Genomic DNA, 144,179 nt, shown 5'->3' with positions numbered 1-144,179 from the left:
TCAGGGCCTGGACTCGTCATGTGTCCTTATGTCCCATTCTGTCCCACTTCTTTAAGCTTTAAGTTTGCTCTGTCTGTTTCTCACTCTCTCTCCCTACTGACTCTTTCCCTTCAGCTTACAAACATGACCATAGTGAATACAACCTTGATTCATTTAGCCCCTCAAACCACTACTTCTTCATTTTCCACCACTGTTTACTTTTAATTTTATTATAATTGTCAAGCATACAGAAAAGTAGAATACTGTATAAACATACTTGCACCTAGATTTAACTGGCCATTTTTGCTTCATCTTTCTTTTCCTGAAGTATTTAAAATTAAATTATAGACATCATGACATTTTACTCCTAAATACTTTAGAATGCATCTCTAAAGAACAATATTATTATCATGACTAACAAAACTAACAATAATACCTTAATATTTTATCATAGACTATATTTGAATTTTCCCAGTGGGCTCCAAAAATGTCTTTTACAACTGCTTTTTTCAAGGCAGGATTTGATTAAAGACCATGCATTGCATAGGTTGTTGTATTACTTAATTCTCTTTGAATTTGCAAAGTGTATCCCTCCCCTCTTTTTTATGTCATTGAACTATTGAACAGACTGAGCCCATTGTCCCTAATGTTCCACTTTCCAGATTTGTCTGATTTTTTTTTTTTTTTTGTAATTTAATTCACATATGTTTGTCTATCCCCCGTATTTCCTGAGCTATAAAGGAAATTGGAGGTGAGATAGAAGGGCTGATTTCAATTCAGGTTAACTGTTTTGGTCGGGAATATTCATAGGTGGTGCTGTGAAATTTGTAACGCGTCACATTTTAGGTACATTGCTTCTGATTGTACTACTTTTAGTGGTGCTAACATTGATGATTGAGTCAAGGAGACAACAGCCAAATCTCCCCTCGGTCATGTTACATTTTTTCTCTTGCAACCAGCATATTATTTGTGGAGTGATACTTTGGCACCATGTAATGCCAGTAATTTTCTTTAAAGACATACGTATTGCTGCCTTGTACCCCATTCGCTAATTCTTTTTCTGCCACCAGAGTGAAACTTTTCTGTAGAAGGTCACATTAAAACCAAGAGCCTTTGCCCATCCTTCTTGAGCTTTCTGAAGCATCTTATACATCTTTTTTTAAAATTTCTTTTTCCATCTTCCACGAAGGTTCCTGTTTCAAGTGCTTCTGCTTTCCTTTAATCACTTATTTACATCTTTGTTGAATGCTTTTCTTCAACTGACCCTAAAAAGGGTCAAGGTTCTATCCTTGGTCTTCAACTTGGCCTCTGCACTGCCAGCTTGTAATCTTACCCACTTCCACAGCTCCAACAGATCACTCAGAACTGTGTATCTCTAGCCCACCTGTCTATAGCTTGTGGACATTTCCACCTGTAGACTCGTCAGGTATACCTTAAGCTCAACTAGCATAAGAATAAAATTACTTTCTCCAAAAGATTTTTTTTTTTTTTATTCTCCTGTAAGCCTTAGAGGCAACACTATTCCCTGGTCATTCAAACTCAAAATCTTGACATTCCGTTTGCCCACATTTCTGTCTTATTCCCTATATCCAATCATTTCCAAGATGTTTTATTTTCCATTTCATTTTATTAAGTTAATTTTTGTTTTTATTTTTATGGGATAACATGTACACATGGTATAAAAAATGAAATAGTTTTACAAGACTCATCTTAAAAACAAACAAACAGATAGGAGTCCCCTTGCTTGACTTTACTCACTAAAGCTATTCTGCAAAGGTAATCTGTTTCAATTCTTTTAGTGGTCTCTTTTATTTACTTCCATATTTCTTTTTTTGTTTGGTTTTTTTTTTGTTTGTTTGGTTTGGTTTTTTGTTTGGGGTTTTTGCTTGTTTGTTTGTTTTTTGGCAGCTGGCCGGTAAGGGGATCTGAACCCCTGACCTTGGTGTTATAACTCCATGCTCTAACCAGCTGAGCTAACTGACCAGACCCTACATCCATATTTCTGGGCAGAGGGCAGTAAGGGGTGGGGGGAGCCTAAACTATTTCCTACTTTTAAAATTTTTTATATTTATTTTTTATTTTATTTATTGTCCACTGACTGATAATTACAATTTAGCTCTCTTAAAGCATCTCTCCACACCACCCCAGACATACATACACTTCCTGTCAACTACATTGGTTAGCAATATACAAAGATCTGTATTCTCCCTTCTAGGACGTAGAGTAGTGCTGGGAAGTGATACCCTATCAAGGAAGAATATTTGTTCGTTCCCTCCCATTTAAGTACGCCCATCATCTGAGTTCTAGCCAATGAAATGTGAGCAGAAGTGATATGTGGACTTCTAGGCCTGGGCCACCCACTGAAGATGGAAGATGGCAGAGGTATCATCAGCTTGTTTAGGTTCTCATAGACTGTGAGATCCATTTGTTACAATAGCTAGTCTACCCTAACTAATAAACCTGACCTCTATCTTCCCAATATAAAAGTTTTGATTAAATCATGTTCATGTTTACATTATAATGTTCATGTAGATATGGCTCACTGCTGAGACATATAGCATATTATGATCACATTTCTTTTTTATAAGAATAATTATGATGATAATTATCTTCGTTTTCTGTTTGCTTTGTTTTCTGTGTACTCGTCGTAATTTATCCTTTTCCTCTCCCAGAGCTGTGAAAGTCTTCTCTATATAGCTAAATACATCAGGTAACCTATCAGTTTCACAATATTTTTCTCCCTTAGACATAGCCTTTCTGGAGGCCTCCATTGTCCTACTCCAATCTATGACTGGCTGCCCTCTAGGCCTGCTGCATGGCTGGCCACCAGGGGCTTCTGGTTATTTCCTTCTCTCTCCTGGTAAGATTCTTATTTTTCTTGGATTCCATGTATGCCTCTTTCTTGGTTTCTTCCATTGTTTTGGTGGAACATTTTCTCTAATAACTTCCAAACAAGAGGTGCCTGGAGGTAAATTTTTTGAGAACTTGCATATCTGAAATATTTTTATATTACACATGATTGGTAGTTTGTACATAATTCAATACTGGAAGTCCATTTTGATGACAATTTTGGAGTCTTCATTATCTTCTGTCTTGTTTTATTGTCTTCTAGCTTCTAGTATTGCTATGAGACGTCTACTGCCATTCTGTTTCTACTTCCTGCGTGACCTATTTTGCTTCTCTAAAATACTTTAGGATTTCAAGTTAATTAATTCTTGTAAATTTTCTTTAATTATTTCCTTTTCTCTGTTCTCTTTCTGAAACTCCTCATAGTTGGATGCTAAATCTCCTTGGTTGATTTCTAATTTTATTACCCTTTCTTTCCTCTTTTCTACTCTTTTATTTATTTATTTATTTGGCTGGCCAGTATAGGGATCAAACCCCAAACCTTGCTGCTATCAGCACCATGCTCTAACCAACTGAGCTAACTGGCCAGCCTCATCTTTTAAAGATATTCTTAACATTATTTTCTAGCCCTTCAATTGAATTTTCTATTTCTGTTATCACATTCTTTTTTTTTTAGTTTATCACATTCTTAATATTTATGGATTTTTCTAATTCTTTGAACATTTCCTTTTAGTAGTATCTTATTCCTATTTTAAAGATATAATACTTTCTCTTATTGTTCTAAAAATATTAATTATAATTGTAACCTTAATGCTTCCTTCTGCTGCATGTACTGTTTGTATTTCTTACAAATTCATTTTTTAAAGGTTTAGGATTTTTTTTCTACCTTTTGTATTAGAATATTTCTTCTACTATCTGGTGACCCTTGATGGTATCTTGATATTTAAAAATGAGGCAATAAAAACTTCATTGGAACCTCTGAACATGGGCAGGTTGATTAGGTGGGGCTCTTGTCCCCTCTCCCCAAATGCCTTTCTCTTGGGAAGCCAGTTGCTCCAATGACAAATAATCTAATCTCCTCCTTGAAGATGGGGTACTATAAGCCTGTCAGCTAATGTCTAGAGCCAGTGGTATAAAAGGGCTGGAGACCTCTCTGTTCCAAATGTAGACTTTCACTGAATCCCCAGTAGTCTTGGGGTCCAGAGTCTTTCTGGTTCAACCTTTCCAGATAGTAAGCATCCTTTTTTCCTGCAAGGATGGTGTACTAGTCCCTTTCTGTTGCTTATAACAAAATACCAAGAACTGGGTGATTTATAAAGAAAACAAAATTTATTGCTTACAGTTTCTGAGGCTAGGAAGTCCAAAGTCCAGCTGGTGGTGGCAACAGTGACCCAGTGGTCTCACATGGCAAGGTGGTGAAAGCAGAGGAAGCAGGGAGAGCAAGAGAGAGAGGAAGACAGACTCCCCTCTTCTTTTAAAGCCCTCAGAACCACATCCCTGACCACCATTTTTAATCCATTCACTACTGCACAGTCCTACAATCCAATCATCTCTTCAAGGCTCCACCTCTCAATTACCATAATAGGATTTCCCACCCTCTTAACATTCACAGTGGGGACCAAGTTTCTAATACGTAAAACTTGGGGGACACAATTCAAGCTTCAGTGAATTTTGGGGGGACATAATTCAATCCACTGTAGATGGGTATATCATTCAGGATTCATTAAAGGAAACAGAAGCCCCTCTAGATATTTTTAGCAGAAAGAAATTTAATTCATGAAATTAAGAGCTTCCAAATTCATTGGAAGGGCTTCAGAAGGCTAGGCTAGGCTTTGAGGAGGCTGAGTGAAGAAACACACTAAAGTACCTGTGTTCCAAGGCTTGTGAAGCCATCACTGCCATACTGCAGCTGCATCTCCATATCCTCAAATCTAGGATCTAGGATTGTAGCAGAAAAACTCACTGTTTCCATATCCATGCTGGCCAGAAGCAATAGTCACGGGAACAGGAACACAGCCTCCACCTAACTTCTACCACCCAAATCTAATGCAAGCGCATTTAATTGTGGAACCTAATTCGTTTCCCGAAACCTAGATGCAAAAGAGTTTTGTAAATGTAGTTTTTCAGTTTTTTAAAAAATCTTTCCAGCCTATGCATATCAAAAGGATGTTAGGATTGGGTGTTGATCAAGGCTGTCCATGAAATCTGCCACAGTAGGGCAAAGGCAGTGAAGGGGTCTGGGGTTCTAACTGCTCCATATACCTGAGACTTCTAGAGTTCTGAGACAGGAATCAGAATGCTTCTCCTAGGCTTCTCCTTTCTCTACTCACTAGAAGTGAGTCACTACATCTAGTCCATACTCCAGGAGAGGGGATTACACAAGGACGTGAATACCAGACAGCAGGGATAATTGGGAGCTGCCTTGGAAGCTGCCTAACACCTTCAAATGCGTTAGTACTTTCCTCCAGTTGAAAATCACTGTTTTCAGTGTTTCTACCTTGGACCCTTCTGAAGTAATATGCCTTACCTCTACCACTTAAGATCAGTGTATACTATCTCCTTCTAGGAGATAAATGGAATCGAATTAGCAGTGTTATAATAGAGACAATCAGCAGAGAGTTTTGGAGTCCAAAGACCTGGATTTGAGGGCTGCTCTAGCATTTCCCTGCTGTGTGAATTTATGAAATTATATATCCTCTCTGAACTTCAGTTTTCTGTCCTGAAAAATTAGGGTAGTAAGACCTACCTCACAGAGTTATGATAGGGATTAAGCGAAATGATGTATACAAAACAGTTAACATAATCTTTTTTTCGTAATAAATACATATGCCTCCAGACACCCTCTTCCATCCAAACTAATCTGCATTACCACTGCCAGTTTATTTCTCCATAACATTTTCTGACCAAATTATTTCCATATCAAAGCCAATTAATTTAAGTTAAAACTCCTTAGCATCCCTTTCAAGATTCCTCAATGTATAATATCAACCTTCTCATTTGCCCTTCTCTCCTACTCTTCCCTGCACTTAATCCTGTGTTTCAGTCGTCTCTACCGGATGCCCTCCAGTGAACTTCACTTACGATCTCTACCATCATGAATTCTTATTCATGAGCTTTCCCCCATATATTCCTACTGAAACCTTAGCCAGCTTCTAAAATATAGCTGAAATTCCACCTTCTCCTAGAAATCTCCTTGTCTACCTCAATCAGAAACAATCCCTTTCTGGCCTGAGCTCCCAGGATGATTGGTATACTATCTTACAATACTTTTCTCTTTTTCAATCAGCAAGTGACTATGGACACTTCATCATCAATAAGTATTGTCTTTGAAAGTAGATTTCAAAGTCCCAGAGGACAAGGTCCATGTCTTATATTTCCTTTTGTCCTCTGTAGCACATAATATGTTACCTACTAAATAAAGGAGTGATCAAGGAAGTGTTAAAAAGAGGGAGTAAAGAGTTTGCAGGGAAATATATTGTAGAATGACAAACAGGATAATCCAAAAGTGATACCAGGAGCTCATTTTGGGTTGTCTGGAAATGGGTAGACTGAACAAGGATCCCTTCCATCTTGCCAGCAGACCCATCTTGTTACCCTCAAACCCAACTTCTCATGTGTCCCTGTCATTTCCCTGTTGCTCTCAGAACCGTCTCCCACCCTTTCCCTGCTCTGTGTTGTATCACAGGGAGCTACATCTTCCAGACTCCCTTGTCGTTTGGTTTTTAGATAGTTTCAAATAGTTTTCATATTGTGTTGAGCTATAGCTTACTCACTGTCATTGCTGTAAAATATCCCAGTGTACGTATGTACCAATTTATGTATTTGTTCTACTATTAATGGACATTTGAGTTTCCAGTTTGGGGCTATTATTAATAAAGCTGACATGAGCTTTCTTGTACATGTCTCTTGTAAAAAGACATGTTAGTACTCATTCCTTGGGTTTATACTTAGGACTGGAATTGCTGGATTGAAGGGTACCTGTATTTCTAGTTTTTACTAGATTCTGCAAATCTCCAAAGTTGTGCTAGCAGTGTATGAGAGTTCCTGCTCCTCTACATCCTTGCCAGTTCTTCAGACTTTTACATTTTTTGCCAATCAAATGGTTATGAAAAGATATGTCATTTCATTTAATTCACTCATTACTAGTGAGACTGAATCTCTCTTCCTGGCTTTATTGCATTTTTCTTCTGTGAATTCATTACCAATATTCTTGGTTAATTTTTCAACTGGTTGTTTTTATGTTTCCCTTTGACATGTAGGAGTGCTTTATATGTTCTGGAGATTATACTTTGTTAGTTATATTGATTCTCTCAACAAATATTTACTGAACACGCATTTTGCTCAGAGGATACCACAGTGAACAAAACAGACCAAAAAAACTCTTAGTTTGTGGAGCTTACATTTTAGCATAGGGAGAGAAACACAAAGCACAATAAATAAGCATAATTTATTGTATGTTAGATTTTACAAACTGTGATAAACTCTATAGAGGGAAACAAAGCAGAGAAGAGGGATAGTGAATTCTGGAGCAATTTAAAATAGAGTGGTCAGGGAAGGCCTTGCTGAGAAGGTAAAATCTGAGTAAAACTCTGAAGATGACAAGAAGCAGGCCATAGAGATATTTGGTGGAAGACCATCTTAGGGAGAGGGAACAGAAAATGCAAAGGCCCTGAAGTAGGAGCATAAATTATATGCTTAAGGAACAGCAAGGAGGCCACTGTGGCCAAAGCTGAATGAGAAAAATGAGCGTCGAAAGAGACTAGATTTGAGCAGTAAGGTGGGGAGTATGTGTGTGTTTGCAGAATGTAAAGGAAGGTAAAGGATGTTGTAGATCACTATGATGACTTGATATTTTCTCCTGGTGAGGGGGAAAGCTAACTGAGGAAAGGAAAGTTTGAGCAAAGGAGTGACACAATCTGACTTACTGTTTTAAAAGGCCCACTCTGGGGGACAAGGGCAGGAGAAAGTAAGCTGAGTAGCTCTCAAAATAACCCGGGTGAAAGATAATGGCAGGTTGGACTAAGATGATGGTGATGGAGGTAATAAAACGTGATTAGAGATAATTAAAAGATAACCTATGTGTAACTGTGACCCAGCTGAGGTTGGGTAGCATTCATTGGGTAGTTATTGACTAACTTTTGTTTTTCTACTCTAGAGGAAGCTTCTCTAGTAATGCTTAAGAGCTCAGACTGTGATGGAGAAAGCAAAGGTGACCACCCCATTGGTGGAGATTGGAACAGTACATAGGAAAAATTTATAGTGGCTTGGGCCAAGGTGGTACCCGTGAAGGAGGTGAGAGGTTTCCAGAAACTGGATTTATTTTGAAAATGGAACTAAGAAGATTTGTTGACAAATTGGGCATGGAATAGAAGCAACAGTGAGAAATCAGGATATCTATAGTTTTTTTGTCCAAGAAGGTTGGAGTTTTCATTAGTTGATAATGGAAAGACTTCAAGAAGACCAGATTTGGTGGGAAAGATCAGGAGCTCGCTTTTGGACTTACTGAGTTTGAGATGCCTTTTAGACATCCAAGTGTAGATACTAAGTTGGCAAGTAAAAATATGAGCCTGGAGTTCAGGGGAGTTTAAAGAGAGTTTTGTTAGTCAACATTGTTGAGTTAAGAAACAACCCAAAAAATCTCAGTGGCTTACAGCAACAAGCATTTATCTCTTGCTCTTGTTACATGCAGGCTACAGGTCGATTACAGCTCTGCTCTGTTCTGTGGGCTAGCTATTGGTCTGCTCCAAGTGTCTTTTAATTTTGGACCTAGGCTGAAGGAATGGCCACTGTCTGGTACATGCTATACTCATGGCAAATAGCAGAATTAAGAAAGGCCAAACTAAACAATGCAATCCAATTTAAAGCTTCTTCATGCATGTGGCCTACACCACATCCTACACCACATACTTCTATTTCATTTCACTCCATTGTCCAAAAAGAGCTACATAGCTCAGACCCGAAGTGGGACAAGGATATATTTTCTGCTCAAAAGAGGCATGTTAAGACAAATTCAAAGGGTGTAGATGTACAATAGTCAGAGAAGGGAGGGAGCAAACTGCTGTAAACCATAATTTAATCTACCACAAAGTGAGTTAGACATTGAACAGAAGAAATCCAAAGACTGAGATATTAATATTCAGAGTCCAGTGAAATAAGGAATAACCAAAAGAGACAGAGAAGGAGCTGATGGAAAGGTAGGGAGGAAACATTGGAAGTCAAGAGGAGAAAATGTCTCAAGAAGATATGAGGGATGGACTTTGTCACATGCTGCTAATAGGTAAAACAATGAGGGCTGATATTGACCATTAGATTAACAACATGGAAGTCTTTGATGTTCTTGACAAGAGAATTGATGACTGGTGTGGGTGGTGCTATGGTTTGAATGTTTGTCCCCTCCCAAATTCGTGTTGAAATTTAATTGCCATTGTAACAGTATTAAGAGGTGGGACCTTTAAGAGGTGAGAAGGCCATGAGGGCTCTGCCCTCATGAATGGATTAATGTCATTATCGTGGGAGTGTGTTCATTATCACAGGAGTGGGTTCCTTATAAAAGACGAGTTTGATCCCCTTGGCTTTCTCTCACCCACTCTTTGCCTTCTTGCTGTGCCATGGGATGACACAGCAAGAAGGCCCTTGCCAGATGCTGGCCCCTTGATCTTGGACTTCCTTGCCTCCAGAACTGTGAACCAATAAATTTCAGTTAATCATAAGTTGTCCAGTCTGTAGTATTCTGTTATAGCAGTGCAAAAATGGATTAAGACGGGGCAAAAACCTGGTCAATGTAGATTCAAGAGAGAGTGGAAGGAGGGAAGTTATAAATAGTAGGTATAGGCAGACTACTCTTTTAAGGAATTTTGCTGAAAGGAAATGAAGGAGATTGGAGGGAAAAATAAGGTAAATGGTAGGTTTTTGTTTGCTTGTTTGTTTGTTTTTTAAGATTGGAGAACTAAAGCCATGGTTTTGTGCTTTGTGAAATATCCAGCAGAGGGGAAGACTGATAATGCCAGAGAGAGGAGAGAATTGCTGTAGTGAGGTCCCTGAATAGGCTAGAGAGGATGAGATCTAGTGCGTAGTAGAGGTCTAGTCTTTGTTAGGAGTGTAGACAGTCCATTAATAGCAAGAGATGAGAAGGCAGAGCACATGAACACAAGTGCAGGTAGGTGAATAGATGTGATAGTGGGAGCATGTGAAAATTCTTTTCTGGTTGCTTTTATTTTTCAATAGAAATAAGATACAAGTCATCAGTTGAGAATGAGGATGGGAAGAAGTTGTCAGAGGCTTGAGAGTTAGGAGAAAGTATGAGTAGTCTGGAAGAATGAGAGCCTGAATGGTAAGTAGGTAACATTAAGTGCACACTTGAGGTTAGTGATAGTTGTGTGTTTTTTCCTCCAATCACATTCAGCTGCAGAGGTGCAGGTGGAGAGTTAAGTGGAGAACTGGATTTATCCTGGTAACAAGTAGACAGAAAGTTAGGTTTAACCAGAATTTGCAAAGTCCAAAAAAAAAAAAAAAAAAGTAAGAGAGATAAGACAAGGGAGTTTAGGTTATATGCAAGGTCATAATGGTTGATCAAGGAATATAGGCTGGATAATAATGGAAGTTGAGACATGACAGGTTAGAGATGAAAAAATTTTTGAAGAATCAATAGATTGTAGTCCAGGTATATTTGAAAAATTGTTGGAGTCAAGAAATAAGCTTTAAAAGTAGAACATCTTGGTCAGAGAGAGTGAGGCTTAATAATGACATTATGGACTAAGTGCAGATATTGGTAATGACAAGATCTACAGCAGTACTATCCAAAAGAACTGTGATGATGGAAATGTTCTATATCAACTGTCTAATATGGTAGCCACTAGTGGTTACTGATCACTGGAATGGAGGAAATGAAATTTAAATTTTATTTCATTTTAATAAATTTAAAATTAAAAAGCAACATGGAGGTGATGGCTACTATATTGGACAGTGCAGGTCTAGAGGTATGACCATGTTAGTGAGTTGCTAAGATGGAAGACAACATTATGGAATATAGGAGGCCAAAGAACTTCGAAGCTAGATGATTGGAAGATCCATGTAAGTAAGTCTAATATTGAAATCACCAAGAATTATGTGAATAATATTGGAGTAATAGTGAACCACCAGCTAAAATCTTCAAGGAAAGTCAAGTGTCTCAGGATAGGAGGATCAGTATAAAAAGGAGCAGAAGAGAGTTGTATAGTCAGATGACATGTTAATCAAAACAGAGGATTTTAGAAGAAAGGAGAAAGATTTAGAACCACCAATATAACGAGGATACCTACCGCTTGTCTAGGTCCAGTGTTGTAATATGTGCTTTGAAAATATCTTCTTTCATTGCAAAGACAAGTTTGTGGATTGTCTTATCACTTATTTATAGTGTCATTTGTCAAATAAAGATATTATTGCTTAAATTTGAAAAATTTATGTATTTTTTTATTTTATGATTCTAATTTTTATGTCTCAATTAAGAAATCCTTCACTACCCCCAAGGCCATAAATATATTATCTTATGTTTTCTTTTAAAAGTGTTATTGGTTTGCTTTTCACATTTAAGTTTTTAACATCCATTAAGTTTTTAACATCCATTAAGTTTATTTTAACGTTTGGTTTGAGATAGAATTTTTTTTATTTTTTCTGTATAAGTACCCTATTTTCCTAGTATAACTTATTGAAGTCTACCATTTCTTACAGTGCTACCACTGTCATATTAATTTTCACATGTATGTGAGTCTGTTGCTGGATTTTTATGTCATTCCATTCATGTTTTTGATTATTCTTGGGCCAGTACCACACTGTCTTAACTACTATAGTTCTTAAAATATCTCTTTATTTTTCTCTCACGTATGAAAGTAATTAGTTGAGTATAAACTTTTGGGTTGATAATTATGTTATTACAGTATTTTGAAGCTGTTACTCCATTGTCTCATGACATCTGTGTTTCTTTTTTTTTTTTTTTTTCTTTTTTTTTTTTTTAAAAGATGACCGGTAAGGGGATCTTAACCCTTGACTTGGTGTGGTCAGCACCACACTCACCCAGTGAGCGAACCGGCCATATTGTGTTTCTGATGAGAAGTCAGTTGTCAGTCTAAATTTTATTTTTGTAAGTAATCATTTTATCTCTAGTAGCTCTTGAAATTAGCTCTTTATCACAGATGATTTTCATTTTAGAATTTAGGTTTTCAAACTCATTTTAAGACAGGCTTTTGTTTGTTTTTGCTTATTTTCTCCCCCCACTTCCTCTGCTCTCTCCTCCTTATTTAGCAGTTTTATGGCTGCCTCCACTCAGACTCTGGTCCCTCAACCCCAAAGCAGGTCTTATAGTGGTATTTCAAAGTTCCTGTTCTGGGAAAATATTAGGGATGTTGTCGATTTAATCACTGCAAAAGTGGTCAACTTTGTTCGATTCTTAGTTGCTGTGTCTTTGTCCCTCTGCCTTCTCATGTCCTCAGCTCTGTATAGTGCTTAGCCTCAGGAATAGGGGTGAGATCAACTTTGCCTCTTATCATAAGTAGATTTGGAAGAGATAGGGCGCTTCAAAGTGTCATTTTGACCAGAAGTCTTCTGATAGTTTTATAAGTTCATTTCGAAACATTCAAATCTGTCCTTGATCTAGTGTTAATTTTGATATGCTTTTGAAATAAGGATCTAACTCTTTTCTTCCAAGTGTTTAACCACTTGTTCCCACATCATTTATAAAATTATTTATGAACTGCTAACTTGTGCCACTCCCACTTTTAAATGCCCTTCAAATCTGTCTTATTCATTATATTTTCTTTGTTACCAACCTAGTTTAGGTCACTGCCATCCTGCCAACTTTCACCTAGATTGCTGCCATAGCCTCCTAACTTTTTCTTGAGCTTCAATCCCTTATACACAGTGCAGCCAAAATGACCTTTGTGTAACACAGTAATGATCATGTTACTCCCTGCATACAACCTTCCAATGAGCACTCCCTCAAGATGAACTGTTTAATGAGGTTTGCCCTTGTATCTTTATGTAGCTTTATCTCTTATTTACGTAGCTTTATCTCTTGCCATTCATCCTGCCCATTCTCAAATATATTCTCCAGCCCTAAGGATTTTAGACTGCTAAACATATCACGGTCTGTGTATCTTGGATGACTATCTCATCCATCCTGCAGGTTTCACTAAGATGTCATATCCTCCAAAAATCTTTTGTGATCTTCCTCGAGCCCAGAATAGGGGTTTCTCCAGTACAATATGGTACTATCCTATACTTACCCCATCATAGCACTAATCATGCAGAATTGCAATTTCTTATTTACTATTCAATTCCTATTTACTTCCCTTCTAGGTCATAAACCACGTGAGAGGGAATTTTGTGTTCTATTTCTGAATCCCTAATACCTAACACATAGTAGATTTCTGTAAATATTTTTAAATTCAATTAAAACATATCTGCTACCAGATACTATGCTAGTCAATGAAAATACATGAAACAAGAAAGACAAGATTACTCCCCACACACAATTTATACTCTAGTGAGAGAGAGAGAGACAATAACCTGAACAAATAAAACAATTGCAGCTTATATTACGAAGAGTTTAAAGAGTTGGCTGTGACAGGAAATAATAGAGGCTCCTGCTTAGATAGGACAGCCAAAAAACTCTGCCTTGAGACATTGAAGCTAAGAGCTAAATAAGAAGAAGCCGATCATGTGAAAAGCTGACAGAAGAGCATTCCAAGCAGAAAGAAGAGCAAGTGTGAAAATCCTGAAAGAGGAAAGAGTGGGTATGTTCTAGGAATGTTGACTGCAGAGGATACTTTGACTTCAGAGTTGCAACTAAGGGCATAAGGTACATGGTATGAATTTGGAAACTTCAGGCAGGTGGTCATATCATGCAGGGTATTTTTTGGTGATAGCCAGGCACTTGGATTTGTTCTAATAGACTGAGCAATTGTAGAAAGGTTTTCAGGAGAATGGCATGCTCCAACTACATTTTAATAGCTCACTTTGGTTATGTTGATAATGGAATGTAAGGAGGTTACCTTAGAAGTAAAGGGACCAGTTGGAAAGCTATTGCAATAATCCAAGAGAGGAAGAATGGTAGCTTAAACTGATATAGTCCCAAGAGAAGATGGGGAAAAGATATATTTTGGACATAGAACAATCTGGACTGGCTGATGGATTGATTATAAAGGATAAGGGAAAGGGAGGGGACTAGCATGACTCCCATGCTTCTGCTAATTTATAGAGAGGGTTGATGGAGAGGAATAGCTTGGGGAGGGCACAGAGAAATCAGACATTCCATTTTGACTATATTAAATTTGAAACATTCGGGAAATAAATTAGAGATGTTAAATAGGTAGTTTTAATATATTGATCTGGGGCTTAGATGAAAGTTCTAGTCTTGACATATGAACATGGGTGTCATTGGCATGAAGCTTTAGGTAATGAATGAGCTCCCCAAAGAACAGAGTAAACGTGGAGAAGGGAGGGAAGTATTTAGAAACCAATATCTAGACACTAGGGGTGCTAATTGTTACTAGAGGTGTTGCTTCTCCCAAACCACCTCCCTAACTGAGCTAGGAAATATATGTAGCATATATGTATGTTCACATATATGTATTTACACATATACATTTTTATACATATACACATACATACGTATCCGTCTATTTTTATATCTATCTATATATATTGAAAATCATAAGTTCACACTGATAGGTTCAATTCTAATTCATTATCTCAGGGTTCATTCTAGTTTTCTCCACCCATATTTGTACCTCTCTTCTCTGATAGTAAGAAACTTTACTGTTGCTGTCTTCAATATTCTACTAATTTGCTTAATCTCCTGACACCTGTAGGCTGCCACCTTTCTAGAAAAACCTTCTTGTGTAGGCCTTGGCCTCTATGAGGTTGCCTTCCGGCCAAGAAGCAAAGAAAGCTCATTTTCTTTATTTAGGTTCTGCACATGTCTTATTAAGTATATTCTTTGGTATTTTATTTGTTTTGTTGTTATTTTGAAAAGACATTTTTTTCATTACATTTTCTGTTTATTGCTTGTTTTTGAAAAGGCTGCAATATGTAGTTTCATTTTTTCATATCAGTGAATTTGAAGTGAAAAAAATAGTTTTTATTTAATTGCTCTTATTGGTTGTTAGTAATATCAAACATTTTCCAAATGTTTATTAGCCATTTTAATTTATGTTTCTGTGACTTGTCTGAATCCTTTGTTTTTTTCTTAATGCTTTTTTTTTAAAAAAAATAAAATTCCTTGAGTTCTTTATAAATTTAGGAGAATTATTTGTTGAAAATATTTTTCATGTGAACTGTTTTAAATTTTTTTTTTTTAATTTGCAAAATTAAAGATTTTTTATATGGTCAAATATGCTGATTTGGGGTTGTTTTTTTTTTTTTGTAATTTCTTATGCTATTTTGAGGCTTCAAATTCCTTTCCCTATCCAGAAGTCAGATGTTCACCTATACAATATTTTTGTTAAACATTTTTAGAAAATTTAAGTTTTAACTCTGTATGAATCTGAAACTTACTTTGTTATATTTTTAGCCAATTTGTAGAAAATTCTAATATACAAGAAATATTAATCTTTTACCCAGCAAAATTATCACAGCCTTTTATTTGCCATTTAAATCTATCTTATTTTAATTTTTGACATGTAGTTTAAAATCTTTGTAGTCAAATCTACTAATCTCTACTCTAGCAAATCCTCCCCTTGCGTTTAAGCTTAGAAAGACCTCCCCATCCAGAGATGTAATAAACATACACTTACACTTTTTTTCTCTTTCTCTTCTTCCTCCTTGACCCCCCCTCCTCTTTTTCTCCTCCTCCTCCTCCTCCTTCTTCCTTAGAATTTGCCTCAAGGCCAGCTTTAAGTAAAACAGAAGCACTAAACTAGCCCCAAATCACTTTGGTCCCATGGGGGTCTTACAGACCAAGAAAAACGTGGGATCAGGATGGATTTCTCTATAACTCAACTCCCCCCTTTCCCTCCTACATAAAAAGTAGTCCACTGTTGAACTTCCCAATAAGTGTATGTATATCTGACAATTCATAAACTGCTGAAGTGAAAGGTGACCTTTAGATATTCTGTATATAAATTTAGCCATTTATACATAGAGAATGTAAAAAAATATGGCCTGATTCTGATCAGATGCTGCTTGTTTCTCCTTACACTATGGGGTTCTGTTCTATGTCATTTCCTTTGAAGTCAGTGGGAGCTCTGTGCAGGACGGCAACACGAACACCGGCCTCTATACATGAAGGTGAGAACTGCCATTACGATAAACTATTCGGCAATGTGGTGGAGGGAACATTGGTTTAACACACTTGGTGGCTACCCTGCAGATCCCACTGTCTGTGAGAGCTTTGTTCAAGCAGAGCAAACAAGAACTTTTTGAATCTTGACATACAAGGGCTCATTCAGCAGAGCATCCCCTGTTATGAGAGGAGGCACAGTGCTGGGCAGACGTTGCAGTTTTTAGCCAGCACACTGAGGGCATTTCTCTTACATTCTCTCCATCTGTAAAGAGTCTGTTTTCAAGACCCCAGAATGGTTTTCTATAGATTGGGGGGATGTATAAATATTTTTATATGTTTGTACTCACTCACATGTAATGGAGGGCAAACTGCAATTATATAAAAGTAGCCAGGCCTTTTCAATATGGAAAGAAAGAATTCTTTGCAAATTTTAGCTGAGGGGGTTATTTGGTGAAAAGCAGAGCTCATGATAGAAACAGTGAGAGAAACTTCGACATTGAAAAGCAAAGGAAGAATCATTTACATTTGCTTTCTATCTCAGGAGCATTATTTTGTTCAGTGGCCTATAGTCTTTTTCCCTCCTCCCCTGTTGCAATGACTTACGTGCCACTTATTAGGAATCCAAATCAAATGATGGTCTCCGGTTATTATTCTATAAAAATCTGAATGAGTAAAGGTCCAAGAGCAAATTGCCTGAAGTGATTTTTTTCCACCCATCCCATCTTTGTAATAGTGGTGTCTCCTTCCTGATTCTTTCATCACATCATTCTGCTCCTGTCTCCAGGCCTTTGCTCAAGCTGTAACATATACCCAGCTTCAAAGCCCCCTTGAAACACCCCTCCACGGGCAGTACACCAGCATTTTGTATTTGTAATTTGTCCTATTGGATAGCACTGGAGTGGAACAGGCATTTTCGATTAACAATTTTGAATTCTTTGTCAGAAAACCTGTATCCACCTCTGCATGTGGAATACTCTTTCTTTCCACAGGCCATCAAATGGTTAGTGTGTAGACAATATTTAAATCCTCGGGTTTGGATGAGATCACCAAGGGAGGAAATGTAGTTGGGAGAGAAGGAAAAGGACTGAGTTTTAGAGCACTCCAAATCTAAGAAACTGGGGAGAAAAGGAGAAAACCAGAAAGTATATCTTGGAGATCACTCCATAATAGTACACATGGAACAGCATCATTCTCTGAAATAATAGTCCTATTATAACATAATAGTTACAGACTATTCCAATGTGCAGAATATGCCCTAATATATTTAAGCAGTCCTCTACCAATAGCTTCTGAACTAGTCCTCCTGTTCTCAGGTTTTCCATATATATATGCTATATCCATTCTATATGCTGCATAGGTTAACCTTGAGTTAACCTTATTTGTGCCTGGATGAAAAATGGAGAATTGGATAAGTACCGTGTGTTACACTTATATGATGAAATATAATGCAGTTATTAAAAATCATGTTGAAGGAAATACTCACAAAATAATATTGAGTGAATAAAGCATAATCCCAATTTATACACACACACACACACACACACACACACACACACACACACACACACACACACACACACACACACACACACACACACAAATGACCAGGAATAAATGTTATATGTATGTCCACCAAAAGTTTAACATGTTTCTGGATGGTTGGTTTCCAGGTGATTTTTATTTTATTTTTATGCTTTTCAGTAGTTTGAAAATTTCCTTCAAAATGAAGTTTTTAAAAAAGTGTACTTTGTTGCTTCACAGTCAGGAAACCTGCTTTGATTCCTTATTGCCCAAAAAGATAATGTCCAAATATCTTAATTTAGTAGTCAAGGCCCTTCAGACTAGTGGCCCAACCTATTTCCCAAAGTTTTCTCCTATTTGACACGAACCCCTTGTTCAGTTAAAAAGATCTGCTCAAGGCCTCCTAGAAGTGCTTGTACTTTCTTACATGTATACTTTTTTTAATGCTGGGACCCTTTTTATAGCCCTTATTTTCCTGTAATTTCTACACATCCTTTCAGACACTATTAAATTCCATCCCTTACTTGGTCCTAAGACAGTGAATGATGGAAGAGGTCTCCAAAAATTAATGACTCTGTTATTCCTTCACTATTTACCACAGGATGCTTTGCATTATTATGGTTCTTTTTCTATGAGTCCATAACTTATCTCCCCAACTGGCATTTTTATTCTTACAGGACTTGTTCTGTGACATAGAGTTCTTGGTATTCCTCTGACTTTCTGTGCTTTGTTTACAGTAAGTGTGCAATAAACATTTGCAATAGTTTAGATCCAGGGATATTTCAAATAAATATGTTTTAAAATTTGAAATAATTCTGGATTGATCTCCCTCTTCATCTGTTGTATAAGTGCATTGAGCTTGTTGAAGAAATAAAAAATTTCAGCAGTTAATTTACTACAAGGGAAACATTTTAAATATACATAGTTATAAACTATTGCTTAAGCATTGTTTCTTCCTTCACCAAAGGTCATTGGTCTTTTCTTCAGGGAATGTTCTCTTCTTACTGTCACCTGAAATACAATGTAACTTTACTTTTCTTCTTTATTCCCTGGTTGCAAATATAATCTCCATGTGTGCTCTGACTTTGTAGGTGAAATACTTTCAGGCCTAGTGAAATCCAGCTCCAAATCCAAAACTCCAAATTTCTGTTGATTTAGAGAGCAACTTGAGAATTCTGCATTTGGCAACATTCAATTTCCTTGGCATCTCTCCATAGTCACCATTTAGAAAGCTCCTTGTTGCAGGATTTCTCTCCATCATACACTCTGTGGAGATTAAAAAAGGATTGTATTACATTGGCTTGAAAATGTGATGGAAAATGACATTTGCTTTACCAAGAAAGGAAACCTTTGAAACTCAAATTGATCTAGTAGAACTTTAGACAGGGATAGGTCTTAGTGGAGTAAAATGGCAGAGATGGTGCAAGTTCCTTATTTCGATTGCCGAAAGTAAGTATCACAATGCTTAAAATCATTCACACAAAGCTGTTTGTAAAACAATATGGTTATATTTGTGTTTTTTAAAATATGGGTGTATATACACACATAAAGCAAGCTTAGATTAAGATCTTTAGAAAGATCCTAAGCACTGAAGAATTTATGGTGCTTATTAAATAATATCCTATTGTTTAATTTAAGATTAAAACCATGTTAAAACTAAATAAGTATAAGGAAGTCCCAACAAGTTCTGATTTTTCATTTCTATGCATTTGTAAAAACACCAAGTCCTTTAAAAAAATTGGGGTGGTTTGTGGGTGACTTAAGCATGTACTTTGTCTGCCGTTTACACGAATGTAAGTGCACAGATAAAAGCCTGGAAAGCAGCACACCAAATCATTTACAGTGGTTACATCTGCAGAGAAGAGTGGGTTAGGAAATGGGGAGCATCAGTGGTGAAGAGCTACTTTTACATTTTATTCTTTTCCCCCTAGTCATCTATAACCAAAATGTAGTCATTTATTACATGCACAATCATTAAAAAGAATAAAAATAAACAGACTGGGAAAATAAAATGTCTCACCTCTTCTTTTGCTTTAATATTAAAGTGCTTTTATTTGATAAATGTTAAAGTGGTATTCTAGAGGGCAGCTCAAATCATTCTCCAAGCTGAGTGTATTGATTGTACTTTCCCTTCCATTCAATAACTTGCTTACACTGCTGACCACTATTAGTTATTTTCAGAGATTGCTGTCAGTCATCATCATTAACTTTCATTGAGCTCTTATGGTCTGCCAGGCACTAGTACAGAGTTTTACATGTATTAATTTGTTGAACTCTCACAAAAATCTTGTGAGGTGGTTATTATTATTATTGTCATTTTATAGGTGAAGAAATAGAGGCCAGAGAAGTTTACTGTCTTGCACAAGCTGGGTCACACAGCCAGCAAGGGATGGGAGTGAGATACATCTCTGACTTTAAATTCTGCATAGGAGAGAGGAAGGGAGTGGAAATAGTCTGTGGTTTAAGATTTTTACTTTATTTCATAGTTAGCATATATACTTTTGTCTAACTGGGAGGTGACTAAAGGCATCTGGGTCTGGTTGACGTGTTGGCTGAAAATTACTATTATTATGAGGATGATTATTATAGTATTTAGTAATTATGCAGTGCTTTATACTTCAAAGAACTGTGTTTTATAATCATTTATTAGCTACGTCTCACAACATCTCTATGATATAAAGATGCATTTATCATGCATATTTTGCAGAAAGAGAAGCTGAGGCAGAGTAAGATGGACCACATTTTGATTAAAAAAAGAGTGAAGGTGGAATGCAGCCTCTTAAATTCCTGACACTCACTAAATAGCTCAATCTGGACACAGAAAATTAATTAGTTTAAGCTTTTTAAAGGAAGGTGTCAGTTCCAATACTTTTTCTTGATATTTAATTAAAAACTAAATGTAAAATATGCTAAAAATTGACCACCATTCCTTTTCAAGTCCTCTTTTTTTGAGTTTTACTGCATTTGTGTCAATGTGACATTTTGGCTCAAATTCAACCTTGCTATCTCCCGATTCTCCGTATAAGCACAATTTGACTACAGATACTGGTTTCCAGTGTCAATATTATATTGCTTCAAATTGTTTTCATTGTCTGTGAAAGATGCCTTCTGTTCACTACACGGATAGGACTTTTCATGATAACTTTCAATAAAAACAAACTTTGTGCAGAAATTCTATGCAAATTAAAGGAAGTTTTAGACATCTGGCAGATTGTCCACTTCAAAAATGAAGATATAAACACATCAGTATGACTTGGGGTGGGAGGGGGAAGGAGATGAGAATGATCTGTGTGGGTTTATTACAGTGCTCTATAAAAGGCCTGGAAGAGATATATGCATTCATGCATTCTTCTATAAATCTGGTTGTCTCTTTCAGTTGGGAGGCAGTCATGGCCATGGCACATGGGAACGGCTCAATAAATATTAGTTTAGAGGTTAAGAGTGTATCTCTGAAGACAGACTGCATCTCTGAAGACAGACTGCCTGGATTTTAATCCTGGCCCCATGACTTGCTAGCTACCTGAACTAGATTTGCTTGTACTTCTCCATGAGAGTGGCGGCAGGGGAGCGGGGATGTAAAGAGGAGGGCAAGGATCATATCCCATAGGGTTGGCTGTCATAAAATTTATTGAAGTATTTGCTATTATTTGGCTTTGCTATTTCCAAGGCAGTTGACATTAGCTACAACTCCATTAAAATGTTGGTGGTAATGATATTTACAGTTTGATGTCTGTTACTTGCCTTGCTTGTTTAGAAATGGTATGACTTAGTACCCCACAATCTGCTACTCCAGAAAAAGAATTTAAAATTACCTCAAAATACATTGGAATAAATAGTTATGAGCACATGTAAAATCTATAAGCTAAAATTCTATGCTTGTTTCTCTAAAACATCCATATGACCCCATATACCAGTGGCCTCAAACTCACTGTCTACCATGAAGATTTCACATGAAAGTGAGGTCAACTCATCCAATTACCTGAAGAAAGCAGCTGTGTCGGAGCTAATGACACTGATGCCTTGTGAATACGTGCCAAATGTTGGCCAGAGTGTCTAAGTTTTCAAGAGATGTCATAAATTAGGATTTTTAGGGCTGGCCCGTGGCTCACTTGGGAAAGTGTGGTGCTGACGACGCCAAGTCGGAGTCAGGGGTTGGGATCCCCTTAGCAGTCATCTTTTAAAAAATAAAAATAAAAAAAAGAAATTAGGATTTTTTGTTTTACATGACATATCTCAAATTTAAAATCTTGACCATTTTTTGGTATAAAACTTTGCAGGTCAAACAACATATTTGAGGGTCATTTGTTAAATCCTTGCCATATATACTTACACTAGTACATGTATACTATTACACTGTGCTGTTATTCAAAGCAATGCTTTTCAGGGCACAAATAAAAGGTGAGGAAGACAAAATATGACCAAGTCTTTACAAACTCACAAGTCCAGTGGGGAAATAGACAACAATGTCACAGAGAGTGAAAAATGCCATAGCAGAGTGTGGAACCTAGGACTTAAGCTGGGTGGTTAGGATGAGGTCCTTGCTAAAACAAAAGCAAAGAACCCCATTATTTCAAAGCTTGGACAAAGGGTGGACACCCAAGTAGATGGCTTTTTTGTTTAACAAAACACCTTAACAGATTTTTGGAGTCGGAGCTATGCATAAATAGGGCCACTGCCTTGTAAGTTTCCAGGGGGCATCATTTGTATTTGGCACCCCCTTGAGCACCATTCATGTTCTTTGTGAATGGCACCCCCTGGAATTGTGCAACCTGGCTCTTGTGTCAATAGAAGTGGCCTGGAGTCTGGCCTGAAATGAGGATTGAGAGTTAAATCCTTCTACATAATAAAGTAACAAGAATTTTAAGTCTTCCTTAATGGGTGGAGGCAGGTGGGCGGAGGGGTGCCTGCAATGGACATAAAAAAAGGTTTGGAGAAAAGATATCTCTCCGATGAGGATGGGCCAGCAATTTGGTAACAGCCTGGAGCCTACCAACCTAGTGAGAGATTCCCTGTAATTTTTGAAAGAGATGCATAAAATCCTCTATCATCTTCAACTTCCAGGAGACACTGGCAAATGAAATCAAACAATTTTTTCTTTGGCAACTCTTCTATATGAATCAGGAGATAACTAGAAAAGACTTCAATGCCCAGGCTCACATAGCAACACTTGCCTAAACGTACAATACCATAATAACTTGCCTTTTTACTGTTTTTCTTCAAAAAGCTCTAAGCACTTAAACTTTTATTTCCTCATTTGTTCTGACATTCCAGTGTGGGAGGGGCAGATTTATGATAACATTATTTATAGATGGAGAAATTGAAATAGAGATTAAATCGCTTACTCAGTGTTGCATAGCTGGGGTGGTGGAGCCCACACTGGAATTTGGTTCTCCAGGCTCCAGCCACGAAGTGGAAAGAGCATGGATTCTGGAATTAGAGGGATCTTTGTTTGATCGATCCTTTTTCTGCCCCTTAACAAGAATGTGGCCTTGAGTCAATTACTTTACCTAAGTTTTGGTTATTCTCATGTGTAAAATTAAGACCATAAAAACCTTGTAGTAGTGTAGTTAAGATTAATTTAGAAAATGCATGTAAAGCCTTGGCACAGAGTAGTTCTCAAATAAGATTAGTTCCACCTCCAACCCAGTATTATCTGGTTAAATTTCAGTACAAATTTAAAGTAATCAAAAAAGAATCCTCTATCAATACTAATTTTTTTCTAGCCTCATCTCCTACTGAGAACAAAACATGAATAAAAATACTTCAATATGTCATTTAATTCAATGGGAAGAACTTCTGTTTCAGTAGAGTTACTCCTGTTGGAGATAAGCAGGAAAAAAAGACAAGTATAGAGAAGTATGAGGGGTCTTCAAAAAGTTCATGAAAAAATTTGTATTAATCTTTTAATTCTATTTTCCCACAACCTTTTAGAAGTACCCTGCTATGTATGGGGAAGACAAGATACTAGAGTGCAGTGGTTCTAAAACTTGACAATGCATCAAAATCGCCTGGAGGGCCTGTTAAAACACAGATTGCTAGGCCCCCTGCTCCCCCACAGAGTATTTGATTCACAAGGTCTGGGTGCGACCCGGGTAATTTGCATCTGTAACAAATTCACAGATGATGTTGAGCTACTAGTCCTGGGACTACACCTCAAGAAGCACAGAATGGTTAAGTAAAATTTTGGGGGTGCGGTCCAAGCCATCTGTTTTAACAAGCACTTTAGGTGGTTTTGATGCACTCAATTTTGAGAACCACGGGCACAGTGGTGAAAAGCATCTGAGTAGACAGACCTGCATTCGCATCCTGACTGCACTATTTACCAGTTGGATGAACGACCTCTGATGCCTCTGCCTCCTGCACAGAGCCTGTCAAGGTCTCTGTGATTCAGGATTCCTCTCAGTAACCATCTAGCCTTGGGTAGAAAGAAAAGATGTTAGTGAATCCCACAAATCCAGGCTCTGTTATTTACTTCTTCACACTGAGGAATGAAAGGCTGCTTGAATTTGGGTATTATAGAAGTATTTACAAACACTAAAGTGATCACAAAAATAAATAGCACAGCACTGCAAATAAAGCCAATAGCAGTGGCATTGTTCGCCTCTAAATTTGTAATAACGGGTTCTCTACAATTTCCACTTCCCCTGCCTGTCTTAGTAGAAAATTTAAAAAGAGACGTTTGAAGAGATGTTCGTAGATTTATTTTGCAGGTAGTATGCATGCTAAGAGGCTTTTTTTCTTCTCCCTGTATCTGGCCTCAGATAAAGAATCTGCCTCAAATATTCAGTGCCTTTCTGATTTTGTAGCTGAGGAATCCCTTTTTCTTTTTTTCTTCTCTTTCCCTACCCTGGCATCCGACTCTGTGGGTCCTCATACTGTCTCGGCTCAGAGCTTCACAAGGATTTTCATTTTGAATCCCACAATCCACAGGTGATTTTATATAGATGTACCCATACGTATGTCTATCATACTGAGGCTCAGAGAGGTTAAATAACTTGCCGGGGTGAAAAAGTAAAAGTAGATAAGAGGATCTAAGCAATGGGATTCCAAAGCCCCCCAGCTCTTGGCCTCTTTTGAAAGTTGCAAGTGATGATTATGTATAGGAATATAATTTGGTTCCGGCCCTTAAAGAATTAAAAAATCTTGTTAGGGGTAGATGAGATTTATACACACACCATTAGTTAAAATAAAATCAAGGAGCCAACGTTTTGTGGTACCGGGTTTGGTATCTTTGACGGGTTTCCTCCTCTGCAAGACCTAGATAATAGCACCATCCACAGGAGTTTGGGGATGATTAAATGAGTTAACGCACGTACAGTGCCTACCACAAAGTAAGCGTTCAATCCATGTTAACTATCATTTTTAAAGGAGGCACATTGGAGTGGGGAGAACACTGGAGAGCGGTGGGAGGCCTGGTGTATGCGACGGCCTCGCACCTAAATTCTCTGAGCCTCAGTTTCCTCGTCTGTAAAATTAGGTAGCTGGAGCGGAACATCATTAACAGCAGTTTAAGTAAAGGGTACAGCCGTAGCCTGGGGAACCGAGAGACCGCAGGGCTGAAAGGGTTAGTAAGGAGTCTGGGGGCGGTTTGCGGGCGCCGGGCGGGAAGGCCCCGCCCCGCCCGGGAGGCCCTGGCAGCTCCGGGCCTCGAGCAGTTCCGGTGCCAAAACCCTTCCCTCGCCCGCTTCCCCGGAAGTGCTTTTCACGGGTTCGGGCCGGAGAGAGGCCTTGTAGGCACAGCTGCTGAGGCTCGATCGGCTCCGAGTGGGGGGCTCCAGCCGGGGTCGGAGTCCGGGGGTCCGCGCTCGCCGACCCGCGCCCTGCCGCCTCCCAGCGCCCGGGCCGACGGTGAGTGGCCGGGGAAATGAACTGGGACGGCCGTGGGCCTGCGTCCGGGCTGGCGCTCTCGGGCCCCCGCTGCCCACTCCGGGCTCCGGGATGCTGCTGGCTCGGCTCTCGAGGTCCGAGGAAGTGGGTTGTCTGCCGCCCTCGTCTTCGCCTGGCCCTCGGTCGGGAAGGAGCGGGCTGCGGGGTCGTGGGGTGGGCGGGGCGGAGCCGTGGAGGGGGTTCCCGGAGCTGTTGTTGCCTTTGGGACTCGAGAGTGGGGATGGGCTGGGCCTCCGTCCGACCCTCTCATTTCTGATCCCCCAAATATTCCTACTGCCTCCCCAGTTTAGTTTTTTGTATCCGACCTGCAAACCAAATTGGACACCAGATTTAATCTTGGGCTCCGGTTCCTGACTTTTCCCTCTTGTGATTCTGTCCCCGGGTTCAGTAATTAGCTCGGGTCCCAGGGGTGTCGCCTTCTCAGTCAGAGGATGGGGACCGTGTAGATGCCGGAGATCTTTTGCAAAGCTTTTCATCCAGACCCGATTCGGGGTTGCCCTGGATCGATTTGGACTGCGCTCGAACCGGTTCTGGATACGTAGGTCACCGGCACCAGCATGACTCGCGTGATCTTTACTCACTCGAAAGCTTGCTGAAGCTGTTGTTGAAGTCACTTAAAAAACAAAAACAAAAATAAAAACGAAAAAGAAAGAAAACCACAAAGACAGTTTGCTTGAGGAAAGTCAGTAGTTCAGATAAATGCCCCTATTTTCTTGCAGACATGAAAAAAAAAAGCTGTTCTCTAATCTACACTCCTGATTCCTGTGGCTATCTGAAATCACAGTTGTATGAGTTCAGTCAGAGGTTGTTGCACGAATTGTTTGCAGAGGGTTGGAGAATTACTATAGCCCTTTTCCCTAAAGTTTGTTTACCTTTATATTTGGAACTGTCATTTTCCTTAACTTTTAAGGAAAAATCATTCTCGGTTTCTCCTGAAATGTTCCATATACTATTACATTTGTTGCTGCAATGCAGAGGTTCACACAGGTGGGTAGAGGTGTTTTGTTTTGTTTTTGTTTAAACTTATGAAGTGTTTACCTTGGATAAATTGAAAATTTCCTAGATAAGAAAGTGATGTAGGTACTTAGTTTTAGTGAACAGATTTTAGGTAATAAACTACCGCTGAAAGGGTTGTTAAGAAATATGGGCTTTCTACAGTTAGTGGGGTTTTTTATTATGGACATAAAAGAATGCAGTTACTGCAGATTATGACCGTGAGCAGATGACCATTGTTTTTGCAGAGCGAAGTATACACAAACTACCTTCATGAAACCAGTGACGCTATCTGCACTTTTTATCTTGTGCTTATATTAGGACTTATACTGTAGTTTTTTTTGGTACTTATGTCATTCTCTCTCCTCCCACCACTGAAAGGGGAGATAATATCAGGAATTAGGGAAAATAGACTGAAGTGACAAGTTCAATGAGCTCTTCTATGCAAAGGAAAATTTATTTCAAGGTTGTAGATTTTGAACGGGCAAGGGGTGGATGATTTAGAAAGTCCCTGGAAAAAATTGTGGAGGGAAGATTGGTTGCACAACTTTTAGATTTAGATAGAAACCGTAGATACTTAGGCATTTGAAATGCTTAATTGTTTTTACAGCATACGGTTGGAATATTGGAATTGAGAGTCTGGAAAAGGATTCAAGTTAGATATGGTTATAGATCCATACTGTACTATAGGTATGATAGTTAATGTGTTTCAAAGGGAAATATTTCAAGAATTTTTAAGAGCAGAAAAAGGTGATTGGGGAAAATCAGATACTCTTAGGCATTGAAAGTTTTATTATATTACTCAATCATTTCAACAAATAATGAACATTTGCTATGCCTCAAGCTGTGTTAGGCAACCATGAAGGAACAAATAAAGATACAGCCATAACAACTAAATTTCATGTTTTGGCAATAATTTTCTAAGGTGTGTCTGAAATCATGAAGAGTTGGAATGTATCATTTAGGCATACTAAAACTTTTTCCTAATTGATACTTAACATTGAAGGTGGGTGTTGAGTGCTTCATGAAAAACACTATGCTAGTTATTATAAGATACAAAGGTTAAGTCTTTGGTCTTTAGGAATTTGAAATCTAGTAGGGGATGTAAAATATTTGCATAAACATTTACAACATAAAGAAATATATGTAAATACTTACCCACATGGGTGGTTTTATCTAAAGTTTGAAGTTGTACAAAAGGAGAAATAATTCATTTTTAGCTTAAGTAATTATGGAAAGTAGTGGAGATATAGTAATATTTATGAGGATAGCTCTGAAGCTGTTATTTATTGAGCACTTACTGAGCACCAGGCTCTACGCTAGTTGCATTTTCTAAGCTTCACAACTTGTGAGCGTCTTAATAATGAGGACACTGAGTCTCAAATATGTTAAGTAACTTGCCACAGATATTTGGCTAGCAGGTAACAGCCCTAATTTAAGTTCAGATCTGCCTGTGTTTCCCACTGTATCTGCTACCTCCTAGTAAACTGGTAACCTGAGTTAGTGTTACAGAGGGAAGACTTTTCTAAGACAGATTTAGGGGTTGGGAGTAGATGGGTAAAGAATGCCTTTCAGATAAAGAGAATGATGTGAACAGAAGTGTGGAGGTGGGAAAGTTCACTGTGTATTCAGAGAAAAGTTAGTAGACCAGATTACCTATAATACACGGTTCATTTTGGGGAATAAGAGATGAGGTTTGATATTTAAGTTGGGGCTGGATCGTGGAGCATGTTTAAATGGTGTATTTAGAAGTTTGACATTTGAGAGATAATGAGAAGTTACTAAGGTCTAATGTGTAGAGCGCAGAATGATTTGTTGTGGAAAGCTGATTTTCAATACACATAAATACTGGGCAAGGGAGAGGGCAATAGGATGAGAAGGAAGACTCAGCAGTACCTGGCAATTGATTTTAGTAGGTGGGTGGAGGGAGGGATTGTTGGGTGGAAGGTTTGGAGGAGATGGAAGTTGAAAATTGTACTTTCTAAGTGTGGGCGATGTTGATGATGGTACTGTTACTAGAAATGTGGGCAAGGAGGTGCATAATGACATCAGTTTTGGATATGCTTTAATATACTTGCCTAACACTGGAAATGCCCAAAGGCTTTTGGAAATGTGGGTTTGCAGTTCAGGAGAGAGGTCAGGGGTAGGCATATATTAAACATGAGTGTAGGGAGTAATCCAAGTAGAGGTACTAGTTGAATCTGTGTAAAGAAAAGGAAGTGCCAAGGGAGAGTGTAGAAGGGAAAGAGAAAAAAAGAAAAAAAAAAAAAAAACCTTTATTTTAGATGGCATCTGTTTAAAACAGAAGGAAAAGACACTAAATAGATTATTTTATGCAGTGGGTAAAGAATTTGATAGTATGTAATGCTTCCTCACATTGCAAGTTCAGATGGAGTAGAAAGAATCTGATCATTAAAAAGCCACCTGGGAAATAAAATTTTTTTGCTCTTGCTAGCAAGAATACTATGTTATCATTATCCTATTTTAGGAAGGACAAACTATTTCAGACTCATTTGGTCCAGAGTGTCAGACTTTGGTTACTTAAAAGCTAAGTTTGGTCATCTCTTTTGGACATTTATTTGGCAAGTGATATGTGAAGATTTGGAAGCAAATCTCTGATACAGTGTTCAATTTATTAATTTGAGTGATTTTGATATTGGTTTCAATATCAAGAACCTCTGTATATTCAAAGATAATATTTGTGCCTGTTATTGTGGCTGGCTGTTAACATTGCCTTTTATAGAAAATGGTCATTATTTACGTATTTTTCTTCCAACTCTCTTTTATGAATAGTTTTGATTAACGTGTAATTTTGTGCCTTGTGCTCTGATTATCTTAGAAGGATAGGCTAAGATACTTTTTTCCATCATATAATGATACATATATGAAAATTATATATTCCATTTTGGAAACTAAGAACTATAAATTTATAGAATTTCATGTGGTTTTCTGTTTAAATATTTAAATGGGAGAAACTTGTGTATTACTGTGTAAAAGATTATAATAGTTTGCAGAATGAGGCTTAGAGTTAAACTTTTTGAGGGCAAGTTTATCATTTTTAGACTGAGTTACCATGGAAGTGTTTACTTCCTCCTTGAGAATTAATATGTTCCTTTTGTTTTTCAGGAATATGTTTTTCACTATATCATAGGCACTTGGGAGTGTACAGGGAGTCCTGCATCAGTGTTGTTGGAGGCAGGGGGTTTTGTGTGTGCTTTGTCTGGGCTGGTTGGCTTAGTTTCAGTGAGCGTGGTATTAATGAGGCAAAGGTCAGGAGTTCCATTTAGCTTCAGTCTGAATGATGGCCAGGGAGTACACCTCTCACTCCCACCAGCTGTCTTGAAAATTCCTCCGTTGTCATTGGTCACAAAGGTGAGTACATGACAGTGGATCTTTGTACCATTGGAAGAATATTAGAGGAAACTTAGCATAAGTGGTTAGGAACTCTGACTATGGAATTTGACAGACCTGTGTCAAAATTCTTGGTCTGAGATCTTCGGAGAGTCCCTAAACCCCACCAACTCTGCGTTTCCTCATTATCGAATGGATTCATATTTGGTTTGGCCATGTCCTATCATTGCTTTTCTTTCTAAGGAGGAGCTAGCCACTTAGACCTGTGGTTACCAAATGCTGGACTGTGGAGTAGTGTCAGTCTATGACAAAGTTTTCACTTGTCTGAAGTGAAATGAGAATGTAGTTAGCTTTTCATAAAGCTAAATCTATTGAATTTAAAAGATAATATTTTTTTTTCCAAAATTATCTTTTACCATCTTTGGTGGGAACATATTAGTTCTTTTATGAAGTAGTGGTGTGATGGTAATTGGTAGTTGTTTTTTTTTAATGTCCGTGTCAGAATAAAAGTTGGCAAGTCTATGCTGCCTCGCCTCCCCCCCCACCCCCCACCCCCTTTATTTTTAAAGATTGTGGTTCTGTGAAATCTGAAAATCATGGCTTAAGCAGAACTTGAGGGATTGGCGGAGAGTACTTGTCCAACATATTTATGCATATTCACATATTCAAGTTGGGGTTGAGGTACATTTTGCCCTTCTATTATCCTGCAGAGGCTGTATCATGATTCTTATTGCCATTGAATTTAATTTTGTCAAGTTTCGCAGTTAATTCTTACAGCACATTTCAAGAAGCAGTTCAGACTGTTTTCATTTGAGTTCATACAGGTTGCTCCAAATTATTTATTTAAGACTGTTTCTCAACCAGAGCCCCAAGAGAAAACTAATGAACTGTGGGGGCTGCCTGGGGGTGCTGCTTTAAGTCCTTACTCTGTTGATTAGCCAACAAGATAAATAATTGCTTTTGACATAGTGAAGTAGCAGAAATTGGCTTTCCTTTTTGCCTCTTCTGCAGGAAAGATAGTTGAATATAGAGCAAGAAAAGCCTTTTTATTTAAAATAGCAAGTAAACCTTGAACAAATATAAGTATTCAAATTGCTTTCTAGAGAAAGAAAATAGCGCAGCACTGTGCATAATAGGTAATATAAGTGGAGCCACAGAAGTCCTCCTGGGGATGCAAACCAATTATTAACATAAGCGCTTAGTGAAATTGCATCACTTGTCTAGATGAGAAGCTTATTGGACTCCCTGGTTCACTTAGAGAGAGGGGGAAGAACTTAAGGTGCAAATCTAGCCTAGGCTATTTTTAAATTGAGGCTTAACATTTGTTTCCTTTGAGTGCTTTTGTTTAGATAATTTAAAAAGTTGAGAGTGCTATGGAAATACTTAAATACGTATTAGAATGCCTAAAGCAGAATGTTCCGGTGAAGTTGAAATAGCTTGGGCTTTCTGTCATTTAATTTTAAAGAAAACTGGACGTTTGCTGCCTTAGATATTAAAGGCGATAGTAGTTTATAGAGTTTTGTTGTATGTCATTGTTTCTGGTAAATAAAAAAATCATGTATAATTCATTTATTTTAACAATGCTTAAAATTTTCAATTGAAGTATTCCCAGTGGCAGAAATGAATGTATGAGTACCCTCAGAAGTCTAGGGATGCAGCCTGTATGCTTGCTATTAGGTTGATTACAAGTCCTTTATGCCTGTAGGCTTTTATTTTCAAAATTTGTATGAATTTTGCATTTTGCTTTTATACGCAGGTACTTCAAAAAGTTCATGGAAAGATCTTTGTATGTAAATAGCATTTTATGTAGATAAAACACTAAAAGATAGATCTTATATATGTAAATAGTGTTTTAAAATACTGTCAACTATAATTGATACCCCCAAGAAGAGGTGGTTTGTTCATCCTGTGGATTTTTGAATCTCTATGACATGGCTTACAGTGCAGTTTAGTAGTACTGTGTTTAACTATTTATTTAATTTTGACTCATTTCTTTTTATTTATTTATTTATTTTTTTGTGGCTGGCTGGTTCTGGGATCTGCACCCTTGACCTGCTGTTATCAACACTGAGCTCTAACCAACAGAGCTAACCGGCTAGCCCTCTTTTTTTTTAAAATCCTGTGTCTGATAGTTTTTGGTCGGACATAAGAGATTATGAGCGAATTCTGATACTTTCTGTATGTTTTTAATAAACAACAGACTTTTAAATACTGTAAAGGAGCTGTAGTTTCATAGAGATGACTTTAAAAGGGGATTAATCAATTTTTCAGTTGTTTTATTTAAGATTATTCGATTACCAATATATTTCTAGTGTTAACAATAAAATATAGCAGCACTGTCTAATAGAGCTTTCTGCAGTGATGGAAATATTCTTTATCTGTGTTGTTCAACGTGGTGGCCCATATGTGGCTACTGAGCACTTAAGATGTGTCTAGTGTTACAGAGGAACTGAATTTTAAATTTTATTTAATTTTGATTAAATGTGATTAGCCGTATGTGTGGCTAGTGGCTATTGTTTTAGATAGTACAGTTCTATAGGGTTAGGAAGATAAGAGGGAGAAGAGAGGTTAGGTATCTTTAGGCCACCCCTCAACTCAGCTTTAGGCAGATTAGGTACTCAATAGGTATTTGTTGAATGGAATAGTGAATCTTGTTTCAGTTTTAAAGATGAAGGTTTGTGAAATATTCTAGATTTAAGGGGAATGATGCGTAGTCCGTTGATTTTTAAAATTTACTTTTATTACCCTTACAAAAGCATATACCGTAGTATATGTGTAACTTAAAGAATTATACAATGAACTACCATGTACTACTAATCAGTTTAATAGAACACTGCCAGCATTTTTGAAGCCCTTTATACTCCATGCCACTTGGGTTCTTTGACACACTCCCTAAGTAACCACAATCTGAATTTTGTGTTAAAACATTCTCTTGCTTTTCTTTTTAATTTTATGTGAATGTGTGTGGTTTCTTTCTTTCTTTTTTTTTTTTTAAGTTCCATTTTCTTCTCTCTTCAAGTTTAGAAGTTAAACTGTGTAGTTTTCGTTCATTTCAATTCTCCTTAACCCCCAACAAATTAGATACTGTTTTAAACACTTGCTTTGATTTGCCTATATATTTACAAATGTCTTTGCTCATCATTCCCATTTGTATCTCAAACTTCCTATTTAGGATCTGGGATCATTTTTTCTCTGCCTGTAATATATCTTTTAGAATTTTCTCTAGTGAGGGTCTGTTGTAAAACTTTTTGTTAGAAAATGTCTTTATTTTTGTCTCATTCCTGAGGATGGTTTTTCTGAATGTGTATTCTAGATTAGCAATTATTATTTTCTTTTTTCATTATAGATTTTATTCCATTCTCTTCTGGCTTTTATTGCTGTTGAAAAATCCACAATTAGTGTAATTGTCATTCCTTTTTAGGTAATCTGTTGTTTCTTTATGGCTGATTTTAGAATCTTTTCATTGTCTTTGGTGTACTTTTATTTTTATATATCTAGGAGTTGATTTCTTTTTTTTTATTATCATGCTTGATATTCACTAGGCTTTGGAATCTGAAGATTGATGTCTAAAAATTGTGGAGAATTTTTGGCCATTTTCTTAAATTTTATCTTCCATATTTTCTATCTGGAACTTGTATTTGAAGTATGTTAGATCTGCTTATTTTACCCTCCCTGCTTCTTATTCTGTCTTTCATGTTTTCCATTTCATTATCTTTCTGTGCTATATTCTGCATAATTAATGTCTTGAGGTTAGCTAGTTCTCTCTTCAGCTGTATTTGGGCAGTTTATTGAACTTCTAAACAAAATTTTCATTTTAACTATAATACCCATTTTAAAAATTGTAGTAAAATATACATAATATAGAATTTACCATTTTTAACCATTCATATCATTATGCAACCATCACTGCTAGTCATCTCCAGAACTTTTTCATCATCACAAACTGAAATCTGTACCCGTTAGACAGTAATTCCCCATTTTCTCCCCTCTCCCCTGCCCCTGGCAACCACTGTTTAATTTTCTGTCTCTAAGAATTTGACTATTCTAGGTACCTCATATAAGTGGAATCATACAATGTTTGTCCTTTTGTGTCTGGCTTGTTTCACTTAGCATAATGTTTTCAGCATTCATCTGTGTTATAGCATGTTCATTGAGTTTTAAAAGTTTTAATTTACTATACATTTTTTGTTTCTAAAGTTTTATTTAGTTTTTTTGTCAGACTGCCTTATCCTTTTTTGGTAGTCATTTCTTTTCTTTGTGATATTCTCAAGGTTTCTTTTATTTCTTAACCACCTGTTAAATATATTTATTTTACATTTTGTGTCTGATAATTTCAGTATCTAAAACCTTTGCAGATATGATTCTGCTGATTGTTTTTGCTGGCTGTTCCTCATGGTGGCATGCTTTCTTGTCTTATAATTTTTGACTGTGAAATTCCTTGGAACTTTATGTTAATTTTGCAGAGTGATTTTTAGTAGTGCTTTAAAATTCTATAGTTTAGAGCTTATAAGTAAATCCCTGGGGAATAGTATCCTGTTTTCTTAAACTTTTTATTTTGAAATAATTTTAAACTTACAGAAAAGTTGCAAGAATAATACAGTTGATTCTTGCATAACCTTTATCCATATTCACCAATTTTTAACATTTTGTCATATTTGTCTTATGGCATACACAGACTATTAATATTATATATATATTTTTGTGAACCATTGTTGAGTAGGTTGTATGTTTTTTTACCCCTTAATATCTAGGGTATGTTTCCTAAGAATAAGAATATTCTCTTAGGTAATTATAGCATCATTATCAAATTCCAGAAATTTAACATTGATACAGTATTTTAATCTATACTTTATAATCCAATTTGTCAATTTGATCATATATTATATTTTAGTCTCCTTTAATTTGAAAGAGTTCCTTAGGTGTTTTTTGTCTTTCAAACAGTTGAAGAATACAGATCAGATATTTCATAAAAATTTTTTCAATTAGGGTTTGTCTGATTTGTTCTGATTGCCTCACGATTTGATTTAGGGCATTTATCTTCAGTCGGAATATTTACAAAAGTGATGTTTCCCTCTCAGGTTATCACATGTGGAGACAGATCATGTCCGTTTGCCCTTCATCAATAATTTAAATTTTGGTCAAGATGTTTTCTAGTTCTATAGTTTCTGTGAGTGGTATCCTAGTGTTATGTTTTTTCCTTAATGAAAAACTAAGTGCAATAATAATACATTTTATATTTGTATAGTGCATTCTTTCTAGTTTGCCAGGCATTTTTATATTTTATGATTTTATTTTAATCTTTATGGTGGTAGTACCTATTTTATAGTTCTGGAAATAAGACTCAAAGACATAGCTGAAAAATCCCCGGTATTCTAAAGATTCTTTTCACTAGCTACAGTTGGCTTTTATGTTACTGGACAGACTAAACTTAGAGCATGGTCTATGTCTTGTTCACTGTTATATTGTCAGTACCTTGGACTGTTGAATGAATAAATACCATATAGACGTGAGTTGGTATCTGATTTAAGTGAATTACCTTGGAAGGTAATTCTAGTGTAATTGTATTTTTTATATATTATATTTATATATGAATATAGACATGAGGTTTCTTCAAAGTTTGTGGAAAAGTAGAATTAAAAGACAATATGAGTCTTTCCACGAACTTTTTGAAGATCCTTTGTATAATACATAATGTATAAATATATATATATAATAGATATAATTATATATATAATTTTGGAGAGCTTAAGGCTTGTGCATAGAGGGTTATTGATACTTTGCATAACTCTAACTAAGATTTTTCAGATCAAAAACTTGATAGATTTGCACATAGCAAAGAAAATTTGAAAGCATTAGGTGATAAAGTTTAGCAAGGCAGATTTTCTGACACCAGTTCAATTTTTTTTCTAGTTGATTGGGATGATCAGAGGAGGTGACTTAAGTTTTTCTAAGGTCAACTTTTGCATTGATACTTGGGTATAGTGTTAGTTAATATAATCCTTTGACCTGGTTAATTGGTAGAATCTGGCCCTATCCAAACTTACCTCTTTTTTTTTCTTACCTTCTTCCTTTTGTTACCAGTTGAAGCTGGAGGGACGTGGGCACTGAAACTTGGTTAGAACATAAATTCATCCATTGACTGATTGATTGAGTAAATGGTTATCGGGAAGGCCTACTGGGCATCAAGAACCATGCTAGGTATCTAGGTTAAAATGGTGAATTAAGATAGATGTGATTGTTGTCATGGAGCACAGTTCAGTAGTGATAAGCTGTTATATATCCTTTGTGGTAGTCATTTGTATATTTAAATTGAATATATGTAAGAAAATATTATTTATATTTGTTGAAACTGTTATCTGGCAAGGAAGAAAATTCTGAGGGCTCTTGCTTAATGGATTATGTAAGTAAAGGCTTTGAGGTTCAGAACTATTCAGTTAAGCATGTTCTGAAAATTGACTGATACTTTCATTTAAATTGAAGCCTTTTATTAAAGCCTGACTTAGGTAAATTATTATGTTCAATCTAAAGACTGTCATTTATCTTCTGTAGAGTTTTGTGAATAGTTAGTAGATAATGGTGCCTTGGAAGCTACATGTTACATGGCTCATTTTACATTCCCATATCTCCCACCCCTCAAAAAAAATGTTTAATATTATACACGCTAGTGCATGTGTGTGTGTATATACATATATATATATATTTTAGCTTTTTAAAACTATTTTTCATGTATAGTTTCATTTAACTTTTTATTACAGGTAATTTTAACTATATCCTTGTTACTTCTCCACTCAAACATAATAGGTGAAAAAGGTACTTCATTGTTCTAATTTTAGAGTGCATTTCTTTATGTAACTCATAAGAAGACTCACAGAAAGTTGCAAAAGTAGTAGAGTCCTGCGTGCCCTTTCCAATGGTGACGTCTTATATTGCTGTCATTTATGAAAATGAGGAAATTGACATTGGTAGTACATTACTGTTAACTAGACTGCAGACCATATATAGATTTCACCATTTTTTAAACCTGCATTTCTTTTGTGTGTGAATGTATGTATAGTTTCATGCAATTTTATCTCATTTATAGTTTCATGTAACCACCACCACAATCAAGATACAGAACTGTTCAGTCACCACAAAATAACTCCTTAGTGCCACCTCTTTGTATTTATACTGCTCCTCAACCACTAATTTTGTCGTTTTAGGAAGGTTACATGAATGAAATCATGCAGTATGTAACTTTTTGAGATGTGTATTTTAAAAATATTTGTTTTAATTCAAAAAGTAAGATAACATTTCAGAAAGGTTAGAAAATAGAAAAAAATTCCTAATTCCACTACTCTAATAAAATCATCATTTCAAAGTTTTTACAGCCTTTTAAATTTGCACGTCTTATATCATTTTTATAGTATATGCTCAATTTTGTTTGCTGCTTCTTAAAAACTTTACATTATATTAAGTATTTTCTGTGTCACCATCCACCCTTAATTTTTGCTGTTATAAGAAGTGTCACAGAAAACACCTTTGAGTGTATATGTTTCTTCATACTTTTAGTCATTTCCTTAGGGCAGATTCCCAGGTGTGTGGGATTAAAGTTAAAGGATTTGAGGGTTTTTTAGTCTTGAAACATTTGCTTAAATTGTTTCTGAAAATGATGATACTAGTACTATTTCACTATATCTTTTTTACTACCCCCGGAAACATAATAGGTAAAAAAGGTAACTTCATTGTTCTAATGTTAGAGTGCATTTCTTTATGTAACAGTGTTTCTATGAAGAGTACAATTGTTTGTAATGTCATAATGACATGAACTTTTAAAAATGTGATATTGCTTTTAAATAATTTGGAAAAGCATATTGATATTAATGTCTGTGCTAGAGGTTGAATCACCAGATCCTTCTCTTTTAGAGTGCAGGTTTGTTACCTATAAAGTGATTGCCAGTTTTTTCACTACTTCTCTTTGGTCTCTGCCATTATCTCCTTACTTTCCTCAGTCTGGATCCTTGACCTTTTCCCCCATCTGTTACCTGTTCAGAGAGCTGCTGCTCCCTCCACTGGTATCACCATTCGTTTTTCCTATGTTTTTGTCAGTTTCAAGTGCGTGATCATGCTGACATGTTAATGCATTACTATAATCTTATCCTTATAGTTAACTATAACCTTGGGAGACTACAGTCTCCTGGGGCTCTCCGGAGTATTGGACTTACTCACTTTTTTTGATGGCCACCACAGAAGTTATGTGGCTAATAAATGTATGAAGTATTTATGTATAATGTGCATGAACACAGTGATAACAGAGTAACAGGAAATTGTGCACCTTTTACTTTTCTATGTTTTGGGAGACAGCAGTACTATATTAGAGCAGTAGACCATCAGGGTAACAACAAAAGACAACAAACCCTTAAAGTAAAACAAGTTTTTAATTGAATATTTACTAACTGCCAGGCACTGTGCTTGAAATACATTATTTTCTTTAGTCTTCACAATAATCCTATAAATTTTTAGGTAGCTACATGTAATGATCTCATATGTGATATATAGAGTTGATAGTTGAAAAAGTTGATTAGCAGGGAATCATAAAAAATGATACATATATTTTATCTTAACTCGAATATACATTTCTTCACCGTTTTTTCTTCTTTAGGGTCAAGGTTTTTCTTTGTGGATGGGTCCTTTGATTAGAGTTCTGCATTGTCTTTTTAGCATAATTCACATCTTTGAGGCATTTCAAGTATCCTAATAGGATCCCTTTCTTATAGAAGAGAGAGAACTTAAAGGCACTTTCAGTGTAATATATAAAATCCTTGTATAGTTTTATGCTTTTTTTAAAAAAGCTGTTCTTAATACACTTAATTCCATAATAACATTTAAAAAAATAATTAGCCTTTGAATCTTTTTGAATTTTTCAACATAGTTTTCACAGAAACATCCCCATTCCACTGATAATTCATCAGTTTACGTAATCTTAAATTAGATAATTACAATAACAAGTACAGTTGGCATAAACTGGCTTGGGAACAAACAGCTGGCTCTTATTAAGCATCCAGATCATTTGGTGAGAGCAGAAGGATGAGGGCATATTAAGAAAGTGGTCTACTTAGAAGATTCTACCATGTGCAGGTGGTCAGCCCTTGGTGAGCATCGAGGAGTAATTTATGGAGAGATTGAAGAGCTTTATTTCTGTAAGTTGATAAAGCGGAGGTCTGTTAAAACAGTTTATACTGAATTGTTATTCTTATTTCCATTTTATAAGTGAGAAAACTGAGGCTTAAGAAAGTTAAGTAACCTTCTCAAGGCCTGGTAGGTAATAATGACAAGTGGTGGAGCTCCAGGAATTTACCTCTTAACTGTGTAGGTTCAAATATAGCATATCCTCTTACTTCTGGATATGCAGGTGCTTGATGCCTTTCAGGTCATCTCATTTACCAAGTCATTAAGTACTTTTGAGTGGTTTTCAGGTTGTTTGGGTTCTTACCGTTGTCCCACATCTTGGGTCCTAGTTTAATTTTGCTCCTTAGTTCTTCTTTTGGACTAAAGTAAAAAATAAGGGTGCATTCTAAGGTGAAAATTAAGCTTATAATCGTTTATTTTATATTGGCTATGTATATCTGAGAACTATGGCAAAGACTCTGCAGTGTTATAAACTGCTGAGGTAATTGTGAAACAAAACAATGTAAAAGGGAAAAATGCAGTGGAGAACACAGACCTTACTCTTCCTCCTGTTAAACCTTACTCTTCCTCCTGTTAAATTTCCTTTACAGTGTCGGATCTAATTAGTCATCTTTTCCATGTCATTAGTCATTATTTAATGTTGCATCAGTTGAGCCATTAGAATGTAAAGAAAAGGAATATATATGTGTGTGTATATATATATATATATATATATATGTATGTATGTAGTAATTCATAGGTATCTTTCTACCCTCCTTACCCAGCACACACAATCTTTTTTCTGATTAAGCTGAAATGTTTTGTCAATATTTAGAGCCAGGTATGTATTTTTAGTTTGCATTTTACTTTTCTTAGAACATTAAAAAAAAAAAAAAAACCTTAAATCACTATTTCCATTAATTTTTAGGTGCTTGAATCCAAAAAAGTTTTTTTACAAAATAAAATACATTTATTACATAGTAATTCAGTGGGTTTTTTATTTTTATTACTGAAGACTTACTACAACTAGAGCTTCAGATCATCATGAGATAATTGGTGTTACCACACTGAGTTTTAATTCCAGTCCAAAAAAAAAATTGGTTATTTTAGTGTATGAAGCTGTATTTCAGACAGTATATAAGGCTATTAGGCTATTTTTAAATCTTCAAAATAGCTTAAGGAACTCTCAGTTCTGCCTAAGGTGGTCCTGGATTCACTGTCCTTAAATATGAATTTGAATGTTTTTTTGTGTGTGTAGTTGTTAATTCTTGACTTTGATATGATTATAATTAATACTGTGATTAGCAGTACTATTTGTTAGATGTCAGTTACCTCATTCTTGAGCTGTAGTAGTTTACTGATAAATATAAAATTATATAGAGTTGAAATGAAAAATCAGTTGATGATAATCTTGTCCTTTTTCTTCATAAATGTCAAGATATGTAAACTCCACATATTAATTCTGAGGCACTTTTTACCTCCTGCTTTCTTAAATGTAACTTTCTTTTGTGAGGTTTTTGGGTTTGGGGGCTTTACTTTGTTTTTCTTTTTGGCATTAGTCTGAGTGTTTGAATCTAGCAAAGGAATGTAGTGATTTTTTTGATATGCCAGCCAACATCTTTCATTTACTGAGGTATATTCTAGACTGAAATTGGTTATAACAACAAACCTTTGGGCTATATAGTTTGATTATTTTTAAAAAGAGGTCATCTGTAAAATTTAGAATTATACAAGTGATGTAGCTGTGTGTTTTAGATGGCCAAGCCATAATGTTGTTAACAGGAGACCCGAAAAAAGGATTTTTTTTTAAACAAAAAATAAATGTATTCCTCTTCCTAAATGTTACCTTTATGTCTTCCTTCTTTCAAGAATGTTAGTTTTATAACCAAAGAGTCAGATTGTAATGAACTTTTGAATCAGAGAAAGAGGGGACCAGAGTAGTATTAGCTGCTGTCAGATTAATTATTCTCTTTTATCTAGTAGCAAAAATAAAAATCTTATTAAATAACAGCATTAAAAAATTAGCTTGAAAAAGAGTTTGAATTATTTCTTTCAGTTTCTTGAGTTTTAATAACTAATTGAGGGATTACTGTGCTCAATCTTATTTGGAACTTAATAGCCTAAGGGAAAAATTCTGTTAGAAAAATATTATCTTAAAAGTTTGGTTCTTTTTTTTGGCATTTGAAACTTATTGCCCAAGTCTTTGTGCTCTCTTCATTTGCCTTGTTTTTAACTGCCTTTTGGATTCAAATGATTTTGGCACTTCTTAGGTTCGTTACAAAATAATTCTGGTGCATGTAGCTGTTTGAGATCTAGACTCTAACTAGAAATTCCAACCAGATAGTTTTTCTCTTTTGGTGTAACATGATGTATTAGTCCGTTTTCTGTTTCTTACAACAGAGTACCCGAAACTGGGTAATTTATAAGAAAATGAAATTTAGTTTTTACAGTTTTGGAGGCTAGGACATCCACGATCCAGGGGTTGCTTCTGGTGAGGTTCTCCTTGGTGGGGCCTCTACAGAGGCCTGTGGCAACACAGATTATCACATGGTGAGGAGGGGGAAGAGCACTTGTTGACGTGCTCACTTACTCTCTTTATAAAGCCACCAGCCCACACCCATAATAATCCATTAAACCATTAACCGATTACTCCATGAATGGATTAATCCATTCATGAGAGCATAGTCCTCACGATCCAATTACCTCTTAAAGGTTCCATCTTTCAATACTGCTACATTGGAGATCAGTATTCCACATGATTAGCTCACTTGGTTAGAGCATGGTGTTGGTAACATCAAGGTTAAGGGTTTGGATCCCCATAAGCTAGCTACCAAAAAAAAAATCTTCCACGTGAGCTTTGAAGGGGACAAACATTCAACCCAAATCATATGGTTAGTAAAGTTCTGACAAAATTACATTGCATTCAATTTTATTTCTGTGATAAAGACTGCTTTTGATAAGATAAATTTTTCACCTATTTTTTCACCTATTATATTTTGTTTTGATTGATGCAAAGTTGCCATAGTTGTACTTTGTTTCATAAAAAGGTAATAAGTTTTCCATGCTTGGTTATTGGTAACCTCTAGTAGCTTAGATTTTCAGTCCTAATTAACATTGCCAGTAGCTGAGGGAGTAGGACTATTTATGCATTAGAGGATCCAATAGAACAGCCTAATTTCTTTAACAATTTTTAAAATTCTTCATTTTTAGCTAAAGGGTAATACTTGCACATGGCCCAAAATTTAAAGATACAGAAGGCTTTGTTGTGGAAATTGTCTCTTTTTCTTCTTCCCTTTCTACCTAGTTCCCTCTCCTGAGGCAACTGCTCTTCACAGTAAGTGTTCTTTAGACATTTACAGGGCTGACCCCGTGGCGCACTCGGGAGAGTGTGGCGCTGGGAGCGCAGCAATGCTCCCTCCACGGGTTCGGATCTTGTATAGGAATGGCCGGTGAACTCACTGGCTGAGTGCTGGTCACGAAAAAGACAAAAACAAAAAAACAAAAAAAAAAACATTTACAGCTATATTCATCCTTTTTAATGGCTGAACAGTATCCGTTGTATGGAATGCACTATAAATTCCCTTTTGGTGGACGTTAAGCTTGTTTCCTATCTTTGGCTTTTTAAATAATGCTGTAATGAGCATCGTATATATATTTCACACCTGCACCAATATATCAGTACTCTACATTTTAGAAGTGTAATTTCTGTGACAGTGGATAAACATTAAAATTTTTGGTAGATATTGTCAAATTGTTTTTCTTGGTGTATTTATTTCTAAAGCCAGAATGTTAGTTTTATAAGACACTCTTTGCAAAAAATATGATTGCTAGTTGGTTTTATGATGTTTATAACGATTTAATTTTTCTATTTTTATTGGTTATGTGGTTGCAAGCATTGATCACTCATGTTGTACAAACAACTGGCGTTCACTTGTTTACACTGTCAAAAATGTATTATTTTAATTACTAGCAGTCTCTGTAATTTTATTCTTTTATATAGGTAGTCTCTATCTTGTGAATGAATTATTTTTCAGAAAGGAATTTGGCGAGGGGATGGGGATAGGGGAAATGAGAAGTTTAAAACAAAAAAAGGAATTTGGAATTAGGAATCTATTTTTCCAATAAGTCTTATTAAAGTGGTGTTTAGCTTAGTAGGTCAGGTCATAAAAAATTTAACCCATTGTATTCTAACCACCCTTTATGACACCAATGAAAATGCATTCATCCTGCTGCAGCCTTGTTTGAGGGAACTAGGTCTACCCAAAATCTAGGTCCTTGGTTGTGACTTCCATTACCTGGGGCATGGAAGAAGGGGTTAGATAGGGTGATGCCTAAGGAGCAGAATATCTAGAGAGAGAAGTGAATTAGTTAGGGGTAAAAAAGAGAGACGGTAGTAGAATGAATGTAAGGTGCCCTGACCCCCACTTTCCATTTGTTGCTGATCTGCAGTGCTGGGACAGGCTAAGGGAGGGAGCAGAAAAATGGGAAAAGATGTTACTAGTTCCATCCAGGGGATCCTGATAATTGGGATTCAGTTGAGTTGAGATGAATTAGGTCTTGAAGCAGGTGATGGAGAGGGATGAAAAGTGGAAATGGTTGTAAAAAGGAATTTTTTTTTTTGTCAGCAAAATTTATAGAGTCTGAGAAAAGGGAAATGGAAGGGAAAAGATTTCTAGGGATAAGACAGAGAACCATCTGTGTTAAGCATTTATGGATGATTCTTTTTTAAAAATATATTTTACATAATTTTTTGGAGGCAAGTAGGTAGGCGGTGTTGAGGGCATTAAAGGATTGTTTTGAGGGAGAGAACAGTAACATCTTGGCTCCATGTGGATTTTTTAGTACTCTAGCCATTCTTCCCTGAAGTGAAAATATACACAAAACCTCTGACTTAAAGAGAATATTCTGTATTATATCCCAGTTAGTTTAAAGATATCTAGTGCCGGTCTCACTTGAAGGGGTAGCAATAATTCTTTTTCTGTTTGGTTCCATGGTAGAGCAAAACAGTTGACTGTACAGCCGTTTTCCTTCAGATATGTCTAAATTTCTCAGTCTATTTATGAGCATCAACAAACACTTTGTGCATACTTCTGCCATGGGTTGAATGTGTCTATTTTCCTTTAATTTAGCTTAAAACTAGTAATGGAATTCCTGAGGTTTTGAGAGGAATAGTGTTGGCAAACTTACTTTTGCAACTGAAGGCAAATTAAGATACCAAGCAAAACAGAGGGAGACTATTACTTTAGAAAGGGATCTTAAAACTTTGCTGACTTTTGCAAAGCCAGTGTCTTATATTTATATAAGCTTTAGATAGGAACTACTATTTTTCTAAAATTGTTGGTTTAAAAATAATTGTTACATTTGTGCATTTTAAAAGTTGCTTCTAACATAGTTTGGGTATGCTTGAGCTCAGCCTTTTTAGCAAAGTATTCAGACATTTGGGCATCAGCTCTTTTGGTCTTATTCTGTCTCAGACCATTTAAGATAATTAAGAGGGATTGTGGATATCAGGAATTTGATAAGCTTCCATTAAAATCTAATGTGGTTTTTAAGTTGCTTAAAATGCTCTTTGAACCTGTTAAAATATGCTGCCATCATCTGAATCAAGAAGTTTAGCTAAGTATTGCTAAAATGACAAATGATAGCACTTGTCATTTTGATGTTTGTTATTTAAATATACTGTTGCACTGCCTGTAGAAAATATTAGCTGCGTATACATAGGATTATGTTAATTTTTAATTATGTTTATTTTTAATTTTTAACCAGCCTTTCCTTGATTAAATCTATTTAATTCTAATTGTTTCATCTGCATCCCATTAATTTTCATTTGTGGCCTCAGCTATTTATGTGAATTTTTTACGTCTATCCAAGAGCTTTTTTGAGTGCCTCCTGTGTGTTAAAGCTATCTGTATATTTTGTTTTGTTAGGTATCTCTTAATATTTTTAAATTTCTCCAGGGCAAGAATTATGTTTTCTTATAATCTTTGGCAATTCTGCACAGTGTAGTGTATGCTTTATTGTAGCAGGTACATACTTAGAGCTTATTTGCACATTTGTGTTAGAGGCTGAGGATACAAAGTCCAATAAGATAAGGACTCTGCCTTCAAGTTCCTTAGATTTTGGTAGGAGATTCAGAAAATAAATCAATATACAATACCATGTGTTGTTCATATTTTGAAATTATCTTCGAGAGGGTCAGAGCTCTGTTAGAGAAGATTTTTCTCTACTAATGTTTGTAGATTGTCTACTCTGTGCTAAGGGCTCTGTGTCAGTTTATCCTCCTAACAATTCTTCAGTATAAGCATGATATCCATTTTGTACATGAGGAAACTGGCTCAGAGAGGTTATATAATTTGTTGGAGTTCATATAACTAGTAAGTTGTAGAACTGGAATTCTAACTCAGTGTTCTTTCTTTTAAAACAGCTTTTCAATTTAGACACTATTGACATTTTGAGCCAGATGCTACTTTCTTGTGGGGGACTGTCCTGTGTAGCATTGCAGCACGTTTAACAGTATTCCTGGCTCTACCCTGGGCTAGGACTAGAGTGAGGCAAGGAGGCATCTAGGACACTGAATTTAAGGAGGCATTCACTGTCAGGATCTTGTAAGCGCTGACCCTGCCTTTAATCTTGTAACATCTAAGTAAGTTCTCCCACACCAGCCTGTTGCTTCTAGGTTTTGGTTCAATATTCTCTGGAAATGATATGAGGACTAAATCTCCTGGACACTTAAATGTTCTTTGGAAGCTGAAGAGCAGTGATGAGCAGGAGTATTTTCGCATCTTTTGTCTCTCTTATCCCAGAACACATAATCTTGGGCAAAAGTGGTTAATAAGAAATGGCATTAATAAGTGCTAAGTAAATATCTTCTAAATATTGTGGAGTTTAGAACCTTTAAGTGATTTATTACAGAACACGGAAACCAATTGCTTCAAATTAATGGAAACTTAAGAGAACAAAAACTAAACATTGAGTGTACTCAGCTTAATTTATTTTGTACCTGGTGGGTGTAGCACTTGACCTGCTAGTATTGATTTTATACCATTAGAGATTCCATTAATTATTTTCTCATGTCTCTGCTTCAATGTAATATGTATGTCCATATTGTGTGGATACATCCATTAATATGTTTTTATTAACTGGACTGTAGCTTGTATGATAAACAAAATCTAGGATGTTTGAGTAGTTCTCTAGAATGGAATCTTTTAAAAATGGAGGATGGAATAAAAGCCTGAATTTTAGGAGTATTAAGAAATAGTTCCTAACAGTTATTATTAATAGCATGCCAGATTTGGAGTATAAGTAGTTTTAAAAGTTTTAACCTACATTTAGTTTTCTGATAAAGCATTAATATTTGTCTTGCGATAATACTATTTCTTTGATAAATGGTCAAAAACTCAGTATTCTAAAACATGTTCTCATGGATTTGCACTTAAAGCTCCAATTATGATTAAGAAATCCATAACAATAGGAAGGAGCCGGTAAAAGATAAAATATGTATACTTATATGTATTTTTGAAGAGTTTAGCTAAGGTAAAAATAGCAACCTAGTTTTGTTTTGGTAGAGCTCTTTACAGCTTCAGACCAGATGTAAAAACCAAAGAATTTCATTTATAATAATTATGACTGTATTCTGACTTGCAATTGTATGAGGAGTTTTTTAGTGAAAAACATTATTAGGAACATTATTAGACTATAGCTTTTTGCTTAGCGTAACTTTTGGTTAGCGAAGATATTAGTTGCCTTTATTTCTTGCGTACAAAAATAGTTATGTTTAAAACATGAAAAATAGGAATTGGATCTCAATGGCTGAAATTAATAACAATAGGTAACAGAACACTTCTGTGTGCTGTACGCTCCTCTAAGTTATACACTCACACTCACACTATTTCTCTCTTTCTCTCTCAATCCTTACAACAACCCCAGTGAGGTGTAGGTGTTATTATCCCAAATTTATGAATGAGGAAATGAGGAAGCAAAGATATAAAGCAGTGATGATATTAAATATAGGCACTATTTATAAAATTGAAGATAAAATGTTCTAGAGTCAATTAATTCGACCTAGATTCATTTATTCATCCAACAAATCTTTGTCGACTATTGGGCACTGTTCTCTGTACTGGGGACATAGCAGTGAACAAACCAAAGTTTCTGCTCTCATGGAGCTTATAGACTGGTGGTTAGAAAGAGACAATAAAATAATAATATAACTTGTAGGTGGTAATAAGTGGTGTGTACTGGATTGAATTATGTTTCCCTAAAACTCACTGAAGCTTGAGTTGTGTCCCCCAAGTTTCATGTATTAGAAACTTAGCCCCCACCGTGACTGTTGAGGGTGGAAAATCCTATTATGGTAATTGAAAGGTGGAGCCTTGAAGAGGTGATTAGATTGTAGAACCATGCAGTAGTGAATGGATTAAAAATGGTGGGCAGGGGTGTGGTTCTGAGGGCTTTAAAAGAAGAGGAGAGTTCTGTCTTTCTCTCTGTGCTCTCTCTGCTTCCACCATCTTGCAATGTGAGACCCCTGGGTCACTGTTGCCACCATGAGATGGACTTTGGACTTCCCAGCCTCAGAAGCTGTAAGCAGTAAATTTCGTTTTTCTTTGTAAATCACCCAGTTTCAGGTACTTTGTTATAAGCAACAAAAATGGACTAATACATGGTGTAAAGAAAGAGCTGGTAAAATGGTTGGGGTATGGGGTGAGCTTAGTGCTATTTTATATAGAAAGGTGTTTTAGTCCCTTTGGGCTACTGTAACAAAATAACTTGGACTGGGTAATTTATAGTAGAAATTTATTTGTCACAGCTCTGGAGGCTGGGAAGCCCAAAGTCAAGGTGCCAGCAAATTTGGTGTCCAGGGAAGACTTACTCTCTGCTTTATAGATGGTGTCTCTTGCTGTGTCCTCACGTGGCAGAAGGGACAAAGCAACTAGCTCCCTTTAACCTCTTTTATAAGGGCACCAGTCCCATTCATGAGCACTGAGCCTTCATGACTTAATCACTTCCCCAAAGGCCCCACCTCTTTATACTACCACGTTGAGTATTAGGTTCCACATATAAATTTGGGGTCTTGCCAACATTCAGACCATAGTAGATGATAAGGGAAGGCCTTTCTCCTGAGGTTGCCTGAAGGATGTGGGGGAGTGAGCTGTGTGGATATTTGGGGAGAATAAAGGGCCTGGAGGTACATTGGGGGTAGGGAGATCATATTTTAGGCCAGTGTTAGTACTTACTAAGAGTAACTGAGATTACGTGTAGGTTATAAAGGAATAATAGCACCATTATTTACTAGGCTCCTACTATGTATGGGAGGGGAGGTGTCTTCAAAAAGTTCATAGAAAGATTCATATTGGCTTTTAATTCTATTTTTTCCATAAACTTTTTGAAGTGCCCTTGTAGTAGTTTTTTTTATTACACATCTGATGTTTATCCTTATAACAACTTTGTATAGTAGGTATTTATCTAGGAACCCCCACCCTTAAAAACATTTTTTTTTTTTACAAACGCATAGTTGAGGTGCCTAGAGGTTAAGTAACTTTTGTAGGATCACACAGCTGGTAAATGATGGAGCTACTGTTTTAACAGTTTAATTCTAGATACCACAGAAATGCTATAATATTGTTGACTGGGGCTAGATAAGTCCCTGAAAAGCTGGCAGAGTAGGCAGCTCTTATAATTATAAGCAATAGGGAACCATTAAATGTTGTTGAGTAGAAGAGTAACCTAATAAAAGTAACTTTTCAGTCATATTATTTTGGCAACTGTATTTATAATGTATTGGGCAATGACCTTCACAAAGGTCAGTTTAGAGGCCAATCAGGAGGACTTAAAGAGAGTCTAGAGAGTCTGAACTAGGATGCTTGAACAGGAATGGAGAAATGGGTCTAGATGGGAACATTTTTTTGGAATGTATTTTTTCCCTATCATAAAAATTGAGAAAACGTATAAAGTACAGAAAAATATGGAGAAGGTGATACTTATCCTTATTTCTACCATGTAGAAATGACCACTATTAATATTGTAGAGCATTCCTTTTCAGGTCTGTCCTATCTCATGTCTTAGACTTTCCCCTGTAATTTTGGAGAGAGTCCACAAGGCTACATGTTTTCTCTCATAGAGTGTGAAATTTTATAAGAAACAGCTTTCTGAAATAACATGACTTGATTAGAGTGTGGTGTTATAACACCAAGGTCAAGGGTTTGGGTTCCCATACCAGCCAGCTGCCAAAAAAAACCCCAAAACATGATTTTACTCACATGAAGCAGGAACCCAACAGGTGTATGTGGAATGAATGAGTTGGTAAAGCTGGAATTCAGTGATAGGGAGGGATGAGTCAAAGATAACTCATAGATTTTGAGATTGTGTGAATAATTGTGAAGGAGAATTTGGCTAGCTTTCATTGGTAAGGTTGGAAGTGGGGGTGGGGGATAATCCAGAAAAGGATGGGTTTTATTTTGAGATATTCAATTTGATGTGCTCGTACAGTATACCAAGTTAAAATCCAGAGCTTATTGAGAATTTGGGATCATTAAAGAAGCCAGAAAATGTGGAGAAAGAATTGAGTTTAGAAATTGTAGTCACAGTAGTTCTGGTCAGAATAGTGTTTCTGACACTTATTTTTAGAGGACCATTCTAAGATTCAGTTCTTTTCTTCATACGTTTCTTTAAATGACTCTTTTACTTAAATACATTTATTTAAAGAGCAACTTTGTATCAGTACTATAAATGGAAAACAAATATGACTTGCTTTAAATAGTTGGCACTGGAAAATTTAAAGCAATGACAACAAATAGTGGTATTAAATTTTAGCTAGATACTGTTACCTGCAAAATCCTCTGAGCCTGTCTGCTCAATTAAAAAAAAAACAAAACAAACAAATAAAAGAAAGAAATTAAGACTTTGTAATTAGAAGGCCCGAGGACTTGAAAAGGTATTAATTTTCTCATGACATGATTGACTATTATATATGTGCCATCTAAAGTGGGTATACGTTCCATGCTTGTGGAAATACTGAGGTATGGCAGAGGAATAGGAATTGGCAGTTGGAATAGAGGCAGTGAGTGATCCATCAGACAAATGAGAAGTAGGAGAGACCGATAATGTCCCAGAAGTCTTAGAGAGGTGGGAGTTTCGAGAAGGAATCTGTGATGCTACTGAAAATTCAGGGAAAGGCTTGTGGTAACTTGACCATCAAAATGCGATTCTGTTAATATACACAGGAAGGTTCTGGGTTCTGGTGAACCTCTTATATTTGGATTCTGCCAATTCCTGTTGATCAGCATACAGGAATTGATAAAATGCTCTGTTGGTGTGTTTATAAGTTTTATCTAGAGTATAAATGAGTGAATGGAAAAGTAGAGAAGGCACATGACAAGGATGAGAAAAATAATTGCTTTCAAAAATAGTAACTATTAGACCATTCTTTTGGTCATGTTCTTATTCTTATGATTGAGGCTTAGGAGGATTAGTTAATTCAATAATAATAATAATTCAGTAACTGAAATTTGTGGATACAGACATAAACATGAATTAGGCTGCCATCTTTTTATATGTAGACTTTCTCTGAAGAGGAAGATTTCCACCCCTTTGTAGATCCTACTTTGAGGAAATTTGATTATATGAGGGTACTTCAAAAAGTTCATGGAAAAATAGAATTAAAAGATAATATGAATCTTTCCACGAACTTTTTGAAGTACCCTTATATAATATCATGGTGATAGGGAAGTAATTTTGAGGAATAGTTATTATGCAGAGTTTTTGTCTCTGAGTCATATGCAAAGGTATGAACCAGTAACTGTTCAGAGATGAGAAGATCTTTTTACTTTTGGTGGGTGGGTGAGGGGAAATGAGTACAGGAACAGCTTACTTGTGTTTTTGTTATCCTTCCAAAATGAAAAATTTTCCCCAAATTTTGAACATATTTTAGAATTATTTGACTTTATGGTGATAAAAATCATTCTAGGGCTGACCGGTTAGCTCAGTTGGTTACCGCACTGTGTTATATAACACCAAGGTTAAGAGATCCTCATAAAGGCCAGCCCCTCCCCCCCAAATTATTTTACTTTTCTGTGAATTACCCATAATAGTAATTTTGTTGTCCTCTACGTTATAAAACTTATGTTAGAGAACACCTAAGTAGAACACAATGTGCTTTCCATGCCTTATTTTCAAGCTGAGTTTAGGTGGTCCCAATTTAAGATGAACATTTTTCAATTGAAAAAAGACTTGTTTAGGAATTGCAGTCCTAAAAAAAAGTCATTAAATTGCTACATATGATGATTACAGCCTCAACCTCCCTCCCTCTTTTAAAAGAATGAAACAAGTTATAAATAAAATACATAGTATGGTTGCCAGGCCACAAAATCCTGTAATGTACCTGATGTACAGTGCTGCATCACCTAACCACCATTTATAACAGTGATTCTGTGGGGCAAAAAGGCATTCATTACTCTTGAATAGCTGACCAACAAATCATTTTGGAATGTACAATGTTTAAGTTAGGAACTGCTGTAGAAGTAATTGGTTCTGGCAGAAAATAGATGTATTAAAAGAGAATTGGATATCTCTTGCTATTATCTGCTCTTGAAAGTGCCTGAGTCTGAATCTAATAGAGGGTATAATTGTTAATATATATATTTTTTGCATTATATTAGGGATTTTAAGCTTATTTTGAGCAACATTCAGGTTAGCACAACAAAGAAACTAGATGTAAGTTTGATTCACTCTGTAGAAATATGCTCTACTGCTCATCTGGAAATATTTCTGGTTCTAACTTTCTTCAAGCTTATCAGGGTTCCTGAACTCTAGAGGGTGTGGGTAGTTGTGTGGAAAGAGGCTATGACGTGAATTGGCTGCATCAACTGAAAGTGAATTCCCCATCTTAATCAATTTGATGTTGGGAGTTCACTATCTTTGTTTATTAAAGCACCATTCTGTTGTTGTTGATTTATTTACCAAGCTACAAGCATTCTTTAACGGACAGCATCAGTGTAGACATTTATAAAAGCATGTATGAAACAACTATATGGAGAAACACCCATATGTATAGTATGAAAGGGAAATTATTTGTTAGAATGAACTTTGTTGGACGCAGCTTGTCCAGTTGATGTTGATAATGTAAGTTATTCTAAGAAATCACATATATAACAGTTTACAGTGATTTTTGGTTATTGACTTTTCATTCAGCAAATATTTATTGCATGCCTATGTGCCGGGCATTTTTTTTTAGGTGCTGGGTATTCAGCAGAGAATAAGAGACATATACCTGTTCTGATGGAGCTTTCCTTCCAATGAGTGAAACAAACAGCAAGCAAATTAATACACTCCCATAATGATAAATATGAAGGAAATGAAAACAGGGTGGTTTCCATGCATGTACCCCCACTATGATAACCCTTCTTTAGTTTTCAGGCAAATATATGTCTCTGCCTCTGGTCTTCCTGTTGTTAAAGGGAAACTTTTACTGCAGCTTCAGCAGCCTACAACCTTTCTCTCTAAGTAGTTCCTTATTTTGCTGAGTAGCAAGTTACCGTAAATTCAGTGGCTTAGAACAACACTCATTTATTAGCTCACAGTTATATATGTCAAAAGTCTGTGGGTACGGTGTGGCTAGCTTCTCTGCTTAGAATATCACAGGCTGAAATTAAGGTGTCAGCTGGGTTGATTTCTTGTCTCGGCTCAGGGAGAAAATCCACTTTCAAGCTCATTCAGATTATTGGCAGAACTCAGTTCCTTGCAGCTGTAGGACTGTTTCCTTGCTGGCTGAGCTCCTGTTTCTTTGCTGGCAGTCAGCTGGGAGCTACCCTAAGCTTATAGATGTTACCTGTATTGTCTGCCACATGGCCCGCTCCATCTTCAAAGCCCACCATGGAGAATATCCCTCATGTCTAATCTCTCTCACCCACCAGTCTCTCTGACTTCTCTGTCTCTTACTTCTAGACCCAGATTTGAAGGGTTTATGTGGTTAGTTCAGGATTATCCAACTGGATAATCCCCTTTTCTTAAAGTAAACTTTCTTAAAGTTAACTTGATCATGATAGTGAAATCCCATCATATCCACAGTCTCAGGGATTTTTGTAGGGTGTATACACCAGGGAGCGGGGATCTTGGATTTTAGAATTCTGCCTACTACAGTCTCTGTTGCTTGGCTGCCAGTAAGTGTTGCATTTGCCTCTCTGTGTGTCAAGAGGAGCATTGGCAGCCCTCCTTCCTTCATCTATCTATGGCCAGAGACCATGAACTTCTTCAGTGATGGTAATAGATTTCCCTTTAGGCTGCTGAGAGAAGTTTGGGCAGAAGTAGTTGGTAGGAACTGGCTGAAGTGCAACAGTGCCGGTCCATTTACCTCTTCAGTGCTAGGAGTGAGATTGGGAATGGCCGCTCAGGGAAGAATGCAGAGTGGAAGGGTAGGTTCCCATGGCCCACCTTATCCCTGGGGCTCAGAGGTTAGCTGTTTTATAGAAATGAGAATACCAAGGTTTTTTTTTCCTCAAATGTAATTAGCACTTATTACATTGGTTTTACAGATTTTTTCAAAATAAAGTTTTTAAGGGAATTTAAAGCGTAAAACTAGGAGGCTGAAATGAGAATTTATTTAGGAAGACTAAATGTAACAAAGTATAAATTATAGAGGAAAATAATCTAAGTTTACTGTGTTAGCAATTGCATCCTGTTATAAAAAATATATATTTTTTTCTGATAGGAAAATTCTTATATTGTAACAATGTCCTTTTTGTTTAATGTATGCATTATATGTAATTATGCATTACTATAATTTTAAAACACACAAATAACTTTTTCATCTTCTTCAAAGTAGAATCGTAGAGCCTGATGGAAGTGGACTAGTTCCAATTCTTCACTTCTTAAGTTACTCAAAATTTTGTATCTGGTGGTAGAAATCTTCTAATTCTTAATACATTTCTACTTTCCATTCCTAAAAAAATACTGGATATCATGTGGTGCCTAATATTACCAAATGAGGAAATGGAAGCAAAGGAAGTATCAACCTTCTTTGATAGTAGTTGGTTTTTGGCTTAATGTTTTAGGAATATAGTTCTGTGGAATATTTCTCTGCTTTTACAGTGGTGGAAAAGTAGGACTTACTGTGTAGCTAACCTTGGAATATAATTCTGTAAAATAAAGGATATACATAATATAAATTAATCTGTTTTAATGATAGGGTTTAGTGATAAATAAATACTAAGACTGTATTCTCATACTAGGGAAAAGTTTTGATCCATTACATCAGTGAACAATGTATCCCATAAGTTTTGGTTTGTATTTTTAAATATACAGGTGGTCTTAGTTACATTTAAACAAGAATACCACTTAAAAGACTTGTGGTAGAGCATAAAAGTTCTATTAGACATGGAGCTATGTTTCTGTCAGTAATTCAACATTTTGAGTACAGATAGCATCCCATTTCTAATTTGAGATTGGGTACAAAAATATCCTCGGGCTCAGAATAGGAATAGTAAATTGCACCAACAAAAACCTTTTGTGTATTTGTAATGGAGGAAAAGTCTTCATTGAGTTTACATGGAAAAATGTGATACAAGCTCTTTGTGCTTTTAGCATAGTAGATGGAACCTCATATTTTATGATGATTACTCTGTATGATTAATTTTAAATACAAATTCCAAGACTGTTTTTGCACAAGTTCCTTTTTTTCCTGATATTTTCAACTTTGCTTAATTAAAAACCAACCTCCCCTTCTTGTTCCAGAAGTGTTTCATTAATTTTTCTTCTCTTATTTTTATTTTCATGTTTTCTTTAATTTTTTTTTGTATTAATCTAAAATTTTCTCCTAGTTCTTTAAAAAATATGAGACAGTAAAGTTGTCTTCAGATGTTTTTTATTTTCACCCTAAAGCTGTTTGAGTTGGCTTGTAAGACATGCTTACTTTGCATAAATATCTCTTCATGGAGAAGAGAATAGGCACTTCTAGCATTAACACTTCTGGGAATTGTTTCAAAATTTAGTTTATTGTCTTATTGTTAATAAGAGTTCCAGAAGTCTGGAGGCGTTTTGTTAGGTTTTTTTGGTCCTATATCTTCAACAAGGGTATTTGATTTTGTTTTTTTAATTGGGTTCTATAACACTTGAATTGGTTTGATCCCAGATCCTTCATAGAATAGTCATCAACTTTTAGTAGTCTCTCTTGTTTATCCGATATTTTAGAATAGTATTGCAAATACAATTATGCTGATAAATTTGGAGAGTACTGATACGTATTCTTTAGGGGAAATGTTTTTTAAATAAATACTAATGCTATTATAACTAATATGCAATATTATAACTAATTATTATAACTAATAATGTATGACTAATGCTAATATAACTGTTAAATATATTTATATTAAATAGAGACTTTAATAAATGATAATATATGCTCAGCTATTAGATAAAACATTATGGTGGCAGTAATAAAAAATTGTATGATATAATTTTTAGTAAGCTGTGGAAGTTTGTGTAGCCTCTTTTTACAGTTTCACCGAAATGTAACTAATGCTAAATGGTGTTTAACTGTCCATTATGGTGTATTTTGTTGGTCAAATGTTTAACTTGTCTGATATGTGGTCATTGAAACAGACTAATAATTTAATACATAATAGTTTGTGTATGTGTGTATGAACTGACACATTTTCCAGAGATTTAAAAATAATAAAGTTCTGACTGGCGAATGGAGAACTTTAGTGAATGTTACTATTCATTATTGATTTTCTAAGTATGATTGATAAAACACTGATCCGAGTTTCTAGTTTGTTCTTGATATCCATTATAGTTGTTTCCTTGTCTATAGGTTCAGATAATATAATTTTAATTGTTACTCTAAGACAGACATAATCAGGATGATGTGTACTAAAAATCACATGACATATCCAAAGGGAAGTAGAAATAATTATCCATTCACAACTACATGACTGTTTAGTGGAGTACTTAAGAGCATTGATATTTTTTAGTTAGGTAGGCTACCTGGGTTTGAGTCCTGACTCCACCACTTCCCTAGCTGTGTGACTTGGGGGAGTGATTTAATCTCTGTGGCTCAGTTTCTTCATCTGTAAAGTGGAAATAATATTGGTACCTATGTCCAAAGGTTGTTATGAGGATTAAAAAAATTGTAAAATTCTTAGAACAGTTGCTGGTACATATGGTAAGCACTATACAAATTTTGGTTAAATAAATATGATTTAAAATTACAGTTTATAGAACAATTCATTTGTTTTTTCGTTGGTCATTTACCAGAATCACAAGAGCCTGTCCATGTCGCAGCCATCCTCAAATGTTTACCAGTTTCTCAGTCTTTGCTTTTACAAGTTGAGTATCCCTTATTCAAAGTGCTTGGCACCAGAAGTGTTTTGGATTTCAGAATTTTTTCAGATTTTGGAATATTTGCATATACATAAAGATATCTTGGGGATGGGACCCAAATCTAAACACAACCTTTATGTTTTGTATATATCTTATACACATAGCCCGATGTTAATTTTATACAACATTTTTAATAATTTTGTGCATGAAACAAAGTTTGTACACATTGAACCATCAGAAAGCAAAGATGTCACTATCTTAGCCACCCAAGTGGACAATCTGTAGTTGTTTGGCATCACCATCATTCCTGACTCTGAATTTGTATGCTACCAATAAGCAATTATTTTCTTATACTTATTCACATATGTCAAATTTTTACTTTTAAATAAAAATATGACACACCATTAATATATTGAAAAATAATGTGTTCAGGGTAACTAAGCAACACAGTAGCATCCCCAGAGTACCTGTATCAACAATGACATAAATAGTAGGCTCTCAGTCTCCATCTATAATATGTGTTTTGATTAAAAGGTTACTATACACTGTATTTTATTTTTGTAGGTGGTAAGAAACTTCAGAAACAGTTGAGGGACCAGAAAGTGGATAGGGGATGAGGCGACTTATTGCTGGATGCCTTTTTTAAAATGTTTCCTCCAGAGTCATCTGCCTCATTAACAACAGTTCTTATCTGAAAAGTCTCTTTTTGATTTTATAAACTGACATGATTTCTTGTTCTGTTATGAATGCATACTGCTCTAGTCCTTCACTAAACCCATCACACATTTTCACCATATTGTTTACAGGCACTTTTTCTGCAGTGTTAACAAAGTCATCTTCATCATCGGTATTACAAGTTGAGTATCCCTTATCTGAAATTCTTGGGACCAGAGTTGTGGGATTTTCCATTTGTGGTGTAGTGTTGGTGCCAAAAAGTTTGGTTTTGGAGCACTTTAAATTTCAGATTTTCGGATTAGGGACACTCAGCCTGTACCATCATCACCTCTACCACCACTACCACAACCGCTACTTCTCCTTCTGCTTCTATTAGTACCAGTGCTACTGCTACTTTTTTTCTCCTGCCCCAGCTGTTGCTGCATCATCATCATCATCATCATCAAAGTATTCTGCTAAGTTAAAACACTTGTTTGTGCTTTTGGAGGCTGAACATGGCAAGTTGAAATGCTAGGTGAAGGAGATCACTCACCTAATAAATAGTCAAGTGACAGAGTTGGGATTAAGATTTTGGAACACTACTCCAGGTACATTGCTCTTTGTACTATGCCACAGCTGCTTTAGAGGGCGGAAGGTTGTCTTTGGCTGTCTTGTGCCTCCATTCGAAACTCCTTTCCCCTGCTCCTGCCAGTCACATGTAAACACACATAAGAATACAGGTAGAAAACTGAGTTACACCCTTCTGTATACTAAGTAAATGGGATCAATTAATCCAGTAGTGGATCCCTGTGAAAGCAGGAGGGAGCCCCTGACTGTTGTTCAGGGATGTTTCAGATGAAAATGTAATGGAAGAGTGTAGGAATCATCTGCCCCTGGCTGTGGAGGAAACAGAAGGAAGTGAGAATGAAAGGGACCAAGGCTTCTAGATGCTGGATTAATGAATGTTTTTCAGTTTGTGATAAGTATTAATTTAGTCAGGGGCACACCAGTAAACATGGATAACATTTATAGATGTAGAAAACTAATAAGATATTATCAATTTAGAGAAGGGAAAAATTTATTTTAGGGGTAAAAAGTAGTATAATTTCTGAGAATGCTAATAATAAGTTTGTGATTAATAACTAAGTGGCATAATAACTTGTGCATTTTGTGAATGTGATTATTTTATGATGTTTCATTTAGATATATTAAGCATTTTTCTTTGTTTTCAATCCCTATTCATGTAGTTGTCATCTTACAACCAAAGTTATTTAGATAAAACTGAAAAAGTTCTGGGTATGAGTTCCTAGGAACTATGACTTTAGCTCTGACCTGAGCACCACTTCTATGTCCATTAGAATGTTCTCTTGGCTAGAGGACTCACTGGGATAGTAAGGTATTTCAATTTACTGAAAAGGCCATTGTTCTAATTATAAAGAAGAAATTGAGGTTGACAATAAAGCAAATCCATTGTTAAATACTTAGAACATTAGCACTATAAAGTGTAGTACAGTATAATGGATATTTCATAGGATGGGGAATCTGAAGATCTTAGTTTCTGTCCTTATGTAGTTTTGTTGTTAACTGTGATAGGCCTCTTTTTATCAATTTGTCGTTGTGGAAATGGGATTATAATGCTTTTATTCTCTTATTCTCTCAAATAATGGAATGAAGTTAGTTGAAATAATGTCAACATTTATCAATACACAAAATATATAATTGGTTGTTTTTTTTTTTAAGTTGTGGATAATTTTCTCTGTTTACTACTTCATTTATTTTTCCTTTTCTTTGTAGTTCTCTTTCAGATTACTTTCCTTTTCTGATTTTGTATATATTTTCCTCCAGTATTTCATTATGAAAAAATTCAAGTATGTTGCAAAATCTAGAGGGAGAGAGTGGTATGATCTTTCTCCCTTATCTCTTCAAATGCTTTTCTACTTCTTTGAGATCCAGTTTGTTGCCTGTTTCTTCCTTCAAGCCCTTTATTATCTTCTCTAAATTTATAGTTTTGTAGTTAGTTCTCAGTCATTCCTCTGTTTTATATTGTTCGTGGATTGTTTTCATGTCTTAGTCTTTGCAGCCGACCACACACACTTCCTACCCCCTCTCCTGCATTGCTAAATTTCAAACTCCTTGGGTACAGAAGGCTTGTCTCATGCGTTTCTCTCTCATGTTCCCTGGCATAATGGGCACTCAGTGATAAATACTTGGGGTTTTCTTTGGTTGCTGTTTCTCTGACTCTGTTTCTTGTCCGATTATATGGGTGTGCAATGTGAATAATATAACAAGATTTTAATGCTGTCAAGCCTTTGTAATAGTTTAATTATTTGCACATTTGTTATATAGTTGATACATGGAATTGAGCAATTGTATATTGTAGATCAGCGCAGTCCATTAGTACTGCTGGAAAAGCAAACCAAGGTTCATAGCTTTTATCCTTATGTAGAAAGAACTTCATTAATTAAAAAACAAAACAAAACAGTAGATTCTGATGTAGTTGCTCATGATTTTAATCTTGTACTTTGAAGCATTTTCTTTTTCTGGAGTGAGGTTTGTGGTTTTGACTGTGTAGAAGAAGTATGTTAATTAGATTATATTTAGTTGATGAATTTGTGCCCACGAGAATGTGACTTTTAAAAAGTTGCAATTTGTTACAGTTCTTGTTGCAGATAAGATTGTTTCCTGTTTTCTTTCACATATTTAGTACTTTGTATATTTTTCCATGAGGTAGTCTTTCAGTTTGTCCACTTGTATTATTTGACATTCAGACTTAAAAGTTCTACTTTATTTTATTCACAGCTGGTGCTTACGAATGCTACTCACTCAGAATGTCAAAATATGGATTTGACCCAAGAGTTATAAATAATATAAGCTTTTATAAAATATATATAAATATATATACTTGGGGGAAATAAATAAAACATTGTATTTAAGGAATGGTTTTAAACAGTTAAGCTTTAGAATTGCTGCATGTCCGAAGTATTTCTCTAGTGAATTGCATACTGTATCAGTTAAAGAATTTTGCTACAAGAAAGGCATTTAGTATGATTGACCTCTATATCACTGAAAGTTCTAAGAATTAACAGAAATCAATAATAATAGTTGGAAAAAATGTTGTATACTCAATTTAGACAATTTCGGTCTTTTTAACACTGACAAAATCTTCTGCTTTCCCTTTCTAAATTTTTATTTATTTTAAAATTAAAGTGATATTTCTATGTGTATAGTTTAAGAAGTCAAATTGTATTAAAAGGCTTATGAAAGGGCCAGCCTGTGGCTCACTCGGGAGAGTGTGGTGCTGATAACACCAAGGCCGCGGGTTCGGATCCCATAGGATGGCTGGTTTGCTCACTGGCTTAGCGTGGTGCTGACAACACCAAGTCAAGGGTTAAGATCCCCTTACCGGTCATCTTTAAAAAAAAAAAAAAAAAAAAAAAGCCTTATGGAAACAGCAGCTCTTCATTTCTCCTCACGTCCAATTCCCAATCTTTAGAGGCAGTCACGTTTCAATTCTTTTAGCTATTTGTTGTGATATTTGTCTTCATTTTTCTAAGTCAGTTGTTCTGGTTTTTGTTGGTTTTTCATTTTAGTCAGTAGCTACTGATTTCCTTCTAAGAAAGATGAGGATTAGTCATCTTAATCTCTCTACCTCCCACAAACATTTATACATACTTGGCTTTTTCTCATTTTTCCTTTATAGGATATCAGATTTAGGGAGGTAAGTTACTTAATATTTATGTTACTATGACTATGCAAATATTTTTCACAGCTGAGTTTCAGAATTCATTATTATATTTCCTTTCTTCAATTTATTGTTTCACAAATAATTATCCCAGTTTAAATTTTTCTGCACTTTATGCCTATTATTAATACATCTGAAATTCTCTGACAAACCTAAAACACCTTTCAATATGGTTGGACACACCAGGTAATCTGTCAGCTCTGTTTTCTTCTTGGAGACAGCCTTCTTTATCCTGAGTAGAATTTCACATGATTCTATTTTTTGGTAAGGCATTTTGTCTTGCTTCAGTGTGACTTGTGTTCCTTAAGATTGGGGTCTCTGGTCCACCCTCTCCAGAGGTCCATCTCCAGACTCTTAGCAGGGATGGAGAGAAGATTGGCTTTTGGTGTTAAGCCACATACGTGAACCTTCAAATAGTCATCTGGTTTCCAGCCCCATCCTGTGTTTTGTCTTCACTGTGCCTCCAATAAGTGCATCTTTGGCATGAGTCAGCTTGGTGCTGTTTCCCTTTTTATTGTAGTAAAATATAACATAAAATTTACTATTGTAACCATTTTAAAACATACAGTTCAGTGGTATTAGTATATTAACATTGTTGTGCAACCATTACCACTCTCTCTCCAGAACTTTTTCATCATCCTAAACTGAAACTCTGTACCCATTAAACAATAACTCCCTATATCCCCCTCTCTCAGCCCCTGACACATTTTATTCTACTTTCTGTCTTTAGCAGCTTGCTTTTCCATGGCTTCTCCCTCTCAGGTTTAGATTTCAGCTCTCTTGGTCTGAATAAGTTAGTTATCACTCTTTTCCCTTTCTAGCTTCCAAAATGTTGCTGTCTCTCATTTGCTGTGTTTTTTTTCTCCATTCTCTTTATCATAATGGGTTTTATACTTCTAAAGACTCTTAAACTTTTTTTTTTAAAATTTTCAAAGATAACCGGTAAGGGGATCTTAATCCTTGACTTGGTGTTGTCAGCACCGTGCTCACCCAGTGAGCTAACCGGCCATCCCTATATGGGATCCGAACCCGGTGTTATCAGCACCACACTCTCCCGAGTGAGCCACGGGCCAACCCAGAAGACTCTTAACCTTTTAAAGTGAGGTTTCAGGAGGAAGATAAGATCAGTCATGCTTAGTTGAAGATCTTTCCCCCTCCACATTCCTTTGTTGTGTATATGTTTTTTAATTTAGGTTTCTTTTATTAATATATATTTTTTAGAATTTACAAGTATGCCAAACAAATAAAGGCAGTTTTATAGCCATACAGCTATAAAATTAAGCTTGATAAGTTGACTTCTTTATCACTGGTTCTCATTGTGTTGGCAGGGGTTTGATTCCCTAGACTTGCTGCAACCGCTAGGCCCCTCACCTTCTCCTCTAGCACGCCTAATATGGTGTCACTCTGGTAAACCATATATTGTGCTTCTACTACAGCACTTTTTATAGCAGTGTGAACCTGGCCCTTCTGTGGGGAGTGATTTTTTAAAAAAATTTATCAATATACAGTGTAGTTGATTTTCATGTCCCTTTACCAGTTCTGTGGGGAGTGTTTTTGGGGGAAGACTGTTAGCCCAGAAACTTCTGTAAAAGTCTGCTATTCAAGATGTAGTTGAGGTATTTCCTCTTCTGTGCATCTTCTTCACAGAAGAAGAAGAGTTAATTACTCCTTTTGTGTCTTGTGAATAATCCTGTGTTATTCTATCTATGTTAGATCTGTCTGTCTACACTAGATACCTACATTACATGATTTGTCTCCATCTTTCTTTGTTAGAGTGAGTTCAGGGTTTGGAGAACAGTTCCACATTCTGATACAATTCTTGGTCCAGGATACATAATAAATAATTATTTACTAAATGAATAAATAACTCAGCTGGATTGATTGAACATCCTGTTTTCTGGCAAACATTGTCATTGTGCCCTTGATCACTAATATCCACTGAAAGCTGTGCCAGACACTGTATTGAATGCTTTTGCTTATTACAAGGAATCAGTGCTATCTATATAGTGATTAGTGTGGCCAGAATGCCTGGATTCACAAATTTCTTAACCTCTCCATGCTTCAGTTTCTTTACATATAAATTAGAGATAATAATACCTACCATGTGATTTTGTGAGGATTAAGTTAATACATATGAAGTGCTAGCTTGATGCCCTGCACATTGTCTTTGTAATGAATCTATTTTTCATCTCTAAGGGAGCATTGCCTGCTCTATCAGAACCTATGAATGAAAATCCAAGTAAGATGACAAATCTAGCTAATATTTAAAATATTTAGCTCTTTAAATCTCTCTGTATATGAACATGTTGTGAAATTATTTCCATGAACAATAACAGATTATGATATTTAGACAATAACTTAAACTGGGAGGAATAATGTCTTCAGTATTACCTACCTACTAAAATACTATATTCTTTAAATATGCTGTTAGATATCCAAACTCTTTTAAACATATGGGAATATATTGAATGGCAGTGTCAATACTCATGCTTTCTCTCCCTAAGAGGGGTTTTTGCAGCCCATCAATGAATTTGATATTTGGCTTGATTTGTCTTCTAATTTGGGAGCCTGCTCTATTTAATTCTCCTTTCAGAGACTGTGCTAAGGGAAGGGTAACCTCCTCCATTCATTAGCAGTTATTGAACAATTGCTCATGTGCTAGACTTTTCAGATACAAGGGAGAATAAAACATAATTGTTTTCCTCTAGGGAACATCATCTCATCATTTCAGTAATATTAAAATTAGAAGTTCCAGTAGAATATACGCATACTCTTTGACTCAGAATTTCATTTATAACCCAGATGCTCCTCAGCTTATGATGGGGTTATATCCTGATAAACCCGTTATAAGTTGAAAATATTGTTAAGTTAAAAATGGATTTAATATACTTAACCTACTGAACATCACAGTTTAGCCTACCTTAAACACGGAGAGACAGAATGGTTGTAAGGGTACTCAAAGTACGGTTTCTACTGAATACATATCACTTCAGCACCTTGGTAAAGTTGGAAAGTCGTAAGTCAAACCATTTTAAGTCGAGAACCGTCTCTGTATTTTATAAATGGGATAGAAATGTGAGTAGGAATTTATGTACAAGGTATTCATCAAACTATTATAAAAGCCTTAAAAGATAGGAGTTTTGGTACATCCATTATATTTTCCAGAGTTTCAATTAGAAACATGATATTAGTGAAGTAATTAAAAGTTTATTTTTAAAAAGTCTGAACTGGTGGATTTACATGGGGATGAATAGAGGGTTATGTCTGTTGTTTAATTCTGTGATCCATTATAAAGGAGTGGTAAAGTGCTCAGATCCATGTTAGAGCCCCAGTTCCACCACTTATTATATGTATGACCCTGATAAATTGGTAGTTTAAAATTCTGTAAATCTCAGTTTTTTAATCTATAAAATGGGCATAATATTAGTAGCTATGAAGTTTATTTTGAAGATTAAGTGAAGCAATGTATGTAACCTAAAAAATAAATAAATTAAAATAGCTTAATAAATATTTGCTGCTCTTACTGTTACTGGTTTACCTTATACTCTTTCCCTTCTTAATGGCTTTTCTCCACAACTGTTATCTAGTCCATCTAGACCAGGGGTGGCAGTGTTTGGTTTGGTTTGACAAAGCCCATTGCTTTGAAATAGCCATGGAGAGGTTTCTGAGGCTTTTGCCAGATTCCACAGAGCTGTTTCCTGTTACCTGTGTCTGCCAGTTTTGAAGGAGGGGAAATAGAAATACATGTGTCTTGGGTTTTCCCTCCTTGCTGTACACCTTCTTTTGTCTGTTTGTACATACCCTCTCTCCTTGTTCTCTTTCAAGTTTCATGTACTTTTTCTTCTTGCACCTTATTTTGGTAGGAGTCTGTTAGCTCCATTTTTAAAAAGTGTTTTGGCTGTTACTGTTTTCATTTCACACAAAATCTAACTCTTCTTTAAATGAGACATGTCCAAGTCAGCCTTACAAACTAGTTACTATTTGTCTTTAATTGAGAGGTCTAGAAGAAGCAGTGCTAAAAAGAATGTAAGGTTAAATAACTCTGAAGATTATTTATGCTATGAAATGTCATAAATCAGAATTTTATATTAAAAAGAATACAAACAGTTAGACTTTGAAATCACTTGCCTTGGGTTTAGTATTTTTTGTTAATTATTTTAAATCCAGGAATAACGCCATATTGTATTTAATTAACTTTATTTTGACTTATTTGAAGGGCAAGATGAAGATGTCTTAATGACATTACTCAGCAAGGAATCAGAGGGTAGGTTCCTTGGGTAAATTTGCTTGGTAAGGGTAAGGCCTCAACTACTTCTGTACTGTAACATATCTCTAATGCATAATTGTCATGAACCCTAAAATTCTGTGGCTTTTTTTTTTTAGATCTGTGACTACCTCCCCCCTACCCACCCCCATCTCTGCCAAAATTCAGGATTTTTTTCTATGACTTTTTAGTACATTAGGTATACATTAGATATCAATATACATTTCCAAATGCTTGGCTCTTTTTTCTAAATTTTAATCTGTAAAGACTATCACTTTTTTTTAAAACTATGCTTGATTTTGTTCAGATTTTTTTTAACAAAATTTATTAAAACATATGAGGGATCCTCAAAAAGTTGATGGAATGATCCATATTATCTTTGAATTCCATTTTTTTCCACGAACTTTTTGAGGTACTCTCATAGTTTCAGCTCTACGTGATATCTGGCTCCTGAAAAACTCAAAAAAGCACATTTAGTCCCCCAGTTTTACCGTCCCTACAAACTTGTATCACATTTATACTGACAAGTAATAAAATTGACAGATCTGAGCTTTACCATTCTAGACATTGGAAAAAGCATTACTGAACTATAAAATAGACCTGGAGGGAAATCTGGCAGGGGAAGAGGAGTTTGTATCAGCCTGTGACAGTCAGGCACTGACTTACTGTGAGTTGTTTTAACAGAGAACTGAATAGTTTTGCTGTATAGATGTTTTACTCAGTTATTTGTTATAACAAAAGATGAATATTTATGGCCTTTTGACAACAATTTAAAAATTTTGGGCCTTAACTGACCTTTAAGTGGGAGGGAAGGGCTCCTTTGTTATAGACCTTCATGTGAAAAGCTCCCGCTGGGAATAAAGCTGTTAGGAATACATAAATTGGTTTTAGGTAGGCTGGAATAATTTCTGTTAACTCAGTGAAAGCTACTCTTTACATATAGTTATTTTCCTGTGTTATCACTTCTTGACAGTGTTCCTTTGAAGTAAATCTAAAATTGCCTAGCCATGTCTCATTTTCTAAATTAGGAAAATGATTATCCATAATTTTTAAAAGTAAAGTTTCCAAGACTTCCTAGGATAAATCCATTGGTTGAAATGGAACAGTACTTTTGGTGTTTCTTTGGAAAGACTGAAAATAGTCTATTTTTTTTTTTCCTGGGCGGGGGGGTGGCAGGTGAGAATGGATGTTACCCCTCCATGATGTGTCAGTCAGAATTCTTGGAGGTAGTAAAAACTAATTTAAGCACAATCATGTATTTTAAAAGGATATTGGGTAGAGCTCAGTGGCTCATCAAATTGTTGTGAGGGTTAGAGAACCAGGCTCAGGGCTAAGCAGCCAGAAACAATGCCCAAAATCACATTGCACAATGATTCCCATGAGGATGCCAGTACCATTTAGAGACAGACAGACGCCACAGCCTGCCCCAGTGACATTGCTGGCTCTGGATGACTCTGAATGCTGCTACCTCTGCCCTGGACTTGACCTTGCTGCAATTGCTTCACCATTAGCGTGAGAATGAGTTCCTTCTGCTCTGCTTCTTCTGCTCACTATCCCTTTTCCTAGTCTGGGCTGGATATGCATGTTTGGCAAAGCACAAGTCCTAGATGTACGGATGTGGGACGGCGTTTGACTTTCTGAAATCGTAGGTGGGAGAAGTTCAAGCACACAAAAAGAATGATAGAAGTTTACCACACCTGATGTTTTGGACATAATGTCTGTGGAGCCCTCACTGTATGCCGGGCACTCTGCTAAGTGCTGCACAAGCATTAGCTGTGTCATCCTTATAACAGGTTAACTTTAGAGATGAAAAGATAGGCCAAGAGAAGGTAAACTGCCCAAGATCACACAGTTAGTCGTAAAGTTTATTAAGATCTTGTTTATGGCAGGTATGAGGGTGCTTTAAAAAGTTCATGGAAAGATTGTATTATCTGTTAATTCTATTTATCCATGAACTTTTTGAAGTACCCTTGTATATGTGTTTAGGTGTTTTTTTTTAAAGTTGAAATTTTGTGGTTTTAATTAAATGCTTTAATTTTATCTATTTTAAAATAATGATTGAATAATTTCTGAATTTTTTCCTCATTCTGTGACTATTTTTGTAATTTACTTTGTCACAGACTGCAGTCTGATAAAACACTTTCTTTCTGAACATCAGTTCTTGGAACTGAGTTACTGAGTGTGAGAGAGACAGACCAACATGGAGAGGGGAGATAGAGTGACCAAGACTGAGGGAGGAAGGGAGAAACATCACACACACACACCCCTCTCACACCTTTGGGAGGGAGAGAGAGACAAACAAATATATAAGGAAGGAAGGGGACACACACATGTATGTTGTCTTAAAAGCAGCATTGTTTGTTACTTGTAACTGTAGGTTGAAAAACAATGAAACTCTTTCCCCTTCTGCTTTAGGAAAGTCGTTGAGCTTTTTGGTTTTTAAAATTTGAATCAAATGCTTTCCCTAGAATAACCAGTAGATCTTAAGCCTCTCTACCAGTTTGCATTTTAAATTATGTATTTCTAGTTCTTAAAAATATATATCTAGGGGTAATAAACAGGAGCTGTTATTTAATTTAGGGAGTATCCAACTTGTTTTGGGGGAAAATCGTAAAGATAAACTCCCATAGTTTCTCTGTTGTCAACAAAGCTAGAATATTTCTTTGTAAATTACATCTCATGGTAATTATTCCTTTAGTACAAGTCTGTCCTGCAGATTTTTCTATGCTACCAAAACAGCACTTTATAATAATGTGATTTTAGTCACTTTTGCATTTGGGACTAAATGGGCAGCTATAATTTTTGTAAAAGTGATATCAAGTGCCTTTCCATACAAACACACTCTTGTAGACCAACTAAATGTGGGCTGGGTAGTAGAGAAATGCTTCATGTAAAACAAATGTCCATGCAATTAAAAGTGATTTTTGTTCTGGTAGGCTCCAAATATTTTTCAGCAATGTATAAAAGTGTTTTTCTCCTAGGAGATAAAAGAGGAATTTCAAAAAAATGGTAACTATTTTGGGTTGACTTCTATTTTTGAAAATGGGTTATCCCATAGAAAATAAAGGGGCTGAAGTATGCTTTATAAAAATTCCTTCACTTCTGAGGACATTAATGGAGTAGGGTGACAGTCTCTGGGGCACATACATGTAAAGATAGCATCTTCAAGAAGAAGCTATCAAATATTGAGGTCTTTTGGTATTCAAGTAACTTAACTCCCAGCAGTAATATCAAAGGCAAACCTTCTTTAATACCAAGCTACTCTCCATAGTGAATATTTTGTGTATTGCATTAAAATTCATGAAAAACAATAAAGCCACAGACTCTGATGTTGTTTAGATTTGTTTACATATCTTATGCATAATGTTGAAGATATAGAAAAATCATTCTGGAAGTTTTTACCTTGATGTTCTAAATAGAATCACAGTATTATGATGTTATATTGTTTCTTACTAAAAAAATATATTTTATTCATACTGTGTGTGAGTGTATGCAAGACGAAGGAAGGGAAGGAGAGAGAGATGACTTGACTATAGAGAGATTGTGTGTATGATAAAGTTTCAAAAAACACTACATAATCTATATGCTGTGCACTTCCATTTCCTTAAAATACAAAACAAACAAAAGCCATAGGTGATGCCCCAACATTGATTTCAAAACCATACACACCTTCCTGTTATCTTTATTTAGTCTTAATTATAGTTCTGCACACAAAGTGTTTTGTTGCTGAGAAAGAAACACTAAAATCCTGTTTTTTTAAAAATAAGGTTGTATTATTATAATTGGTGTATTTTTTTTTAAGAGTAAATTTTTGCTGAAAATTCCTAGCATTTAGAAAACTAGCATATGTATGTAGTCCTTTGGGAAAATTTAAATCAATGAATCTATTGAGTTTTTCTTCTGTTTAAATCAGTAAGTTGTATTGATGTTTAAATGGCATGTTTTTTTAGTCATGGGAATAATTTGTTCCAAGGAATTTTCACTTTCTCCAAATAATTGAGGACCTAAGTATAGCAAGGCCGCATTTCCTGGGTAAGTAAGGAATTGCCTGGTAGTTAAGGAATCACCTTGATTTTTATTTTAGAATAGGTATGTAACTTTTACTGTGTGATAGACAGTAATTGCATCTAATAATAACCACTTAGGTTTACAGTTTAGAAAGAAAATATTCCTACACGATATTTTCTGATTAATGACACTTTAAAAATCAGATTCTGTTGAGTATAAAGAACTAAAGCCAGTCAGTGTTATCTGATAGTATCAGGAACTAAGATGTTCCACACGAGATTATTTTCCAGATGAGGAAAATTAGGAATTATAACTAATAATTTTATTAAATATAGGTATATATATATATGTCTATATAGAGAGATGAGACAGAAATATTTCAAATATTCAGAAAGTACAGAAACTCCTTTGGCAAATACCTGCATACCACTGTATTAAATCCTAACATTTCTTCCCTTCTCTGAGTGTATAGAATAGCACTCAGTCATTTAGAGGTAATTCAGGCTAAACATTATGAATGAAAACCAATTATTGTGCTATGTTAAGGCTAGCTTGCTTTTAATTCTTTTAGACTTAAGTGTAGCATGTTCTGTGGATTCATTTGTTAATGCCACAGGTTTCTTCTTAATGTATTTCAATGAACTTTCCCCTTTTGCCCTATTGCCTAAAGCAACTTTGGAAGAATGGAGCAAATTTCTTAAATGGGCAGCCTGGATTTACATGTTACTCCTATGGGACAAATGTGAGATTTGTGACTAGTAATTTTATTCCAGTGTTTTTTATTATTAGTTTTATATAATAGTGAAAAAGACAGACTGAGATTTTGAATACTGGAGCTATCTCTGATTTGGACAATTTATTTAACCACTCTATGCTTTGGTTAATACCTTTCCTGTAGGAAGTTCTTAGAATTAAGTTGAGCTAATGTAAATATCAGGCACAAAGAAGTTGCTTACTTAAGTACGAGTAAAGATAACTTTAATATCACTAGTCTTCTTTCAAGTAGTTGAACTTGCTAAAGTCTGATTTCTAGATGATTGGGGGAATTTCTGTATAAAAATATTCAAGTGTTCTCTCTACCCCCCTCCCCAAACAAAGCAGATTTTAACATTAAATTTCATCATCTAGCTCTTGGAACCCTTGCTGATTGTTTTCATTGTACTTTTGGTTTATTTTTATACCTAAATTCTGATAAGCACACAGCAAGTGCTTTGTCAACCTTAAATTAAGTGAAAATAGATTGTTCAGCTGAAAGGTAAGTGGATAAATCAGTTTGGGGGCAATTCTAGAGAACTCTTGCCAGACTGATATCTTTGTTTTGGTCTTCAGGGACTATTAAATGTGATCACTGAGTCATACTTGCTGTTTTCTCTGTCCCCTGGCTATCTCTCTTAAGACCCTGAAGTTTGCCAGCCACAGGATGTTTAAAAGGTAAGAGTAGGCCTTAGCCTAGGGGGAATTTGTTTATTTAAAGAAAAAATAATTGAGTTCAAACATCCCTACCATGTCATAGCTAGTTAAGTCATGTTAAGAGTTAGTGAGTTCTTTTGATTCTTTTTGGTGGTCTAAACATAAATTTAACATAAATTTAAAGTAGTTAAACTTTTTGTCAGATTACTTGTAATCCAAAACAGAAATCTCTAAAGGAGTGGGAGGAAAGGGAGTGTCATTTATTTTGCTAGTTGTTTTTTAATGGGACTCATTTAATTCAAATCTACTACTACTTTCTAGATTTATGGTACAGATGCTTTAAAAAACAAAATAACCTTCCCCCAAAAAACACACTTTTTAAGATACGTCTTCATTAATTCTTTGGAATTGGGCATAAGAACTTTTAAAAGGTATAGTATAGCTCTGTAGATGTTTAGACACAATGAAAAATCTGAAAATTGATGATGTCATGTTTGGAGATTACTGTCTCCAAAATTTATAACTTATTTTTTCTTACATTCTCTTCCAGATAAGGAAAATTGAGGCAGATACTTTGGACTTGCCCAGGGTACCAGAGCAGATCTCTTTGATGAGTTGATTTGTAAAAACCAAGTCCTAGAAGAAGTGGAGGAGGAATAAGTCAGAGAGAGATCTGGTGTTCCAGAAAGAGGGAGAAACAAGTCCTTTGGCCCTGAAGGGAGAATATGCTCGATGTATTTAAGGAAAGGAAAGAAGCCAGAGTGGCTCAAATGGAGTGAACAAGGAGGAGAGTGGCAGGATATGAGGTCAGAGAGATCATGGTCCTTACGGGCCTTTGTAAAGACTTTGGCTTTAAGACTAGTCAGATGGATTCCACTGGAGGGTTTGACCAGAAGAATGGCATGATCTGACTTTCTTTTGAAAATGGCTAATCTTACTAACTGGTTGATGGTGAGCAAGGGAGAGGCAGGGAATGATTACAATAATGCAGGTGAAAAAAAAGATAGCTTAGACCGTTGTGCTAAGAGTAGAAGTGGTAAAAGTGTGGTAATGTTATGAATAGTGTGGTAATATTATGAATCACCTATTTTAAATATTTGAAACTGGAGTTCCCAGGATGAATACTTCATAGGTAGTGATGAGTACTGCATACAATGTGTGCTTGACCCATTTTTAATAATGTTAAGATTAATCACTGGGTTCAAGTTTTGTCACCCTGATTTAGCCATTATAAAGTTTCCTATCAACCTTTCACCTAATGATCTTAGCAACTATTGATATTTCTTAGATTCATCATTTCATGAAGGTCTGCAAAATGATGATTTTTTGAATCTTGTCTTTCCTTCTACATTTATTATTTGGAATCCTATAAAGAAGACTTCTCGTTTATTGACTACTTGGTTCCTCTGTGCTTGATTTACTCTGCTTGATTACTCTATACCTTTCATGATAAAGGTATTGTCCTAACAACTTCCAAAGGTGAACATGACTTTTTATGTATTTAATGTTTCAAGCAATGGTAGTCATTTTCATTTTGATGTTGAAATTGAAATTGACTCACGTTTGGCTAATGGGCTCCTTGTGTCCTTCAAGTTGTCCTCTGTGTCACTTTTTTGCACAACCCTGATAATCTTTGATAGCTTACTTCCTAGCCACAACAAATATCCCTGCAGTCTCTGTTGCTTTAAGTGGGAATTAGTATTTGAGACCATTAGACTAGGACTATGCTTTGTAACTGGGTAATAATTGCTTCAAGGCTTTTTCAGGGGACATAGCAAGGAATGGATAATTATCTAAATATCTGTCTGTCTGTCTATCTATCTGGCAGCTGGCTGGTAAGGGGATCTGAACCTTGACCTTGGTGTTATCAACACCTCATTCTAACCAAATGAGAAATCAGCCAGCTGGTAAATTTTGGGGGGGGGGTAGGGTGGGGGGGGGTTGTCCAGTTCAGGGATCCAAACCCTTGACCTTAATTATAACTCTGTGCTCTAACCAACTGAGCTAATTGGCTAGCCCAGATATTTATTACTGTGAAGTACATCATGAGTCCTTAATTGCCCCTTCTACCTAGATATTCCAGTTAAGTGATATTCCAGTAATTCCATTATTCCTTAATGATATTCCAATTAAAATTTCAGATTATATAATTTTTACTTATATGATTTTATATTTGAATCTTTTTTTTTCTTATGCAGCAAATCTTGGTTTCCAATCACAGTTATTAGCTATTGCCAGCATTTGTAGTAACAAGACTACTGAGTGTAGTCTAAGGTTTTTTTGAGGGTTTCTTTGGGTTTTTTTTGCCTTTTTGATACATCCTTGTAAGGATATGCTATTAAAATGTTGTGTTTTAAAGTGCCTTGAAATAATTTTATGTGTGGTTATACCACCAACTTTATATGTATGGTCTGGCTCATTTGTTTCAGTTTGTTTCCTATTTTTACAGGTTTTTTTCTTTTTGAATTTATTTTGTATTTTAAATTATCTTAAAATGTGTCTCCAAGGTAAAAACTATAAAACAAGGTATATTCTGAGAAATCTAGCTTCCATCCCTGTGTCTTCCACCCTGCTTTCTCTTTTCTTCATAGATTCCATTTAAAAATGTTGGTTTATCCTCCCATTGCTGCTTTTTGAAAGAAAATGCAGAAAAAGCAATCTGTATTTATATTTGTACTCCCCTAAGCTTTTTACAAAAAGAGTAGCATTTTGTGGAATATATTAATTATTCAGCTATAGGATGGGAAATAGGAAACTACTGACTTCTTTCATGGCTGCTCTTAAGACCTGTTACTGGAGCATCTTTTCACTCCTTATAAAAGATTTCCTCTTATATTCCTAGTTGTCTCCACAACAAGTACAGTTACCTCAAAGAACATATATGTTCAAAAAAGGAAAAGATTTGTCCACCCAGCTACCGCATTTGGCACTATTTAGCAAAATTTCATATCCAGCTATTCTTCTTCTAGGAGTCTTTACCAAAGGTGCACTGACAAAATTACAAAGTGACATATGCCTTTGTTCTCATTCCTTGAACGTTGGGACCATGTCTTGATTGTCTTTTAATTATGGCCTTTGTTTATTGGGGGGAAAAAGTAATAGTGATATATTTGGCATTAAAATCAATGGTGTTACTGTAAAATAAATGCCATTTTGAGACTTTCCCGTTTTAAAATATCGTAAGGTTAAATATTTCATCAATTGAAATTAAGCAATTCATCAACTTATTTATTCTTTCAATAAATATTTACTAGCACTTAATTTCATGGCAGTCATTGTTTTAGGTGTGTGAAAGATATCAGTAAACAAGATTGACAAAAATTCCCTTTTGGGGGTTATGTTCTAGTTATTATGGGTAAATAGATAAACACATATAATAAATAAGCAATTAATGTATTATGTTCAGAATGTGCTATTTTAGAGCTCCTCATCTATGTCTTCCTTTTTTCTTTTTCCTTTTTCTTTTTCCAGTCTATAAATGGCACTTAGGAATTACAAGGTCCTGCTGGGTAGAAGGCATTGAGGACTGAAGAGGTCTGGTCCTGGGTATCAATAGACTGTTCTCTATCCCTCCCACTTCACCATCAGCCCTGTTAGTACTGTTTTTTATTAGGAGGTTGCTCAAGAACTGTTTCGAATAGTTCTCTCTGGTCGCTATGATTTAGGTAATTGTTCTTAAAGATTTTGTATTTTTTGTTATAATATATTCAAGAGTAACATTCTTAATAATTGCACCTTTATTTCAGAAATGACCATTAAGATGTAGATGCCCAGATGCAAAAGTGATGAAACAGTCCATTTGTCATAAAGTGAGATGCAGCTGTGGTGTTTCAACCAGATTAGTAAGTGTGGCCAAATCTTTTTTTTTTTTTACTTTAACTTTATAGTTATTTTATCTACTTTGAAAAACACTTAATAAAAAATATGGTGGACATTAAAAAAGTGTCACCTTGTATTTCTGTTTTTACTTTGTAATACAAATTCTAGCATATGGCTCTAGAAGATATGTCTATGCTGCACCTTTTTAAGAATCATAACATTATTATAATATAACATATAATAATATATTATCATTATAATATTATAGAATACTGTAATATTATAGGGTCACAGCTTTAACAAAATATATGGAAGAGTTATTATAATACGACTATCCAAATACAGCTACTCTTATAATTTTTGGATATTTGCTTTTCCTTCCAGTATGTATTCTACATATTTTTTTAAAACATTATTTTGATCATAGAATTTTAAAGAGTATTCTTCTTGCATATCTTTTAGCATTAAGTTTGTTTCAGATGTTTCTCCCCGGGATTAAAAATGTACCCTTCAGTATGGTTTTCTTATTGTGGTGATGAAAATATTCTGAAATTAGGTGGTGGTGATGGTTGCAAAACTTTGTGAATATATTAAAAACCACTGCTTAAAGGGATGAATTTTACAGGATGTGTGAATTATACCTAAAAAAAAAAGTAGTCTTAAGAATATCAAGTCTGAGAGAGTAAAACCCACTAGAGTTACTAGTATTTTGGAATATGAAAATGTGCCACACATCATTATATACCTAGCAAAAATAATTTGGTGTTCTGTCAATAGAATAATAATAAGTATTTTTGTAATAATAAAAGTAATATAATTTATAAGTATTTCTATAAAAAATGCTTTTATTGTTAGAGACTTACTATCTCTTAAGCTTTAGTAATATCAAATGTCATAATATTCTGAATATAATGTTAGCATTTTGTAATGTTTCCTTTTCAAGAGACTGTTTCAAAACTAACATTTTAACTTTTCTACCTGAAATTTTTTTAGGGACAGAATTGTATCTGTTTTCCTCAGAAGAGAATTCCACAAGGTGAGAAATTGTTAATGTAGTAACAAAACAAATATAGTTGAATACAGGGTTAATTGCTCTTGACTTTTTAAAATCCTTTTCCATATACTTATTATATGTTTTCTTAATTATTACCAGACTCTCACAGATTTGTTAGCCATTCTTTTACTACCTCAGAATTTGCTAGCAAGACACAGATCATCTTGTTTGAAGTTAATATTAAAAGGGTGTGATAAAAGTAGTCACCTTTGAAATTCAAATATTGCTTCTCATGGTCAGAGCTTGTTCCTAGCATCCTTAAGAGTGGGTTTATCCCTTTTGGGAAAAACTGTTCTTTTCTTCCACTGAGGTTCATTTGTCTTTTACTCAGTGTACTTTACCTGAATGACTGGGGAGAAGATGGTTCATAGAAGCTCTGTTAGGGGCTTTAAATTAGAGATTGTTTAGCTGAGTTCCCACCTATCAAAATTGTGTAACTACTATATTTAGTTTAAAAGTAGAGTGCTTCCTACTAATATGTAATAAAGTATTAAGTAACATCTAATATACATTTTAAAATTCCTGAATGATCAACTTTACAATGGATTTTAAGTCATCATTAATTTATGTTATTATGAAAGAAGATGACTTTGACATAATAGTTTTTAACCTCAAGTTCAGGAGTGTTAAGTTAAAAATGTTCCTCAATTTGTGTCATGCCCATCATCACTGAAGAAGGACCATTCTTCTATTTCCTTTTATATCTGACCTTACTTTAAGGTGTTTTATATGTATTCTTCTGTTTTTGTTTTATAAAAAGTTTTATTATTCTGTGTGCCTGTACTTTAATTTAAAACCAGTCTTGATCTCTACCTGCAGCATCAAAGCTAGATCTGAACCAAATCAAACCTCTCAGGATAAAAGATACAAGTTTATAATCCAGTACAACTGATGTTCACACTACAGACAAATAGTTTGAGAGGAGGGAAACTATTCTGATATATGTGAGATCAAATTCTTCCTTGCAAACCCACAAAGGAATTTTAATCTCCCATCCATCAAAACTACTAGACACCTAACCTTTAAAAAGATAATATACAAAAAAATATATATATATACAAAAAAGATAATAAAAGATAATATACAAAAAAAGTGAATATGCCACCCTAAACCATGCTAATATAACTTAAGAAGCCTATGGAAAATAAAGCACTTGACCATAGCAAGCCTTAGAATAAATGATTTGATATATATAAAAAAGAGATATTATACATTAGGTCTTAATTTAATGTATGCTCTGCTCCACTTTCCTCCCCTTTACTTCCCTCCTCAAGATCTGGCTGTATTGTTAGTTTTCACCTAGTTTGTTTTATCTAAATTGTGCATTGTATTCCAAGTTGATATTTGTTAAAATCAAGCTGTTAAATGTAAAATTCCTTAAATGTATAAGACACACTAAAATGGGCATTTTGGAAAAGGCCAGTTTGTGCTCATTTCTTTATATTAGAATTGAAATTAAAGAATGTGAGTTAGATGCTATGGAAGTTTAGAGGAAAAAATATAAGCATCTGTTTAGAAAGCTGCCTGTCTAAGAACCTGTTGGAACAAAGAAAAGGATGGTGGAGCCTAACAAAAACATGTATATAATAAAATACCACAGACTATGTAATTTTAAAGAACAGAAATTTATTTTTCACAGTTCTAGAGGCTGGGAAGTCCAAGATCAAGGCGCCAATAGGTTCACGTTGTCTGGTGAGGACTGCATCCTCAGGAGATGAGGAACACTGTGGCCTCACATGGTGGAAGGCAGAAGGGAAAGTGACATTAACAGTGTCACAGGAAGAAGCCTCTTTTATGAGGGACTTAATCCCATTCCTGAGAGAGGAGCCCTCATTACCTAATCACCTCTTAAAGGCTCACCTCTTAATACCATCACATTGTCCATTATGTTTCAACACCTGAATTTTGGAGTGGACACATTCAGACCATAGCAGGAAGGGAGTTCACATGTCTGCTAAAAGTGAAACCAGGGTTGAGGCTTTTTGAAAGAAGTAGTTATTTACATATCAACAATTAAATATTTATAAGATCTTTGGTGGGGAAACTGGAAACTCTTGAAGTTGATGTTGATTTGGTATTATATGCATTGTTGAATACTCCCCCACCTTTTGTTTTATTTTTTGCTGCTGGCTGGTACAGGGTACTGAACCTTTGACCTTCATGTTACAAGGCTGAGCTCTGACCAACCAAGCTCACTGGCAAGCCCCTTAGCCCTACCTTTTAAAAAAATAACTGAATTAGATGTCAGGTGACATAGTCCCTTTCTCTTGTTTCTTTCTTCCCTTTTTTTTTTCATGGTGGCTGGCCAGTATGAGGATCTAAACCCTTGACCTTGGTGTTTTAACACCCTGCTGAGTTTCTTTAATTTTTGAGTCTTTTGTATGCCATACTAATTTCATTATTCTCACTTCGATATGGTACCACACTGCATAAGTAGAGCAGATAATGTCCCCATTTTACAAATGAGAAAATCCAAAGTGGAATTGGCTTTAGGTTCTTTTTACTAATCTATGTTACCACCCTGTCAACTGATACTTTGCTATATATAGAAGTAGTAATTATTAGGATAGTCTTGAAAGAAGTGTTTCTAACCAGGAAGAACCACATAGGTTGAGTAGTTTAAAAAACACATATATACAAACAAAAATGTAAATAATGAATAATTTTTTCATTATTAATTATAAGTTATTCATCATTTATTAAATTTATATGTATTTAGTCCACCTCTGTATTTATAGGAAAGTATTTCATAAATATTTCCAGTGTAGAATGAATACAATAAAATTTAGGTATTTTCAATTTTGAGCATGACTGTTTACTTTCCTTAAAGGGTAGGTGTCTAGTTTTGATGGGCGGGAGATTAGAATTCCTTTGTGGGTATGCAATGAGGAATTTGATCTCACATATTTCAGAATATAGTTTTCCTCCCCGCAGACTATTTGTCTGTATTGTGAATATCAGGTGTACTGGATTATAAACCTGCATCTTTTATCCTGAGAGGCTTGATTTGGTTCGGATCCAGCTTTGATACTGCAGGTAGAGATTAAGATTGGTTTTCAGTAATTCAGTGCTATCCTAGGTCATTCTAGGTCTGGAGGGTCTTCGGATACACTAACCACTTGGTTTCAATACCTAACTTACATTTGAGCCTATGGAAAGATTGTAAGAGATTTCACATGTAGGTGGTGGAATAAACGAATGCCCATTGACTGATAGTCTATTTAATACCTTGGAGTTATTGTACTTTGAAGTTTAGTAATATTTTTGTTGTTCAAAAATAGGCTATAATATTAAATAGGCTATAATATTAAAAAGATAGTTTTTCTGACTCTGATTTCTTATTGCATATTAAGGCTTCAGGTGTTACAATTCAGTTTAACTAAAGTTGAACTTTATCCACAAAAATGTGGCTAGTTTTGTAATTTTCTAAAAGAACACGGTTATTTTAGATACCTTTTTGTTTCATGTTCCACTCTTAGAGTTCCAGCTGAGCTGGCTTAATTTTATTTTTTCAGCTACTTGCTTTTTAAATTAAAAAAAAAAAAACAAAAACATAAAAACAAAACTCAGAATAGGTTGAAAGTCGACACAAATTGCTGCCACAGAATAAAAGTGCTGATCAAGTTAAATCAACCTCTGCAATGTGTATTAAAGGAAAACCTCTCCTCTCTCCCCCAATTTGAAGAACAAGCATTTTCCCTGCCAAGAAGGACTGACTTTAAATGGGCCAGCTGTCCATATTAGGAGCATAGGGTTGCTAAGGTGACCATGGCTGTTTGGAGAAGAATGCAGCTGAGAGAGCAAGTTCTTGATGTGTGAGCTGAGGGAAGGAATGTGGTGTGATTGTGCATCATTCCTCCTAATCACATGCTCACAAAGTGCTGTGTGGGCAGCATGTGGAAATTACAAGTCTGAGTGCTGGAGCTAGTGTGTGGTTAAAATCATTTTGTTTTCATGTGAGCCAGAGGCTTACAAGTGTAGATGGAGAATGTCTACCTTGTATGTATATGTGTGCTTGGGTTGAAGGAGAAGGGACCTTAATAGTGGATGAAATGGAAATTAATTTATTTTGCTTGATGGACACATGTTCATCGTTTCTTTTAAAAAAGTATTTATCTTTGGATGAGTGTTGTCTTTCCAGTTTATCTCTTTCAGTTATATATACAGTGTTAATCTTAAGGTCCCCAATGTGTTCCTTGTAATTATGTATTTCTTTGGCACCTTAATTTAAGAATTATTTGGAAAGTCCTAAAAATAAGTTGTCTCCTTGCTCCATTTCTTTTTTTTTTTAAATTGTTACTCTTTCCAAGGGAGAGCTTATCTTAAATACATTGTGTTTCTTCCCTGAAGCACCCAAAGATAGATTCCAGCATTATGTCTGACAAGTAAGTAAAATAATGATTCAAGGACAGTGGTAAGGGTCAGACTAACATCCCACCTACCTGAGATGCTATTTCGATTTTTACCATGGGCATCATTGTTAATTCTTGAAGTGAGATCTAGATACAGGCATTGATATTACTGAACCATGTTACTTTTAATTTTTTATACTTGCTTCCAAGTCCCTACAATAATGTATTGATCTTAAATGAGAGCATAAATGTGTAATATGTTTAAGATATGAAGTAGTGGGAACAGTGACAGCCCTGCATTATATTAGCATCGTATTATTTTTTCTTAATCGGGTAGTCTCCTTACTTTGACATGATTGATGTTTAATGATTAATTTATAAAATATGGAGGGAAAGTAAAGAATTAAAATAATTTGATCTCTGAATTCACTTGGTTATTTGGCATTTCTCATGTATACTTTGATAACTTTTGATGGCATTCTCTATTGTCCTCTCCTTCCCATATACAACAAAGTATAATCAGTTTACATATATATCTCACAACAGTTCTTAATTTTAAGCTAGTTAAGTATATGACTTTTTTCCTTTATCTTAAATCTTTTCCTATCCAGAGGTCACAGAGATATTCTCCCCCACATTAGCCACTAAAAGCCTTATGGTTTCGCCTTTCATATTTAATACTTAAATCTTAGTTGATTTTTTGAGAGTGAGAGGTAAGGGATACAACTTCATTTTTTTCATATGGATAATTGGTTATCTGAGCACCGTTCATGGAAATAGTCCTTCATTTCCTTTCTGATCTGCAAAGCTACCTGTGTTATAAATCAAGTTTTAATATATGTAGTTTTGTTTCTGTACTTTTTCTTCTGCACCTTTGGTTTATTTGTCTTCTCCTGAACTATTACTGTACTATCTTAGACATCTGCAGATATTCATAGTTTTGGTTCTTGTCTGTTCTTAAAATTTGAAAGCATTTCCTTTGAGATTATCATTAACAATGATACTTGAAGGTTTTTGTTGTTGTTTTTAGATGTCCTCTGTCAAGTTAAGGAAATTTCATTCTATTCTTACCTTGGTAGGAGTTTTGTTTTATTTGTTTTTAAAATGATAAATGAATGCTGAGTTATATTGAAAGGCTTTCTTATAACTGTATAACTGTAAAGGTGATCAGAATGTTTTTTCTTTCTCTGTTAATGTGGTCAGTTACATTGATTTGCAAATTAGTCTAACTGAGCATTCCTGAAATATATCCAGTTTAGTTGTGATGGATTTCCTTTTTAATAAATCTCTGAATTTGATTTGCTTACATTTTGTTTAGGATTTTTACATTTATTTTATGAATCAGATTGGCCTGTAATTTTCTTTTTTCATATTGTCCTGGTTGGATTTCTTAAAATCTCTCTTTTCCATGAGTTGGTTTTTTGTTTTTGTTTTTTACATTTTTAATTATAGTAAAATACACATAATGTAAAATTTACCATCTTTAAAGTACACAGTTCAGTAATGTTAAGTTTAATCACATTGTTGTACAACCAATCTCCAGAAGTTTTCATCTTGTAAAACTGAAACTATTCACTAAGCAATTCCTCATTTTCCCTTCTCCCTAGCCTCTGACAACCACCATTCTACTTTATGGTTTTATGAGTTTCACTATTTTAGTTACCTCACATAAGTGAAATCATACAGTATTTGTCTTTTTGTGATTAGCTTGTTTTACTTAGTATAATATCTCCGGGGTTCATCCATGTTGTAGCATATTACAGAACTTCCTTTCTTTTTAAGGCTGAGTAATATTCCATTATATGTATATACTACATTTTGCTTATCCATTTATCCATTGATGGGTGCTTGGGTTGATTCCACCTTTTGGCTATTGTGAATAATGCTGCTGTGAATATGGTTGTACAGATATCTCTTTGAGACCCTGTCTTCAGTTCTTTAGATGTGGACCCAGAGTAGAATTGCTGCATCATATGGTAATTCTATTTTTAATGTTTTGAGGAACTGCCATTTTTCCACAGTGGCTGTACCATTTACATTTTCACCAACAGTGCACAAGGATTCAAACTTCTCCACATCTTGCTAACATTTGTTTTTTTCTGTTTTACTGAAAGCAACCATCCTGATGGGTGTGAGGTAGCATCTCACTGTGGTTTTGACTTGTATTTCCCTAATCCATATGAGCTGCTTTTCATATGCTTGTAGACCATTCTTGTGTCTTCTTTGGAGGAGTGTTTATTCATGTCCTTTGCCCATTTTTGAATCAGGTTATTTTGTTGTTGTTGCTGAGTTTGTAGGAATTCTTTATATATTCTGGATATTAATCCTTTATTGGTTATATAATTTGCAAATATTTTCTCCCATTCCATAGGTTGCCTTTTTCCTTTGATACACACGTTTTTAATTTTGATATAGTCAAATTTGTCTGCTTCTACTTTTGTTGCCTGAGGTTTTGGTATTATATCCAAGAAATAATTGCCAAATCCAGTGTCATGAAGCTTTCCCCCTATGTTTTCTTCTAAGAATTTTATAGTTTTAGGTTTCATCTTCAGATCTTTAATCCATTTTTAGTTCATTTGTGTATATAGCATGAGATAGTAGTCTCACTCCATTATTTTGCTTGTGGAAATCCATTTGTCCTAGCACCATTTGTTGAAGAGTCTGTTTTTTCCACATTGAGTTGTTTTGGCACCCTTGTCGAACATCAATTCACCATAAACATATGGGTTTATTTCTGGACCCTCAATTCTGTTCCATTGATCTATATGTTTCTCCTTATGACAGTAGCACACTTGATGATTTGATGTTTGATAATGGTAGCTTTGTTGTAAGTTTTGAAATTGGAAACTGTGAGCCCTATTTCTTTTTGAATTATTTTTTAATAGATTATATTTTAAAAAGTTATTTTTGAAAATCTGTTTTCAAATGTACTGATATAAAATTGTTCATAATATCCTCTTATTAGTTGAATATCTATAGCATCTGTAATTATGTTTCCTTTTCATTTACTGTTTGTGTGTTGTCTCTTCTCCATTAGTTTTTCCAGAGGATTGCTGTTTTAATTACTCTCTCAAAGAATGAAGTTGGCTCTGTCACTCATGTCCATTGTAAGTGTTTCTGTTCTTTTAATTTCTGATATTTGTTATTTCTTTTTAATTTCTCAGAATTTTTAGGGTTCTTTTTTTTCCCCATTCTTTTTTAAAACTTTAAAATTTAGATTATTGGTCTTTAAATTTACCTCTAAGTGCCATCTTAGCTGCATCCCCATAAGTTTTAATCTATAATATTCTTGGTTTTGTTCATTTTTAAAATACAGTAGTTTCCTTATCCACTAAGGATACTTTTCAAGACCTGCAGTAGATGCCTGAAACTGCCGAGAGTGGCGAACCTGATTCCCATCAATTGGAACATGTTTGTGTTCATGTCTTCCACCCACAAATTTAGTGCCTTTACATCTTAACTAAGCATTTATCACACATTGTGGCTGTAACTTTTGCAGTATGGGGTGCAATAACAAAGCTAGCAAGAATTTCTTTTTCCTTCTTCATAATTTCATGGACAAAAGATTTATTCTTATGGCAGATCTTAGCAAACTCAGCATAGGATTTCTATTCTTTCCTTATTGAGAACTTTCACATTTTCACTTAAAGGAAGCACTTTAAGTGCTCATATTTATTTACTTTTGAGTAGATCGCCAGTGTGGGATCTGAACCCTTGACCTTGGTGTTAAAACACTACTCTTTAACCAACTGAGCTAAATAGCCAGCCCTGGGGCCATTATTAAGTAAAATCAGGGATACTTGAACACAGGCAGAGTGATAACTTGACAGTCATCTGACAACCTGATAACTGAGAGGGCTGCTAAGTGGCTAAAAGGAGGGGAGTATATATAGCGTGGATACACTGGACAATGAGGTGATTCCCTGCCAGAGTGTGAAGGAGAGCAGGACGATGTGAAATTTTATCACGCTACTCAGAATGGTGCACAATTTAAAATTTATGAATTGTTTATTTCTGGAACTTTCCATTTAATGTTTTCAGACTATGTTTGACCAAGGCAAGTGAAATTGCAGACAGCTAAACCAGGGTTCTTATTTGCCTCATGAATTATTTAGAATTGTGTACTTAATTTCAAAATACATAACTTTTTAAATATAAAAAAAAATTTGTAATACATTTGCAATTATTTCTTTACAGTCAGAGACCATAGTGCTGTAATTTGTAGAGATTAACTTTAAGACCTAGCATTTGGCTAGTTTTCATACGTATTTTCTGTGTGTATTTGGAAAGAATGCAAGTTCTCCAGCCTTATAAGCACAGTTTTGCATATACGCCTATAACCTTTTTAAGTGTTCTGTTTAAATCTTGTTTGTTTTGTTTTTGTTTTGGATTTGGGTTTGTTTTATTTTGAGACTGCTCTATCAGTTTCTCTACTGATAAAGAAAAGACATGTTAATGTCTCTCACCATGATGGTAGGTTTGTCTATTTCTCTTTATAGGTGTGTTAATTTCTGCTTTATTTATTTTGAATATATGTTATTAAGTACATTAAAAATATAACAATAAGCAAAATTTTAAAAATATAGAATTGTTTTATCTTTTGAACTTTTTATAATTTTGAAAGACCCTCTATTTAAAACATTTTTAGCCTTACAGTTTTTGTTTTAATTTTGTTGTTATGGTTGCTGTTTCCTTGGATTAATTATAGCTACTCTAGCTTTCTTTTAGTTAGTGAAGTATTTTCCATTCTTTAGCTTTTCATGTACCTATATTTGGTTTGTGCTTAGTAAACAGGGCATGGTTGAATTTTGTTTTTGGTATAAATGACAGTCTTTATCTTTTAACTGGAAAATTTTAGTCAGTTGTGATTACTGATAGATTTAGATTTCCTTCTGTCCCCATCTGTGATCTTTCTGTTTGTCTTACTCTTCCCCCCTCCCGTTCTTGCCAGTCTTTTGTATTGAGTTCAGTGTGTGAATGCCTTCATGTGTACATGTTTTTTTCTCATTCCATCTCCTCTCCAACACCTTGTATGCATACACACTTGTTTATAAGTTAATGTATTCTTTATTCTTGTAGTGGTTATGGTAGCTATTTTAACATGCATATTTTTCTTAAGAAAAATATAAATTATTCAGTATCTTTAACCTATTCCTACATAATATAGTAACTTAGAGTGCTCTGATTGTCCTCTTCCCAACCTATAACACTTGTCTGTTATCTTAGATTTAGCATAGTCCTCTTCTGCATATACACAAAGTTAGACTAATTATTGTTTTAGGTATTCAATTTTGTTTACATTTATTTACCTACTTAGTATTTTCTTGGCTCATTATTCTTTTTTCAATCTGAGACCTTTCTTTTGTGATGAGTTTTTTTCTATCCAAAGTAGAAAATTAAAATTTCCTCTAGTGGAGATTTTTTGGTGGAAAAGACATTATTTTTTCTTTGTTTGAAGATGTCTATATTTTATCTCCATTCTTGAAAGATAGTTTCTCTGTGTGTAGAATTCTAAGTTTTCTCATCCCATTGATGATATTATTTTGGTCCTTGGACTGCCAGTGTTGTTGAGAAGTCTTAATTGCTCTTCCTTTGTAAGTAATCTCTCTTTTATTTGGCTGTTTTAGAGCCTCTTTTTACTTTAGTCTTCTACAGTTTTATGTAATGTGTTGAGGTATTCTTTTTCTTATTTCTCTTTTTTTGTGTGTGTGTGTGTGTGGCTGGCCAGTATAGGGATCTGAACCCTTAACCTTGGTGTTACAAAGCTATGCTCTAACTGCCTGAGCTAACTAGCCAGCCCCTTTTTCATATTTCATTATGTTATTTTTTGTAATCCCACTTGGGATTCTTCTGGCTTCCTAGATCTGAGAATAATGATGATGTCTTTGAAAATTGTAGAAAATTCTTGACCGTTATCTCTTTGAATAATGCATCTTATTTTCTCTGTTCTTTCTATAACTCTGTTTAGGCATATAGCCTATTTTCCTTGTTTCTAACCCCCTTTCATCTTTTTTGTACTCCAGAAACTCATTTAAGAGCTGGATTGCAGTTATAAATTCTTACAGGAGATTTTTTTCTTCTTTCCTCTAGCACCAAGGTCAAGCAGGCAAGTCTGCTTGCTGTCACTTTCTGTTAGGTAGTTTTACTGCCCATTTAGTTGTATGATAGTACTTCAGAAAGTTCATGGAAAAATAGAATTGAAAGATAGTATGAATTTTTCCATGAGCTTTTTTGAAGTACTGTCGTTACTGTGCAGTTATAGCTCTTTGATTTTCAGCTGTATGCAAGGGAGTCTCAGAATATATAGCCTGTCTCCTGAAGTTTGCAGTTTTCAAAAGCAGTGTAGTGAAGTCACCTTAAAGTCAAGAGCAACCTTCCATAACTTTTTACATTTGTGCCAATTATGAAGAAATTGAAAAATATTTTAAAAACATTTACATATATATAAATAAAATTTTTATACAGAGTTTATATATATATATATATATTTTAATTTATTTTTATATATAGCATTGTAGATTTAGGCAGTAGGGCTAATCCTGGGCAACTAACTTGTCATGTTGCCAGAAATTCTTGATCCATTTTAAACAATGTACATTTTAGGTAAGGTTTATGTGAGAAATATAGCAGAGAATTATAATCAGCAGGCCCCCAATTTATTTAAAAAAAAGGCTGGGGCCATCAGTTTAGTGAATTCATGCCTTTTTATATGTTTAAGCTACAATAAAATGTTTAAGGTTTGTCTGTGTTTTAATTTCCTGCCTTAACCAACTCAGTTAAGGTCTATTTTGAATTGGATTAAGATGGGTTCTACTCAACTTCCTTAATATCTGTGCCAATAGAAACAGTGCTTCCTTCAGATGGGGAGCCCTTTCATGGGTAGCACCAAGGTAGGAGAAAAGGTAATTATACTTGGGTATTCTGAATAAGGGTAAAAGTACAGCTGTACCATTCATCTTTTCTTTAATGCAGTTATGGACAAAATTGTAGACCATCTTCGTCTTACAAATTGTTTTAAGAGGTTTGTTAGTAGACTTTCAGAACAAGTGTATGAGGGAACACCAAGCATGACTACAGTTAATATGAAATATATAAGAAAAACTTGGTTAGGTTTTTTGACCTTTCCATTTTTCTTTTGGAAGCGGTGATACTGGTAGCATCTTTATCTTGTAGAGAGGCTTCCCCTTTCCTTGAGCACTGCAGCCTGCTTTTTTCCTTGCACCCAGGGAGCTGGGTCCTTTTAGGCTATTTGAATCTCCCAGAACAGCCATATAGTTTTACCTTTCTGTTGAGAGAAACTTCAGAAAAGACTTCTCTGAATCTGTTAAAAATGATATGATTTTTTTCTTCTTTATTCTATTGTGGAGAATTACTCTGATTTTTCTTACGTTAAATCAACCCTCAATTCCTAGTATAACTCCAATGAAGTTATGAGGCATTACCCCTTTTATATGTTACTGGACTTAACATTTATTAATATTTTATAATGTTTGCATCAATAATAATGAAGGAGATTAACCTATAGTTTTCTTTTATTGTGCTGTTCTTTTTTGGTTTTAGTATCAAGTTTATGCTAGTTCCTTTGAGATGAAACCTTTTTAAACTGTTCTCCAGAATACGTTGTGTTAAATTGTTTCTTTCTTACATGTTTGACAGAATTCATCTGTAAGGGCATCTGGGCCTAGAATTTCTTTATGGCAGGATTTTTTGATTCTTGATTGAATTTTTCTTAAGCACATAAGACTTCATATTTTTATTTCTTCTTGAATCAGATTTGGTAATGAATTTTAATGTAATAGATTATGAAAAGTTCGTTGATACGGTTTCAGATTCTACATTGTAATTAACCATTAGTCGAGTTGAGTTAGTATCCAAGAAGAATATTAAAAGTTATCTGAAATGGTAATTAAAATATTCTGTCTTCCAACTATATATCTTGTGTCAGGCCAGATTTTCTTCATATACTTAGATAGTTTAACCAAAACAACATATTGCAGAATCAGTTGTAAGAATCTAGCTATTTTTCCTTAAGCTAGACATTAAAGAGATTTGCAAACAATGTAAAATAATGTCACTTTTCTCACTAAGGTTTTTGGAAAATAGTTTTTTAAATTATTTTTTAAATAAAATATTATTTGTGTTAATGTGTAATAAATTTCAAATGTTTCTTAGATTTAACTTCTAATTTGTAATCCAATTAAACAAAAGTTCTTTGAAAAATCCTCAAATAATTTTTAAAAGTGGAAAGGAGTCCTAAGACCAAAAAATTGGTGAGCCGGTTGGTAACCTACAGAAACCGTAATCAGGTTTCTTTTTTATTCCTTTTTTATTTATTTCTTTTTTATTATGTATTTGTTACTGAGTTGGTGAGTGAGTGGGAAAAACACACACTGTCTTTCCTTTGCTCTCTCAGCAACAACAAGCAACACAGAAGACCAACTTCTGTGACCAAATGTGTGGAGATTTCTCCCCACTGGCAAGCAAGCCAGCAGTTCTTCAGTGGACACCAACGAGGTGTCCGCCAATTCAATTCTGACACTATCTTCCTGGAGATAGCTTCAGATGGCACAGGCGGAGGGCTCAGTCCCCAAGACCACCCTGCCATTTCAGATGCCAGTTGCAAGCCTAGGCCTCTGGAACTTCTGACCAACTGGCTATAAATTGGAGTTCCCACAGCTCCCTCCTTGGTTCAGTTAGTTTACTTGAGCAGCTCACAGAACTCAGGGAAACATGTACTTATACTTACTGGTTTATTATAAAAGATATTACAAAGGATACAGATGAAGAGATGCATAGGGTGGGATATGGGAGAAGGGGCATGGAGCCTCCATGCACTCCTCAGGAATGCCATCCTCCAGGACTCTCCATGTGTAAAGCTGTCTGGAAGCTCTCCGAACCCTGTACTCTTGGGTTTTTATGGAATCTTCATTGCGTAGGCATGATTGAAGCATGGACAACCGTATAGAAATGTAATTGGACAAAAAGGGTATGATCTGACACTAATAGCCTGGGTGGGGAAATCTGGCAAGGCCTGTTTGTTCAGGTTCTTCTTGGCCTCTCTGTGCAGCATTCCTTCCTTGTGGGCATGTGGCAGGGCCCGTCCTGAAATGGGGGTCTTATGACCTCCAGTGAGTGTAGGTAGGTCAGAAAATTTTTTGCCTGGGGAGAAAAAGGAGCAAGTGAAAGGAGGACAGAAGAAGGTCGGAGAGAGCATAAGCCAGGAACTGTGTACTAAAACCAATACATAAATATAATGTCATAGTCACCTTTTCTTTTTTTTTTAAAAAAATGTATGTCTCAATTTTATATTTTTAAAAATTCGGTCTCCCTTATATATTTTTAGATGAATTGTTTTCAAAATACATCCATAAAAAGTGATGGTAAATACTCCATCTACAGTTGCATTAATTTTTAAAGCTACGTAGACCTAGTCTGTTCTTCACATGAATTTATTTCTCTACTTTCTTATGCAAATTCCCCCCAAATAACATAAAATTCAATTAAAAACAGAGGCCCACCGAAAAGCAATGACACCTCGGTAGCAAGAACACACCTAGAGCTCAAATCTTGATTTCTAATACTGTACTCTAAAAAGGAGCCCCAGAGTTCCTTGGAGAAATGGCTGGCTTTAGAACTGGGACAAGTATACAAGGTCAACTTAGAGCTTTTTGTAGTATCAACAAGCAAGGAAGTGCTTTAAAAAAAAACCCCAAAATCAAAAATACCCCAAAATGATGGGAATATGTCAAAGGGACGTAGGAACTAACTGAAAGAGCCCCCAATGGTCAACATTAGAATAATTTGAGCAGGAAAATAAGTAAAGTGTAAAGTAGTTTTGGATTATAGCCCAAAGTATAAAATAGATATTCATGGGTCTATACTGGCATAAATAAATTATCGAATAAATAAATAAATGGAGAAGATACAAATCTCCTGTGCAGAAGAACTCCAAATAATTTGTCATTACTCTGCCTTTATTAAGGTGAAGCTTAACTTCCTGCTCAGGAAGTGTGGGCTCTGTATGCATTCTTTCCAAATAGTATAGTATGGAAAGGGGCTGGGGAGGAGTAACTTCACGTGGAGAAACCTGATACATGCTACTTCAGCCAGGTGATCAGGATTAACAACAGTGATAAATCATGTCAATTGTATATTTCAAGGGATATAATGTGATGAAATGGCACTTCGTCTCTGGGGTCTTCCTCCTCAGAACCCATAATCCCAGTCTAATCATGAGAAAAACATCAGACAAATTCCAATAAAGGGGCATTCTACAAAATACTGTAGTACTCCTCAAAACTGCCAGGGTCATCCAAAACAAGGAAACTGAAAAACTGTTACAGCTAAGGGGAGCCTAAGGATATATGATGACTAAATGTAATGTGGTATCCTGAATAAACCCTGGACTAGAAAAAGGGCATTATATAAAAACTAAGGAAATCTGAATAGAATATGGATTTTCATTAATAATAATGTGTCTATATTGCTTCATTACTTGTAACAAAATATACCATACTAATGTGAGTTGTTAGTAGGGAAAACTGGGTGTTGGGGCCTATGGGAACTCTGTGTACTATCTTCTCAATTTTTCTCTTAATCGAAAACTGTTCTAAAAAATAAAGTTTATTTAAAAAACCACAAAACTGAGTCAAGTATTTTTTAAAATCCAGAAGGCATGTAATTCACTTTTATCAGATTTTAGGTCATATCTCACTCTTAAATACATATTACCCTTGGAGCAACCCAAGTTTTAAAAAAATCAAGTAAGAGTAATTTGCATGAGGGTATTGTATAACTTCCCAATATTTATAATTCTGTATTTGCTGCCAGCTGAGGGCCTACTCACAAATGGTAAGTTTGTTTAAAATCTTAACTCCTTCAGTATCATTTCAAATTTTTTACCTTCACAGTTATCAAAATTCTTATAAAAATATTGACTATTCCTTAGAATATATAATTTGTTAACTGTTTTTGTTTTAAAGTTTTGATGTGTTTGTCTTTGGCCTATCCTGTAAAATAAGGAATATAGCATTAATATTAAGTCCAGTTATTCTGTTTTCTGGTATAATAATCAGTACAAAAGTAAAAGTGTTCTTGTTAATTCAGGTAGAGTAGTTTTGGTTCAAATTAACAATTTTTATATAAAAAGCCCTTTTTTATTCTTTGATATAATCTTAGCACATTTTAATAATTTAAAGAGAGATAATGATTCCAAATAAGTAAATTATTTCCCTAATTTTCAGAATAATTTTGCCTCAGATGCTTGAATGATGATTGGTTATCTTATTATTAAAGCAAGTATCACCAGGGCCTTATATCAGGAAAACAGCATTCATCACCTCCAAACCCAGATATTTTTTTGTGGGGGTGGCAGCAGAGTGTGTTCTGAATATTTCCCTTTACTGACAGGCAGGCATATTTAGTATTAGCAAAATCGATATATTAATTTGTAGCATTTTAATTAAAAAGTGAAAATGTGCATGCTATTAAATGCAATCTTAAACAATTTGAGTCTCATCAACAAGAGGAATTTAAAGGCTTAATTTATAATGGCTTTACTTTTGATTTACTTACAGATTAAGGAAGGAAAAAATGAACTTTTTTATTTTATTTTTTCAAACATTTTTGAGTGAATTAGTGTAAAGAAAGAAAATGTTTAAAGAAACTAATGTTGTTTATAGCTAATTCATCATTTCACTAATCTGTAATGTTCCAAACTTGTGCTTTCCACCATATGTAACCATATTCCCTTTTAGCTGAAATTACAACTTTCCAATAGACTAAAGATGTTGGTGTTGAACTGGCACATGTCAGGTAGTTCGACTGATTTTCAAAGTAAATCCTAGTTAAATTAGGCACTTTTTAATGTTAAAAATTAAAAAAGCTTGGGGAAAGCCTTAAGGTCAGAAATCCAACATAGATAGTTGTCTCAATCCTAGAGTCTATTCACCTTCACGAAAGCCTACCTCAGGACTACAGGAACTTCAATGAGTGACCTAGCTTAGAGGAAGTGATATGGCTTGGATAACAACTTTTAGGCAATTGTCTTACCCAGATAGACTCTGTAGGTATTCACATCTGCTATAATAACTACAATCCAAATGACAGTCTTTGAATCTATGTAGTATGAAAAGGAGGACAATCTGGTGCCACCCTGGTCTTGTGAGTGTACTTGTTCACTTTGACAGCAACATGATAGCATTGCTTCTGAAAGAAATTTTGTAGTACTATAAAGCAATCATGAAATAGCTGTTAGTGTGTAGACAAATCTAAGTGATAATTCTGAGCCCTGTTTATTTAGCTTAATAAATAGCTGTTAAGTAACATGTTAAGTAAAAATGGAAGATTATTTGGTTGTAGTTTTATTGACATGTTTTCATGTTGCAGAAATTCAGGCACAAAATTTATGAATGTGTGTTGCTATTTTTAAACAGTATCTAGTATTAGGGTATTTATTCATTCAGCTAAAACATATTGAACTTTTAATATGTGTCCGACACTCTTTAGGTAGTGGGGATATATAATTGAACAAAATCTCTGCCCCTATGGAGTTTGCATTTTGTGGTGGCAATGGGGTGGAGATAGGGAATCAAGAAAAAACAAATAAGCCAGTATATAGTATGCCACTTGGTGATAAGTCATTTGGAGAATAATATAGCAGAGAAAGCGGAAAAGGGAGTACCATTGTGGGGCAATTGGTAAAGGTTTATTTTATATAGGGTACTCAGGGAAGTCCTCTAATAAATTGATCTGTGAGTGAAGACCTGAAGCAAGTAAGTAAACAGGCTATGTGGGAATCTGGCAGAAGACCATTCCAGGTATGAAGAGTAGTAGTTGCAAAGGATCTGGGGTAAGAATGTACTTGGTATATTCCAGAAACAACAAGGAGGGCAGTGTGGCTGAAGCAGAGTGAAAGAGAGAGGCATCATAAAGTACATGATCAGTAGTGGATCAGGAGGGGCAGGAAATGATACAAAAAATTGAGGACCTTGAAGGCTATTTAAAAGTTTTTGATTTTTATTGGTGGGGAAGAAGGGAGCTACTATTGCCAGATTTTGTCAGGAAAAATTATGAACCACTATGAGATGGGCAAAAAATGATGAATGGGTGCCCTGTCTATTTCAACCATTAAATATATCTGTCTCATTTTCTTTGAGCTATTTTACAGTACCGTAAGTTATAGAAACCTGTTAAAAATGCAGTTGAATCATGAACATTGACACAAAAGTCCTCAACAAAATATTAGCAAACTAAATTCAGCAGCATATTGAACAGGATTATACACCATGATCAAGTGGGGTTTTTCCATGGAATGCAAGGATGGTTCAGTATAGGAAAACTGATAAGCATAATACACCACATTAACAGGATGAAGAAAAGAAAAACACATCTTGATGCAGAAAAAGCATTTGTCAAAATTCAGCATCTTTTCATGATAAAAAACCTATAACTATGAATAGAAGGAAACTACCTCAACATTATAAAAACCGTATATGAAAAACTCACAGTGAATATCATACTCAGTGGTGAAAGACTGAAAGATTTTCTTCTAAGATCAGGAACAAGGCAAGGATTCCTGCTTTTGCCACTTCTATTCAACATTGTATTGGAAATTCTAGCCAGAGTAAGTCGTCAAGAAATAGAAATGAAAGACATCCAAACTGGAAAAGAAGTAAATTTATCTCTGTGCACAGATGATATGATCTTATATGTAGAAAACACTAAAGATTCCACCAAAAAAAGCTGTTAGAATTAATACATGAATTCAGAAAGGTAGCAGGCTATAGAGTAAACATGCAAAAATCAGTTGCATTTCTACGCTATGAACAATCTGAAAGGGAGATTAAGAAAATAATTCCATTTACAGTAGCATTGAAAAGAATAAAATATGTTGAAATTAGCCAAGGAGGTGAAAGACTTCTACAGTGAAAACTATAAAATATTGCTGAAGGAAATTAAAGACACTGCACCGGCCAACTGCCAAAAAAAGAAAAAGAAAAAAAGAAAGACAAAATAAATAAATGGAAATACATTTCATGTTCATGATTTGGAAGACTTAATATTTTTAAGATGTCAGTGTTACCCAAAGTGATCTACAGATTGAATGCAATTCCTATCAAAATCCCAATGATGTTTTTTGCTAAAATAGAAAAGCCCATCCTAAAATTCATTTAGAATCTCACAGGATCCCGAATAGTCAAAACAATTTTGAAAAAGAACAAAGCTGGAGGTTTCACACTTCCTGATTTCAAAATGTACTACAAAGCTACAGTAGTCAAAACATTGTGATACTAGTATAAAGGCAGACATATGAGTATAGGCCAGTGGAATAGAATAGAGGGCCCAGAAATAAACCCTTGCATATATGGTCAAATGATTTTTGACAAGGGTGCCAAGACCATTCAATGGGGAAAGGACTGTCTTTTCAACAAATGGTGTTGGGAAAACGATATTCACTTGCAAAATGATGAAGTTGGACCCTTACTTAACACCACATACGAAGATTAACTCAAAATAGATCAAAGACCTAAATGTAAGACCTAGAACTAAAAAGAAGAAAATTTAGGACAAAGGCTTTATGACATTGGATTTGGCTGTGATTTATTGGATATGACACCGAAGGCACAGGCAACAACAACAAAAAAAATAGACAAACTGGGCTTAATGAAAATTTTGAAATTTTGTGCATCAAAAGACATCAATAGAGTAAAAAGGCGGCATACAGAATAGGAGAAAATATTTGCAAATCATATATCTGATAAGAGATTGTTATCCAGAATATATAGAGAACTCCTAAAACTCAACAACAAAAAAAACAACCCAATAAAAAATGGGCCAAGGACTTGACTAGACATTTCTCCAAAGATATACACATGACCAATAAGTACATGAAAAGATGCTCAACATCAGCAATGATTAGAGAAATGCCAATCAAAACTGCAATGAGATACTACCTCATACTCATTAGGATGGCTACTATTACAAAAAAAAATAGTAACAAATGTTGACGAGGGTGTAGAAAAATTGGAACCCTAGTGCGCTGTTGGTGGGAATATAAAATGGTACAGCCACTGTGGGAAACAGTATGGTGGTTCGTCAAAAAATTTAAAATAGAATGCCACATGATGTAGTAATTCTGCTTCTTGGTATATATCCCTAAGAATTGAAGGCAGGGTCTTGAGAAGATATTTGTATATCCATGTTCATAGCAGCATTATTCACAGTAGCTAAAACATGGAAGTAACCCAAGTGTCTGTGGACAGGTGAATGGAGAAGGAAAATGTAGTATATACATATAATGGAGTATTATTCAGCCATCAAAAGGAAGGAAATTCTATAATATGCTATAACATGGATGAACCTTGAAGACATTATGCTAAGTGAAATAAGCCAGTCACAAAAGACAAATACTGTATGATTCCACTTATATGAAGGAAATAGCACAGTCAAAATAATAGAGACAAAGTAGAATGGTTGTTGCCAGAGACTGGGGGAAGGGGGAAATCGAGAGTTACTGTTTAAAGGGTACAGTGTCCAGATTTACAAGATGAATGGAGATGAATTATGGTAATGGATACACAACATTATGAATGTATTCAATATCATTGAACTGTACACTTAAAAATGGTTAAGATGGTAGATTTTATGTGTACATCACCACAATAAAAAAATAATGAATACAAAATGCAATTAAATCTTATTCATAGAAATGCAAAGTATGTTTATTGCCCTTTGCATATACCTGTTTTGCATAGAGATACAAATTATGTCCAGGGGAGTGAAGTTGATTATTGCCTTCTGCGTATACCTGTTTTGCATCTATTTGTGAATTCATTTTAGAATTCCTTATTTTCTATGTATGTGTGGTTCTTGGAATTTTTTTCTGAGCCAGTTGCTTGTTCCATCATTAATGAGTTTAGTATTTTTGACACATGTTCATTTTACTGTCTTTACGAGAGTCATGATTTTTACCATTAAAAAAAATGTGTTGATTAGCTTTTTAACAGAATTATGCTGGTTGCTTTGTTGAGAAAAGACTAGAGCAGGACAAGCTGAGTTAGAGACCAATTAGAAGGGTGTTGCATAAATTCAGACAGAATGTTGGTAGCTTGGGTTAGAGAATTAGTGGTTAAGATGGTAAGCAGTATTTGAACTTGGGATATATTTTGAAGATAGATCTGAAAGAATTGATGGCTTGTAAATGGGATGTGAGAGATGTCAAGGATGACTGCAAGATGATTAGATATCAGTCTTAAAATTTACAAGTAATTTCTTCCTTTCAACCATTTTTGGTTGGTAATTTTTATTTTTTTATTATAAGGCGGTTTTTTTTGGTTTGGCTAAGAAATATAAGAGCTGGCTCTTTTCTCATAAGGTATTTGCTGGTGATAAACGTATAACGTAATATACGTATAATTACTCTATTGAAAACATCAGTAACAACTGTGTAAGTCAGGGTTCTGGCAAGAACCTTGTAATGGAAAAGAATTATGAAGGGATTATTTATACACTGTGGGCTGGTTAGAAGAAACCAGCAAGTGATGATGACCAGACTAGCTAACAACAGCAGGAAGCTGTTAACACTTCTGGGTCTAAAAGGGCCAGGGGAGGGAGTGGTTACCTGAACCACAAGAGCTATAGTCCTGATAGGGGCCATCAGTAGAAGAACCTCAGTAAGGAATGGAGCCACAGCCAACCTGGTCTGCTGGTGCTCCAGGCAGGTCTGGCTCCGAGGACACAGAGCAGGATGGAGAAAGTTAGAGAGTGGCTTTGGAGGGCCAATTGGAAAATATCCAGCATTGCAGATGACTATTAAACTCTGCTTTAAAACGAACAAAGACACTTAAGTGCCCAAGCTTTAAAAAAATAAAAATAAAAAGGAAAGAAACAAAGAGCACATTTTTTTATTTAGCAGTAGAAAGTTATGAAAAAACAATTAAGTAGGTTTAATTACATTAAACAGTTATTACAGCTCAAAATTATCCATAAAATTTGGTGCAGATAAAACTTTATATCATAGTAAATGTCTTACTTTGGACTCACAAGGTTAAAAATGATTATCTTCTTGTGTTTTACTCAGTTATTTGAATATAATTTTTAAAACTTCATAGAACTATTTATGTTTCTACATATTTATTATTTACTTTTTGGCAGCTGGCTGGTACAGGAATCAAACTCTGGACCTAGGTGTTATCAGCACCAACTGAGCTAACCAGCCAGCCCTGTGTTTCTAAGGTTTAAAAACTCTTTTGTTGTGTCTTTCCTTTTGTTCCTTTTAATGATTTAGTTTAGTCCTTGAAATTTACTTCAATTGAAGGAAAAGCTCAAATCGTCTCATCCAGCTTCTTAACCAGTAATGTCATCTACTGAAACATTATTAGTGATTAATTCAACATTTAAAGGGAACTCAGTTCTTTGTTTAATAGATGGGAGTTTGTTTGATTCCCATAGACTTCTGTGGATTGGTCCAGTTTCTATTTCAGGAGTAAATCAAGTTCACTGTCTCGTAAGAAGAACATTTGGAGACAACTGTCTATCTCTGTTATGCTCATGTGTACTGCTAAATATTCCTTTCACCAAACTAACTGTCTCTGATTTCTGCAATCTTACCTTACTGATTTGACACTGTTTTTCTATCTCATCTTACCTTGACTCACTCTTCCCTAGGCTTCTGTGATACCAGTCTTGGGGGATTTTTCTCTTCTTGGACAGAGAGTGTTCATTCTCCTTGTGGGCTTTTCTTCCTCTGAAGTTACTTCAAATGTTGGTGTTAATGAGTTTCTGTAGGTCTTACTTTTCTTCTCACTAGGCAGTTTCATCTTGTACCATGCCTTGTATCCATAAGCTGATGACTCCCAGATCTTTCTCCCACCTCCATACCTGTATTTCTGTTTGTCTGTTGAGCATTTCCACCTGGATATCTCATGGGCATCACAGTACATTAAAAACTGAGCTTATGTGCTTCTGTAAATTTTGTGTCCTTTCTATGTTCCCTAGTTCATTAAATGTACTGTTACTAAATTTAAAATGTGGGCATTCTCCTGAACTTCTGCTTTCCCTCCCAGTCTAATCAATCATCAGGTGTTATTGATGCTAGCTCCTAAGTATCACTCTAATCTTCCTCTTTTCTCCATCTTCATTGTTCACTACCCTAATCTGACGCCTGTGGTTATTACTTTAACAGCCTCCAAACCTGTGACAACCACATGAGGTAGAGAGTGGTAATGGTAGGAAGTGTTTTTAACTTACCTGTGAGGAAATGTAGATTGAGAGATTAAGTAAAAACTCAGATCTCTCTAGCCCCAAAACCCATAGTTTCACTGCATCATGCTGCCTGGCATTATTGGAGGTTGATATTGCCTTTTACTGGAGAAATTTAGAATGCTAAACAAAGCCTTTTATTTTAGATTGTAATGTAGTATTTAAAGTACACTTAAGTGACAGAGATGTTGTATGCCATTTGTTAATCATATGGGAATTAAAATCTTGCCTGAGCCATATTGTAGTTTCTATTTAGAAGGATTAATAGTTTCAGATAATTCAAATTTGTAATTTGTATGTGGAAAATTTAAACTTTTAAAGCTTTTGTATGAGTGTCTTACGTACATAATTATATGAATCTAATATTCTTTGTAGCTTTGTAAACTTCATTCTTTGAAAAAAATTCAAAGATTTTTTAAAAGGAGAATTTAAAGTAGGCAGCTTTTCAGCCAGTACTGGTGAAGAAACATTTTGAAAGTGGAACAGAATAAAACGTCTTCTTAGAAATTCTGACTTTTCTGTAGAGATTTGTTTTCTCCATGTTTGTCTTTTTTTTTTTTTTTTGACCAGTAAGGGGATCACAGCCACAGCCCTCGGCATGGCGTGGTCTGCACCACGCTCAGCCAGTGAGTGCACCGGCCATCCCTATATAGGATCTGAACCCATGGCCTCGGCGCTACCAGCACCGCCGCACTCTCCTGAGTGAGCCACGGGGCCAGCACCCCCCCTTTTTTTTAAGAAATATTCTCACAATTGCTTTCAAATTATACTTTATCATAAGTTATACTCAGAGGGAATAGCTCCAGTGACCTTAGCAGTATGAGGGGACTTTTAAAAGTTCATGGAAAAATGGAATTAAAGGATGAAAATATAAACTTTATTTCTCAACATAAGCTCTGTCAAGTTTAAGACACTTTTGTCAGGAATAATACCAGCCATTTTGTCCATTCCTAAAGAGCTGGGAATTTAACCATTTCATTGTAGTCTTTTTTACATTATTAACTGAAGAAAAATGGTGCCCTATAAAGATTTTTTTTTTAAGATTAGGAAATAAAAAGTCAGAAGGAGCAAACAGGACTGTAAGGTGGAGGCAAAAAGTGCTCTTCTTGCTTGATGAGAGGAATGAGCAGAAGCATTGTTGTGTTGGAGAAGGACTCTCTGGTGAAGCTTTCCTGGGTGTTTTTCTGCTAAAGCTTTAGCTAACTTTCTCAAAAAACTCTCATAATCAGATGTTATTGTTCTTTGGCTCTCTCAAAAATCAACAAGCAAAATGCCTTGAGCATCCCAAGAAACTGTTGCTATGACCTTTGCTCTTGCCTGGTTAGCTTTTGCTTTGCCTGGAGCACTTGCACCTCACGGTAGCCATTGCTTTGATTGTGCTTTGTCTTCAGAATGGTGTACTGATAAAGCCATGTTTCATCTCCTGTTGCAAGTCTTTGAAGAAATGCCTCAGAATCTTGATCCCACTTGTTTAAAATTTCCATTGAAAGTTTTGCTGTTGACTGTAGCTGATCTGGGTACAACAGTTTTGGCACCCATTGAATGGAAGGTTTGGTCAACTTTAATTTTTCAGTCAGAGTTGTGCAAGCTGAACCAGTTGAAGAGTCTGTGGTGTTGGCTATTGTTTCTGCTGTTAGTTGTTGGTCCTCTTCAATTAGGGCATGAACAAGATTAATTTATTCCTTGCAGTTTGATGTGGATGGTCTGCTTCTGTGGGCTTCATCTTCAACATCTTCTCATCCCTTCTTAAAACAAGTTATTTGTAAACTGCTGATTTCTTTGAGTCATTGTCCTCCTAAACTTCTTGGAAAGCATCAATGATTTCACTGTTTTTCCACTGAATCTCCACCATCAGTTCGATGTTTGTTCTTCAATTTCAGCAGAATTCATGTTGCTCTAATAGGGGCTCTTTTCAAACTGATGTCTTATCCTTCTTAGTGCCTCAAACTAGATCCTGTTCAGACATGTTATAAAAAGTTAGTACCAGTTTATTTTGATGCAAAAAAATTTGTGATCCATGCATAGTTTTTTCATAAAACATTTTCCATTAGCTTTTTTAGATCCCTCATACTTCTCAGTGTGGCTCCTCAGAATTACCTTTACCGTGGATGGTTGATATCCTAAGTTTAAGATAAATCTGAAGGAAAACAAACCATGAAACTTTGAAGGGAAGGGCATTGAAGTGGTAGAGAAGGAAAATTAAGTGTTCTAAATTTGGCTTCTAGTAATATTTTGATTAATTTCTTCACCTTCATTTTTGCATTTGTTGCCAGCTGTCTGCATTATGAGATTGTTCTTTAGATCAGTATTTAAGGGCTCAAAAGAACATCAATCTTGGATGCTCTAAAATCTAAAATTGGATGCTTGGTTGTAACTTCCTTCTAGCATCAGAAAAGGAGCAAAGAAAAAATCATCTAACAACTTTTTGTTAGTGTTATTTGTAATGCATTGAGAGTTCTTTCATTGACCATATACCATATTTCATTGATTCTAAGAGTCATTTCCCAATTTTATTCACTAAAATTTGGGTGTATCTTACAATCAGGTATCATTATAGTTACAGTTATATCATGTTATAGTTTAATTGACAACTTTTTTTTTCTTTCAAGGTGGTATATAAAATATCAGCAATAATATCAATTGTCTCAGCTTTGAAGAAAAACAGTATATATCTCTATTAGTATTCAAAATAATAACAACTGTGTTTTCCTGTACTTGTTACTCAGTAACAATCATCAACACAGAAGACAGACATCTGTGTCCCCATGTGTGGGAATTTCTCCCAACTAGCAAGCAAGCAAGCAGTTCTCCAGCAGATCGCAGCTCGGTGTCCTTTAATTCGATTAAATTTTTACACTGGAGATAGTGTCAGATCCCACATTGGGACTCAGTTCCTCAAGACAGCCCCCCACTTCACATGCCACTTGCAAGTCCAGGCCTCTGGAACTTCTGACCAACCAGCTATAAATCAGGCTTCTGGGTTTGGATCCCCAAACCAGCCAGCCACCAAAAAAAAAAAAAAAATTTGCTTACAAATTAGGCTTCCCACAACGGCCACTGGGTTTGAATAGTTTTCTTCAGTGGCTCACAGAATTCAGGAAAATTCATACTTAAGTTTACTTGTTTATTATAAAGGATATTAAGAAGTATACAGATGAAGAGATGTATAGAGAGATATATGGGGGATGGGGCACAGAGGTTCCATGCCCTCCCCAGGCATGCCATCCTCCAGGACCCTCCACGTGTTCAGCTAACCCAGAACCCTGTACTATTGGAAGTACAAGCTTTATATTGTAGGCATCCAGAACTACTCAACCTAGAGCTATTTCAAGAGGAGCAAACACCCTAACACATATCAGTCATTCTGGTTCTAGCTTGGAAGTGATTATCAAAATGCAGTCTGTCTGATTCCCTTGGCACTTTCTTTAAAGGACTAAATGTATTTTATTTTTTCATTTTGGTTGGGGAACATTTGCTGTTGATTAAAATTTCCCCTCTTATGGCTTAATGGAGTTGCTAGAACATATTTTGCCCTGAAAGTATCAGGAGAAAAAACAAAGCAAAAACTTTTGTGAGGAGCACCTGTCAAACATCTGAAATAGAATTTGATTCTGTAGTCCCAGTGGTCTTTAGACCCTGATAATTCTACCCATGTTGCTAAAAGGCACCAAGGTGCCATTTTTAGGCCTTGGGGCTAAGTACTGAGCATAGGTAATAGAAAGATTTTAGAGAGGGAAGAAGCAGCAGGGGAGAAGAATTTAGAGAACACACTGTGGTGCTAAAGAGGATCTCTAGAAGTTGTCAGTGGGCAGTTGTATACCAGATGTCCAACTACATTATTTTTGTTTAGAATAAATCCAGGCTGTATGTCCCTGTAAATTCTTAGTATAAGGGGGCTTTTCAGAACATTCCCTTAAGACAAGAATTCTGAGTATAACTTTGCTGGCCTCAGGCCTCTGAGAATAGATGTTAAGTTCTACATGTTGGCAAGTTCCCAGCATTTACTAATTAGGCTTTACTTAATTAGTAAATTCTCCCAGCAATTTCTCTTGGCCACTGTGTTCTTCACATTCTGCTCTAACCTGTTTTGTGTATGTAGTCTGCCTTTGGGCTCTGCTTAGGCATTTACAGCTTTTCTTTCTAAAGAAATCTTTAATAAATATTGCTTTGTATGTTTAGTAAATAATGTATTGATTATAAAAGCAATTTACACTCTAGTAAATATAAAGAAAAAAATGCTTTTCATTCTACCACCAAGTGAATCACTGTTAACATTTTAGCATGTATTAGTCTGGTCTTTTGGGTTTATGTATTTTGTGGGGGGATAAGGGAGAGAAAAGTGAAAATGTTATTTTTTTAAAATGTAAGTGCTCTCAAATTTGTTAGTGTGTGATGAGTAATTTTTAAAATAAACTCTTTTTTTCCCAGAACAATTTACATTTTAGAATCACAGAAAAGTTGCAAAGATAGTACAGAGATTCCCATATACCTTTCACTGTAACCGTGGTACATTTGTCAAAACTAAGAAATTAATACTGGTATAATACTATTAACTAAACTACAGACTATTTGAATTTCACCTGTTTTTCCATTAATGTCCTTTTTCTCTCTTTCTCCTTTTTTTGGTGGCTGGCTGGTACAAGGATTGAAACCTGGACCTTAGTGTTATCAGCACCATGCTCTAACCAACTGAGTCAGCTGGCCAGCCTAACGTCCTACCATATTAGAGAGAGAGAGAGAGAGAGAGTGTGTGTGTGTGTGTGTTTATATCATGAACATCAACCCAGTATACCATATTACTGTGTGTGTGTGTGTGCACGCTTAACTTTATATCATGAACATTTTTTTCTTTGTCATTAAACATTCTTTGAACAATGCTTATTAATGGCCCCATAAGAATTAATCACATGGGTAGATGTACTCTGATGTAAATATTTCTGCTTAACTTTCTGGGGTGGATATTTTGTAAGATTGGAGAGTGTTAGAAAACAGAGCAAACATTTGTATTAGTGGGATATTTGAATCAGGTGAGTTGTTAAATGCTAGCTTGTAATAGTAATTTTGAATGCATTGCTCTAACAGTTGAAAAGTTGAGTGTATGTTTAAGAGCATTTTAGACTGAGTTAAGTGCAGAAACTGATGAGCTGTTCATGAAACAATTTGTTTTGGGTGTTATTTAGAGTTGGTTGGCATTTGGCCTAGCTTATTTTGAGCAGGTTGTGTGTATGTGTGTATGTGTATACACATAGTCAATATTTAGGCTTTTAATATTAGTCTAGTAACTAACATGATATCCACCTGAATTTGGAAATATAGATTTATGGTAAATCCTACGTATACACCTGTATATTCAGTTTTGAAAAATAACCTTTTTATTTACTTTTGTTACCCATCATTAATGTTTATTTAGTTCTATGTTAAGGATATTATATAAAAATTAAACATGTCTAGGGATTTTCTTACTTGTCTTTTTAGTGTCTGTTGATGTTTATAGTTTGAATATAGTTATAATTTGTATATTTATTTAACATGAAGTTTGAAATTAGAGTGACTTACATTTAAATTGTTGTTGTTTTGAAGAGTAAAGCCATAAAGCCAAATGCTTTTTAAGAACTATTAGGTATATCATACTAAGGAAGATATTGTAAAATTCATACTTGGAGTTTTACCTCCTACTGTTGCTCAGTTTAGTAAAACCTCATTAACTAAAAACACAATGTTTTATTAGAAAAAATTGAACCGACTTTAAGTTATTCAAGGATTATAGTAAGAAGAATATGACATTTATTTGGGAAATAACAGTTTCTTTGAGTTTCATAGTACTTTTTAGTAAATGGGTATTGGGTTAAAGATTTTATATGATATATGGTTTTTCATAAGTTAAGTATTTATTATGCTAGAGTTCAGTCCCGGCTTGTTAGTAAACTTATAAACTAGAGTTTATTGTGAGAGTAAGCAATCATTTATTAATCTGACACGGTTGTAATAATTAATATAAAGAAATCATCACTGAGTTGAAGAATACAAACTTGGAATTCTGATGTATAGTGTTTACAGAAAATTGAATGCACTATCCTTATAAGGTCAAATATATTCATTCAAAGTTTCAGAGTTAATGATAAATGCTTTCTAGAGAATGCCTATACTATACTTTCTTACTGCTACCTTGAAATCACACCTCTTTTTTCTTTTCTTTTTTCTTTCTTTTTGTACTATGGTGCAATCTGAATTTTTAGTAGAAAAAGCTACATGATCCCTCATATAGTATGTTTATCCCTTTGGTATTGCCGAAGGAGAGTATTTGATTTCCTTGTACATACTTTTATATTGCAACGTAAAGCACTAAAGTAAGATTTTCTTTGGGAATTCTAAAGGCTGATAATATGCTTATCTCCTGTGATTGAAAGTGCTGGGATTGTTGCCCTTGGTACTGATTACATTGTTGAATTAGCTAAGGCAAAGTGACTTATCTGCTGGGTTTGCACATATCATAGGGCAGAAATTATGGGAACTCTGATTTAGTTGTGTAAATTTTATCACCAGTATCTCTGGCTATAAGTACATTCCAAGGTCAAGGGAAGACTCCAGGATTGAGTTATTACCAGCATTATTAAAGGTAGAGGTTGTATTTTATATTATCTTCCATTTTAGCTTTTTCCTATTTTATTTTTAGCAACTATTTTAGTAACATTTTCTTAGTATTTGCTAAGTACATACACAAAATTGTTTTATGTATACATATAAGAATCTATATACATATTCTTGTATTTCTGTTCCTAAAAACCAAAATGCATGATTGAGAGTGACTTTGACAGATTTAGTATGAAATATGGGGTTGAGGTGGGTGATGTTTCTAGGTCTGGAAGGGAGAGGGGAATCTGAGGTTCAGGTCATCATCATACAGTGACACTCACTGTAAGTTCAGATGCTGTAGCAGGGGAATGTTTGTGTTTATAGATGGATACTGTGATTTGAAGGTTAGACTTTGGGCATCACAGACAGTAAAACACTATTAATTTTATGCTTACCAATTTGTGGTGAAATTCTCATATGATCTAGATTTTCTGCCTCTATAGGAAAGTATTTTGGTAGGACATTAGTGATGTCTTTAAGATTGTAAGGGAAAATGTGAATTGCCCTCAGTTAGTGCAAATCGACTTTTCATGAAATGGCCACAGCACGTACCTTCCTACCTGTCTCTTGGTATTTTCCCATGCACACCCTACATTCCAACTCAAGAGAACTACTTGCTTCTCCTGAAGGAGGCCATATGTGTTTAGGCTTGTGTGCTTTTGCATACATCCTCCTTGATCTGGATTGCCCTGCCCTAGCTAACTCCCATCCATCTTTCAGGACTCAACTTAGGGATCAGCATTCCCAGGAAGTCTTTCTTGACACTTTTGTTGTTCTTTCTGCTATGAGTTAAATGTTCTGATAGCACCAGCACATGGGTCTGTGACTCTGCCATTTATTCATTTTTTGGCCTGTCTCCCTCACTAGACAGTAAGCTCCTTGGAATCAAAGAATGTGTCTTTTATCTTTATGGATAGAGAAATGAATAAGTTCATTTTTAAATTTTTTCCTTAATTTTGATAGTTTTTTACAAAATTTTGTTTACTAAGTAGCTTTATTAGCTTAATTCAAGCAACAATGTCTGATATAAATCATACTTTATTAATATTTTAGATATATTCACAGAAAAATGAAATGATGGCAGTTTAAGTATACTTAAGCATGTGTTTAATTTTCTTTCTTTCTTTTTTTTTTTTTTGGTGGCTGGCTGGTAACAGGAATCTAACCCTGGACTTTGGCATTATCAACACCACACTAACCAACTGAGCTAACTGGTCAGCCCTGATCTTTCTTGATCATCCTGGTTTTACTTGTCTCTTACAGAGAAAAGAGAAATGAGAGGAATCTGGCTTAAATTGCAGTACAAGGAATTTAGATTAGACATAGAGAGTTTCCAGGAAAGAAAGTACCAGATACTGAAGTGATTTGTAAGTAATGTAATTGATTTTTTCAAGACTTAAAAAAAGGGGAGGAGGGTGGAGGGTTATGATTTGCAAAGCAGTTCACCAACATTGCCCTTAGAATAAAAAACGTAAAGGAAGAAAACTCTGGGAATATGCAGATATAGCAATTTTTACAGATGCTTAAAAATGCTCAATATACCTTTGTAGTTTTATGTGTATGGTGCAGGTGTCCTTGCTTTTCACATAATGGCTCTGGATCAGGTAGCTGTAGAATGTACTGAGAATCTGAGAATCTCCCATTCTTAACTTTTTTTTTGTGGCTGGTAATTTTACTTTTTTTTTTTTAACTCCTTTCCTCAGAATAAGTAATAAAAAAAATCCTTGTAAATGTTAAGAATAAACAAAAACTAGTGTGTATAAATAAGAAGAGATCTACCTAATGATTTAAAAAAAAAAAAAACGGACACAAAGAACACGGTTTCTGAATGCCATCCTCTTGATTCTTTTAATGTAATTAAACATGGCAGTTAGCTGGGCCCAAAATTTAGAGTTATGTTGCTATGCTTCTAACTATAGGTATTCTGTCCTGTCTGTATTTGAACAGAACTGCTGTAGTATAATCCAGTTTTACCCTCAGTGCTAGTGAACCGAGAGAGCAAATATACCTTCTTAAACACCAAATTTATAATCACGCTTGTGAATAGAGTTCAGTGTTCTCTTTGCTTGACATTCTGCAAGAATCATATTGGAATAATTTAGGACAGCTTTACTAAATTTATTAATGTAACACTTGTTATAAGGATGGTGCTTAAGTTCTAGGCTTTCTGTGTTTACAGTGCAAAAGGCTTCTTTGTGATAGGATGAGACAGGATTTTACCTATAGTGGTAATATAATAATGCCTTGTTTTTTTAAGGCACTGGATACTTTTCTAAATTTCTTTATATTTAGAACTTATTTGGTTTTCACAGTAACTCTGTGAAGTAGGTGTCCTAATCTTATAAATGAGGAAATTTAGACACAGAGAGGTTGGTTGACTGCCAAAGACATACAATATTGTTTTATAATAAATTATTATTTCAATAGCTAACATTTGCTGATTGCTTACTGTATGCTTGGCACTGTTTTAAGCTTTTTACATGTGTAAGAGCTTGACTTTTGTAGTCAGTTCAGGATTTAAGTCTGGCCTTTCCTCTGATCAGCTGTCGACCTTGGGAAAGCTACCTAACCTTTTAAAGCCTCTTGTTTTAAAACAAGGAAATAATGGTAGTATCCACCTCACAGATTGTTTGGATTAAATTAGATAATCCAAATGACTCTGTCTGGCATACAGTAGGGCTTTAAAATTTGTTTATTATAGAAAAATAGGGTGGTAGTAGACAACATTTAGTGTAATTTTTAGCCTCTTGATAATTTTCTTGGTAAAATCATTGTATTCCCTTTAAGAAAGCATCATAGTTGATGTTGTTATGCATATCTATTTTATAGAAAAACATCCATGTTACAACAATAAGATTTCAGCTCCATATAGTGGCTTTACCCACCTCTTCCCTCTTACTACCTCCTGATTAGCTTTTGGTTCTTAGTTTTCTAATAGTGGGGAGAAACCAAAGGGTGTTAAGAAGTCAAGGAGAGCATCTGAGGCATCCACATTGGAAAATCAAAGGCAGGACACCTACAGTTCATTGGGTTGTGTTCATTCCCAGGAGTACTTTGGTATGTCAGTTCTTTGGAACTCAGAATGTGTTTTCTTATAGAAAGTATCCTTTTAAATGAGGCACAGAAAGTCTTTTAATCCCTGAAACAACTGACATGCTGGCTATTTGTACTGAAAAACAGTAAAAGCAAGCAAAAGCTCTGCAATACTTTGGCAGTGCTAATAATCAAAATAATTGAACAATAAAACTGAATAAATATTGATCCTCAAAAGGAGGTCAGAATAATAAATTTCCAGAGATTCAAATGAGGGCTGTTTAATATTTTGAAGAGCTTTATAAGTTGGTTCACTGATTCTTTTTTTTTTTTTTTTTGTCTTTTTCGTGACCGGTACTCAGCCAGTGAGTGCACCAGCCTTTCCTATACAGGATCCGAACCCGTGGCGGGAGCGTCACTGCACTCCCAGCGCCGCACTCTCCCAAGTGCGCCACAGGCTTGGCCCGGTTCACTGATTCTTTTAACTTACTACTTTTCTAGATATTGAACTACAGGTGGATCACTCTCATTTCTCTTAGTATTATTTATTATCATTAACCTCATTTCAGTGTGGGTATTGGAGATTACTTAGAAGTAGAATGAAGAAAGTGAGGAAGAGAGTTTTCCTTAGTTAATTGGCTAAAATCTCTTAGAAAAGAGAGATGGACAAAGAGAATATATATTCACACAAGAGAAATGGTTTGTGGTAGAATTAACTCAGCCCTGGGCTGTTTTACAGGCCAGAGACAAAACATGATGTGTGTTTGAAATCCTGGAGAAAAGAAGCGAGTGGTAAAGGAGAGGCACTGAGTTTGCCACCCACCTTAAAGTGAGGTGTAGCAGCATCTCACAAGGGGCATAAGCAAATACACGGCATGCTAATTTTATGTATAGGGCATTTGAAGTGCAGAGTTGAAATTGTTGATTGTATGCAGGTACATGGTTTTGGAAGAGTTTATTTTGGGTGTCAATAATATTTGTTAACTCAAGTTAATATTTAGATTAAAGTGAGACTATTCCCTTAACCCTTAACACAATGTCTATATAGGGTAGGTTCAGTAAATATTAGTGACCCTTTTTGAGTGAATTTGATTTTTTTCTGCATTGTGAATAAATTGATCAGTTTTCCAAAAATGTCTTGTGAAATCTCTTATAACTCTAGACTGTAATTTATCACTATAATCTTACTGTCCTGTGACTCAGTGGCATGCTTGTTCATACTGTATGTTTTCTAATTGACTTACTTCTTTGGTTCTGGGGGGAACAGTTTGTGGAAAAGGAAGATACAGAGGGTGGATTCTAAAGAGGGTCAGTTCTCCAGGTTAGGAAAAGTCATTGGAGGTGGAGAATTAGTCTGCCACTGGCTAAAATGGCTTTTTACAGCTGTGAAGGAGCCTTGGAGGTGGTTTAGCCTAACTAATCCTTCATTTTACAGCTGAGGAGATTATAGAGAAATGGGTTGTCTGGTGTCAGCTGTAGCAGAGAAGCCAGAAACATCATAGAACTTAACCTATTGCATTTTTACTTCTTTTGAAAGGAAGTAGTAACATGTACATATCATACTAATTTTAAAAATTGATCTTGTATATTAATCAATTTGTTAGAATTTTGAGTTTGTTTAAATACATTAAGTGAACTAACAGTTGCAGAAGTCTCATAAGGAATATTATTACTTTAAACAAAATAAGAAATTCTCAACTTTTTTCTATTTCTAGGTTAAGTCAGCAAATGAAGAAAATATGGTATTTTGAAGTATGATTAAACTCCTGATGCTGCAGCAGAAGCTAAGAATATTAATGGCCAGATCTAGGTAAGTTGGAGTTTACCTTTTAAAAAAATCACTACGCTCACAAATTATATTTTTAATTTTTATTTATTTATTTGTTTTTTGGTGCTTGCCAGTATAGGGATCCAAACCCTTGACCTTGGTGTGATAACACCGTGATCTAACCAACTGAGCTAACTGGCCAGCTCTTAAATTATATTTTTTAAACTAGAGAATTTGATAATGTTTTATTGAATGCAACCATTTTGCCTCCTGATTTGCTGACATCCCCCACCCTCAAAGAATAAGGACAAATGGCTTTAATTGAACTAAGACAGTGTTTACTAATATAAAATATTCAGGAAACTTTTTGCAATATGAGAATACTTCAAAAAGTTCTAGAAACAGTTGTATTATCTTTTAATTCTATTTTTCCATGAACTTTATGACATACCCTTGTATTGATCTTCCCAATCAGAAGCTACCTTTTTTTCTTGAATGTAATCTTTACTTTGGTATGTTGCTTTCTTGAGGGAACATAATAAGACCATTTGTATTTTTGCTGAGTTATGAACTTGGAGGAGTGTATGCTGATGAGATCACATGGTTGCTCATCAAGTGTTTACAATAATGATAATGCGTCTTATTAGGTCTCATGTAACTCAGATGTGGCCTCCAAATATTAATCTGGTGGTCATAAATGCAGAATATCCAGTATCTAGCCTGTATTCCTGCCTAGGAGTTCGTGGTTCAGGAGGAGGAGAGAGAGATGTGATGAAAACTCCACACTAAAAAGTATCCTGCCACGAGTTGGAAGATTCACCACAACTGCCCATATTCCAACTGTTTCAGTCCCTCACTCATACTAAACCTATTCTTTAACCTTATTTAAGCCTATTCTTTAACCTTATTGAGGTTTTTGCTTCCATTTTCTCTTATTTTGTTAGCCCTCCTCTTTCTGTACTTCTTTCCTACCAGATCTGATGATCCATCACTACAAACCCCTGTATTGCCAGCATCCTTTAATTTCCTTGCCTTCTACACTGTGATCCTGGGTCAGGTGAACTGTTTACCCTTTGGACTGCTGAGTGTAGCTAGCAAAACAGCATAATCTTGCTCTGCAGCCTCTGCTGAGCTTTCATCATAGCCTGCTACCTTTAATAATCCTGCTACGTGTTCTTGGGTAGCTCCTTGGCTACTAATCCTACCATCTCCTCAAGGAGATGAGCCATAAAGGGTTGATTCCATAATTAGTTCTTAAAATAACTATAAATATTTAAATAGTATTATATATGAGGCCTTAAACTGGTTTTAGATAATTTTAGAATAGGCAGATCTTTGCAAATTCAGCTGGAAATCTGAGATTTTTGTGATGTCTCACAGAATTTATTCTTGTTGTCACCGAGCAAAATTGCCCATTTGTGTGAAATCTAGCTTCAGCAATATACCTTGTTGGGCTTAATTTTATGCATCAAAATAATGCTTGTGTTAGATGATTTCTACAGTCTTCCTCTGTTTTATGACTTGTATATCCTATATCTAATACTTTTTTCCAAATTATTTTTCATGTAGTGCTCACATGGTCTTCTGAAGAAGCCATGGGTAGCTGTTGTAGCTGTCCAGATAAAGACACTGTCCCAGACAACCATCGGAACAAGTTTAAGGTCAGTGAAACTGGTTGAGTTATGTACCTCAGTGCCTACTTGGATGCTCTTCTTTTACTTCACTCAGCATATCTTACCTCCTGACTTTTATCATCAGACCCTTTTAGTTCCCTTTTTTCCCACTCTGCCTTTTCTTGTTTTAATAAATGATGACATTTTCTTAATGACAGTATGGAATTCTCTTTTACTTTTTCTTGGTCTTCTGCATCCAGTTAGCCAGACAGTTCTGGTAATAATTTCTTTGAAACGTTATTTTATAAATGTGTTTTCAATCTTATCACTGCCTTACAGCCATTATTTTCATACGTGCCTGGATGATTTCTTAACTCAACTATACCTCCAGTCACCTTGTGATCCATCCTGTAGTCGCCATCAAATTAATCTTCCTCTCATCATTCACTACCTGTTTGCTAAAACTTCTGTGGTGTTCTATTATCTATAGGCTAGCTAAATGCTCTCATAACCATTTAGTTTCTCCCGTAATCTGACCTTAGTCTGCTATAAATCATGACCTCTGGATCACACAAACTTAGGTGGAAGTCACAACACTGTTACTTCCTAGCTTTGCCACCTTGGGCAGGTTATACTACTACTAAGTCTTAATTCTGTTTTTGTACAAAGGAGGCCTGCAGTCTGGATTGTTATGAGGGTTAAATGAAAAAAGTACATGTAAAGCACTTTGCTCAGTCCCAGGGGAATAGTAACTTCCCTGTAAATGTTATCTACTATTCTAAGTCTTTGGACATTTTCTGAAGCCCAGCAGTGCAAGACCTTTCCTTACTTGAACTCCATGCCAATCTTATTTTCTTTTTTCTCCTTTACTATTGCATCTTCATGATGTGTCCTACATCTCTTGACCCACCAGATTTCCCCTCTTATTTGATTTCCTTTCTAAATTTAATTATACCCAGTATCTAGCTAAAGTCACTCCTCCTCTTATGTGAAGGTTTCTCCAAGCACCTTAGGCCACAGTTCCTGACTTTTGTAACCTCTATTGCATTCATTTGTCAGTTAATCATACCTAGTTTTGTGGTGTTGACTTTGTGTTTGTATATCTTGTCTCCCCAGTGGGAATGTAAATTACTTACAGATATGAACTGGGTATTATACTGCTATTATACTATTATCCATGCCCTGCACACACATTGTTTGATGAATGAACTAACAAAACAGCATATAACTGAACCAGTTAGCCACAGTGCATTTTCCTGATGATTGGTGAATATTTATATGACTGTCACCTTTTTTTTTTTTAGGTCATTAATGTCGATGATGATGGGAATGAGTTAGGTTCTGGCATAATGGAACTTACAGACACAGAACTGATTTTATATACCCGCAAACGTGACTCTGTAAAATGGCACTACCTCTGCCTGCGACGCTATGGCTATGACTCAAATCTCTTTTCTTTTGAAAGTGGTCGAAGGTGTCAAACTGGACAAGGTAGGTAGAACCTTTGTTTTCTCCAAATATTATCATATTTGAAATATTGTTCTTTCAGTTATTCTATATATAGTGTTTAAATTAATATTTTACTTTTCCCCAAAAGAAAAAAATTCCCAAAATAAGTAGGTTGTTAAGATATAGTAAACTATGTATTCATTTATCAAGTATTTATTAAGCACATTTTTTATGTCAGAAATTTTGACTCATGTTAACTTTAAGATTTTCAGTAAGTGATTAGTCCTGCTGAATTGACCAGGTGTCTTTATTATTATAATTTGTGGGTAAGGAACCTGAACGTCGGAGTCAAACAGAACATAGTTTGATTTTTTTTTCTTTGCTACCTTGAATGGCCTTGGCAAGTTACATGACCTCATTTAAACTTCAGATTTCTTCTCTATAAAAGGGGGATGGCTAACACCTATCTTACAGAATTATTGTAGTAATTAAACAAGATAACGATTGTAAAACACCCAGCAGTGGGCCTGTTAAATGATAAATGATCACTTTAGTAGTGGTGAATTGGGCTCCCTCTGCTGTTAAAAAGCAGGCTAGAGTAAGTGTGTAAATCTTGTTTTTATTTGCTTTGTTTGGGGCCATCTCTCTTAGACAAATAAAAATTATTCTGTGAACTTTTCAGTTTATGTTTTGAAACAGGGAAGGTCATTAATTTATCAGACATTTATTTAAAAGGCCTTTCTTGCTATTGGTGTACAGAATGATTACTTTGAAATTTTGTTCTTTGACAGGCGTTCCGGTAGCTTTCTTAAAGGCATGTTAATCATTTTTCTCTTTTCGTTTACATTTGTAGGTATCTTTGCCTTTAAGTGTGCCCGTGCAGAAGAATTATTTAACATGTTACAAGAGATTATGCAAAATAATAGTATAAATGTGGTGGAAGAGCCAGTTGTAGAAAGGAATAATCATCAGACAGAATTGGAAGTCCCTAGAACACCTAGAACACCTACAAGTAAGTACCCATTTTCCCTCTCATAGTTTGAATAACAGACATTTACAAGCTACAGATAATGGATATTTAACCTATAACATACTAGAAATCACCATTGGTTAACATAAGTATAATGGCTGTCTATTATAAAAAACTGTTAGCTATAGTTACAAACATTTTAAATATTATGTATTTATTTATTTATTTATTTATTTAGGCAGCTGGCTAGTGTGGGGATGTAAACCCTTGACCTTGGTGTTATAATATTCCCTATTGTCTAAAATAGGGGAGGTGCTGTTTGTGCGCTTATTTCTGCTGTGTCTTGGTAGAAACACCTTCCTTAATCCTCTCAGTGCAGATTAGATTCTCATTTATTTTTATTCTCTCTGCCATATCCCCCTATTCTGCCTTTCTCCTTAAATCAATTAACAAAAACTCAGCTCCAGGGTTTGCTGCTCAGAACTTACCGAATGGATATCCCCGATATCCCTCATTTGGAGATGCTTCATCCCATCCTTCCAGCAGACATCCTTCCGTGGGAAGTGCTCGCCTGCCTTCAGTAGGTGAAGAATCTACACATCCTTTGCTTGTGGCTGAGGAACAAGTAAGCAAGTGCTATTGTATACCAGTGATAATGATTGTGTGGAGTTAAAGTGTTATGTGCTAACACCTGAAGATTTTATTCAATTTGAATTTTGTATTCAATTTGAGATTGTAAATTACTTTTTCAGAGGAAATAGCATATTTATTGGCATATGCTCAAGTATATGCAGGTTTTCAGGGAAACTTAGCATTACAGTAGTTTGTGGATTCTCAGGAGAGTGTATCTGTAGATTAAGAAAGATGTAACTAATGGTTAATTCCCATTATAACACCTTCAAATGGATTAAGAATTTATGCTGCTTTTCATATGTCTTTATAGTTAGTGAACTACTAGTAGGAAGGTAGATTTTGTTGTTTATGTTGTTAATGGAGCTGTTGAGTGTTCTTGACTGTTCTACTTTTATTTGTGTATTTGTGGAATAAAAATATCTGGTTGAATATTATCTCTCTATTAGTTATAGGTTTCTTTTGTAAACTATGTGTTATTTATCATTAAGAGGTTTTTAGTGTTTTTAAAATCAATTTTTTGTGGCAGTGGTGTTATTTTTGTTTGTTTTGTTTTGGGTTTTTTTCTGGTGGCTGGCCTGTATGGGGATCTGAACCTGGGATCTTGGTGTTACCAGCACCATGCTCTCCCAAGTCAGCTAAGTGCCCTCTTTGTGGTCTTTACATGGTAAATGTGTTCTTACATTATTTGCTGTAATTACCTTTTTCCCGGTTTTGCATATTATGTTTGAATCTTTAAAGTTTTATATATAGACTTCCAAACATTTCCATATTTTTCTCCCCAAAATAACATTGAGATTTTTAAAGTAGTTATAATTTCTTATTAGGTGGTAATTATTTTATATCCATGCCTTTTACAGAGCTCTTATTACATCTAGTAGGGTTTATCTCTTTATACAGTCAGATCATTAGCAAATAATGATAAATTTCTCTTTTCTTTTCAATATTTGTTATTTCTTATTTCTGAATCATGTTTCAATGCGTTGATAAGAGGTTCTAGAACAGACATCAAAATGATAATCCCTATTTTGTTTCTGATTTTTTTTTTTACAAAATACTTCACATGTTTCATCATCAAGTATAATGCTACATGTTAATTTAAAGTAGTTACTTTTTAAAATCAAATTAAGAAGACATTTCCATATTTATCCCTTTCTCCCCATCTTTTTATTAGTAAAAAATAGGAGGTGTAAAAGTTTTGAATTAAGAGTACATTTAGGGCTGGCCCGTGGCTCACTCGGGAGAGTGCAGTGCTGATAACACCAAGGCCATGGCATGGGTTCGGGTCCCATATAGGGATGGCCAGTTAGCTCACTGGCTGAGCATGGTGCTGACAACACCAAGCCAAGTGTTAAGATCCCCTTACTGGTCATGTTTAAAAAAAAAAAAAAAAGTACATTTAGAGAGAGCATTAATCAATAAAATTAACTGATGTAGTCAGGCTTTTTTTGTTTTATTTTGTTTTTTAAGTAAGTTATTGATTGAATTTCTGTTTTGTTTTTAGGTACATACGTATGTCAACACTACAGGTGTGCAAGAAGAGCGGAAAAACCACACAAGTGTGCATGTCCCATTGGAAGCAAGGGTTTCTAATGCTGAAAGCAACACACCAAAAGAAGAACCAAGTAGTATTGAGGACAGAGACCCTCAGATTCTTCTTGAACCTGAGGGGGTCAAATTTGTTTTAGGACCAACTCCTGTTCAAAAGCAATTAATGGAAAAAGAGAAACTGGAGCAACTTGGAAGAGAAATTAGTGGAATTGTTGCAAATAGCACAGAATGGGACACTGGCTATGATAGTGATGAACGAAGAGATGCACCCTGTGTTCACAAACTGGTGTATGAAAATATAAATGGGCTATCTATTCCTAGTGCCTCAGGGGTCAGGAGAGGTCGTCTCACATCCACCAGTACCTCAGATACCCAGAATATCAACAATTCAGCTCAGAGAAGAACTGCATTATTAAACTATGAAAATTTACCATCTTTGCCTCCTGTTTGGGAAGCTCGCAAACTAAGTAGGGATGAAGATGACAATTTAGGACCAAAGACCCCATCTCTAAATGGCTACCATAATAATCTAGATCCAATGCATAACTATGTAAATACAGAGAATGTAACAGTGCCGGCAAGTGCTCACAAAATAGAATATTCAAGGCGTCGGGACTGTACACCGACAGTCTTCAACTTTGATATCAGACGCCCAAGTTTAGAACACAGGCAGCTCAATTACATACAGGTTGACTTGGAAGGTGGCAGTGACTCTGACAACCCTCAGACTCCAAAAACGCCTACCACTCCCCTTCCGCAAACCCCTACCAGGCGCACAGAGCTGTATGCTGTGATAGACATTGAGAGAACTGCTGCTATGTCAAATTTGCAGAAAGCACTGCCACGAGATGATGGTACATCTAGGAAAACTAGACATAATAGTACTGATCTGCCCATGTGAGCCTGGAAAGCATTATGTTGTTTGCACCTTTGTGAAGTTTTTAAAAATGAAGATGCAAGTGCTTCATTTTCATTTCTAAACACTAACTCCTTTTATAGACTGGTAAAAAAATTTTTTTCTGAATATTTCATGTGCATCTTTAACTAAAGGGAATTAATGTAGAGCAGATACTCCTTAAAGAACACTAATTTCATTATATACTACTCATTATTGTACAGCAGCATTCCCATTTTCACAGTGCCTATTTAAAATGAGAGTTGAAGTGAATGACATGCTGGTTGATTTTTATCAATATTCTGGACTTACGCATATCTTTCATGTCTAAATCATGGTTGGGATTTAAAAGTTTTTATAAAACCTCTCTTGATGATGTGCATTGCTAGCAGATAACTCTAGGCTTTGAAAGTAATATTTGTAGATTCACTGTTCATGGTATGTGGCCTCCAGCATGTAACATGAGGAATCCTTTATTTCATTAATTAAAGGCGTTTTGACTTGAGCCAAAATATATGTAAAGGAAACAGAAGTACCACACCTCTTTTTATACCAGTCAGCTCCTTTGTCTTCTTTGTTACTAGAAAGAGCCCTGTATCCATGAATATGGTTTGCTGTTGGTGTGCCGAAAGACAGGAAGGAGATAAGATTTTCTGTTTACTCATCTCATGATGTCATTTGAAGGCCATGTCCAGATATCTTACTAAGAATTATAATAGGCTCAAGTATCAGTCTCAGGTCACTTTACCCAAAAACATTTGAAAATCTGAATCATTGTCTCTTGGAAGTTTCTCTCTTATAGATACTGACAACAAATTGTTTTCTGGAGGCATTTGTGCCGTTAGGTTTTCATTTACCTTCAGTTTTTTCCTTTGGTGTTTGGGATGTCTTATTTTGTTGCTTAATGTCTTTTTCAATTTAAAATGTTGTAGTTTGTATATAGTTTTGAAATTGGATTATGTGTTCATTGTTGTTTAGTTTGCATTTTTGTCAAATTATGGTTTTGAAGGTTCATTTGGAACTTACTGTTATTCTATAACAGGGTTGCCCTTGTCCAGTATTTATTTATATGCTGTTTACTTTTCAAGTTGATAAAAACATTCTCTCAAATTTTAAATTTCACTGTGTCCATAGGTGATCGCTTAGCAGCTGAGAATAAAAAGGAAGATACTTTTAACATGCAGGTTCCTAAAGGTACTGTGTTTTCTCTGTGGGCACTCCCCCCAGCACTTTAGCAGTGATTCCCTCAGCTACACGGCTGCAGTTGTACTCTGCCGACTCTAGTGTTCCTAGAGTCAGCTCTGCTGAACTTTCACTTGTAGCTGGATCTTTGATTATTCATGTTAATGTTGTTGCCAGCGTAGCAGGTACAGTGCAAGTCTTGTAGCAATGAGATTGTGTCATAATATAGGGTTTAAAATGAATTGAAGTTTATATAAACTGATGAGAGTCCATATGTCAATCTCTTGGAAAATCAAGAATGTTACAATTCCTCAAACACTAGAGAATATGAGAGGGTAGAGTGGAAAGAAGGTTAGGTAACCTTGCAAAATATTTTACTGATTTCTCTAAGTATGAGGAAGTTTGAGATTATGATCTGGATCTACCAGATATAACTAAGGTTAACTTAGCATGAAAATGTTTTAGTCATATAGCATCCAACCTATTCAATAAATAACCTAATCATAGGACAATGAATGGATTAGCAGAACAACAGAGTGGGATCATTATAAAGAAAATAAATTATTAAAGGTGTCTTTATCATTTTCAGTGCCGTTGGCTTATATGCATAGCAGAATTCTGCCCCCGCCCTTTTGTTTCTGTAAACTTGGTGCTTATTAAAGTATTCACTGTTTTCTTAAAAAGAGCAGTGGTATACGCATGCAGTGTCCCTGATGCAGTTTCCATTTTTAATGTATTGTTCCATTGATCCTTTCTTCTGAGTAGATTGCTAATTGTGCCAAATTTATGTAATGGTTTTTGTAATGTGGACTAAGAATTATGATGGAACCATTGCACATGGTTTTCTCTGAAACAAGCCATCAAGGCAGACCATTAATCTCCAAATGAAAGGGCTGATCTATTTATTCATTTTGGAGGTTGGATACTTTATTCTTTCTTTCCCTCATCCTTTCATTTTCTTCCTCCAGATTCTAATTAGTTTTTATATTTTTTAGATAACTGCAATATAATCATTACAGTTTATGCTTTAAATACTATGTGCTTTAAAAATGAAAATGGGACCAATTTGTCTGCTAAAAATTTGATTTTAGGTACTATAAGAATATTAGGAAGATATATACAACTGATGTTAATTTCTAAATGTCTCTTAGAAATCACCTGTGTTCCTATTTAATAAAAAGTAATTTAGAATACTACTTGTCCTTTGCAGTAGTCTAGTAATGAGCATTAAGCTCTGTCCTGGAAGAACGTACTTGTTGCTAGGTGCATTTTAGAATGAAATATTATATTGATATATAATTGTGGCCATATGTCTGAAACAGACATAATTTTAGATATTCTGTTCTGTTGATAGACCATGTGATCCCACTTTTTGGTTTTGGAAAATTTAAAGTCATCGTTCATGTGTTTTTCCCCAAATAGAATCCTCTTTTATCCATATGGATCATAACAACATTTATCCTAGACCAGGGTTGGAAACTGATATGGGTATTACCTGTGTTTATTTTAGTGTATTTTATTTCCCAGTTTCATCTTCCTTTAAAAATGAAAATATGGTGCCTTCCCTCCCTCAAGGAAGATTGGCAAATAGTTCCTTTTATTTACTGCTGCTGTGGAGTGATGAGATATGCACTTTACTCTTGAAGACTCAGCAAAAAGCTTTTCACTTCCCAGTATATCCATAGTAGATCATATTTGGGACTTAGGAAAATTTGCCAAGCAATCTTTGTTTTTATAGATATTAATGTTGACCTCTAGTTCAATGTTATAAGAATAAGTCAAGCTAGTGTATGTTTATCTTACCCTTACCCAAGATCTGTGGCACAGCATATAAAAATGTACCTCAATAATGTTCTATTAAAAATGGGACAGGGGCCTTATGTTTTCATAATTTCCCAACAACGTGCCACCATATTTTTGCCTCAAGGTAAGGTTTTAACAAGCTAAAAAGTACTTCCCAGATCCCCCTATACTGTTCCTAATCCATAATGCCCAAGTGTTTTGTGCAATGTGTAGTGTGTGTGTGTAAATATATATATTCTTGAAATAGAGCTACCATCAGAAACATCATTCAGAAGTAACTGATGTATTGGCATCTCATTCATATTTCTGATCTGTGAGGTATATGGTACTAATTACTTTTTCCTTGATGTTTGCCAAATTTGAATAAAGGCATTGGTACGAAATTATAGAATGTATAGAAAATGTTTTTGGCTTGAAACATTAACAAATATTTTATGACATACCACAATATACTCTCCCAAACCAGCACCCTATCTTTCCTTTTCTTTACATCCCTATTCCTCATCCCTACTTCCTCAGTTTTTGAGAGTATAACACAGTTCTTCAGTAGCATCATCATAACTGCAGTTCTATGACAATGGGACAGTTATAGCATGGAAACAGACTGGTATTAATAGTACAGTAGTCACCAGTGTGCCACATTTGCATTAGTAAATGCAAAATATACATTTTATAAAGGACAAACTGTGTGTTATGTTTTTATTTTCATTATATTGTATTATATTGTAAGATTATTGTATGTCCTAATTTGCATTATGTTTTTTTTCCTACATAAAGGCATAAATATAGCAACTTTGTATAAAGGTAGCTCATTAGATTTTTCATTCTTTCTTTTATAAAAATTGTCTAACAGTGGGACTACCATTGCCAAATTGTATATGAAATATGAATTTTACCCCCTGTGGTTAATTTCTTTTATAAACATTCCATATTTCTCTAATAAAAGATATAAGTGATACTGTACTATGCATAAATTGTATTTTAATGCTGTGTCATATCAGCATTTTAAATTTTGGTTTGCATTTTTAATATTGGCAAAACTTATCACTGTTAATTAAAATAAAACCTTGTTGTATACGTAACAACATCATTTGCCCTCCATCCCTTCCTACCCTTTGTTCTCCATTTCTGCCTATCAGTGCCAACTTCATACATTTTGTAGCATGGCAATAAAATATAACTTTTACACTGAGACTGAGTGTGGCTCTTTGGAGGAAGTGGGGATGGGAGGATTGCCCTCTAGTTATCATTTGCATATTATTATTTTTGCCATATAAACCATGTCATCAGGCATGAGAAGTTATTTCATGTATGATGTAAACATGCTTTTAAGGACAAGTGTGAATGTGCTTTTAAAATTTAATTTTTGTCATAACAAATAACTAATTTTTCATCTTTGGAAAAGTCAGAGCTCTTGAAGTACAGTCAAACCTTTATTAACTGGAGTACTTAAGCTAATTGAATTTAGTTCAAGGGCTAAGCAACACATTTTAAAAATTCTTATTTATTGAAGAGTATTAGTATACTTTACTGTACTAAAAATTATATGTAAAATACAGTTTAATCTTAGATGATTTAGGATCTTGCAATGCCTTACTTTTGTCATTCTGGCATAAATATCCAAGATTAGGTACTCAAGTTGGTACTGGAAGCTGAACTGACTGTACACTGACTTTAAACATTCATGAAAAACTGTTTTGTTGAATAATGTCATCAGAATTCTTCTTATGGTCATTTTCCCCTTATTGCTGAAATGAGATTGCAATAAGACCCCAATAAAAGTTTGGTTGGATACCTATTTAAAGTTTTACTATACTATATTTCATGTATTACTTGACACTTTGATAGAGGTTTTATTTCTTAGTCTCATATCACCACCTTCTTTATCAAAGTGCAGATATAATAAGTTAAGGATTATGTGTGACATCAAAGTGAAATGAAATTGTATTTGACAGATACTCTCACCGTTTCATCTGTGTGGTCATTCGAACTAGTATTTCTTAGGTCTGGGACTCCAAACCTGTGTATAGCCACTGAGTGACATTGCAGTGCCTAGTTGAGTACAGCTCAAGATGAAGAGCATTTAAACAATGAAGGTGATAGGTTCACAAATAGTTGGATGCTTACTATGTGTGAGGCACTAGGGAACACATAAATTGGTTAAGATGTGGTGGCAGAGATTGCATCTTGGAAAACCTGGCATTTGTTCTCAGAAATTAAAAACTTCTTTGGGTTACTGAATTTCTATATTTTTCCCTTGAAGCTCTTTTGAGGACAGTAGCTATTTACATTTTATTTAACAAATGAGCACAAACTAGTGTCTATGCTAGTAACAAAGATAGCAGTCTTTGTCCTTGAAAGAATTTGTAGTTTAGAATAGCTCTTCTAATGGGAGCAATGCCTCTACCCCTCCTGGAGAATTAAGCCCTCAGACATTCATTGTATATAATGAATTAATGTCTCTCTGATACCTCTAGAATGATACTAGCTATATACCTTAGGAAAATTGAAAAATTTTCACTCCAATTCTTGATACAAGTGGTGTGATAAAGGTATACAAAAAGGAAGGGGATCTAATCCAGCCTGGGAATGAAAGTTTTGAAGCCAAGCTTCTTGGAGAGATTAATCCCTGAGGTGTTTTGATGAGAACCTTTGTAAGTTAGAGGAAGAGAAGGTCTCTTAGGGAGAAGGAAGGAGTCACATGTGCAAAGGCATGGAGGTATAGGAAGATCATGAGGTACAGTTGTGGCAAGAGGTTCCATGTAACTGGAGCATAGAGTGTAAAGGCAGGGTGAGGGGACAGAAAAGAAGAAATGAGAGACATCACGTAGATGTAGAATTCTAAGGAGTTTTTGTTTAAATAAGGTAAGAGAACTTGAAGGATTTTAAACATTGGAGAAATAATCATTTAGAAAGATTACTCTGACATCAACATGAAGGATATATGGAAGGGCATAGCATTTTACTAAAACAGGGGGACTGGTTAGGAAGCTTTTTCGGAAACGGAAGCAAGACCTGATAAATGCCTATTCAAAGGCATTAAGTGAGTGTTTAGATTACTTAATTGCTGTGCAACAAACTGCCCTAAAACTTAGTGGCTTAAGGCAGCAGTTATTTTCTTATTTCTCACGTTGCCGTAGATCAGATTGGGAAGGGCACTGCAGAAATGGCTCATCTCATGTCTGCTCCATGTGATGTATGGAAGACTGGCTTCTTCACTCACTTGTTCTGTGCCTCAGTTGGGATGGTTCAAACAGCTACAGGCTGGCTGCAGCAGCTCAACTGGGTTATGTCTGGGACTTCAGTTCTAGCTGTCAGCCAAGTTCCTTGGTTTTCTTCCATGTAGTCTTAGGGTCTTTCTGCAGATGGTCTCTATACATGGCAGGTTAAGGTTCCCAAGAGCACAAAAGTAGAAGCTGCTTAAGCCTAAAGCTGGCACAATGTCAATTCTGCTGCGTTCTAGTAAACTGGACCCACCCCAGGTTAAAGGGCAGGGGGTTATGCAAAGGCATGAATATCAAGGATGTAGTTTATAAAAAAAAAAAAAAGGATGTAGTTTATTCACAGCCACCAATGTAACAGTGCCTCAAGAAGGAAGAATTAACTTCTATGATTGATGTGGGCAGTGGCAGAAATGGAGGGGGTTAAGGATGACCTCCAGTTTTCTAGCTTGGGTGACTAGATAGTTGATGGTGTCAGTTCATTTGAGATTAAAAATATACTTGGGGAATACAGCTTTGGAGAGAAAGATGGTGGGTTCCACTGGGGACTTAGTTCATGGTCTGTAGACTATCCACATGGAGATGTCCAGTAGTTGGTTAGATAGATGGTTTCTAGGTTTCTACCAGCAGCAATTTCGCCAGTAACAAAGCTGAGCAATCTTTTTAAAGATGATTTTTAAAGACGTTATAAATGACAGCTCTTCAGAGTACCCTATTTTATTATAACATTTCTCATAACTGTATAAAACAAAGCTCCCCTCAAATTAGCCAGGTCCAATGTACAGAAATAGAAAGTTAAATGTATCTACCTTACCTCCTTATCTCCCTTGCTGACACTCATTTCTTCCTGTGTACAGCTATAATAAAAGTCAACATTATACAATGCATATTATGTGCCAGGCACTGTTCATATACTAACGTTTTTCAACCTTAGGATAACCATAGGAGATAGTTTGTGCTTGCGTGCATGCGTGCATGTGTGTCTGGGTCTGGTATGGCGATCCGAACCCTTGACATTGGTGCATATGAGATAATTTCTATTATTCCTATCTCACAGAAAAATGAAGCATGAAATGGTTAAGTAACTCTCTCCGAGTTTTACCCTGTAATTTAGAGCCAGGTTTCTGAACCCAAGCACTCTGGCTGCACAGGTCATGTTCTAATAACACAGTTGTTTCTCATTCGACTTACTTGACCTAAGTACTAGGGGGTGTTCTTTATCCATTTCTTTCCTTTCCTTTTGGGTGACTCTTTTGCAGGATGTAGTTATGATCTAGTCCCTGTCTTCATTCCTGAGATAACTCCCCAGTCAATACTAGAAATGCTTTTTACCTATTTCCTGATTCAGAAAGATTGGTAATGTACAAATGCTTAAAGCAGCACTACTTAAAGTGTGGTCCACAGACTGGTCCCTGTTTGCAAACTGTTTGTCGTTGGCTGCAGCAAGATAAATACAAAATTGAGAATATGTCTTAAGAAACATATAGCAGTTTAATGCTGTTGCAGCATCCAAGCCTGTGATTTTGTATTTTCCAAAAGCATTAATCTGAAACAGATTGAAATTTTTAAAAGACAGTTCATCATCACAGATGCATTTACCTAGAAATCCTGGAGGACTAGGGCTTGCTTGACTTCTAAGTCTGGACCTGAGGAGCCATCTGGGCAGTATCTACAGATACTATGTGTAGAATGCACAGTATCCCAAGGATGGAGTCTGGAAATACTACAGTCAAAGAACTTGGAGAATACCCGCCACAGGACTGTGCACACAGTAAATACCTGATAAAAGGTTAATTAGAACCCTTGGAAAAAATGCATAATGTAGATTTTTTACACTCTCCTTCCCCCAAATTGAGTATTTAACTATGACGCCAATGCTTCTCAGCCCTACCTGACCCAATGCATCCTTTTTATTACAAATATTTTGTAAACCATCATTACTGTCTTCAAATGAAGGCTATTTATTATATAACCTACCTACATATGTAATTTCAAGAAATAATTAATACAATACCTAACAATATAAAGAAAAGATAAATGGAAAGTAATTTATAATAAAAGCGTAGGCAGGGCTGGCCAGTTAGCTCAGTTGGTTAGAGCATGGAGTTATAACCCCAAGGTCAAGAGTTCGGGGCCGAGCCCGTGGCGCACTCGGGAGAGTGCGGCGCTGGGAGCACGGCGACGCTGCCGCCGTGGGTTCGGATCCTATATAGGAATGGCCGGTGCACTCACTGGCTGAGTGCCGGTCACGAAAAAGACAAAAAAAAAAAAAAAAAAAGTTCGGATCCCCTACTGGTCAGCCATCAAAAAAAAAAAAGTGTAGGTAGATGGGCTCAAGGATTTACTTAAAGTACATTGGAAAACAATGAATTGATTGGATGTTTGCGTTTTGACTTGGAATCAGCATGAATGGAACAGTCAAACGCAGACTACAAAGGTGTATTATTTTGGTGACTCAAATAGCATAAGCACTCAGTTGGTTAGAGCATGGTGCTGAGAACACCAAGGTCCAGGGTTTGATCCCTGTATTGGCCAGCCGTGAAAACAAAACATATCATAACCAGTCTTGCCTTCAGTGATGTGATTTTTCCCTGAAGTGGTTAAATATCAGTAACATTCAGTAACATTCTCCACAATAAAATACAATCTGTCCTCAATCTAGACCTTATTGACATGCCTGGGAAATTTATTTGTATATTAAAATTGTACTTTTTATGGGGAGCAATAATCAGCCACAATGTATATCGACAAAATAAAATTTAAAAAATAAATAAATAAATAAATAAATAAAATTGTACTTTTTAAAAAAAAGGTCTGTGTATATGTAAACAGATTTAGGTTCTAGGCTCCTTACATTATAAACAGTTGTTCACCTATGTGAATAAAACCTCTGTAGAACCTCCAAAAGTCACACAGTATGTGGAACAAATCTTTATTGTGAAGGACTCCTCTATGCACTGCAGGATATTTAGGATCCCTGGTTCCCCCTCTCCTCATACTTTAACAAATTATAGTAGTGGTCCTTCATCATTTTTCTAATCAAAGACGGCTCCACATATACTTGAAAACTTCTTCTCCAGCCACTACCACGAGAGGGTCAACACCATCCCCAGTGAGGAACCACTGGATCCAGAAGCTATCTATAAACAAATAGGATCAACAAAAGCAACCACATAATCTAAAACAATGTATTGCTTGGACATTGGTAAATTCTTTTCATAGAAACTTGAGATTTTGTGTTGTGTAATGCTTTAACAATTACAGAGTACTTTCTTAAACATTTCTTTACCCTGCCTTAAAGATGATCTTGGCCTTAATCTCTAAGACTCGAGTGCCTTTTCCCTTTGGCAAACTTCACCAAACGTCAGAATTGTTTGTGATATCTAGGTATTATCAAGTTTTCCAACTTTCTTACTACCACCCAAACAGTAGCAGTCTAGATAGATTCTAACTCAGGGTGATTGTGGACTCCTGGCCCTTTGTCTGGTTTCCCTCCTCAGATACTCTGAATGTTCTAGAGGAATGTTGACGAGTCCCAGTCCGTTTTGGTTATTGTTTGCCACTTCAGTTATTTCACTCCAGGCAATTCACTACACTTGTACCCCCAAATCACCTCTAGCCATCAAGTAACAGTGCTTTCTGAGTTCCACTTCATGCCAAACACACCCAACCCAGGCTACAATGTTTAACAAAGCTGATTGGAAGATTGGGGGATATGATAATGATATCCTAAACTAAGAGCTTGCTGTAGACTAGGCACTGTTCTAAGAAATTTGGTCTTCGTGACAGTTCTGTGAGATAGGTACTATTATTATCACTATTTTACATTCCAGGAAATTGAGGCACAGAGGTGATGTAACCGGAAGCTGGCCAATTAACAAAAAATCAACTCACTGAAAGCCAATTCATACTAAGAGGTGGAGAGAAGAGGAGACTGAAGTTCTCAAAGAGGAGAGTGACACAAAGACTGTGGGATAGGAAGAGGGGATAGCTAAGAGTAGCCAAGATCAAGGGGCAGAAAGGGGAGATGAGCAAGTAGAAAATCTAAATATCACAGAAACATGGATTCCCAAGGTCTCATGACCTCCTTAGGCCCTGTAACCCATCTAACACAAATTGCCAGAAACTTTATAAATAGCTAAGAGACATGTTTTGGATAAGCTGGTAAACTGAACAAATTGATCACTCTCTGAAACAGTTTTTTTTTGGCGGGGGGAGGCGTGGGAGGGTTGGTGGCTGGCTGGTATGGGGATCCAAACCTGTGATCTTGGTGTTTGAAAGCTGCACTCTAACCAACTAAACTAACCGGCTAGTCCTGAGATGGTTTTCAATAATTGATTTAAAGAGCCTATGGAACCTACCCAAGATTACAAAACTAGCATATAAAAAGATTTGAAATTCAAACCCATATAGCCTGGTTTCAGAAGCTGGAGAGTGTATAACCTCTGGGGTGCAGGAGTAGCATCAAAGGAGGGAAAGGCAGGAAAGGAGGAGGGATCAAAAGAAAAGGGAGAAAGGACAAATTTCCAAGAATCCTGTCATAGAGGTCTCCTCCTGGTTGCCTCTAGCCTCAGCTCCACAAGGTGGCAGGGTCTTCCTCCCTATCCCCACCTAAATGTCCCTGGCCATGTTTACCCCACTCCTCCAAAGCCTAGCAGGGAGGGGCTGTTGGTTTTCCTATCACCCAGTCTCAGGCTTGCCTGCCAGAGGACATAATAATAAATATCTCTAGATATGTAACTTTGCCCACAATATAAACAACATTTTCCAATATTATGCAGATATCTTGGTTTCTCATTGTGACACTTCTCATTCTTGAGTATAATTTGGAACCTACCTATTGAAGTATGAGAGTACTTCAAAATGTTTATGGAAAAATAGACTTAAAAGAGAATATGAATCTTTCCATGAACTTTTTGAAGTACCGTTGCATATTTCCTGAAAGAAGAGCAAGTTCTTCTTTTCTGTTCCCACAAAGAATAGAAAACTCTTGGTAGATTTAAAATAACAATTTGTCCAACCTTAACACCCCTTTTCATGTCGGATCTTAGGAACAGTGTAAACCAGGGTCAACAAACTTTTCTGTAAAGGATCAAACAGTAAATCTTTTAGGCTTTGAGGGTCATACAGTCTCTGTTGTAAATACTCAACTCTGCCATTATATAACTCTGCCATTGTCTCAGCATAAAAACGAATAGGTAAACTATATGGACACTGAAATATGAATTGCATAACTTTCATGTGTCACAAAATACCCTTTTTACTCTTTTTCAACCCACTTAAAAAAGTAAAAACTATTCTTAGCTGTTGGGCCATACAAAAACAGTTGGCAGGCTGTATTTGACTCCCCATAGCTTGCCAACCCAATAACATAAATCAGTTCATTTAAAGTATATCTGAAGGGTAGAAACAATTAAAAAAACGAAAATACCTGTCAATGTTAGCAATTGTCAAAAATCCAGGAGCTTGCCAAGTGATCAGTCAGTCAAAGGGAGAAAAGTAAGTATCAATGGATGATAGAAGACTAACAAATTGTTTTAGAGCACAAAAGTTTGCTTTAGACATCCTAGGAGGTCAACTTAGAGAAAGTAGAAAATTAAGTTTATTTTTAATAAACTGAAATATTTGGGATGATCTTGATCTCTACCAAGACATTATGTAAAAGTATATTAGTCATCTTTACTATTGGAGGAAAAAAACAAGTGAAATGCAAAACCTGCAGATGAGCAAACACATTAAAGATAAAGTAAACCTCTCCCTTACAGTTCACAAGACCTTTCCTTCTGGGCAATGTCTGATCAGAAAAAACATTTTAAAATTCAATGAAAGGAAAGGAAGTCTTCTGTACTAATAAATAGTGTTTAAAGTTAAAATAGCAATAAAATCTTATTTAGGAGTATGATGGTTAAAAAAGAAAAAAAAGTAAAAAGTAAAAAAAATTGAAAAAAAAAGGAATATGATGGTAAATAACCAAAAAAAACCCCCCAAAACTGAAAAAGTTGAGCGCCTCGGGGAAATAAGGTGATGCAACAGGTAAATTATGTTTTTCGTTATTAGTATATAACACCTTAAGCTGATTATATGTTTGACTTTAATACTAATTTTAAGGATTAAATTTAAGAAAAAAACGTGAGCACGAACTCCGCTGCCATGGCAACCCGCGCCCCCCCCCCCCCCCGCGCGCGCCTTTGTTCTTTAGTGGTTCTACTCCAACTGGCTCCGACCCCACTTTCCTCTTCCCAATCCGGGGGCGCCGCAGGGGGCGGAGCGCGAGCGGAGGCCCCGCCCCTCCCGTGTGAAGAGCCGCGTTTCCGGGGCCTCACTCAAAATGGCAGCCCCGCAGGCGGCGGCGGCAGGCCGGAGCGGCGCGCGAGCCGGGGCCCCGCCCCCTGCAGTAGAGTGTGTGTCGTCACTTCCGGCTTCCTCTCTCCTGCAGGCAGGCGGGCACGAGCCGTGAGGGTTTAGCTTGTGTGCCGAACTCGTCGGAACCATGGTGAGGCTGATCCCCTGTCCCCGCCCGAGCCCTGCCATGCCCTCCCACCCCGCTGCTCCCTCTGTCCTCCCAGCCTCGCAGGCCCCTGTGCCTCTCTCCCGGAGCCGCCGCACATGGCGCGGGCCGCGGCGTGTGGCCTGCGTCAGGCTCGCCGGTGGAGCCCTGCATGCGGGCCAGGGGGAGGAGCGGGCCGAAAAGGCCAGCGTCTCATTCTGACTCGGCCTCTTCACGGTTCTGGGCACCGACGGCCCGGGCTTCACTCCAAGCGAAGAAATTTCTAGTGGCCGACCGGCCCCGCCCGCCCTCCTGGGGCGGAGCCTGGAACGGCCTGGGTGGAGCCGCCCGAGGGTGGAAGATGGAGGTCGCCGCGTTCCCTCGCCCTCCTGGCTGTCGTCCCGCCGGTGTCCTACAACTCTTGCCTGAATCCTTAGTTTAAGATCGTCTATAATCTTACCGTATTTAACAGTCAATCTCTCTGGTGTATAATTTTTATTCCTGTCACTCTTGTAAATCGAAAAAAGTCATGTCACCCTTCTCTAACTCCCTTCCTTCCACTTAAACGCCTGCTCCGGTGATGGAAGTTTTGTTTGAAAACATTGTTTTGTAAATGAATTTTCTCTTAGGTATCTACTTGTAAGTCTGATGGAAGCTACCTAAGTATGTGTTAAAGAGTATTGGTATTCAAAGTCAATGTTTCTTGATTTTCCTTTTTAGGCGTCCCTTTCCCTTGCACCTGTTAACATCTTCAAGGCTGGAGCTGATGAAGAGAGAGCAGAGACAGCTCGTCTAGTAAGCTTTGTTCTCCCCATTCTTTTAAAGATAAAGTCGTTCTTTTCTCTAAGACTGAAATTAATTCTGACAATCTCTTTGATTTTTACTCAGTCGTCTTTTGTTGGTGCCATCGCCATTGGAGACTTGGTAAAGAGTACCTTGGGACCCAAGGGCATGGTAAGAAAAATAGGGAGTTTTTATAAGTTTTAGTGTTGTTTTAGAGCGCTTAGTATAAATGTAGTTAATAACACTTTCATGCTTTTTAATCTTTGAAACATAATTATAAAAAAAAGAAGACTCTATTAGTAAAAATCAAAGTTCCCTAGGATCACCATCCCCAATCCCACGCCCCTCCTGTTATCATTTGGATGTACATCTTCCAGGTTTTTCTGTTCACTTGTGTAGATTTAGGTGTATTATATACTTTCTTACATATTCTCATGTAATAGATATTGTTTTGTTTTATACGTAGATGCTATTTATATGTACTTTTTCTGTAGCTTGTTCTTTTAAATTCTTTTCAGTGTACGTAGATAATATTGCTTCTTTAACTGTCAAATAGCATTCCGTACCTTGATTATTTTATAGTTTAATTGTGGCTGTATTGTTGACACTTAGTTTGTTTCAGTTTTTATTATCACAGTGCTGAAACAAACCTCATTTTGTCACCCTGTCCTTCTAGTGTTTCTAGGGTAGATACCAAGGTTTGATTGTGGAGTGTATGCATTGAAGACATTTGAATAGATATTGCCAAACAGCCATCCAGAGTGTTTACACACTGGCAGTATATGAGAATACTGATTGACCCATGCATTCTTCAAGGTGTACTTATATCTTAACTTGAACCAATTATGTTCCATTTAGGACAAAATTCTTTTAAGCAGTGGACGAGATGCATCTCTTATGGTAACTAATGATGGTGCCACTATTCTAAAAAACATTGGTGTTGACAATCCAGCAGCTAAAGTTTTAGTTGGTGAGTCTGAAGATAATACTGTTTTGTTAGCATTTTAAAATAACATTTTTAATAGGCTGTGTTGACTAACTGTACTTTCAGTTAATTGATGTCCACCACTTTTTAATTATTGTCATTATTAAAAGAGAAGCTTCAGGAGTGCTGTGTAACTATTGATAGTAAAACTATTGCATTTCAGATCTAAAAATTTCAAAGAATTTGTCAGGTGAGGGATCTTGATAAGTGAGATTTAGATTGGTAGTGGATACTTTGGGAGAATTTAGTAAGCTACAGAGAAGTAATTTTGAGTTAATAACTTTTTTTTCCCCTAGATATGTCAAGGGTTCAAGATGATGAAGTTGGTGATGGCACTACCTCTGTTACTGTTTTAGCAGCAGAATTACTAAGGGTAAGAGCAACTGAGCAATTCTAGTTTTTATTGTTTTTTTGCTATTGTTTTGAATATCAAAAGTAATCAAGACATTATTTCCTACTTCTTTACTTTTAACAAGTGTTAATTTTTGTTTGTAACTTTTGTTTTTTATAACTGTTTATTAATAGGAAGCAGAATCTTTAATTGCAAAAAAGATTCATCCACAGACCATCATTGCAGGTTGGAGAGAAGCCACAAAAGCTGCAAGAGAGGCTCTGTTGAATTCTGCAGTTGATCATGGGTTGGTATACCAAAGTACTGCTGTCCAAAAATTTAACATTCTTTTATAATATGCTCAGTGCAAGAAATCTAGAGAACTCTGGAAAGCATGCATAAACATAATTCTGCTTCCTCAGCCTGCCCCAACAATAAAACTGACATCACCCTCCAGAGATAGCCACTAAAATTAAAGTTTGGAGATCTAGTCTTTTGCATATATCATCAAAATAAACATGCAAACAAAACAAATAGTATCATATTGTGTAGAGGGTTTGTTAGCCTTTTTTTTAACCTAGTTGAATAACAAACACGTATCTGAGTGCTGATATTCTCTGCAACATTTGTTTTAATAGAGTTAGACATTTAAACATATAATTGTGTAATTTACTTAACATATCTGTAGTTGGGAGATTTGCGTTTTTGACAATTTTTACCTTTAAAATAAGATGACAAATTTATTAATCCCCCAAATTTTCTAGAAGTATAATGGCTGGGTTTGTAGGTATGGGTGTGTTGAAAGCACTTTTACATATGTTACCAAATAGGGCTCCAGAAAAAAAATTATTAGTTTATATTCCCACTAGCTGTATAACGGTGCTCGTTTTCCCAGGTTTTGATAATGTGTGATATTCTTTTGTTGGCTTGTGTTCTTCCACCACCACTCTTATTTTTGGCATGGGGAAAATCATATCCTTTAATTTGCATTTCCTGGTTATTGGTAAGGTTTAATTTTTTTCATATGATGTAAAGACCTGACTGATTAAGGTATAATCTGTTGACATGCAAATATTTTGATAAATTTTGAAAATTAAAGTAGGATTGATATCTTGCAATAGGTATCTTAAGAACAGGCATGAGTTTATTTTTCTTCATTTGGTTTTGTGTAGTTCTGATGAAGTTAAATTCCGTCAAGATTTAATGAATATTGCTGGAACGACATTATCCTCAAAACTTCTTACTCATCACAAAGACCACTTTACTAAGTTAGCTGTAGAAGCTGTTCTTAGGCTGAAAGGCTCTGGTAATCTGGAGGCAATTCATGTCATCAAGAAGCTAGGAGGAAGTCTGGCAGATTCCTATTTAGATGAAGGTATGTATGAATGTTGAATATGGGAAAGAAGCTTTGATCAGATGCTGAGATCTGAATACAGAGTGAATTCTGTTTTTAGCTAATGGGGACTGGTGATACTTTACAAAGCCAGAAAACTTGTCTTTAAGGACACAAATCATATTTGCAATCATTTTTGTCATTTTAATCCATCTGTTGTATTGATAGTGTACATCTTTTCACACTATTCCAGCATTTCCTTGATAATCTCTATATTTCACTTTATACCACAAAGTTATTTGCAGTCTCTAATAAAGAGAAATTGTAATTTTCTTTGACTAGAGGTCAGCTATTCTCAAATGGCTCTTTTTCCAGGATTACATGTGTTCTCTGGGAAAGGTCTGGGTAAGTCAAATATTTGGTTAGCAGATTGTTGAGGGTATAGTTTTTTGTTTTTGTAATTTTAAAAAAAGTTTCTTTCTTTGACAAATAGTAGATGTATGTGTTTATGGGGTAGGAGGATATAGTTCTTGAGGAATGATAAATGAGTCCGAGCAACTGCTATTTTCCGTAATAGTGTATTTTGCTATAGAGCATAGTTTTTCGAAGCATCTTCACGCATTTACGTCACAGAATGGCGTATAGAAAGTGTAGACATTCTCTAGAGAAAGGAAAAAAAGGATTTGATTGTGCTTTTCAATTGTTTTTACCAGTGATTTAGAGTCTGGTTTTGTTGCGTGTCTTATGTCTCCATTTATTTTAAGGGGGTATTATAATTCTGAAAATATTCTTTGTTAAGTTTATATGCAGTAGCCATGTAGCATTTCTAATAGGAGCTGGTGGTGCCAAAGATGATTAAAACAAGAAGCTCTAGTAGCTACCATTCTTGAGTGTTTGTTCTGGACCAGGCGTTGTAATAGAAATTTAAGTCAGTTAATCCTTCTGGTGATGACACAGTGAGTGAGGATTAGTTTCAGCTGTATAGAGCAGAAAACCCAAGATAATAATGGCTTAATGAGACAGAAGTCTCTTATGCGTCTAAAGTAGCCTGGAAAATAGACAGTACTTATGTGACATACAATGATTCCACATCAACAGGGCTAGGCTTGTAACAGCATCTTTGCCACTGGTTAAGTTCCTGTTTTACGTGTGAGTACCTGGTTGAATAATTTGTCCAAGGTTATGTAGCAGAGGCCAGGTTTGTTTGACTCCATTGTCCTTCGTGTTTTCATTTTACCACCAGCCTCAGTTATATGAAAAGTTCAGTAATTTTTAGCAATATCCTGTGTATTTGAGTATTCACAGCTTGTTTTCTCTTGTTTTGATTTTAAGCTATTGAAAGTGGACTTAACCTAATATCTTTCCATTGGAACCCTATACCTATGTGTGTAGTTTATATTTGAAACAAAAGTTTTAAAATACTGTACTGTGTACTTTTACTGTCTGTTCTATGCTTATACTTTCTGTTTCTTATATATTATTTCTTTTGTTTTTGTCTTTTTCGTGACCGGCACTCAGCCAGTGAGCGCTCCGGCCATTCCTATACAGGATCCGAACCCGCGGCGGGAGCGTCGCTGTGCTCCCAGCGCCGCACTCTCCCGAGTGCGCTACGGGCTCGGCCCTCTTATATATTATTTCTTAAAAAATCCACTAACCCTCCTGCAAAGGCGTGTTTATTGTTTGCTGTCTTTGGACATGTAAGAACTGAAGGCAAAGAAAGGTGGACTTGGAGAAGTCTAGGGTGGGCTTGCTCCCTGCAAGCTCAAGGTCATCCATCCCTTAGAAAGGAAGAAAGATGGATAAATAACTCACTAAACTGATTTTGTGATCACTGCTCTAATGGAGTGCTTTAGGTTCTAGGAACTTGGTAAACTGGACTTAAATGCATTCTTTGAAATAGTAATTTGGTAAAGCAGACAGCTTTATAAGGTTTATTGATGCAGCCTCAAAATATCTAATGCAGTACTGTCCTTATTTACTGTAGGCTTTCTGTTGGATAAAAAAATTGGAGTAAATCAACCAAAGCGAATTGAAAACGCTAAAATTCTTATCGCAAATACTGGAATGGATACAGACAAAATTAAGGTATGTAACTACTTTTCTTGAAATTCTAATTGTTGGCTACTATAAACTCAGGAATCAGTTGCACTGAAAAGCTTGGAATATATGTATGAAAATATACATACACACATGCGCACACATGTATACACACACTTTTTTTTGTATATGTTGATAAAAATGTTGACACTTGCAATGAGGCTGTTTAAGAGTAATGAAACTGATCCTCTGTTCATACTTTTCTTTGTCTTAGATATTTGGTTCCCGGGTAAGAGTTGATTCTACAGCAAAGGTTGCAGAAATAGAACATGCAGAAAAGGAAAAAATGAAGGAGAAAGTTGAGCGTATTCTTAAGCATGGAATAAATTGCTTTATTAACAGGTTTGTTTGCTTGTACTAACAATATTTGTAATCTAAGAAAGGATTTTTTTCTGTGAAAATTTGTGGAAGTACTTTGTATTATATATTAAATTACTTATATTAATTTAGTGATTTGTTATTTAAGAACTACATATTTTTACTAAACTACAGGTTTTAATTTAATCAGTATATTGTGATTTACATACTCTCGTAGTGAACATTTAGGTCACTGGCAAGTTTTATTGTCATATAAAAAACTCATACAAATAGTTTTATTTTTTTAGTATTTAATTTTATTGCTGTAGCTTCCCAGGAATTAAAGCATATGAACATAGATGAGGTTTTTGATGTATTACTGCTAGATTGCTTTCCAGAATTATGGGACCAGTTTATTCAGTCAATAGCAATGTAATATAAACACCTGCTTTCAATACTAGCATGATGTATTGGTGTTATAGTTTATAAGTTATAATTGTACAGGCAAGAAATGGTATCATGTTCTAGTTTGCATTTCTTTGATTGTTGGTGTTAAAAATGTTTCCCTGTTTTTTTAGTCTAATGTAGTTTATCTTGTGAAGTAACTGATTTTAGCATAATGTTTTTATGTGTTTTATTTATAGGCAATTAATTTATAATTATCCTGAACAGCTCTTTGGTGCTGCTGGTGTTATGGCTATTGAGCATGCAGATTTTGCAGGCGTGGAACGCCTAGCTCTTGTCACAGGTATGGAAAAAAGACATTTATTTCTAACAAACATAGTTACTCTTGGATTAATTGTTTGTATATGCAACTCATTGTTGAGAATATAAAGAAATTCCTTTAAGGAGCTTGGAATTTAAACAGTTATTCTGAAATCTGCTTTGCATTTTTGGACATCATTAATTTAGTTACATTATTCTTAATATACCAAATTATATACCAGGTTGGCCATAGGTACAGATTTCTTATTATTGTGTTATTGTTTTAAAGGCGCTAGATCTCTTCTCACAGACGGTAAGATCACTATTCTGAACATAGTCTAAACAAACTAGAACTCAGAAAAGGAGTAAGTCTTATCTAGTTTATTCGTGTGTTTATTTCTGTTGCTAAGTTCTATGCTTTGTCCCCTCTGTAGTGCAGTTATCATAGTAACCTTTATTGAACACAGAGACTTGGTTTCTGTTAAGTACTTAACTTGTATGTAAGCATTGCTTTTGTTAATTTTTTTAAGTTTCTGAGAGTAATAAATGTTGAAGTAAGTGAAACAGTTTGACAATGTGTGGTGAAAGTTTGTATACTCCAACAGCCTTCAGTAGAGATAAGGGTGATAATCTCAGTTCTGTTGAATAGAAATTGTGGTTATCAGATATGATTGTGTCTACATAAAATCACGTACAGTGCAAATTGTTTGCTTTGTGGTGATAGTTTTTAGAGTAATCTCTAAGTAATTGATCTTGAAAAGCTAAGTTTAAACAGACTTTATAATTTAAATTTCAGGTCCTTAAAAATGAATGAAAAAGTTGGAACGTTGGTTTGGGTTCTGAAATGAGAATTAAAGGAGACCTGGGTTTTGAGATGTTAAGTCACTAGGACTGTCCAGTTTGGAACTTCCATGGGTATTAGAAGAAATTAAAGTGTAGTTAACATTTGGTCACATCCTAGAATGATTTCTTTAAGACATTTTTCATAATTTGAGAAGCATAATCTTCCTCTGACTTAAAGAGACATTTTTCTTTCATTAATTACTTTGAAGTAGATTTACCTGCTTGGGGTGGTGAGCTGGCCGGTACAGGGACAAACCGTGGACCTTGGTGTTATCAACACTGTGCTCTAACCGGCTGAGTTAATTGGCCAGCCTGGTTTACCTACTTTAAAGTTCTTTAAATGCCATTGCATACTTGATGCTCTAAGGTGACATACAAACAAAACTTAAAGATGCTCATGTTTATGTAATACATTACAAGAAATCCTTTAATACAAGAACATAAAGACATAAGAAATAAATGTGAATGATATCACATTCATGGATGAAGTCATATCACCAGGACTTTGTGAAATTGCCACATATACCCAGAAAAAAATTTACTGCATTAAGCACACCAACTGTATGGCTGTGAAGTTGGCCCCATGGTGGCTTCCATCCTTAGGAGCTCAGTTGTCAAGTTGGTGAAATTGGTCTTGCAAATGTCAAGAAATGACTAGTATGCAGATGTAGGAAGATGAAGTGAAAATTCTTTTAAGCCAAGTTAGTCTTATTTTTGGATATGATATCCCAAATTTCTTTTCTTTTCTTTTTTTTTTTTTGTGGCTGGCCAATATGGGGATCTGAACCCATGACCTTGTGTAACACTGCAGTCTAACCAGCTGAGCTAACTGGTCAGCCCCTCCATGTTTTTGTTTTGTGTCACATCTAGAAGACAAAAGTAATCTCGGAATTTTCCAACCAAGAGTAAAGAGAATTTCAGTTATGTGAATTATGAGTATAGAGAGTTTAGAAGACCAGAGTTTTAAAATACATTTATTATAAAATAGAAAGATAATAGAGCGTTGATTGTTCCGCAGATTTATTGTAAGGAGAAGGAAAAGAATGGTTGATAATATATGGAATCCACATTACTAAAAGAGAAAGCATAATCAGCTCGAGAAAAGGAATTTGAAATGGAAATCTAACTTTTGCTTAGTTAAGAAACAGGAAAGGAAGTGGCTTACCTGTTCACTTTCTAGCATGGAAGATGGACAGAAGAGGAATAGAAGTGAGACATAAGGAAGGACTAAATGAATTACTCTTGACCCCTCATTAAGTTTGCTCTGGGAAATTGTTAGTGTACATTTCTCTCGCTCTTCTAAGCCTTAGGGGGCTTTCTGACATTTCAGTTATTGTGATGATTGGAGAGATCAAGTGCTCATTATTTTAAGTAGTTCATAAAGAGTGCAGTTGTTGACATAAGACTAGTCAAAAAATTTCATGCCTTGTGCTGGGAAATTGTATTAAGAGTTTATTCTTCCAGACTGGGTTCAGAAGAGAATCTGAATTTAAATTCAGATTTAAAAGTAAATGTTTTAAGTCTCAGTTTGAATCTTTGGGGAGTAGTAGTGCACAGTGTATGCATATAGGTCTGAAGCCAGACTGCTTGGGTTTAAATCCCAGCTTCATATTTGTGCTATGTAACCTTAGATTAGTAACTGAACCTTTTTATCTCACTTTTATCATAACATGGGATAATGAACTTGTCTCATAGGGTTGTTGTGGAAGATTAAATAATTAGTCCATATGAAGTGCTTTTTTTTTTTTTTTTTTGTCGTTTCTTTGTGACCGGCACTCAGCCAGTGAGTGCACCGGTCAGTCCTATATAGGATCCGAACCCGCGGCGGGAGCGTCGCCGCGCTGCCAGCGCAGCACTCTACCAAGTGCGCCACGGGCTCGGCCCTGAAGTGCTTTTTTTTAAGAGTGCCTGGCGTATAGTAAGTGATTTATTTTTGGCGGCTGGCTGGTGTGAGGATCTGAACCCTTGACCTTGGTGATACAAAAGATCAATTTTTTAAAAGTTAGTCACCATGTTAACTATCCATTACTGCTTTTAGAAAACAAGTTTTAAATCTGTCATGCATTTAGTTAACAGATGTTTGTGTTCATAGGTGGTGAAATTGCCTCTACCTTTGATCACCCAGAACTGGTAAAGCTTGGAAGTTGCAAACTTATTGAAGAAGTTATGATTGGAGAAGACAAACTCATTCACTTTTCTGGGGTTGCCCTTGGTGAGAAATTATGTAGATCCAGGTTAAGGTGTCTAAATCTCTGCTAGGCTCTGTTGAAGTGAAAGAAACAGTTACTGTAGTAATATGATATCTTACAAGTCTTAACTCTTCAGAATTATGATGCATGTTTTGTTTTCATCTCTTGAGGTCAGCCTCATATTTACCATGCCTTTTTGAACAGTGCGTATTCAACATATTTTTTCCTTGATGACTTAGAATCATTATGAGCAAGGATTATTAGGAAAGTGAATGTATAACAATAGAAGACATGTCAGCTTCAAAACTCAATAATATAACCAACACCTACATGAATAATGGAAGGCAACCTGTTTCATGTTTTATGATTAGGTGGTCACTGTGACATAATATGTTTTAACTTTAGGTGAGGCTTGCACCATTGTTTTGCGTGGCGCCACTCAACAAATTTTAGATGAAGCAGAAAGATCTTTGCATGATGCTCTTTGTGTTCTCGCCCAAACGGTGAAGGATTCTAGAACAGTTTATGGAGGAGGTAAGCATTTGGAAAATATTGAACATATTTTATTTCTTTTCTTAAATTACAGTGTAAATCATAAATGGTTTTAATGCTTCTTGTAGAAATTTCATGTTGCCATTGCACTTAATTTAAAAATGGTTGACATATTTAAGGCAAGTCAGTAATTCAGTGTCTTGGGGATGACTAAGCATTACAGTATTTTATTGGAATTTTAATCTGTAGGCTGCTCTGAGATGCTGATGGCTCATGCTGTAACACAGCTTGCCAACAGAACACCAGGCAAAGAAGCTGTTGCAATGGAGTCTTATGCTAAAGCACTGAGAATGGTAAGTTAATAAAAATAAGAGATCTGAACTTAAATTTTGTGAGTATTTATGGTTTTTCAGTGAATACATTTTTCTGTTGTGGACGGAAAATGGTTTCTTGCTCGGCTTCACAAAAATAAACTGGTTGATACTCCCTTTAAATTTGATTCTGGAGTTTATCCTCTTCATGAGTATTAATTAAATGGAAGCAAATTTTACATTGTTTCCAAGTGTTTAATTTTAAAAAGTGGTCCTTCTAGTTAGGAGTGAATCTGTGGTTGTCAGGGTAGGTAATTATTATTTGTCTTCTTTGTTTTATAGTTGCCAACGATCATAGCTGACAATGCGGGTTATGACAGTGCAGATCTGGTGGCACAGCTCCGAGCTGCACATAGCGAAGGCAATGTAACTGCTGGATTGGGTAAGAAATCAAGTGCAGCTTTGTAGTAGTTGTTAAAAGTAACTCTTTTCACCAAGTTTTTTTCTTTTTGGAAGATAAGCAATTTCATGGTAACCATGAAAAATACACCAGTAGCCCTTGCCTTTGTAACCATTATATATGCTGGGAATATGTGTTTAAATTCATTAATTTCATATAGAAAACTTTGTTATTCCATAAGAGGTATAAAACTTTAGTTAGAAGATCTATGATGGTAGTCTGACATCCTAATAACTAAATAAGTAGTTAGATGTTATAATCTTATTTTTTAATAAAAGGATCAATTTTATTTGTTGTAAATCATCACAGATGTTTTGATACTTTAGTTGTTAAAACTACTTATTTAGTAAATATTTTTTAGATATGAAGGAAGGTACCATTGGAAATATGGCACTCCTGGGTATAACAGAAAGTTTCCAAGTGAAGCGACAAGTTCTTTTGAGTGCAGCTGAAGCGGCAGAGGTGATTCTACGTGTGGACAACATTATCAAAGCAGCACCAAGGTACTGTAGCACTTTTATTTCTCAGAAAAAAATACTAACACTCAAAAAATAGGGAGCTGTATTTATTTGATAATTGTAGTTAATGGAAAGTGGAGACATTTCTGCCTAGATAAGAGTATTGTGCAGGTTTTTAAAAACATGTAATCACAATTCTTAGATATAAGCCAGAAATGCTTAGGGGGAAAGAGGGATGGGCAGCTGGAATAGCTTTCAGGATTGAAAGGGCACAAAAAGAGCCAGGCTTTGAAAGGTCAAGAAAGGTCAAGTACCAGGAAGCTTGGGGCCTGGAAGTATAGTAGTAAGAACTAATGTCTTTCTTCCAGGATGAATTGGTTCCAGTCATTTTCTTTCCTGGGTACGCTTTTCCATGTAGACATTCTTAAGCATGTAATGCCAAGTTCCTTATATATTCTTATTCCAGCAGCATTTTTAAAATTCTTTTAAAGACTCGTTCACACAAAATGGTTAAGTAGCCAGAAAAAATCTTAAACTTGTTAATTTTTAATTGCTCTTAGTAGTAGTTACCAAGTCCGTTCATTTTAATTGTTAGTGATAGTTCAGGGCAGTATGGTGGGTTGGACCAGGAAATAATGGTGAAGGTGCTGAGAAGGAATTGATTATGGATGTATTTGGAAGATAAAGCCAGTTGGGTTTGATTAGATAATAGGGCGTGAGAGGAAAAAGAATTAAGGATAATTCAAGGTTTTTTTGCCTGGAAAAATAAGAGTTTCTCTGAGACGTGGAAGGGGGAGAGAGATACCACTGTTTCAGGAGGAAAACCAAGGGAATGTGTATCGCAGAAGCCAAATGAAGAATGTATTTAGGGAGAAGTGATAAACTGCCAAAATGATGAGAATAGGTCAGATAAGATAAGGACTAAAAATTTACCTTTAAAACTAAATTTCGCAACATACAGAAGCCTTTGGTAATTTTGACAAGCGGTTTTAGTGGAGGAGCGTTTTGTGGGTTTTCACAATAAGACCCAAACTTCCTCTACCATCCCACTTCTCTGCTCCCCATCACAACAGACCCTTCAAAAAAGCAGTCTATAAATTTTCTAAAATTCCCCCTTTGCTGGTCTCTGTTAAATCTATTTCATACTTTTGCCCTCCCTCCTCCCCTAAAACCACTTGTCAAAATTACAAAGGCCTCTGCATGTTGCTAAATTTAGTTTTTAAGGTAAATTTTTAGTCCTTATCTTACTTGACTTATTCTCAGCATGTTTAAGTAGGAGAGATTTAGTAGAGAGAGGGAGTAACATGCTGAAGAGGAGAGAGCAGTTCACTAAGTAGTTGAGAGGGAGTGGGAGATGTAGAGGATGAGAGGAGGAGTTGATTTTAGATACGAGCACAGGGGGTTCATTCATAGAAATTGGAGGGAGGTAGGAACATTAGAAAATCACACCCTTAACTCGTTACAAGGAATTTCTTTGTGTAGAACCTTTTAGCACTCATTTCATTGGCTTTCTTCTATGAATGGCAGCTGTCCACTTACTATTAGATGATTTCAGGAAAAGAGTAGGAAGTAGTGACTTTGATTTGGAAGATTTGGAGAGAAAAGGCAGACTATGGTATTTAAATGTACTATGGTATAAAGGAAAGAGGACTGGATTGAAAAATCTAGAGTTTTCTCTGCTAATGGTATTGGGAAGATAGGATAATGGGGAGCATTCCATATTTTGAAAATTGGTGAGAGCAGTTGTGACAGTTTTCTTGGAATCAGTGCTGTCAAAGATATTTAAATGCCATTCATCTTTCTCTTGTTAAGCAGAGTGATAGCAAAAGGAACTAAAGTTTTCTGACTTGGCAAGGTTCTGTAGCACACTAACCCTCAAAAATCTTCACAGTAACTGTGCGGTCCATCACATTTGAAATATATAATTACAATACCTGGTGTGATCTGATATTGTTTTAGAGGTTTAGTTGTCTGTTACATATTTTAGAAATTGTGAGTGATTTGCACTGAAGAAACGTGAATAATTTTAACTCAGCTTTCCCAAACTTACTGGTCTGTGTCCTTTTTTTTTTTTTTCTCTTTCATACTCCCAAGGACTCGTTTTTCAGATCAGTGCCCTGTGATATCTGCTTGAGACTATAGTTAGCATCCTAGTTCCCCAATAAGTTATTGAGAGTGGAAGGTTTGTCTCTTAATATGATCCTAGTATAATACTATATGTACTCTTTGAGACTGTTGTTAATGCTTTTTCATCTGCTTCTCTTAACTGTTGTACTCGCCTGTAGAAGCAGTGTTTCTCAAGCTTTAGTCCTTCAGCAAGAATTAAACAAAAATTTTACTAGTATACTTATCATCCTTTCTTCACAAAAGAATCTTATATGCTCCTTGACTGCATGATCACCAGAGAATAAACGATGTGAGGGATAATATTGTCATTCTTCAGCAAGTTACCTATCCAATCACCAGCTTGTCTGTTGGTAGTTGTTTTTGTTCATTTAGAATAGAGATCCAGAAATTATCATCTAGAAGCTCTAAACCCTTCTCATTTTACAACTTATGGATAAAAGTAACTCTTCGACTAATTTAGCAAAATTCTCTAACGCATGTATCAGTCAAAAACATGAATTAACGTTTTTCTGGACAGTACATCTTTGTTTAAATAGGTTAGTTGGATGAGAAGTTGAGAAATGCTAAGTACCTGCAGGCCTTCACATTCCACAGATTTTCTAATGTCCCCTTACTAATAACATAGTAATTGAAGAGTGCTAGTAATGAGGTAGAAATGTCCTTCATATAGAGAATTGGGTTGTAGAGGTTTTAATAACATTAGGATTTTAGCTGTATGTGTACTTAGTATAAAACTGGTTAAAATCATGCTTCTTATTTTTTGCTGTTGACTTTTTCTTAAACGTATGTTTTTTCCTTCCAGGAAACGTGTCCCTGATCACCATCCCTGTTAAGCATTCCCATAGGCTGTTAATTTCTGGACCAGTTCATAGCAAAGTTGTGTTTAAAGCCTTCAATCTCTTAAAGAAGACTGTGGAATTGATGTTTATCTGTGTCCATTATATCCTTAAGTTTGAACATTTAGCTGACCTTCTATTTTAACATGGGTCTAATTTATTTGCCTTTTCATTTTCCATACAATTCAGTTGATTTAAAAGTTTATTTCTCATACTGTGCATTATAATTAAAATTTGAAGAATTACTTCTTATGTCTTATTGATTTGGATGTACCTGTTTGAACTCTGCTTAATGGAAATTATTTAGCTTCAGTATAGAGTTGTTGCAGCCTAATTAATGATTGACCTTATACATTTATGAAATTCTTATCTTTATACCCATCATATATTAACATATCATATATTAATCTTTTGGTTTTGTTGTTGGGCTATAAATATACACATTTATGCATAGCTTTTTGTGTAATGAAAGTACCGTAAATTCTGGTACTCATTTAATTTTGTGTATTGTACTGTAAGTACTGTCTCTTACATGGAAAAAAATGATGGTTTCTGTTACTTCAAATTTGAAAAAGTCATTTTTTTTTTTCCTCTAGCGGCTGGCTGGTACAGGGATGGAACTCTGGCCTTAGTGTTATCAGCACTATGCTCTAACCTGCTGAGCTAACTGGCTGGCCCTAAGTCATATTCTGAGTGTCATGCTCTTCCAGCTGAGCTAGCTGGGCATTCTAAGTTGTATTTTAAATGTTGGTTGTTGCAAGCTGCTCTAAGCATCTCTCCCCAATGCTCTATAGGTGATATTCTCTTTAAAGTGTTTTCTTATTTTTGGTCAATGGATGAGAGAGA

At 35.5% G+C, this 144,179-nt stretch overlaps 2 protein-coding genes and 1 non-coding gene across 10 annotated transcripts; all 3 read left to right on the top strand.

The window, feature by feature from the left end:
• Nucleotides 1-25,322: 25,322 nt before the first annotated feature.
• FRS2 (fibroblast growth factor receptor substrate 2) lies at nucleotides 25,323-117,288 on the top strand. 8 transcript variants are annotated; one of them, XM_063075276.1, is made up of 14 exons: nucleotides 25,323-25,450; nucleotides 70,285-70,386; nucleotides 70,916-71,171; nucleotides 73,837-74,030; nucleotides 74,112-74,207; nucleotides 75,178-75,220; nucleotides 82,628-82,697; nucleotides 105,748-105,851; nucleotides 109,233-109,327; nucleotides 110,855-110,946; nucleotides 112,203-112,389; nucleotides 113,201-113,359; nucleotides 113,779-113,942; nucleotides 115,452-117,288. In XM_063075276.1, the coding sequence occupies exons 10-14, from the start codon at nucleotides 110,881-110,883 to the stop codon at nucleotides 116,397-116,399; spliced, it is 1,524 nt and encodes a 507-aa protein (XP_062931346.1). In that variant the 5' UTR covers nucleotides 25,323-25,450; nucleotides 70,285-70,386; nucleotides 70,916-71,171; nucleotides 73,837-74,030; nucleotides 74,112-74,207; nucleotides 75,178-75,220; nucleotides 82,628-82,697; nucleotides 105,748-105,851; nucleotides 109,233-109,327; nucleotides 110,855-110,880; the 3' UTR covers nucleotides 116,400-117,288. The 8 variants fall into 8 exon arrangements, with proteins under 8 accessions (XP_062931346.1, XP_062931347.1, XP_062931350.1 ...); XM_063075277.1 differs by lacking the exon at nucleotides 105,748-105,851; XM_063075280.1 differs by lacking the exons at nucleotides 82,628-82,697; nucleotides 105,748-105,851.
• An 11,697-nt stretch (nucleotides 117,289-128,985) lies between these two features.
• CCT2 (chaperonin containing TCP1 subunit 2) lies at nucleotides 128,986-143,578 on the top strand. The gene is made up of 16 exons (XM_063075606.1): nucleotides 128,986-129,092; nucleotides 129,807-129,881; nucleotides 129,975-130,040; nucleotides 130,728-130,839; nucleotides 131,151-131,227; nucleotides 131,380-131,492; nucleotides 132,358-132,560; nucleotides 134,503-134,603; nucleotides 134,830-134,957; nucleotides 135,557-135,660; nucleotides 138,553-138,672; nucleotides 139,055-139,183; nucleotides 139,391-139,494; nucleotides 139,795-139,894; nucleotides 140,274-140,415; nucleotides 143,300-143,578. The coding sequence occupies exons 1-16, from the start codon at nucleotides 129,090-129,092 to the stop codon at nucleotides 143,328-143,330; spliced, it is 1,608 nt and encodes a 535-aa protein (XP_062931676.1). The 5' UTR covers nucleotides 128,986-129,089; the 3' UTR covers nucleotides 143,331-143,578.
• LOC134361407 (small nucleolar RNA SNORA38) lies at nucleotides 134,173-134,303 on the top strand. The gene has a single exon (XR_010021432.1). It is a non-coding gene; the product is annotated as a small nucleolar RNA SNORA38 (small nucleolar RNA).
• Nucleotides 143,579-144,179: the final 601 nt, after the last annotated feature.

Source organism: Cynocephalus volans, chromosome 12 (genome assembly GCF_027409185.1).
Source record: "Cynocephalus volans isolate mCynVol1 chromosome 12, mCynVol1.pri, whole genome shotgun sequence".
Classification (NCBI taxonomy): domain Eukaryota; kingdom Metazoa; phylum Chordata; class Mammalia; order Dermoptera; family Cynocephalidae; genus Cynocephalus; species Cynocephalus volans.
The sequence above is the reverse complement of the archived record's forward strand: the minus strand, read 5'-3'. Positions and strand labels throughout refer to the sequence as shown.

Coding starts and splice junctions, on each gene's coding strand:
- FRS2 (XM_063075279.1), top strand. CDS start 110,881: ATGGGTAGCTGTTGTAGCTGTCCAGATAAAGACACTGTCCCAGACAAC. Junction 110,947..112,202: donor ACCATCGGAACAAGTTTAAG/GTCAGTGAAACT, acceptor TTTTTTTTTTAG/GTCATTAATGTCGATGATGA. Junction 112,390..113,200: donor AAGGTGTCAAACTGGACAAG/GTAGGTAGAACC, acceptor TTACATTTGTAG/GTATCTTTGCCTTTAAGTGT.
- CCT2 (XM_063075606.1), top strand. Junction 131,228..131,379: donor TAGCAGCAGAATTACTAAGG/GTAAGAGCAACT, acceptor GTTTATTAATAG/GAAGCAGAATCTTTAATTGC. Junction 140,416..143,299: donor ATTATCAAAGCAGCACCAAG/GTACTGTAGCAC, acceptor TTTTCCTTCCAG/GAAACGTGTCCCTGATCACC.